This window comes from Malus sylvestris, chromosome 10 (genome assembly GCF_916048215.2).
Source record: "Malus sylvestris chromosome 10, drMalSylv7.2, whole genome shotgun sequence".
Classification (NCBI taxonomy): domain Eukaryota; kingdom Viridiplantae; phylum Streptophyta; class Magnoliopsida; order Rosales; family Rosaceae; genus Malus; species Malus sylvestris.
The window spans coordinates 39,885,971-40,000,912 of NC_062269.1; the positions used below are offsets into that span (position 1 = coordinate 39,885,971).

At 37.5% G+C, this 114,942-nt stretch overlaps 11 protein-coding genes, 1 long non-coding RNA gene and 2 pseudogenes across 16 annotated transcripts; 9 read left to right on the forward strand and 5 right to left on the reverse strand.

The window, feature by feature from the left end:
* The first annotated feature begins 16,346 nt into the window (after positions 1 to 16,346).
* LOC126584562 (putative protein TIC 214 N-terminal part) lies at positions 16,347 to 16,925 on the forward strand (annotated as a pseudogene).
* A 5,781-nt stretch (positions 16,926 to 22,706) lies between these two features.
* On the forward strand, positions 22,707 to 24,722 carry LOC126586436 (polyphenol oxidase, chloroplastic). The gene has a single exon (XM_050251278.1). The coding sequence runs from the start codon at positions 22,717 to 22,719 to the stop codon at positions 24,526 to 24,528; it is 1,812 nt and encodes a 603-aa protein (XP_050107235.1). The 5' UTR covers positions 22,707 to 22,716; the 3' UTR covers positions 24,529 to 24,722.
* An 8,674-nt stretch (positions 24,723 to 33,396) lies between these two features.
* LOC126584989 (uncharacterized protein At4g04980) lies at positions 33,397 to 37,542 on the reverse strand. The gene is made up of 9 exons (XM_050249373.1): positions 37,110 to 37,542; positions 36,629 to 36,823; positions 36,369 to 36,464; positions 36,142 to 36,268; positions 34,667 to 36,014; positions 34,417 to 34,582; positions 34,149 to 34,313; positions 33,909 to 34,061; positions 33,397 to 33,820 (listed from the first exon to the last, which is right to left on the reverse strand). Exons 1-9 carry the CDS (start codon positions 37,164 to 37,166, stop codon positions 33,617 to 33,619), a joined length of 2,511 nt encoding a protein of 836 aa, XP_050105330.1. The 5' UTR covers positions 37,167 to 37,542; the 3' UTR covers positions 33,397 to 33,616.
* A 1,035-nt stretch (positions 37,543 to 38,577) lies between these two features.
* Positions 38,578 to 42,698, reverse strand: LOC126586902 (COP1-interacting protein 7-like). The gene is made up of 8 exons (XM_050251865.1): positions 42,485 to 42,698; positions 42,135 to 42,311; positions 41,929 to 42,026; positions 41,533 to 41,582; positions 41,396 to 41,448; positions 41,136 to 41,288; positions 39,098 to 40,856; positions 38,578 to 38,975 (listed from the first exon to the last, which is right to left on the reverse strand). The coding sequence occupies exons 1-8, from the start codon at positions 42,535 to 42,537 to the stop codon at positions 38,853 to 38,855; spliced, it is 2,466 nt and encodes an 821-aa protein (XP_050107822.1). The 5' UTR covers positions 42,538 to 42,698; the 3' UTR covers positions 38,578 to 38,852.
* A 7,374-nt stretch (positions 42,699 to 50,072) lies between these two features.
* Positions 50,073 to 51,089, forward strand: LOC126584563 (TIR-only protein-like). Its single transcript, XM_050248900.1, has 2 exons — positions 50,073 to 50,554; positions 51,011 to 51,089. Exons 1-2 carry the CDS (start codon positions 50,073 to 50,075, stop codon positions 51,087 to 51,089), a joined length of 561 nt encoding a protein of 186 aa, XP_050104857.1.
* Positions 51,090 to 57,181: 6,092 nt separating this feature from the next.
* On the forward strand, positions 57,182 to 58,914 carry LOC126584564 (alpha-galactosidase-like; annotated as a pseudogene).
* Positions 58,915 to 67,250: 8,336 nt separating this feature from the next.
* Positions 67,251 to 68,828, forward strand: LOC126587386 (NAC transcription factor 25-like). The gene is made up of 3 exons (XM_050252428.1): positions 67,251 to 67,520; positions 67,624 to 67,949; positions 68,161 to 68,828. Exons 1-3 carry the CDS (start codon positions 67,337 to 67,339, stop codon positions 68,749 to 68,751), a joined length of 1,101 nt encoding a protein of 366 aa, XP_050108385.1. The 5' UTR covers positions 67,251 to 67,336; the 3' UTR covers positions 68,752 to 68,828.
* Positions 68,829 to 73,515: 4,687 nt separating this feature from the next.
* On the reverse strand, positions 73,516 to 77,228 carry LOC126584773 (serine carboxypeptidase-like 31). Its single transcript, XM_050249112.1, has 10 exons — positions 76,882 to 77,228; positions 76,168 to 76,275; positions 75,713 to 75,808; positions 75,410 to 75,502; positions 75,236 to 75,318; positions 74,851 to 75,138; positions 74,516 to 74,646; positions 74,269 to 74,364; positions 74,070 to 74,175; positions 73,516 to 73,925 (listed from the first exon to the last, which is right to left on the reverse strand). Exons 1-10 carry the CDS (start codon positions 77,159 to 77,161, stop codon positions 73,776 to 73,778), a joined length of 1,431 nt encoding a protein of 476 aa, XP_050105069.1. The 5' UTR covers positions 77,162 to 77,228; the 3' UTR covers positions 73,516 to 73,775.
* A 2,473-nt stretch (positions 77,229 to 79,701) lies between these two features.
* On the forward strand, positions 79,702 to 80,746 carry LOC126587858 (uncharacterized). Its single transcript, XM_050252940.1, has one exon. It carries the CDS (start codon positions 79,907 to 79,909, stop codon positions 80,558 to 80,560), a length of 654 nt encoding a protein of 217 aa, XP_050108897.1. The 5' UTR covers positions 79,702 to 79,906; the 3' UTR covers positions 80,561 to 80,746.
* A 5,029-nt stretch (positions 80,747 to 85,775) lies between these two features.
* On the reverse strand, positions 85,776 to 86,731 carry LOC126585694 (uncharacterized). Its single transcript, XR_007610622.1, has 3 exons — positions 86,559 to 86,731; positions 86,347 to 86,464; positions 85,776 to 85,910 (listed from the first exon to the last, which is right to left on the reverse strand). It is a non-coding gene; the product is annotated as an uncharacterized LOC126585694 (long non-coding RNA).
* Positions 86,732 to 89,012: 2,281 nt separating this feature from the next.
* LOC126585693 (caffeoylshikimate esterase-like) lies at positions 89,013 to 90,300 on the forward strand. Its single transcript, XM_050250172.1, has one exon. It carries the CDS (start codon positions 89,116 to 89,118, stop codon positions 90,142 to 90,144), a length of 1,029 nt encoding a protein of 342 aa, XP_050106129.1. The 5' UTR covers positions 89,013 to 89,115; the 3' UTR covers positions 90,145 to 90,300.
* A 340-nt stretch (positions 90,301 to 90,640) lies between these two features.
* LOC126585692 (helicase-like transcription factor CHR28) lies at positions 90,641 to 99,267 on the reverse strand. 2 transcript variants are annotated; one of them, XM_050250170.1, is made up of 12 exons: positions 98,721 to 99,267; positions 98,043 to 98,115; positions 97,442 to 97,840; positions 96,065 to 97,287; positions 95,456 to 95,527; positions 94,855 to 94,932; positions 93,865 to 94,759; positions 93,375 to 93,505; positions 92,959 to 93,180; positions 91,914 to 92,531; positions 91,590 to 91,799; positions 90,641 to 91,164 (listed from the first exon to the last, which is right to left on the reverse strand). In XM_050250170.1, exons 1-12 carry the CDS (start codon positions 98,856 to 98,858, stop codon positions 91,060 to 91,062), a joined length of 4,164 nt encoding a protein of 1,387 aa, XP_050106127.1. In that variant the 5' UTR covers positions 98,859 to 99,267; the 3' UTR covers positions 90,641 to 91,059. The 2 variants fall into 2 exon arrangements, with proteins under 2 accessions (XP_050106127.1, XP_050106128.1); XM_050250171.1 differs by having other exon boundaries at positions 98,043 to 98,127; positions 98,721 to 98,849.
* A 1,812-nt stretch (positions 99,268 to 101,079) lies between these two features.
* On the forward strand, positions 101,080 to 103,971 carry LOC126587453 (protein GID8 homolog). 4 transcript variants are annotated; one of them, XM_050252528.1, is made up of 7 exons: positions 101,080 to 101,243; positions 101,399 to 101,509; positions 101,681 to 101,840; positions 101,952 to 102,055; positions 102,971 to 103,102; positions 103,277 to 103,433; positions 103,608 to 103,971. In XM_050252528.1, exons 2-7 carry the CDS (start codon positions 101,459 to 101,461, stop codon positions 103,727 to 103,729), a joined length of 726 nt encoding a protein of 241 aa, XP_050108485.1. In that variant the 5' UTR covers positions 101,080 to 101,243; positions 101,399 to 101,458; the 3' UTR covers positions 103,730 to 103,971. The 4 variants fall into 4 exon arrangements, with proteins under 4 accessions (XP_050108485.1, XP_050108486.1, XP_050108483.1 ...); XM_050252529.1 differs by having other exon boundaries at positions 101,681 to 101,819; XM_050252526.1 differs by having other exon boundaries at positions 101,081 to 101,243; positions 101,949 to 102,055.
* A 4,992-nt stretch (positions 103,972 to 108,963) lies between these two features.
* On the forward strand, positions 108,964 to 110,445 carry LOC126587484 (uncharacterized). Its single transcript, XM_050252565.1, has one exon. It carries the CDS (start codon positions 109,001 to 109,003, stop codon positions 110,117 to 110,119), a length of 1,119 nt encoding a protein of 372 aa, XP_050108522.1. The 5' UTR covers positions 108,964 to 109,000; the 3' UTR covers positions 110,120 to 110,445.
* The last annotated feature ends 4,497 nt before the right edge of the window (positions 110,446 to 114,942 follow it).

Genomic DNA, 114,942 nt, shown 5'->3' on the forward strand with positions numbered 1-114,942 from the left:
TCCCCCGCTAGCTATCCTCTCTCTCCGCAGCTTCACGCTGCCCAAAGGGCAGCCCTCTGCCTTCCACCAATTCCCCCCCAGCTGCAAAAGCAGCTCCCTGACTTCCTTCTGCTTTCCGTCTCTCCCTGACCTCACTGCCAAAGGACAGCGTTATTCCCCCCGTGTCTCTATCTCCACGCAGCTCAGCTGCTTCTGTTCCTGTCCTTCTCACGCTGCCCAAAGGCAGCCTTCTCCTTTCACTCACGCTGCCAAGGGCAGCTCTCTCCCGCGCCCCCTGCTGCACGCTGCCAAAGGCAGCTCTCTGCCTTCCACCAATATCCCCCCGTGTCTCTCTGCCCTCCATTTTGCCTTTTTATTTTTCCATTTTCTGTCATCCACGCCAGCTGCCAAAGGCAGCTGTTTTTTTATTCTTTCTGCCTTTCCTCCGTCTGTCAGTCAGTCTCTCTCCTCCCCTCGATTTTCTGCCCTCTGACCTCTTATTCCCCCGCTGCTCCCAAGGGCAGCTTTCCTTTCTTTTTGCTCCCACTCCTCTATGTCTGCCATGTTGTTGTCTGCCTTTCTGTCTTTCCGCCACGTCTCCTCATTATCTCCCTCCTTGCTTTCCCCGCGTGCTTCTGCTTTTTCCCAGCTGCAAAGGCAGCTTTCATTCACAATTAGCGATCCACTTGCTCCATCTTTAATTCTTTTATTTGCTCCATTATTTTTCTAGTGGTCCACCCGTGTTCCACTTTCCTGTTTATTATTTAAACCCATTTGTGCTAAATTTATTTTCTTTGCATAACAAATTCTATAAACACAAAAATAACGTAAATAGTTCAAAAATATAAGGAACTAACTAAGAAAAGACGAGTGAATTCGAAGTAAAAATATATATAAATATGATCCGATCAGTCATGAGCAAGGAATTTATAAATTGGGGTGATCCAACTATCTTCTTGTTGTAAATTGCACACCTCCGCGACCATGGTGCTTGGTTCTGCCAACAATTCGACATGAATTTTTCTCCCAATCTTGTCTTCCACTGCCGAGGCGAGGCGAGCCAAAGCGTCTGCATGACTGTTTGCCGCTCGAGGAACTTGGGTGATCTGGTAGTGGAAGTGCTTGAGCAAAAGTCGCGTTTGCGCAAGATATGCTGCCATGGAGCTATCCTTAGCATCAAAGTTGTTTGTGACTTGGTTGACCACTAATTGGGAGTCACTGAAGATATCAATTCGTTTAACCCCAAGGTGTTTGGCCAAATGTAAGCCTGCTAGAAGGGCTTCGTATTCGGCCTCGTTGTTCGATGCCTTGAATTTGAAACGAATAGCGTATTCCATCGCCACTTTGTCGGGGGTAGTGAGGACTAATCCTGCTCCGCAGCCCTGTTGGTTGGATGAGCCATCAACATACAGACTCCATGCTGGGGTCGTTGATTCTACTTTCTGAGCTTCCGATGGTAATGAAGCTACTGCTTCAGGTGTAGAAGCAATGTCAACAGGATATGTGAAGTCGGCGATGAAATCTGCTACTGCTTGACCTTTTTCGGCTGGTTTTGGTTGGTAGGAGATGTCAAACTCACCCAATGCTATCGCCCATTTGATCATTCGTCCAGACGTGTCAGGACTCTGGAGTATCTGTCGAAGATGGTGATTGGTAAGCACGATGATGGCGTGTGCTTGGAAATAAGGGCGAAGTTTCCGAGCAGACATGACCAATGCTAGAGCTAATTTCTCAATGTTGGAGTATCGTGTCTCCGCATCTTGTAGGGCCTTGCTAGCGTATTAGACGGGCCGTTCGACACCACTGTCCATTCGAATAAGAACAGAACTGACTGCTGAAGCCGAAACCGATAGATAGATGATGAGAGTGTCACCAACTTCTGGTTTGGAGAGTAGAGGGGCTTTACTCATGTACTCTTTGAGGTTCCTGAATGCCTTGGCACATTCCTCCGTCCATGTAATGTACTTCTTATTTCCCTTGAGTGCTTTGAAGAAAGGAGCACATCTGTCTGTGGCCTTAGAGATGAATCTGGTTAAGGCTGCCACCTTGCCAGTAAGGCTTTGGATGTCTTTTGAAGTTATTGGCTCTTTCATGTCGAGGATTGCTTTGATCTTTTCAGGGTTAGCTTCAATGCCTCGTTGGCTAATCATGAAGCCTAAGAATTTGCCAGAGCCCACGCCGAAGGCACATTTGTTGGGGTTCAACCTCATTCGATACCTCTTTAGAATGGTGAAAGTTTCAGATAGGTTGGTGATGTGTTGGTCAGCATGTTTGCTTTTGACTAGCATATCATCAACGTAAACTTCCATGCTCTTCCCAATTTGTTCGGCGAACATTGAATTGACTAGTCTCTGATAAGTTGCTCCTGCATTCTTTAGGCCGAAAGGCATGACTTTATAGCAATATAGTCCCCTGTCAGTAGTGAAGGCCGTGTGTTCTTGGTCTGAGGGGTTCATGAGGATTTGGTTGTATCCTGAATAAGCGTCCATGAAGCTCAAGAGCTCACACCCTGCTGTAGAGTCTATAAGTCTATCAATGAGAGGAAGGGGGAAACTATTCTTCGGGCATCCTTTGTTTAGGTCGGTGTAGTCGACACACATTCTCCACAAGACCTTTTGAAGCAGGAGACTTTCCTTGGTCGGATTTTTCTTAACAAGGACAACATTTGCTACCCATGTTGGGTAATTGACTTCACGGACGAAGCCTATGTCCTTGAGTTTTTCAACTTCTGCTTTCATCGCCTCGTATCGTTCAACATCATAAGATCTTCGCTTCTGTTTTACTGGTTTGGTCTTGGGATCAATACTCAAGTGGTGACAGATGATATCGGGAGAGATGCCCGGCATATCTTTATATGACCAAGCGAAGACCTCGGCGTTCTCTTGCAAAAAGGAGATCAGCGACAACCGAATGGGTGGTGACAAAGTGGTGCCAATATTCACCATGCGGTCTGGATGGTCTTTGGAGATAGAGATCTTCTCTAACTCTTCAGCGGGTTGTGCTTGCTGGGTGAATGAGTCATCTCGAGGGTCGTCGGGTTGACTGTTGCCATCCTGAAGACCCGAGTTGGATTCATCTGGACTGGTCTTTACAACTTGGTTATGTATAAAGAGAGTCTCCTTGGGGACATGCAGGTGTTGTTGTTTGACTGAAGTGTTGTAACATGATCGAGCACTAAGTTGATCTCCCCTGATGTACCCATTGCCGAAAGGGGTTGGAAACTTCATCAACAACATATGTGTGGATACCATGGCCTTGAGATCATTGATGCCTGTGCGCCCAAAGATGACATTGTATGCCGTCGGGCAGTTAACCACTAGGAAGTTAGTGGTAATAGTAGCTATGTAGGGGCCTGTACCAATGGTGAAGGGTAAGTGTATACTCCCTAAAGGTTGCACGATATCGCCAGAGAAGCTTATCAGAGGAGAAATCGAGCGATCGAGCAAGTGTTCAGCTACATTAAGTGTCTTGAAAGCTTTAACAAACATGATATTGACTGAAGCACCTGTGTCTATCAGGATTCGTTTCACATCAAAATTTGCTATGTGAGCTTCCACGATCAGCGGGTCATTGTGAGGGTAGATGATACCTCTTTCTTCCTCAGGGTAGAAACATATTGGATCCCAGTTAGGCTTTTGATACTTGCCTCCTCTGATGTCTTCCACGTGAAACACTTGATGGCCAGGTCTCAAAGTTCGTTCACTACTTTTCATGGCCCTATTGGAAGATTCAGACATGGGTGTGCCGCCGCTTATGGAATATATCACATTCACCTGGCGTTGGTTACGGTTATCCCTTGGAGGGTGAAGGAGGAACTGATCAATTTTTCCTTCACGTGCCAAAGCTTCAATATGGTCACGGAGGATAATGAACTTCTCACTATCATGGCCATTATACTCGTGGTAGCAGCAAAACATGCCCGTGTTCTTCGTGGACTTGTAATCTGGCTGTCTTGGCTTTGGCTTTGGTATCAAGTGAGCTATACTGGGGTAAATGGCAGCATATGTAGCATTCAAAGAGGTGTATGTCTCATACCTCGGGGTAGGGCCTGTCTTGACACGTGATTGGCCCACTGCGTTGACTGCCTGGGGGCGGGCATTATTGTGACGATATCCTGAGTTATCGCGATAGTGCCCCTTATTCTTTTTATTAAAATGAGATTGGTGAGGATGGAAGTCCTTCCTTTTGCCCTGAGATTGATATGTCTGCTGACTTGGCGAAGCATTAAATGAGGTAGGGGGGTGTGCTGCTACCATTTGGAAGGTTGAGGTCTTTTCATTCGGTTGGATCTGGCCTCCACTCCCTACTTGCTGATAAGGGGTGACTGTAGGGGGTTTCCCTTGATATGTCCTTGCCTCGGCGGAGGCATGGTTGTAAGCTTATGTCATTACCTCAGAGTAAGTCTTCCAAGTGTTGGCATTGATCATGTACTTGAAGAAACAGTCACGTAAGCCTGCAGTGAAAGCCTTGAGGGCGGTCTTGTCATCTGCCTCAGCGCAGCGAGAATACTCATGGCTGAAGCGGCCAGCGTACTTTCGTAATGACTCGTCCGACTTCTGGTGAATAGTGTACAAGTCATCTGCGGAATGCAAGCGATCGGTCTGGAAGATGTGTTGAGAGACAAACAGCTTTCTCAACTCTTCAAATGAGTCTACTATCTCAGGTGGAAGACGGCAATACCAGTTTAAAGCTCCGCCAGAGAGGGTGGAGGGGAAGAGAAGGCACCGTTCTTCGTCGGTGTGTCCCCGGTATACCATGGTGGACTCAAAGAGGTTAAGGTGTTCAATCGGGTCTTCCCTTCCAGTATAGAGCTGTAAGTCAAGCTTCTGCTTTGTCTTCGCTTGGAGGGGAGTGTTGAGGATCCTTCTTGTGAAAGGGCCAGGCCTGGGTTGGTTTCAGTCAGGTATCTCGGCTTGACGTTCAGCCTTCAGCTTGTTTACTTCCTCAATGAGCTGCAAGACAAGGGGGTCTTGAGCGGAGTCGTGCACCATCGAAGTTTTCTTCTTTAAGTCCTCATCGCCTCTTGGAAGTAGGAAAGTTTGATCAAGATAGCGTGATCTTTCTCTGGACTCGCCACACTGACTTCTAGAGTGAGTATGTCGGAATGTTTCCGAGTCCCCAGTACCTTCATATTCTTCTGGGACTTGTTGCCCCTTCTCTAGATTGGCGGCTGGCCTGGGTCGTGGAAGAGGACCGAGTCTTTCAGAAACCCTTGGGTCATTGATCTTCGAGCTTATGTGGATGGGATTCTCTCGACGTTGCTTTAGGAAGTCTCGACAATCGCGATAGACAGCTTTTGATCCTTCCACACCCTCTGTGAGGAGGTGTTTTCCTCTACTTCTCCTGCTTCGGGTTGAAGCAGCTGGGTTGAGAGAAGTCTCATGTTGATTATCACATTGATGTGTAGCTCGATCCCTATCAGGGATGTCCGTGTCGGATATCGGCGACCCTCCGTGTTGGGGGGCATTCAGTTGATTGTTGACCTCGACAGGGGCGACGAGCTTGTGTGTTTGAGCCTGCCTAGCCTCGTGAAGCATCTCGAAAAGTTTTTCATATTGTTCCTGGAGGACTTCATTCTTCATCGCTATCTTGTTGTTCTGAACCTCTAGCTCATCGACTTTAGCTTGAAGAGTAACTCTATTTCCTTCCTGCTTTCGTTGCTTCATACTAGGTCCAGCAGGGGTGTCATTCTGTGTGCTGTGGCTTCTTTCGCTCCCCATATCGGAGAGAGATGCTTGGCCAAAAGAGAGTGTACGAGCGGTGGAAACCAGCTTGACAAAGCTGAAGAGAGTGGGAATAAGTGTCGTTTCCCACAGACGGCGCCAAATGTTGATGCACAAAATCAGCGAGGACTTTGGTACAACAGAAAGTGTCAGGTTTGTGACCTTCGCTTGGTTGCTTCGATCACTAGTGAAGATAAGTACGTAAATGAATAGGGACAGGGAAGCAAACAAGAGATGTACGTGGTTCACCCAGATCGGCTACGTCCACGGAGTAGAGGAGTTCTCATTAATTGTGAAGGGTTTACACAAATACATAGGTTCAAGCTCTCATTTTGTGAGTTCTAGTGAATAGTTTAGTACAAAATGACATTAGAGATTATTGTGGGAGAATGATCTCTATTTATAGAGGAGAGTTTCTAGTTTTGTTCTAACATCGACACGTGTCGTGTTGTGATTGGCTTCTGATGTTGACACGTGTCGAGCTGTGATTGGCTTCTGATGTCGACATGTGTCGTATTGTGATTGGCTTCTGATGTCGACATGTGTCGTGTTGTGATTGGCCTCCTGGTTGAAGGGAAGCTCTTCTAGGTCCTTGACGGTATAACGTTGACCAGTGCTCTGTAGTTTCGGGATTGGTCAAGTATGGTACAAACACATTTAATTTCAAAATGTTAATCAATAATTAATAAAAAATTGTTAATTAAATGATGATTGTGGTATACAAGAAGTCTCATTCTTCCTTCCCCTTTCCATTCTGCTTTTTCTTCCTACCTCTTTTTTTTTTCATGCCAGTTTCTTTATTGATTTCTGTTGATTTCCATGATTATGGTCAATCTTTATAGAATTTACTCGTATACCACAATCACCATTGATTTCTATCTCCAAATTCATGCCCTGTAGCCCTAATCCTCATTCCCCTTCAAGTATTTCTGTCTCCAATCTTCTTTGGTACTCCATGGTTGTTCATCTCGTGATTTTTTTTTATTATTATTTCATTAAGTAACGCCTATTAGCTTTCATGTGAATTAGGAGTCAAAATCAAATTTGTCTATCGGATTAGGGTTCATACCCAATTAAGTTACTAACGCCAGAGAGATTTTGAAGTCTGCAATTTTCCTTATTTAAGTGTTTTAATTAATAAGAAAATTGAAATTAAACGATTTAGCTTGTCCAACTCATCTGCCACCTAAGATGGTAAATAAATAATAAATGTGGTATAAAATTGTGATAAGAATAGAATTACTCTTGTCGAAATTACAAAAAAAAAAAAAAAGCTGATTCAATATTTAGTTATTAAAAAAATAAAAAGAAAGGTGATAAAGTAACTATCCAATACCCATGTATGTGCTTTGTTTGAAAATTTTCAAAATGATATTGGAATCGTTTGGATATGTTTTTAAAATGACTGAAAGCGTTTTTAGAGAAAATATTTTTTTGATTCCAAAAGCATTTAAAGTGCTTTTTCCTGGAAGCACTTTAAGTGTTTTTCCAGCATTTACTTGCTTTTTTACTAAAGATTGGTTCCAAAAACATTTTCACAAAAAGTGTTTTCAGTCATTTTACAAGCACATTCAAACGAGCTCATTATTTTTCCTATTTTAATCGAGTGTGTCGTCCCCTGTTGAGAATGAATCTCATATTATGGGAGGAGGGATCTTACATGGATGAGAGGAGGAACCTTGCATAAGCTTATAAGTAAGTTAGGTTACTCTCCATATTGTCAAGATAAATTTTATTTGGACCCAGTTTTCTTCTCTCTAAACCCAACTTTAATATTTTGTTACCTAAACTCTCTAGTTTACCCTCATAAATTATAAACATAAATAATCTGGAAAAAGAAAAACTCATCAAACCCATTTCCCGACTATTCTGGTGTCTCTTCTTTGTATTTGTTGGGTCTGTATCCCTCCCGACTGTTTTTTTTCCCTGATATTCTGTGTGTGTTCCCCCACCTCTCCCACACCCACCAATTCTTTGCGGTGGCTACTCCATCAAACTTCCAGTGAATCTTTCCATTTTTCTTCTATTGCGTGTGATAGGGCCTTGCTGTTAATAGGCAAAACTAAGCAGCATTGTCGACTCCGTAAGCGACTTGTTGCAGAAGTCCAAAATGGAGTCAAATGGATTTTGTATTGGGTCGGGTTGTTGAAGGCGATGGCTGATTTAGCAATCCCGCCTAACTACTTATATATGCATGAGAAGAAAGAGGGAGGGAGGTCTGAAGTGGTGGTTGAGTGGTGGCGATGTATGTGGGTTCTATCTCCGTTGAATGGGTGTAGACAGATATTTAATTTTCAGTTTCTTATTTTGTTTTGTATAAGGGATAATATAGGAATTACATAAAAAGTTTTTTATAGCTAGGTGTAGAAATAGTATTGTTGGGTCTAAATAAAATTACCTTATTGCCAATTGGTTTTATGGTGAAATCTTAACTTTCTTCATGCTATCAGAGCAGGTTGTCCCACGTGTGAAGTCAAACATCCACACGTACTGCACGTCACCCCGTTTTGTTGTTCACGTGTTAGGCTTGAAAATTCATCACACATGAGGAAGCATGTTGAGAATAAATTCCACAGTTTATAAGTAAGTTGTACTACTCCATATATTACCAATTAATTTTGTGGAATTCCGTCAAAGCTGAATTTGACGGAACTGTCTTGGCTTTCTTCTTTACTATTAAATTCTTTATTATGTGCAAATAGTACAAACATAGCACAACAATCTGAATAAAATAACTTCAGGTTTGTTCTTAATTATAAAGTCAGTGATACACTAATTCTGGTTTGTTTGTTTTTTCCTTCCTTTTTAAGGAAATTCCCAATCCAACCAAAAAAATGAAATTCCTAAGAGAATAGCAGCACGAACAATCGTAGCTTTCTTCTTCGATAAGCCTTGGGGAAACAGAAAAGGGAAAACCGGACTTCAACCCTAATTTCTCCCAATGTTGCGCTCTCTATTTTCTCTCGCTCTATATCGTGGTCCCTCTCTCTCTCGCCGTCATCTATTGCTCGAACTCCCTGTCTCCAACTTCTCTATATGGTTCCCAAGGAAGATGGTAAAATAGTAGTGGCAAGAAATTGTGACAATGTTAGATTTGGGTATTAATCTGGTAGGGCTACAATTCTCCAATCCACACCCCTTTCATCTGTGCTAGTGTTTGAACCCAAGATTAGATAACTGGTCCATGCAATCGATGCCATTGCATGAGAAAAATTATAGGCCTTGGGATCAAATATAATGATGTGGATCAAATAAGGAAAATTTAAATGTTTATCTTGGTCGAATTACCATGATAATATTGTGGAATTATCTTTTGCATAACGAAAGAGCGAGAAAAGTCCAAGGGTGTAGGGAAGTTGTGTGGTTGACTACCATTATTTTGATGGTATAATCTGTAGAGTAATATTACATTTAACATCTATTGTATTATCTTTTTAATAAAGATAAGGACCATCAATGCATAAATAATTAAACAAATATATAATAAGAGTATCAATTTTGTAACTAGAATAGGAGAAGAAAGACTTAAAGATGGGATCAGCCAAATAAATAGTGTCATGATAAAAATATTAAAAGGAAAACTAATTAAAATGATTTGAAAACTTTGAGTTTTTAATGATAAAGACAAAATAAATGGTAAAGTAAATAGTACCAGAATTGAGTTTTTAATGTAAAAATATAATTTTTCGTTAAAATAAATATTATCGGGAACTTTTCGTTAAAGTTTCCAATGAGATAATATTGCAACAGCTGGCATAAAGATGGCTACTACGGCCAAACTACTACATAGGATTCCATGCATGTGGTCATTTTTCTGACAAATCAATAGTTGTCGCAATCATGTGGTCATTGTTCCAACAAATCAATAGCTACTTCCATTGGATTAGGATTGCATGCGTGTGGTCATTATTCCATTGGATTAGGATTGCGTGCAAGTTATCTTTATTCAAACAAATCACTATTGACCATATATTGCAAGGATTTGGATTGTCTGCCCTCCCATTTCGGTGCCTTTCCCGTGCCCTCCTGTTTTGTGTGGTCACAGTTAAGCCACGTTAATATTTTATATTTTTTTTTTATAAAAATAATAAAACAAAAAGAAATAGTAATATAAAATGTTGACGTGACTTAACCGTGACCACAAAAACAGGAGGGCACGGGGAGGGCACCACAATTAGAGGGAAGACAATCCAAGTCCATATTGCAATTGGTTCATGCTAGGTAAATTGAATTTTTACATCAAATAATGTGATTGTTGATAATTAAATTATTATTTAAATATTAATTAATGTATTTATTTCTTATTTATGACACATCATTTGATTTGTAAATTTGATTTACCTAACATTACCAATTGTAAATTGTATAAATGGACTGGTACCTAACATTACCAGTTGTAATTTGTATAAATGGACTGTAATTTGTATAAATGGACTTGTATAAATGGACTGGTACCTAACATTACCGGTTGTAATTTGTAAAAATAGACTGTAATTTGTATAAATGGACTGGTACCTACCATTACCAGTTGTAATTTGTATAAATGGACTGGTCCCAAGAGCACATGCTACTGCTCAAGAAGCAAAGTTCTTATTTGCCCAAAAAAAATCATGGTTTTTAATCGATGCTCTTATTTTAATTTACTAGCCCCTTACTTGGCCTTTTTTATTTATCATTTTAACATATTAATATATTTTTTGTATAATATATTAGTTTTAGTTTTATCAAAATTAAAAATAAATAAAAAACTTAGATTTAGTTTTATCAAATTAAAAAAAAAAACTGACTTAATATTTAGTTATTGAAATTGTAAAAGAGTGATCAAGTATTGGGTGCTTTGTTTGAAAATTTTCAAAATGATATTGTTTTTACCATTGAACCCTTGTTATATACAATGATGGCTAATTTGTCAAGTTCTACGAAGTTGGGATACCCAGCGTTTTAGCATATAACATAGCTTAGTATTACAAGCATAATTAATTAAAATAAAGGCAAATGAAGAGGATAGCTTAGTATTACAAGCATAATTAATTAAAATAAAGTCAAATTGTAACAGCCCGTCCCTAAAAATGACGATTTTATAATCTTAACACGTGAGTTTATGAAGATGCCTTTCGAGGCAAAGTGTTGACTAGTGTTGACTACCGCGTCGTGTCATGTGAGACTCATCTTCTTGGCGTATTCTCGTTTTACTCGTCGCTACGGATGCGTGGGCGCAAATGGCAAGTGATTTGGAGTTATAACGAAAGAGTTATTAACATTTAAAGTTAATGACATTTTAGTAAATTAATTAATTTCAGATTTTGTTGAGGGGAAAATCTGGAGTGCCATAAAATGAGGAATGGATGGTGGAGGTGTAAAGGAAAGAAGATAAAAGAAAAATGCGAGGAAGTGTGTGACTAATAGGGAGAGGAGAGAGTTAGGATGGCCCAATCAGAAACAAACGAAAGGAGGAAAAAGGAAAGAAGAGGGGAGCGGGGGATCCCTTCAACCCGATTCCACTTTCCGACCCGACCTGATCCTTTTCATCTTTTCTGATGGTTTTTTGTCAGTTTTTTCGGCGAACCATGTTATCTAACCCCCTGGAAAATGTTCCACGACCTTCCTTCTACCATTACAACCCAAAATTGTAGAAATTTAGCCATGAAAGTATGAAAACCGCACCGGTGGGTGCGAGAAACCCTTGTCGTTGATTCTCCCATTATTGAAACGATTTTCACCAATTACCACCACCTACAACATCCTCTTGAGGTCTGGAATAAAGCCCAAACAAGTTTTGGGGCGTCGGAGTTCATTTAAGGTCGAATTGAGCACACCCAAATTCAAGGGTTATGTACGGTTCATGGTGATTTGAGGTGTTTCTCTACCAAATTGGCCTTAGTACAAGTATGAAAGTTGCTCTACTTGTTGAGATCTTTATTTATGTGAATTTTGAGAATTTTTTGAAATAATTGGATTTTCTAGCGAGTCAGGCGGTGGACCGCCACCGGCAGCAGCGCATGGCCAGTGAGCCGCCAATGTCATTTTACGTTAAATTGATATCTTGATTTTAGATTTGATGACTATATGTTATGACTTGATTATGTGAACCTAGTTTGATTAAGGTGCGTTAATTGGTTAAAATATGAAACGACGATCCGACCGTGGGATCGTCACCAAACTTTAATATGTTATAGTACATAATTGAGAATCATAGGGATTGACGGATAGGAAATCCGAGATACGGATCTTCCCGAAATGGAATTGGAAGTTTGAAGAATAAACGTTAACTGCCACTTTGTTTTGACTATTGGTAGAGATCCAACCGTTGGATCATAATGAAATTTTAGGATGATCTTTTAGAAGCATAATGTGGATTTTTGGAAGTTACTGATCGGAAATCCGAGGAGCAAATCTTCCGGATTGAATTAGTAGGGTTGTGGACCTTACCGTCGATCCTTGACCGATGATCGACTTTTGGTCAATGGGGCTTAAATCACTCTAAAACGTTTTTAGGGATGTGTGTTACGTAAATTACATGATCTATTAATAAGAATTATGAGATGTGGTTTGATAATTGTCCTAGGCACCGATCGTTAGGAACGCTTCGATGGTTGTGCTATGCAGTTGTAGCACAGACTCCAGGTGAGTGAATCTTTTCCTTCTTATCATATATATATATGATTGACAATTCCACAAACGTTTATAAATTGATTATTGCATATAACTACTATGAACACTTTGAAGTACTTATGCGAACTACGAATGGCTTGATCCCTATTTAGGGTACGTAGGTAGTCTAACAAGACGTTAGATGCAGTCATACAATAATTGAGATTAAACAATTAAGACAAAGCCTTGTTTAGGGAACTGGGCAACGTGAAGGAATTTGGTAAAAAGGTGAGATTTAACCTTATGAATTGGTGATTAAATGTTGGTCATAAATCAATGTGTAAAGAATCAAGAATTTGAAGTAAGGAAACGTAAGTAATGATAATTAATTAAACTAGTGTCTAGTTGGGCTTGTCACCTATAATTATCCTCGAAAATGAATAATTCGGGAGTAGGGCGTTACAGCTTCTGCATTTTTATGCCACATTATATATATATATATATATATATATATATATATATATATATATATATATATATATATAATTGGAAATGCTATAATGTGTTTGAGTATCAGATTTCATCATGGTTTATCTACATGTATATTACCTATACACAATTATTATGAACGCTTTGAAGTGCAAAGGTGAACGCATGACGCCCAGGTAAGTTCAGGTGAGTTTATGGTATTAGTTGAAATGATGGGGTTATGGTATAACTACATGTATGGTTAGGTTGCAATGATAGGCAACTCCGACACTGTCGTACATGTTGCCCATGAATTGTATATGTTACAATATATACAGTTAGAGCTCATAAACCTACACCCCGGTGTTAGTACTCCCGTCGGTGGCCAGGGCACAATCCTTCACGTAATGTTCACCTCCCGCACCTTACGCTCACCTTGGATCCAAGGTAGGTGCACAATCCTGTCGTAGAGACCACTATAGGTGGTTCCGACTCGTAGATAACCCGCAATTATTCGCACAATCTTCACGTGATCGTAGCAGTTGAATGTATTTATTTACACCAAGTCATGTGCATACCACTTTAGGTGGTTCCGACTCGTATGCAGGTATACTTATTGAGCTATGAATAAGTCGTACAGGTCACTAGAGGTGACTTCGACTTATGAGCTAGCATATGTGATTAAATATGTGATGAGCCAACATATGTAATGAGATAAGTGATGAACTAGTATATGTGATGAGATATGTGATGAGCTAGCATATGTAATGAGATATGTGATGAGCTAGCATATGTGATGAGATATGTGATGAGCTAACATAAGTGATGAAATATGTGATGAGCTAGCATATGTGATGAGATATGTGATGAGCTAGCATAAGTGATGAAACATGTAATGAGCTAGCATATGTGATGAGATATGTGATGAGTTAGCATATGTGATGAGCTAGCATATGTGATGAGATATGGGTAAGTTGTACATATTACGATAGGTGACTCCGACTTGCGTGCTAGTACGGGTTATTAATCACATGATTATTGATATTACTGATGAGATGCTGTGTTGTGGTATATTTATAATCTTTCTGGAAACTATGCAGGTGTTGTAGCGAGGGGTTATAATGTTTTATATGGTTTTTGTTAAAATTTTATTTCTAGGGCCACTCACCCTTGTTTTGTTTTCACCCTCCAGGTTTTATTAGCTGAGCTTTCTTATCGTCGAAGATTCGTGGCGATTCTTAGTATTGGAGATTATTTCGAGAGTACGATTCTTAATTCACTCTACTGTACTTGCTTATGCTGTAACGTCACGTGTGAAGTGGATTTATTTCCGCTTACCAGCTCATTGTGGTATTTAAGCACTCTTAGGTTTAAATTTATTCACATTTTTCCACATCATCATACTTTATGGTTTCGTCACCCTCCAAGTGTCGACCAGCACAGATCGATTTGGAGTCCTAGTGGACATCCCAGGTCGGGGTGTGTCTCAAATGAAGAGGATGGTTGAACTTGTTAAGTTTCTTAAGTGTGTCTAATGTAAGTGTGTTGTTAATAAATATTTTGTTGTAGGCATAATTTACTGAACAATTAAGGAGGCAGAGAGAGAGGGAATATGCGGCATAGAGAGAGAAGAGATAGATGTGTAATTGTGAGGTGTATTCTATTCCACCTCATTGTACCTTTATTTATATTAATAGGGAAAGTTAATTCATTACCCTTTTAGGATTACAACTCTAATAGGAAAATATATAGTCTAAGAGATATGGTAGAATCCCATAGGATATCCTAGATATGTTAGGATTTACACAATCATATTCATATTCTAATAGGATTGCAATACATTTGTATTTTTTTAGAATTTTTTTGATAATTTGTTGGTATTCTCAATTTTTGTTAACATTGAAAATATAACGGTTTAGATGAAAAACCTATGGAAATCCAACAGCTTGAAAGACGTTGGGCTGTGCTGAAGGAGGCTGGGCTGTCACGTGGATGGGGCCCTCCCTCTCCCTCTTGTTGATTCAAAGGGCGCAGGCCCGTGCAACAATTGGCAAGGCAGCACATAGAGATCCTGCTTTTCACCAATTCGCCATTTTTTCCACCACTGGAGCACCAAAATTCGGTCCAAAGGCAGGGGTTCCAATTGCAAGGGCAATTCGGCTTCCGCTGGAGGTGCTCTTTGTCGACTTTGTTTTTTTTCTCTCTTTTTAGCTTTTGCAGTAATATTGAAGTAATCACTCTAATTGTATCCAAACTTTTGTTGTCCGTCAATTTGTATCAAAACTATTGGTTAATTTACATATTCAGACTAACCTTCTCATTATTTTTAGTATTTTTATCATAAATAATATATGAAATAGTCACATTTTATTCAACGATCACTCAATTAAAAAAGAATTAATGTTGTTTCTAAACCATTACATTGAGCTTTTGTAGATACACATCAATATTGTAGCGATCCGAGGCATTGTTTTGGTGACGGTAGTACTTTCTACTCCTTGGATTTGGTGAATCGGAAAAGAGAAGAGTTACGAGTAAAAGTCCCTCGCATTGTTTTGGGGAGATGAAGATGATGATCTTTTGTTTTTGTTTTTTAATATTAATCCACGCAGCTACATATAATTAGATTGTTGGGATCTACTCAAGTTCCATATCACACACTAATATAAAATTTGACAAACGAAACGAAATATGTGCTCTTGAAAGCAAAATGAGGGCACTGCTCCAAGAACAGGAAGGGCACCTTGTCGAGGTCGCCATCTGCCGAGAGGGAAAACCGGAAGAAGTTGGACAACAATGATGACATCAATTTGCGGCACCCATATCGAGACATCACACTGTGAAATAAATACTGAAATAAATACTCAAAACTCCTGGAAAGTCCCGGGACAGCAAACTTTCATCTCCTTCAAACATTTCATTTTACTAAGTTTTATGTTTGAATGGAGGGAAAAAGAGAGGGAAGAGAATCCTACTCCTTATTCCTTAATATATTCAGGGATAACTATTGAATAAAAAGAGAATGGAAGGGGATCAAAAGAAGAGGGGAGAGAATCCTAGTCCTAAACATAAAAAGGACTACAACTTTTAAATTATCAGCACGATCATCACCTGATTGAAGAGACCATTCAATGTGAAACATACCGTCAATCAGTCTGTCTATATCTATTTATATACCACATTTTTGGAGTTGGATTCTCTCCCCTCCTATAACCATTCTCTTCCATCCCCTCCTCTCGTACTTTCTTATTATTTTTTTTGTCTTATTCTCTATATAAAAAATTCAAAACAAGATGTAGACGTGTCGTAATCGCAACAGTTTAAATAAGAGGAGATGGAATGAGAGATAGATTAGAAGGAGAGAGAATCTTACTCCCACGTTTTTCTTCTTCATAAACACAAGAGAGGTTCTAGATTACTTGACTCTTTGCCTCATTTTTTTCATCAAGTAATTGTGATAAGCGGGTTCAGTTTCAAGTATTTTAATTTTTTGTCAAAACTGAGAAAACTGAAAATCAAACAATAATATGAAAAATTAAAAAATCAACATATAATTATTTATAAATCACAATAGAAAAGAAAAAAATGGAGGTTTGTGATGAAAAATCTTTTATACTATGTAATTTAGTATCCTTATGCATGAAGATAATCAATTCGTTCGTTATGGTTAGACTCTTTTTGAATTTTTGAACACATTCTCCATAGGGCCCTCTTATCTGTTCCTTCTCCGAGCTCGGGTTATGGAAGAAGTAAAAGAAGGAATCGAGAAGAAAGCATTAGCAACAACCGATTTCATTATGGGACAACTCTTGATATTCATATTGATCTATTATGTGCCTCTGCATCTAGCATTAGACAATAATTGTCATAGTTTTACCACATTTTTTGTTTCATTTCTTCTGAAACAATCACACACACTTTTTCATTATGAGTCTACTACTAGGAATTCAATACGTAATCTTAGCATTCAATAGTTATTCCTAAATAATTTCATTTTTCAATTGATCAACCATTTCATTTTACCTAGTTCAATCAATGTTAGTTAGATTAGTCAACATTTATGTATTTTGATGCAACAACAAGATGTTATTTGTAACAAGTGATTTTGTTAGTTGGTTAATTGGTCACAAGTTAATGTCCAGTTCAGTTCAAATTTTCTCTTAATTTTTTGTGATTCGGTTTTTTCGATTCTCTTTAGGTTCGGTTCGGTTTTGTTTTTTTATTTATACTTGAATTTTATTTTATTTTAAATCTGGAAACACCAAGAACAACACAAGCACATACTTAATCAAACAACTATCTTTCTCCACAAATCACAGTAATAATTACATTCATTTAACTGAAATGCAAATAACTAACAAAATCACAAAAATCGAATAAAAACTACAAATTGCTTACTCTTTTTCTTTGGGTTTCACTCAAAAAGTGTCGGTAAAATTTAGGGTTTGCAAGAATGCAACTGAAATCCGAAACGAAGGCCTTGTGGCTTGTGGGCTGCTATTAAGTTCCAGTACGGAGAACCTTGCTTAGTCTCGATCACGGTACAAAGTATCAAGTACCTTTAGCACTGTATCCTGGATTGATTGGTAGAACCAAATTAAAAGCTAACATCAATAACAACTACCAGAGACAGAAGCTCTTATCAATGCTTTGGAAACAGTAATGTATCTTCAGGTGTAATGATATAATTGGTTGGAAACTTAAAAGAAAAATAGTGATGTCATATAAAATCAATAAAAAGTTACAATATTGACAATATATCAATAATTTTTATGTTAATTATGAATAAGTCAATCATGTAGAACCAAATTAAAAGCTAACATCAATAACAACTACCATAGACAGAAGCTCTAATCAATGCTTAGGAAACACAGTCCTATATTTCTAACTGTAATGATATAATTGGTTGGAAACTTAAAAGAAAAATGGTGATTTTGTATAAAATCGATAAAAAGTTACAATATTGACAATATATCAACAATATTTATGTTAATTATGAATAGGTCAATCATGTATTTAATATTTAAATGCATTTAAAATAAACACCTTATCAATGTTTTATGAACTGTGCTCGGTTTTTCTCCTTCGCTTTGGTTTTGTCCCATTGGATTTTTCAAGCAAGATTTTATCAAGGCAACTATCATTAAATATGAACATAACTTATCATCGAGACACGAACATCCAAGGGGGAGTGTCGTGGAACAAAATGTAGATATCCTTATACATAATTTAGAAACGCTATTGGGGTACCTTTGGATGATAACTCATGTATTTGTTGCCCTATGTAAAGATGGCTAATGATAATGGAAGACTAATTTTCTCATCCCAATCTCTTATTCTCTTTTCTCTATATTTTATTTCCAACAAGTTGTGTTTTTTTTTTTTTTAGTATTGTCAAGCAACCCAATAGATTTTAATAGTAGTCTTTGTTTTTTTTTTTCTTTTATATTTTTAATCAATTTCAGTTGCTTATCAGTTCTAGCAAATTGAGCTCTTTTACAGCAAATTTTTTCTTTAAATAAAATTATCATTATTAAAAATAGTGAGAAAATTCGAAATTATTACAACAATTTAAAAAAAAAAGTTTCGAATCATGACCGCATAGGGAGTTTACAACATTTTAATTAAGAAATTAGGCTTCAACTCAACTCATCTTTGCAACGTCGGTTCCACTTCACATCAACAGGCAATGTTTTCTCCTCAACAAATAGTATTCTTTTACGAGACAAAGACTAATGAGGGTGATATATATAATTAATAATAATACTTGTGTTCCCTTTACGAGGGAATGCACATATTTTACCATTATCTAATAATGTATCTTTATCATATAAATTTATATTTAAAGTTGTTTAATTTTTAAAACTTCATGTGGATATCTTCCTATAAAAAAGTTATTCGAATCGGAAATCCTTTAGTCATCAAAATATATAAAAAAAAATAGACAATTTCAACATAAATATGTTAGTTACTCACACCGTCACTTTGTATATTCCCTCACGTAGGAAACGCAATAATTATCCTCAAATTAATTCTTCTCGAGAGTAGAATTTTTATTGTTGGTTTTTTGTAACCTTTGGACCTAAACTGATGAGGACCTCTCATTGTTTTTTAGGTTGCCGTTATCATTTTGCTTGGTCATTTTATCTTTTTTATAGTTGTTTATCTAGTTCTTTTGAGCCTTGTACTAATTTTTAATGTAATGGAAATGATCTTTGTGATAAAAAAAAAAAATCATTATTCCTCGTATGAACATGCGATGTAACACACTTTCATGGAAGAACAGACGATAAAGACGATATCCAAATTTTCTCTGTGTTATTTGGACTTTCCCAACCAAATAAATAATAACCAATAAACAAATAAATAAAAGTTTAACTTCAAACATTGAGAAGCGAAATTCCAACACTACGAGCCTAACTTTCTGGGATTTGGATCCTCTCCTAAGCCCAAGATGATGATTCTCCCGATCAAGAAGTGTAAACCATTAGATAAAAATTTAACGATTACAAATAGATGAATCTCTTTAAAATTATAATAATTATAATCGTTAGATTTTCATCTAACGGTCCACATTTCTTGGTCATCCTCACCTTAGGCTCAGAGGATTCAAATTCAACTTTCTGGCCGGTTTCCTAATTAATTAGCTTTTGGGATTTTGGACCAATACCAATTAATAAGCACGTTGAAGTTTGACTGGGGAAAGCAACTACAGAGATCACGTCGGATTCATCCCACCAGGACAATTCGTGGCTAAATCCAATTTTTATTAGGAGATGGATTGTGTGCCCTCCCCTTTCCATACCCTTCTCGTACCCTCCTATTTTATGCCGTCATAATTAAACTACGTTAATGTTTTATCTTAATTTTTTTATAAAAATAATAAGATAAAAATTAAATATTGACGTAATTTAACCGTGATCATACAAAACAGGAGAATATGAAAAGGGATATGAAGAGGGGTGCAGACAATTCATTGCTTTTTATTATTCAAAAAGCTGAAAAACTGGTTTCTACGAGAACCACAGCCGATTATGCGTGTAAATCCAGCCACCTTGACCTTGCTCTTTTCTTTTGACCAGATCTTGTGTGAAACTACGAATATTTATCTATTAGAGATATATATATATATATATATATATATATATTTTTTTTTTTTTTTTTTTTTTTACAAGTAATATTACAACTCTAACCTATAGTAAATGAATCAGGCGGTCTGGAGCTTTCCATATTCGCGAAGATTTTAGTCTCTCTTGAGATTCTGACTAAGTTATGTAATGCTCCTCCTATTGGTCTCATTCTTCAGCATCCTCCTTTGTATAATTGTGTTAAAGGGAATATAGGTGCTCTTGCTAAGTGTAATTCGGGTCCTGCAGTTTATGATGGGATCTTATGTGATTTTACGGGTTATTTTCTTAGCGGTTTTTCTCAGAGTTTGGACATCATACTTCTATGCAGAGCTTCATGCTGTTATTCTTGTTGCGGAGCTGCCTAACCGCATGGGGTTGGTGACTTGTTATTAACACTCTCAAATTCTCATTTTACATGTCTTACAAGTGTATTTTTCTTTTTAAATATAGAAAATTTGAAGTGTAAAATGAAAATTTTAAAATACCAATAACAATTTATTTACTTATAAGCATATACAAATTTATTTATTTTATGTAAAATTAATACTCTCAACAAATTAATCTAATAAATTTCATGCATCAGGAGTCAGGACCAATCCACTACTTGTACACCTCGTTATTTTTTAATAAAGTGCCACGAGTTTCTTCATCCTGCTGCTTATATAGAAGTCGTTGTGACAAGTGGGTGCATGATCTATAAAGCTTTATATGCATAAAATAATCTACTTTCAGATCTATTACATTTATATTTGAATTTTTTAATTTCTCGAGGATAATTTTTTTTTATGCAAACGGGTTAGATGAATAATACTTGAATAATTTGGCCCATGTTAATATTCCAAAACATTTGGGGAACCAACAAGAGGAGAAGGTGGGGGAGAGAACCCAAAAGCATAAAGTCCTCAAAGAGCATGCTCAATGTCGTCCCACATGTGATACAATTTCTCTTAAACAAGGTTATCCTCTTCGGATTCTGAAAAGGATTATCTCTGAATCATTTTTACCGAGTTCATGAAAGCATATAATCCGGACATTTGAAATTTAATTCAACGATTAAAATTATTATAATTTTTAAAATAGATCCTTATTTATAATCGTTAAATCAAATATCAAAGGTCCTGATGGTATGTCACGATGGATTTGATGAAAATGATGCTTTCCCTTCTCATTCAAATCTTTTGCCCATATGTTGGAATTGATTAAATTAATGTAACCCATAAATAATCTCAATTTGATGGCCTTTATTTAATTAAGTACCTTGACAGTTGACACTTCATTATCTTTTGTCTTCATCATCATAGACTAGTCTCCTATCCACCAACTCCTACATCAATTTTCTTTTTTTGACTAGACTGTAGCTCACTATTAAAAGAGTTACGTAAAGTATTTAAGCACCACAAAAGAAAATTAAACAACGATTGACATAATATTAGTAGTTATACATTTTATCCGCCTTGTTTTTATGCAACTTATATATTAAATTATTGTCAAAATGTACATATAAAATAGCTGATCATCGATGAGATTTTAGGCAAACCATTTTCTTCAACGAAGTCAAAGGTCGTGAGGTGGCCATGTGCGCTACATACGTAAATCAACTAGAACTATAGCTATTATAACAACTCATGAAATCAATCAAACAATCATTTTCCTTCTGGCAGGCATGTTAGTTATTTCTTAACTGGCCAATTGCCTTGTGGATTTGGTAGATTTAACCTCTCCACCACTAACATATTTAAAAATTTCCAGAAATCAGTAACGTACAATTTTAAAAAAAAATTATTAATAACAGCAAACCGTGACCGAGATCTGTCACATATCCAAAATGTCACCTTCATATCGCAAAAACCAAATTTGACTTGGGATAAATACCGTGTACAAATTAAACGCGTTTCTGTTGGCCCAAAGAAAAATTCTACTCACGTTACTAGCTAGATCGCTTCGCATATCTAGCTTTTGCGTAAAGAGGCTAGCAACCCAACACTAAACTAAGAAAACGTTGAGAAAACGTTGGGTTGACAAAGATACCATGAAGAATAAAGGGATTATGCAATCCACTTTGCAAGATAATCAAAGCTCCCCGTTGTAGACTTGTCTTAATCCTTTGCGAAGCAATAACAAGATGATATATACTGGAGGACTCAAATAGTAACTTCATTAATGATATCATTAGTGAGTTAAGTTGTTAGTTGTTAAGGAAAAGAATGATCGGTGAGTACATAGACATGATTGTTTTCTACTACTGTAGTAAAACACTATCTATAAATAATGGGATGTGCTATCCACACACCCCTTGTTAATTTTTGTCCGTTGATCTTCTTCAATTCATCCGATCCGACGGTCGAAAACCAAAAAGATGTGGGAGAAGTAAAAAATGGTGCGTGTATATCACACCCCTAAATAATAATTAGCTAGTGAATTTGAATAGTGCTACGGCTACCTACTCGATGTAACCTAAAATATATTGTATTCAAGATAGTACCATTTTATAGTGTATTCGTTGATATCTAGATTGAGAAAGTACCATTAGATATTGTATGAAAAATCTATCCTATTAGGCTATTATATTACAATTGTGTGTTAATCAAAGATTTTCTCCTTCGTTCTTAAAGTTAACACCTAGAAAAGAAGATTAACATGAATTATTTACAAGGGAGGGAGGTTCTCTTTGAGGTCCTTTTCTCTTAACCCCGCACGTGGTGCAAGATATTGGGGGGTCCTTTTTTTCTTTTTCTATTTCGTCACCTGCGGGGTATCTACATGGTTATTGGTCATAAAAGTAAAACCCAAATCCTCTATAAAAGCAAGCTCCCTGATCTTTGTCAATGTACCCAACAAAACCAGAGAGCCAAGCCATGACGTCTCTCTCACCTCCGGTAGTCACCACCCCCACCGTTCCCAACCCCGCCACAAAACCTCTCTCCCCCTTCTCTCAAAACAACTCCCAAGTTTCCCTACTCACAAAGCCCAAGCGTTCCTTTGCACGTAAGGTCTCATGCAAAGCCACAAACAATGACGAAAATGATCAAGCACAGTCCAAACTAGACAGGAGAAATGTGCTTCTTGGTCTTGGAGGTCTATACGGCGTGGCGGGTATGGGCACAGACCCGTTCGCTTTTGCCAAGCCTATAGCCCCACCAGACGTATCTAAATGTGGTCCTGCAGACTTGCCACAGGGTGCAGTGCCCACCAACTGCTGCCCGCCGCGTTCCACAAAAATCATTGACTTTAAGCTGCCTGCCCCCGCCAAACTCCGCATCAGGCCACCGGCTCACGCCGTTGACCAAGCCTACAGGGACAAATACTACAAAGCGATGGAGCTCATGAAGGCCCTACCCGACGACGATCCACGTAGCTTCAAGCAACAGGCAGCCGTGCATTGCGCTTATTGCGACGGCGCCTATGACCAAGTCGGGTTCCCAGAACTCGAGCTCCAAATCCACAACTCATGGCTCTTCTTCCCGTTCCACCGTTACTACTTGTACTTTTTCGAGAAGATCCTAGGCAAACTCATTAACGACCCGACATTCGCTTTGCCGTTCTGGAACTGGGACTCGCCAGCCGGCATGCCACTGCCCGCGATTTACGCTGATCCAAAGTCCCCTCTCTACGACAAGCTCCGATCTGCCCAACATCAGCCCCCGACTCTGGTCGATCTCGATTACAACGGGACCGAGGACAATGTGTCAAAGGAAACCACAATCAACGCCAATCTCAAAATCATGTACAGGCAAATGGTGTCCAATTCCAAGAATGCTAAGTTGTTCTTTGGGAACCCGTACAGGGCAGGGGACGAGCCTGACCCTGGTGGCGGCTCCATCGAGGGGACACCACACGCGCCGGTTCATTTATGGACCGGTGACAACACCCAGCCCAACTTTGAGGACATGGGGAATTTTTACTCTGCTGGTCGGGACCCCATATTTTTTGCACACCATTCGAATGTCGATCGAATGTGGAGTATTTGGAAAACTCTTGGAGGTAAGAGAGCTGATCTTACTGACTCGGACTGGTTGGACTCCGGATTCTTGTTTTACAACGAGAACGCAGAGTTAGTCCGAGTCAAGGTCAGGGACTGCTTGGAGACCAAAAATCTTGGGTATGTATACCAAGATGTGGACATTCCTTGGCTCAGCTCGAAGCCAACACCGCGAAGGGCGAAAGTTGCATTGAGCAAAATAGCGAAGAAGCTGGGAGTTGCACACGCAGCTGTTGCGTCGTCCAGCAAGGTGGTGGCAGGCACTGAGTTCCCGATAAATCTGGGGTCGAAGATAAGCACGGTGGTGAAGAGACCGAAGCAGAAGAAGAGAAGCAAGAAGGCCAAGGAGGATGAGGAGGAGATATTGGTGATTGAGGGAATCGAGTTTGACAGGGACGTGGCTGTGAAGTTTGATGTGTATGTGAATGACGTCGATGACTTGCCGAGTGGGCCTGACAAGACGGAGTTTGCCGGAAGCTTTGTAAGTGTGCCGCACAGCCACAAGCACAAGAAGAAGATGAACACTATTTTGAGGTTAGGGTTGACAGATTTGTTGGAGGAAATTGAGGCGGAGGACGATGACAGCGTGGTGGTGACTTTGGTGCCCAAGTTCGGCGCTGTCAAGATTGGTGGTATCAAGATTGAATTTGCTTCTTAGTTAGTTATGTCAACCGAGGCATCAAGAATCGTATGATCATCATCATGCTTGGATCGATCATGTGTTGTAATTCTTCAATTTGGTGGTTTTGTTCCTTTTGAATAATCAATGTTCGTGTACAAAATAAACATGATGATGATGTGGTATTTTCATCACCATGAAATATGAATTAGAAATCACATTTTGTTCGTTAATTTAACTTTGTTTAATTTTTTTTTTAGAAAAACTAATAAGAAGGGTTTGAAAACTTTGAGTTTTAATGATAAGAACAAAATAAATAGTAAAGTGAAAAGTACTATGATTAATTTTTTAGTGTAAAAATATAATTTTTCGTTAAAGTTAACAATACCGTTGATTTTTCGTTAAAACTCTTTTTTTTTTTCCTTATGCATTAACCATTAATAGTCAGATAGTAACATTTACTTTTTGTCACGTTATAATTTATTTTCACTATTATAATATATTCCTAACTTATAGGATGATTTTGAATTTCACACCTAAAAGTTTATGTTTGATTACTAAAGCTCACCCAATTACCTTATGCTCATTGAAGAAAAATATCATCCTATACACCAAATACTATAAAGGGGATTTCACCAGAACGAGTTAAGGCGCTTGCGTGCTTCACCTAACTAGAGGAACGACTTCCGAAGTGAAATGATGGAAACTAAAGTACCCTTCAAACAACAATTTGTGGCAAATTGGTCCCCAATCTTCTCAACCAATTGTCCAAACTGAAGGATAAATTACCCAAACATCTCTTATATAATATCGTATCTATTCTTTGATGTAAGCTTTATTTCTCAAAGGATAAAAAAAAAAAAAAAAAACAACATTTCCTGTAATGTTAAATAGTGTTTTCAACACAAATAAAGCACTTACATGCTTTTGGATAGGCGTGAGCAGTTCGTCTCTCGATCGAGTTCTCAACGACTCCCTTCTTTTTGCAAAATGGTCGGCTTATGTGTAATTGACCTACATATCACGATTTGCAGTAAAAATTACAAAGTGAAAGACATATTAGTGTCGTAATAGGCCAACAAATAAAGAAATACGTCAGAAATAGTTATTTAGAGAGTTGAAGCCAGATTGGTGGTGCAGCACTGTTATATATACACAGATTGAGTCTCTAGAGTTTGTGCAATATCAATATTACCCCTTTAAAGTACAGTTTGGACGCTTTAAACATGCAGTACAACGCAGTACAGCTTATCATCAAAATGACAAATAAAAATTGTGGAAATTTAGTTGCTTTTTTAAATCTCTTATAATGACGATTTTGACACATCTCGACTCGAAATGTCCATTAGGACTCCGAATCAAGTTGTGCTGGCTGACACCTGGAAAGTGACTAAATATAAGAGTGCGCTGTGAGCGGGAATGTACCTAATTCACACGTGATGACAAAGTATAAGTACAATACAGTAAATTAGGGTGAGAATTATACTATCGATGATAATCGTCCACACCAAGATTTTCCAATAATCCTCGTCGGTACGAAAACTCTGTTACTAGAACCTTGAGGAGCGAAAAACAAGGGTGAGTAAAGTTTTAATAAAAACCTTTTGAAAATGCTATAATCCATCGCTGTAAAACCTATATAGTTTCTAGAAAATAATAATACTACGTAAGTATAAAAACCAATGCACAAAAGCAGTGAAAACTAAAGGTGGAAAAAAATCCCAAAAATTCCTAACCATACCGAAAACATCCCATTCCTCATGCCAATGACATCTATATATATATATATATATAATTTAATCAACTGTTTTTCTGTCCAATGACATCTTTCTTCACCACCTTTTTCCATTTTTTATTCTTTAGAAGGTTGGAGAAAGAGTAAGAAAGCTGACTAGAGTAGGGGTAGGGGGTTGTGTATTGTCTGCCATCTTCACAGACTTCACTCACCATTACACTTTCCTCATTTTTATTTCTTGATAACTATTCGCACTCCCACATAGGCATAGATAGCCACCATTTCTCTCCCTCCACCGACTCCCTCAAATGTAGAAGCAAGACCAAAGCCTCCGAATGCTTTCTCAATCTTCAAAATCAGCAATACCCGCATCCTGCTCTTCCTAAAACACCATACCCATTGCAGCCTTCATCTGAGGAACCCAATCGTTCTTCCAAGACATCAGATCCATCGCTGCAAAGCAGAGTAGCCGTCTGTGGCGATTTCGTTTGGCAAGACATGGAAAAGCTCACATATCGACGAGGATCGGTACCCTCTTCGATGCTCTCTGACTCCCGTTGGCAGCATAGACGAGCCCATGAATGAGAGGGATGGAAATGGGGGTGGGGAGATCGATAAATCTGGGATAAGGTGTGGTCGTGTGGGCTGGCAGGGAAGGTGGGAAGTCGATGAATCCTGAACCATACTGAAATCCCGAAAAAAATTCAGGAATACCGAAAGATCGGTTTGGTTTTGGTTTTTAAAACCTTGTCCCAAAAAAAATCGGTTTGGAATTTGGGAACCCATTTTTGGTTTAGGATCTCATACCAAACCAGCCCTAGCGAAAACTGAAGTATGCCGCCATAATATCTCAGCAATAATAAATGTAAGCCAGGTGTGAAACCAATATAAAATAGTATGCCAGTCGGAGTCACCAAACGTGACCTGTACGACATGCTGGGTATAAATACATACACTTAAGTGCTACGATCACGTGAAGCCTATGCGATAATTTGCAGGTCACCTACGAGTCGGAACCACCTATTGTGGTCTGTACGATAGGCTAGCACCAGACTTGGATCCAAGGTGAGCGTGTGGTGCTGGAGGTGAACAATCACATAAAGGCTGGCCCTAGTCCCGAGCGGGAGCACTAATACTGGGATGCAATCATGATGAGTTCTAAATGAATATGTGCAAGCCAATATGATGCAACAATTATAATCACAAAGTAAACTCACCTAAACTTACCTACGCATACCGTATGATCGTTTGGCATTTCACGATTTCTTAACAATGCAACATTTTAAATATAACATTATTTAATCATGGTATGACATGCATAACTCAATTAAAAGCATTTGTGGAAACTACACACACACACACACACACACTATAAAAAGGAAAAAGACCCATTCACCTGAGGTCTACGCTACAACTCCTTAGCACAAATATCGAGGCGTCACGAACGATCGTTGCCTAAAACAAATATTCAATCACGTTTCATAATTCTTATCGATAGAACACGTAACTTACATAAAACACATCCCCAAGGACTTTCTAAAATGATTTAAGACCCATTAACCAAAAGTCAATCGTCGATCAAAGATCGACGGTAGGGTCCAAACCCTACGTAACTCGATCTGGAAGATCCACATCACAGATTTCTGATCTGTAACTTCCAAAGATACACATTATTCTTCTAAAACATCATACTAAAGTTTCATTACGATCCAATACCGCCAATTGCAAATTCAAGTGGCGGTTAACGTTTTATTTTATGAACTAACAAATCAAATTCGGAAAGATCTGTATGTCGGATTCCCAATCCATAAGTTTCTAATATCCTCAAATATTACATACTATAATGTATTAAAGTTTGGTGACGATCCAACGGTTGGATCGTCAATTCATATAAGGATCAAGTAGCGGTCTCTATCAAAACTATGTTCAAACGATGAGATTTCATCAATCGGACTTCACCTATGGAATTGGGGTATCATACTTATCTTAGGAAGGTCAGGGGGATCATCGGCCCACACACTTCCGCAACAGCGATCGCCCACCTCAACTTGCCTGAAAAATCAATTATTTCTAAAAAAATTTCAAATTTTACAGGAATGAATATATTAATGAGTAGAGAAAGTTTCATACATGTGGCTAATTCCAATTTGATCGGGAAAAGCTTGAAATCACCAAGAACCCGCCGAAACCCTAGATTTGGGTGTTCTTCAATTCGATCAATCCGCAACACCACCGCCCATAAAACTGTTTGGGCTTTGTTTCTGACCTCTAGAGAAGTGTTTTGGTGGTGGTGATTGAAGGTAAGTGTTTCATAAATGGGTGGATCGCCACTTAGTACCCACCAAGCCGTCGTCAACCTTCACGAAATTGGAACCAAAACTCTCTGTTTTTGGGTTGAGACGGTGGATGGGAGGCCACTGAGTGATTTGTAGGTGATTGAGGGTGGTGATTCAACAAGAAAAATAGCATGATTTGCCCCGAATCAAACCGGGTCACAAACGGGTTGGTCGTGGGTGTGCACAGGTCGACGAGAAGGAGACCCCTCTCTCTCCTTTCCCGATTGGCTGCTTCTTTCTCATCTGATTGGTCCTTACCTTTTAATCTGATTGGTGAGTCTTCCTACAAGGTGGGAGTTCAATTTATTTAACTGAACTTTAAATAACTAATTTCAAGCGTCCGTAACTATATTGTTATAATTTGAATTCGCAAATAGCTTTCGCCTATGCATTCATAATGATGAGTACTACGAGGATACGCTAAAAGAATAAGTCCTACATCTCTCTAACCGATGGTCAACAAAAGTCAAAATCTTTGCCTCAAAGGCATTTTCGTAAAATCACTAATTTAAAATTTATAAAGCTTAGAATTATGGACGGGTTGTTGCAATTCGGCTTCAAAATTTTATTTTTGCAAATTTATTTGTTATAGAACTTTGTTTTCATCCTTTAACATTTGACGTTCTAGCTATATAGTGTTTTTATGGCCTTTTAGCTAAAATGGTTATTGAGATTGACATAACTCTTTATTTTGGTCATTGACAATGAAAATCGATAGAAGTGGTCTTTGAGTTTGTCCATCATAAATAATTTTGATCATTCCTACAAAATTCTGTTAATATCCTAGTTAAGTAGATGGTTGGTTTGCCAAAAATACCTTTAAAAAGGTGGTCATGTGGTCTTTCATGTGACAATTTAACGAGGATATTGATAGATTTTTAACGGAATTACTAAAACGATGTACGATGGACAAACTCATGAACCACTTATCGATTTTCATTGTCAGAAATTAAAATAAAGAGTTGTGACAATCTCAAAAATCATTTTTGCTAAATTTTATTTTATAAAGGCTAACAGTGACTCTGAGAGCATGTTTAAAGTGTTACGACTCTTATGGTTGTGAAATGTTGATGAGGTATTTGATCAAATTCAAATTCCATCTAAACCACGTCAACATTTTATATTATTTTTTGGGTAAAAGACTGTTTACTGCCCTAATGTTTCGTGGTTTTCAACATTTAGAACATCAAGTTTTTTTCGTCTCAGAGTCATACCTAAAGTGTAAATTTTGGGACAGTCTCATACATCCGTTAGTCAAACTGTTAAGTTTTTCGTTAACTGTGACGTAGCCCACTGACTGGACGCCACGTGTCATCCACGTTTTTTTTTTTTTTTTCTTTCTTTTCTTTTCTTCTTCCTTCCTTCTTCTTCTTCTTCCTCCGACTGCAACTTTGTTTTTGTTTTTTGCTTCTTCCTTCTCCTTCTTCCTTCCTTCCTTTCCCTTTCTTCCCCTTCTTCCTTCTTCTTCCTTCTCCTTCTTCTTCTTCTTCTTCTTCCTTCGAAATCTGGGGAAGTTTTTTTCTTTTTTCTTTCTTTCTTCTTCTTCTTCCTCCGACTGCAAATTTTTCTTCCTCCTTCTCCTTCTTCCTTCCCCTTCTTCCTCCTTCTTCTTCTTCTTCTTCTTCCTCAAAAAAAAAAAAAAACACTTTCATCTTCCCCCAAATTCGGAGGAAGAAGAAGAAGAACGAAGAAGGGGAAGGAAGAAGGAGAAGGAGGAAGGAGAAGGAGGAAGAAAAAAAAAAAAAAACTGAATTTGAGCAGATTCGGAGGAAGAAGAAGAAGAAGAAGAAAAAGGAAGGAGGAAAGAGAAAGAAGAAGAAGAAGAAGAAGAGAAAAAAAAAAAAACTTTCCCCAGATTCGAGAAGAAGAAGGAGAATGAGAAGGAAGAAGAAGGAAGAAAGGGAAGAAAGGGAAGAAAGGGAAGGAAGGAAGGAAGAAGGAGAAGGAAGAAGAAAAAAAAAAAGTTGCAATTGGAGGAAGAAGAAGAAGAAGAAGGAAGAAGAAGAAGGAAGAAGAAAGAAAAAAAAAAGGAAAAAAAAAAACGTGGATGACACGTGGCGCCCAGTCAGTGCGCCACGTCACAGTTAACGAAAAACTTAACAGTTTGACTAACGGATGTATGAGACTGTCCAAAAATTTACACTTTAGGTATGACTCTGAGACGAAAAAAACATGATGTACTAAATGTTGAAAATCACGAAACATGAGGGTAGTAAACAGTCTTTTACCCTTATTTTTTATAGATATAATCAGACAAAAATGAATAGTAATATAAAATATTGACGTGGCTTAACCGTGATCACACAAACAGAAGGGCACGAGAGGGCACCGAAAGTGGAAGGCAGACAATCCTTGTCCCTAACACTACATTTATCATCTGTTTATCATTTTTCTAATTGAGATAAGGCTAACGAATATGGATCCCATCTCTAATAGAGAGATAATAAAAATATGTGAAAAAGTAGTATTTTGGTATACACACTTAATGAAGATGTTGTTGCTCAAAGAATAAAAATAATTAAAAGATATGATTAGTAGGTAAAGCACTTCCATTCAATACCTAATATTCTTTGTAGGGATGTGATATCTACACATCCCTTTTTATTTCTCTCACGCTCTTATAATTTTCGACTGTCGGATCAGATGAATTAAAGAAGATCAAATGACAGAAATTAATAAGGGGTGTGAGGGAAGTAAAAAAGAGTGTGTGGATAACACACCCTTTCTTTGTATATCCTTAGTCACAACTCCCTATTCATGCTAATATTTATGGTTCTTGTAAATCTTGCCGCCGTCAAAGCAAGCTCCGGCGACCATGAATCAACAACCTAACAAACACCAGAGGTGCAGACCAACCACGCCCCAACAACAAAAAGAGAAGCAGACGTGGATGTCCTCCATCGAACTCCACACATAATTTGATCCAATTCGCCGCCACCAATAAAACTACAGTTGTATCATAGAATCACAAACTCGAATTCGACGGTGGGTTTGAGAATGAAAAAGAACTCGAAGATAGAGATTGTAGAATTAAAAGCTCGAAGAATCGGACTTGAAAATAATAGGATCAAAAGTTCGAAGAATCGGACTTCAAAATAATAGAATCAAGATTTAAGAAATAAGAAGCGGAGAGAGAGAGAAATAGTGAGAATAACAGAGTGAGAGAGAGACAAAGTTCTGTAAAGCAAGCACCCATGTGCTTGATACAACCTTTGTCAGCACATGGTTTCTGGTTTGTAGAGGAAGAGAGATATCAGAGTGTGCCTTCTTGGTTGTAGAGACAGAGATTACAGAGAATAAGAAAGACAACTTTCTGTTTTTAGAGCAACTCCAGCCTTCGTTTTTGGACGGGGGACGGGCTGCAGGAAGGGGCCCGAGGGCCTGTTGATTCTTCTCCAGCCATGGAGGGCCCGAATGAGAGTGGGAGCCCGAGCACAAGGGGGTGGATAGTTGACAGGCCTGCAGCCCGAGGGCCAAGGCATTTTTTTATTGTTTTTTGTGTCAGCCCGAGGCCCTACAGCCCCATTTCCTTGTTTTTTTTTTTTTATATTATTTAAACAAACAAAAAAAACTACTATTTTATTACCTATTGCCAGGGGGGAGGGCTCCAAGGGTGGAGATGCAAAAGGTAATTACTGTTTATTAATGGTAGTTACTATTCATTAAAGGCAGTTACTGTTCAATAGGGTGGATTCAATAGTGAATTGCCAGGGGGGATGGCTCCAAGGGTGGAGTTGCTCTTAGAAAGCAAGCACCCATGTGCTTGATCAACTTTTGTCAGCTACACTTTAATTATTTTAATAATATAATAATGATCTCATTACACATTCCAACACACACACATATATATATATATATATATATATATATATATATATATATTATATCCAAAACAGATATTTAAATAATAAAATATATATTAATTTAATTAATTCGGTTTGATTCGGAATTCGAACCTTAAAAACTGAACAGAATCGGCCAAATTTGGATCGTTTCGGTTTTGACAGTTTCGGTTCGATTTTTTTTTGTTCAGTTTTTTTCGGTCTCGGTCCGATTCGATTCTCGGTTTTTTTTCGGTTTTCGGTTTTTTGACCCCAACCCTAGTTATAACTGTAAAACTAGATTAACATAAGTTCAAATTTCTTGAATGACAGTTCAAAACTATTTTATTTCTCCTTCCTTTTTTAAAAAAGGAAATAACGGAATAGGAATAGGCCCAAATAAGAGGGGGCAAAAACAAGAAAAATTCAGAAGCCGAAGGAGTAAACCTTGATCTAAAACACTGCCTCTTTTTATGTGTCTTTGCTGTTTTTCTTTTGGCCAATTTTCTTCTATATATATTGTGCCTTCGGCATTTTTTGTCAATTCTTCCATACCTACAAACCTTAACTCGTTAAAAAACTATGAAATCTAGATACTGTAGTCTAGAGCTAATTCAATGCTAGAAGAGGTCCCAAGTACGAATATTCGTTATCCCAATGACAAAAAAACTATGAAATCTAGATACTGTAGTCTAGAGCTAAATCAATGCTAAAAGAGGACGGATATTCGTTATCCCGATGATAAAAATAAAATAAAATAAAAACTCGCAGCAGTATCGCCAAGGATATTAAGCATAAAATTGTTTGTGAAATATGAAATCTTCAACTCATGGAACTAATTAATGTAACAACTCAGATATATATATGCATATATGATATATATATATATATATATATATATATATATATATATATATATATATATATATATATATATATATATAAAAGAAGATACTATTACAAGGACACAACAAAGACAAGATCTGTACTCATGTCAGCCTTGGAGTGGTACTAATTAATTCCTAATCAAAATCATACTCATACATACAAAGCCTTAATTTTTTACAAGATTTTTTTTGGACCGGATTATTTACAAGGGTCACAACAAAAGAAAAATATACTTTTTTTTTGGGTTTTACAAAAACAGAATGCTGTTAATCATACGGAGATTAAGTTATGGGTAATACTATGATTTATTGCTTTCAAAGCCCTTAGACCGTCTGGGAATTAGGGTTTCAGTGGTGCTGCGGTTCGGACTCAATTTCATTAGCCAATTCTTTTGTGAGCATGTCAGCCCGATCATCATGTCCACCAGCAAACGTATAAACCCTAAAAGCAAACTGAAAAGCCCTCCACAGCATTTTAACACAAATGTTTGTTTGCTTCTGATCAGTTTTTGTTCCAGTACTCTTCTCTGCAGCCTTTGCTTCTCTCCTTTCCTGCATCATATAACAATTCAAAGTCAAACTCTCTTTTCCAAATCATTGTTATATGATTGTTTAAAGTAATTAACTCTCAGTAGCTAACCTTTAGTGCCATCTCCATGCAGCTTGAGGAAACATCCACCATGGCTTCCTTGATCCGGATGAGGATATTGAAGTCGAAATGGATATTCTGGCTCTGAAACTTCTTGGCTTCGTCGTCTTTAGTTCGTTCCATCGCGTCTATTTCTCCTTTGATCTGTGTATTACATTTTTTTATTAGTTTATGGAAAATGGAAAGAGACGATTAAGTAATTAAGATTGTATAAAATGAACATTTATGCACCTTATTGAAGTAGCGTTCTGCCTTGTCAAGGAGCTGACCTAATGGAGCCACTAGTTTCCAATTCTGCAGTTCAGTGAGCATTGTATTTAATTTTTTGTGCAGTGCTGCTGCCATCCTTATTGTTTCCAACTTCTTTGTTGGGAACCCTTCAATCCTTAATAGCACCTACAATTCGCAAAACGGCATGTCATGAAACACTATCATGAAGTGATCATATAACTACTATGGAAATGAACAAAACTAAAGCGGACAATGAATGGTTATTGACCTGTGACTCATCAGTCAAGTGTTCAAGAACAGATTCGACTTTCTTATGAAACTGCATCAGCTCATTCATGTCTTTTGTTTTGAAAGAACTAAGGGTAGTTCTCATTTCCGTGATAGGCTTTGTATACTTCTTAACATCCTCTTCAATTTGTTGAAAGTATGCTGATCTGAGACACAAAAAGTAGAAACTTATATGATTTTCGCTTTATTTGGCTTTGAGTACTTAGATTACTTATCCATACAAGAAATACCTCTTTGTCATCTCTGCTAGAGCATCAGCCATTCCTTGTTTTCCGCCAGAGCTGCTTCCAGCTCCGCCCTTTCTCCCGTTGGATGCTTTTCCATCCAAGCTAGATCCTTCCACCTTTCCCTTGAGAAGGCGATAGAGACTCCCCATTTGGGATGATCTCTTCAGTTTGGTGTCTTTCTTGGGGCGCAAGGATCTTCCTGCGCCGAGTGCAGGAGGTGGGGGTGGAGCAGCTCCATTTGATGGGCCTTTTAACATGGGTGGTGGGGGTGGAGGACCTCCATTTGATGATCCTGGTGGAGGTGGTGGGGGTGGAGGGCCGCCAGTTGACGATCCTGGTGGAGGAGGTGGTGGTGGAGCTCCATTTGACGATCCTGGTGGAGGTGGGGGTGGAGCCACTATTGTTGACCCTGGTATCATTGGTGTTGGTGGTGGGTTTGGTGGAGTTACTGACACTGATCCTGGTGCCATTGGTGGAGGTGGTGGGGGTGGTGGCCCCCCAACTGCTGCTACATTTTGTGGTGTTAATGTTGGTGGTGGCGGAGGAGGTGCTGCAACTTGTGGCTGCAAGGTGGGCATTGATGGTGGTGGTGGTGGCGGCGGCGGTGTTGCAACATTTGGCTTCAATGTGGGTAATGATGGTGGTGGAGGGGGTGTTAGTATTCTTGTTGCTGCTTGTGTATTAGGCAGTGAAAGTTGTTGCGCTGGTGGAGGTGGAGGCGGAGGTGGAGGCGCTGATTTTTGTTGTGGTAGTGTTGGCGAGGAAGGCAATGACACTTCTGTGGTGTCTGCTTCCAATGTTTCAGGGGTTGTGGTTGGAGTTTCAACATCATCACTTGTGTTGTCTATTCCCTTTCCACTAGAGTTCTCATTCAAACTTAGATTTGGGGCTACTACTTCCTCATCTGTTGCTGCAATTTTCTTTTGAGGGTTGCTCTCTAATTCTGTCCCAATTGATGGTTCCTCAACCAAATTTTCAATCTTTTCCATACCATTGCTAGTGCCATGAGCTCCTTGTTTCGACAAGTGAAGAGACAAGTTCTTAACATCAATTAGATTCAGCTTCCCAACTGCTTGAACTCTCAAAGTCCAAAGCAATGGTGATTTGGAGCCAATGTTGGCCTTCTTTCGTGCTCTAGAAGAACCATCAATCTCGGGAAGGACAGAAGATGGAGTGACCGGAGAAGGGCAGGTGGAGCCTGAGGTGCAGCTTTCCGAATCGCTCAAGAACTTCCCGAATGAGCTATTCCGAGGGCTGTAATCTTCTCCTTTCTGGTCATCCTGATCCATCATATCGAACTTGTCCCATGCCATCTTCATCAAGCAATCAAGTGTTCCCAACACCGTCTCAACTACAAAATTGTAGAGTTGCAATCAGCCTTAACTTAAAATTTCACAAAAGGAAGAAACTGTTAGATTGTTGCTTCCTTTGCCAAATGGAGAGGCCTCATCTAGTCCTAGAGAAAAATTTAAACCTACCGAGTTGCTCAGAATTGACATTCTCCTTGAGTGATGGGAATTCATATCTCGGTTTGTCCAACCTGTCATAACTTGTCATCCAAGACTCTCCAATAGATTTCAATGCCTTGCAGAAGGAGGCCAGGACCTGAATGCAGATGTTTAATTTGTACATAAGCTTAATGGTCTCGAGTATAATTACATATGCGTTTTAAGCCATTTCTTATGGATCTTAAATTCTTAATTACCTTTTCTATAGATGCTCCCTTTATTTCTGATAACTGTTTATGCAGCACAATTTCAGGGTAAAGTTTCTGTAGATCTCTCATCAACCTCATTACCATCTGCATGCAGAAAATAATAGGAACATTAAACAAATTGTCTTTTAATCCAGAAAATTAAACAAGATTTCAACGGAAAAACATCTTCTTTTAGGGAAGTGTACGATGACATTTTTAGAGTTACTATAAGAGCTCTTTGGAAAAAAGGAAAAAAAAGGGATACATACCTCATTTGTGGCAGCTGAAGCATCACCAGCTGGTAGGTCAATGATGTCCCTGAAGAAGATGATCTTCTTCCGGAGCTCAGTCATCCGAACCCGGTTGCCTGAATCTTCGGAAGACCTATCTTTTGGCATGCCTCTCCTAGAAGCATTCTTCTGTTTCACAGGAAGACCCTTGGGCTCCCTAGAGTCTTTCATTGCCTGCAAGAGCAACTCTTTTCATGTTAACCATTTTCTAGTCTAGACCTTATTGCTAATCCATACCTAATCAAAGATTATTTTCTTTTATGAACCTTAATAAAAAATTTATGGTTACTTGCAACAAACTTAATCTGGGCAAGAAACAAGGCCGCCATGTTTCCCTAAAGAATATTAGCATGCCTAGATGTAGATGGTCAGTTTTTGTTAGAAACTAGATTTAAACACGATGTGTCACATATATATAACACATGCTTAAGGAAATTAAACATGGAAGCACAAAAAGTACCTTAATTCCAGAAGGCTTGCGACGAAACAATGGACCGAAACAGCTTCCGATAGCCATGGCTCGAACCTACGCTGAGACTTGTAATAAAGACTTACACCGGGCAAGGGTGATGGTGATGATGATGATTGAATGACGAAGAAAACAACGACGACAAAGATGATGATGATGATGATGATGATGATGATGAATATTGTTAAATGATCATACAACTGGGTTTTCAACGATTACTGGTCAGCACACCTTTAAAGCTTAACGAGGAAAAAAAAAAAACTCCAAAATATAAAATTGTAATGCGTTCAACAAGATGGAAACACAATTTCTTTGAAAAAGAAAATGAGATAAAAACACAATTACGTGCGAGGCACTTAATCCTTGGGTTAATTAGTATGTACAAGAAACTGGAAAAACCATTTCTTTCTTTCAGCCTTGGAACTTTCTCTGAAAAGAGAAGCCAAGGAAAGACAGAAGGACAAAGTCCCTTTTATTAAGGAAGATCATCTAGTAGGCTGTAGCCGTCTCAGACCTAAACTTTCCTCTCTTTTGTTTTTTTCTATTTTATTTTTAATTAGGTTTTTTAACTAATTAATTAATTAATTACCTGTTTAGTTATCTAAATCGTGCTTTCCTTGATTGCAGGAACTGGTGCTAGATTTTGATGGCTGGCAGCTATTACAGAACGATACAGCTTCTCACTGTGTAAGATGAGGTGGTGGTTGTATTATCGTTGTACCAGAAAAAATTGAAATTTCCAAATTTTATTTTCTGTATCAATTATCCATTTAAACAAAATTGATACTATAATTAACAAAATGCATTCTTATCAAAAGTTTTGTTATCAATTTGAGAAATTTATCGGAGTGATAACTAGGTGCTTATGTTCTAACATATACACGTGTCTGTCTATTAATACAAAATATATATTTTAGTTAAACTTTTTCAACAAAGTTTTTAATAAAATTTTATACGAAATATCCTACATCGACTAGGTCAAAATAAAAATACCTACACGTCAAATACATAGTAGCTAAGGTCTTGATTACCCCAAAAAACGTGGTGTTATTAGTCAATGTCCACATCTCTTTTGTTTTCCATTTTTGATTTGACTTGACAGCAAGCACCCCATACGGCGATTAGAAAGTTGGAACCCGGAACATTTCTATCCTCTTCTTTTCACCAAATTGGGCAGTGAAGCCTTCATATATTAGGTCGTTTTCCTTGGTCAAACTGAGAGTCCTGAGTCCGTGGTAGCCTTTGCAAAGGAAGATGCATTATATTGTAATTTCACCATAAGAGGGACAATTGTTCGTGTAGTTTGTACACTATGTAGATATAAACACTTCAACCCATTTGGTGAAAATTCCAAGCGCGACTGTGGCCGGCATGGACAAGGGAGGTTCTAATGTCTAATCAGGAATATATCCTCTTTGAGTTACGTGATAAAGGAGACATTCATATGTAGATACTTGAATTTAAGTAAGTGGCGAAGAATCACCTTTTTATTATTCCAAACTGCCAAACTCAGCATCCCATGAATAAATAAAGAAGCAAAAAGTAGAGGCATCATGCCAAAGTTATATGTATATAAAAATATATAGCTGGGGATATTATACAAACAAATCATAAGTATGAACAAATATGTATTGCAGTTTGAAGAACTCATGGACTCAACTGCTTTGTATCCATTTACAGATTTAGAGTTCTCTTGGTACGTTGTAGTTTACTCTTGGGAGAGCCCTTTGCTGTTTAGCCTTCTAATGAAGCTCTTCTGGGTGCTACCGGAGAAAAGCCACCAGCTGCAGTTTTCTCAGCAATTCGCTTTTGGCGTTCTATCCGCAGTTCCTCCATCTTTTGCCGAATTTCTTCTTCCTGTATACAAGCACATTCTCATCAGATTCCATAAAAAGAAAATCAAAAGTATGAACAAAATAGACAATGAGAGGTATCTAAATAAATACTACATAATAAGCAACTGCACGCTCATTATTTACCTTCTCGAATTTGCTCTTTTGTATTATAGGCCCTCTTGTAGGAAATACTTTTTTGCTTTTGATATCAGGTGTGTTGTTAACTAGGGATCTCCGTACGATGTTAGACTTTGCTTCTTTACAGCGTTCTTTTGGTCCAGGAACTTTATTGCTCTTCACATTGGTTGCCATACCGTTCGAAGCAGGCTTGTTATCCACACCATCAGTTGTCTCAACACCAGAACGTTTTCTATTTGCCTCGGTAAATGAAATATCTGCTCCATAGTCTATAGTCCAAGAAATTTCAGCAGACTCCAAGTTGGAATCCCTTTCAAGAATCATGCAAAGGTCATCCGGCTCAGATGTTCGAGTCTGTGGAGTATCTATAACTCCATTTTCCTTCTGGGTAGCTAAACTCAGATTATTATCCATGTTTATTTCTGTTTTCCATGGTGATTCATACATATCATCAACTGCTGACCGAGACTGTATAAAGAAAGAATCATCTACCAATATATTGCTTTTTCTCTCCGACGTGATGATGCAATCACCATCAAAAACTGTTTGCTTCATTGGTACTTTCTGGTCTTCCGTACTTCTTGAATGATTCAAGACAAACCAATCTTCTCCCCTTACAGTCCTGGTTACAGTAGACTCAGCAGCGGAAGCAGAAAACGCAGACCTAATTTCAGTTTCTGATTTTGCCGATCTCTGCAAAAGTAATATGTCCTCATCTGCACAATCTTTTCTCTCCATAACTGAACTGAAATTTTCTTCATTCTGAAAATCTTCCAACTTAACCTCATAGTCATTTGTTCCATTCCTCTCCATCGCAACCAAAGGATCAGCTGCCACTGAAACTGTTAGTTTCTTTGGAGTTCTCTCGAGATTGAGCCCCAAAGTAGGCCTCTCTGCTAATGAATTACCATCTTCAGACTTCGCTATAAAATGTGCATCTTCAACATCAATGGGGACTACAGCACGAACTGTCAAATCCTCATTACTTGATCCATTAAACATAGAGTGACTCTTCTCCACATCTCTTTCTTGCGAGTGTGACTCATGGGATACCTCCAATACTTCTGCTTTCTCAGTCACCTCATCTGAAAAAGATTCATCAGAAACTCCTCCTTTATTACCATCCCTCTTCTTGGGTGTGATGTAGTTGATGTTTTGAATGACCACTTTCCGCGAGGATTTCTTCTTAAACTTCTTTCTGGATGAATTCTCCATATCAGAATGCTTTCTCTCTTGATGTGTCTCTGAATCTGAATTAGTCTCAGAAGTGGAGTCACTGGACTCAGTCTGGTTGCCTTCCCCTGAGTATTCAGGTCGTGTTTTATTCTTCATCTTTCTTCTTGAAGATGGCTTCTGAGTCCTATGATAATTCGGTTCCCGACCATAGCTTGCTTCATCCATGTTGGGAGGCCATTGCATGTTCCTTGGATAATGAGGAGGGAAAGACTGCATAGTAGGGAAAGGATATCCATGATATGGAGGCAACTGGTTTGTATGGCCTAGTGAACCATAAAAGTACTGAGAATTCTGATGCGGAAATGGCATTGGCGCTTGAACTTTTTCACTACTTAGGATTCCGCTATTGGGAAGATTTAACATAACATTTTGATTAGTGACCTCTGCTTCATTTGTAAGTGTAATTTCAGACGCTCCCGTAAATTGCAGATCTGATGAAGAACAGGCCACTACTGCTGCTACTTCTTTTATCCATAAACCATCTGTCTGCTTTTGCTTGTATAATTCCTTGAAGTTAATGCATGCTTCCCTACAAATAACCAACACTTGATCTTAAGAAACTCCAGCAGGCTCAACATTACAGCAAAATAAAATGAACTATATCTAATTTCTCCAAAATGACGTGAAAAGTAGACCATGAAAATGCGATTAGAATAAACAAAGGATATTAATTTGCAAAACAAAAGAATCCGAGGTCCATCTGGTGACTGATATATATCACCCTAGTGTAGATTTAAAAAAAAAAAAAACAGACTAATGAAACAAAACATAATTCAAACAATCAACTTTACTGGTTACAAGTTTATACCTTAAGCGTGAAGCACCAAATGCATCCGAAAAAGAAATGAGATCATCCATATTGTAGATTTCAAAACCAGCAACAAGGCCACGGGCATAAGCCATGGCTTGCTGTTTCCGAAGCAATGCCACTCGAGTTTCAAGAAGGCGTCGAAGGCAAACCCTGTCATATTACATTAAAACTGAATGAATCAATGACAAAAATACTGAATGACACTGCAAGTGAGACTAATTCATTCATAATTGTAGCCATCCAAAAGAAATAGTTACTTGGAGTTTTCGGTTTTTACAACATCCCCTGCTTCTTCAAGTTCACCTCTTTTCTGAAAAGAAAAATATAGTAGCTTAAGTAATGAGATCATTCTTTGAGAATACCTCACTTGTTATGTAATCTATACATAAAATACCTCCAAAGAACCAGCTGATTTCCTTGTACTCTGATTAGCAGATACAATTCCTGATAAACCAAGATTAATTAGGGATCAAATTGCAAAGTTGAAGTCCTCCTTCGATCCAAATCGAAGAACATTCTTTCCATAATGTAAGAACATTATCTGATAAATCAAATGCCTTAACCTAGCCTCCAAAGCCAAATCAAAAAGAGAAAAACAACGGTTTTTAATGCCGGAAAACGAGCAATATGATTAATGCCCAGAGTTGGATTTGCCCTAAGATCACTAGAACAGAAACAATACATTCAACACAAAGAACAGAACTTACCCAATACAGCACCAGAAAGCTTGATCTTAAATCATAAAACCCATAAATTAAAAATGAAAAATTCAAAGATTTTGATGAGATACCTTCCTCCAGTTGGACTGAACTCTCAATCTGCAAAATCTCCTTTTCAATACTGACAAACCTCTCCAGAACAGCTGGGGTGCTAACAAACCTCACAAATCTGCCCCACAGTACATAATTAAAGAGAACCAAAATAATTTTTTTTATCCAAATTAGAAATTATCATTTGTATCAGTGAGAAATGACACAAATTTGGGAACTACCGTACCTTTGAAATGTGGATTTGGTGAACCAGGGTGCCATTTGGGTAGGCGGGCGAAGAGTAATGGAATACCCACCTCTGGAAATCTCATCTTTTACAGATTTGAGGTGAGAAACAAAGGGTTGGAACAACCCAGATGCCAGTTTCTCAGATTTGGCTCCGTAGAAGATCACCAAGTCACATCTGCACTCATTTAATTTAGACACAAAATTAGAAAGAAATTCAATTTTCCTCTCCATGCACAATCTGGTTATTGGATTGAATAAATAGAGAATTGGGCTACATAAATAAACAAGAGCATACTGTAGGATAAAAGGGTTGTGCGGAAATCATTTGCCTAGTGCAAATATAGTTACCTGGTTCGAGTTGGAGTGAGCTGAAACAAAGCATGGTCGAGGGGAGCTTCCATGGCGGAAAATGGAAGAAAAGAGAGACTACAACTGCAAGTGCATAGTTTCAGTGTGTATATTGCAAACTGTGGAACGTCATATTGCTGGAACGTGCACGTCACATTCCCACAGTAGTTCCAAGTTGAAGTGGAAGAGACGGAGAAAGAGCAAACAGTTCAGAGACAGCTAGAAAGTGATGAAGCTTGGCACATGCCAATCATAAAGGCGGGCCGGATTATAGAATCATGAAAACTATTTTTAGATTTTTGTCACGTTGTACAGCTTGATATCAAAATCCATTAGAATCCAAAAACATGACTAAACATCTCGTAATACATTGTCATATGAAGAAGCTTACGCATATAATGCATTATTGAATAAGACGTTATTATGACAATAAATTCATTCCATATAAGTTATTCTAATATTGACAACCTGTTTCAATGGAGTAGGAAAAAAAAAAAAAAACTCTAGAACCTATGACCACTTTCAATATCAAAAGGAGAAAAATCTTTGGTTAAAGGATAAAAAATGAGAGTCACGTTTTCGCAAGAAAATATGACTGTTGACTTTTACAAGATTTTTTGCGTGTGTAGCAAGAACATAAGGAAATAGTTGTTCATCCCTATCTGTTATTGGCCGTTAAGTGATTATTGGCTATTGGTTGTTGCTTCTTCGTTGTCCCTAAGTGGCATAAAGGTCGGGGCTAAAGCCCCACGCAAATAGATTTAATGACCTTATTTGGTGAGTTGGTGTACAAGCACTCCTGATAAAAATTAGTAGATAACATGATCTTTTGATTCAAAAAGTCGAAGAAGCAAGACACTGAACAATAGTAAAATGAAAATTACTACTACTAGAGACTAAGTGAAGTCTAGTGGGTCTACATTGGTTAATGAGGGGTTTTAATGTATGTGATATGGTTATTACCCTGATTTCGTATTTTGTATCATTTATGGATATCACTTGATTTTATAAATGTGATTTCTATTGAAATGTGATTTTTTTAATTTTATTGTATATATATATATATATATATATATTTACCCATTGATCTATGTTTATTAAATGTGATTTGACTTGTGTATTGAAGATATTTGTGAAATGTAATTTGAAATGCATGTTGGATTGTTTGTTAAATGTGAGGGCTAGCAGTGGACCGTTAACCCATTGTCATGGGGATTTGTTACTTCGTTATCATTTCATTTCTTGCTATGTTAATCCGTTCTAAATTTAGTAATTGTGCTTGTTTCATTTCGTTGAGTCTTTGTGAATTGAGTAACTTGATTCATGTCTTGTTTATACGAGTCGTTGTTATGTTTCTTGGACTTCCACTCGATTCCGTTGAGTGGTCCAAAATTGGGTTTTGTTGAGTGGTTAGGTTCCCTACTCCGTCTGGATTCTGTTGAGTGGTTCGAAATCCCTCGTGCTCCGCGATTCCGTGGAGTGGTCCGGATCGTATCATGCTTTGAATTTTATTGAGTGGTCCAATATCCATTGTACTCCACAATTATGTTGAGTCGTCCAGAATTGTATCCACTCGGATTCCGTTGAGAGGTCTGAAATCCTTTCTACTCCGCGATTCCGTTGAGTGTTCCGGAATCGTATCCTGGTTTGGATTTCGTGGAGTGGTCTGAAATCTCGTTTGGTACTTTGTTTCCGTTGAGTGGTTCAGAACCCGATGTTGTTGGATTGCGTTGAGTACTCCGAAATCACATCCTTGACTTCGCGAATCCGTTGGATTCGGTCTAAATTAAAAAAGCTTTAGAGATGTAGGCTTTGGCCGAACTGTGTTGCTCTAACCCTGCATTTTGGTGTATTGTATGTGTTATTGATTGATGTGATTGTGGAATGGTGTTGGAAAGCACATGTGTGTGTGTGTGAATGGCATGATGACAACTCTTATTTGGCTTATGGTTGATGTGTAGTGTGGTACTCTATGTTGTCTACTAGGAAGTATTTTACGAACAGTTCAAAATTTAACAAATGGTGAACTACGAATGACTTGATCCTATCAAAGGGTACGTAGGTAGTCTAACAAAGAGGTTAGATGCAGCCATAAAATATATAAAAAATTACTACATAATATGAATCTTGTGTTGTGCTTTGTCCATATCCCGGAGGCGGGGTATGTTAGATATACGGGTATTTGGTTATGTCAAGTGTCGATCATGGACGTACGTCGGGATTGGAGCGTGACACGGAAGAAGAACAAGAGTTACTTACAATTTTTGTAAAAAGTTCAATTTTTGAGCTTTCGCTATCTCTATTGTGTGCCAAAGTAAGGAAAATGATATGAGTCAGAAGGGTTCTCTTGGACTTGGCCTTGGCCTAACCATCAGTCCGGGACCCATATGGAAGAGGTCCTCCCACTAAGGAAAATGATTTAAGCAGAACAATGAAGAACCTATAAAAATACTAACATGGCCGTCAACGTAGTCAGAATGGGGTTATCTATGTCTGTCATAACATCTTCGAAATGTCCTATTGGAAGCTTAAGCAAGTTTTATAATGTTTTATAGAAATTAGTAAAACCGGTTAAAAATCGTGAATTATTGGCTCACATACCTTTCTTGAGGTTTCACACTATTTTTTCAGTGACTATTAAAGAAAATGCTATAAGCCAGGCATCATGCATTGCTAAAGTTAAATGTCCTTGTTGGGTTTCCAGGAATTGATCGTGTAGACAGTGGAAGAGATTCAAGAGAATTAATATATATGTGAAAGGAAATTAAGAAATTACTTAATTAGAAAAGTATTTATTTTCCTTCCCCCCATTCTTTTTCGTCCACAGGTACTGAACAAGACTAATGGCTCAATCAAATATTATTCAAGAAGGAAAGTTACTGGTAATGAAGGAATTAGACCACTCAACCAATTGCCGTATTTGCAGTTTTTAAGCACATGACAGAATACCAAAAAGCTCTGAGTTTGGTCTCAACCTCTCTTAAACTGGCTTTGAATGAAAAAGTAAATAAAAGAACGGAAAGTAAAGCATTTAGGATGTGCATAATATATATTTGTGTTTAGCCAAATTGACTAGAGCATTTCTCCGTTTATACTCAAGTTTAAATTCTCATCCCTGTTGGTTGGTTGAATTGTGTAAAATTTAGAATTTACCTGCTGGGATAGTCCAACCCAACATTATAAAATGCATCTTTGATTTCTCAAGGCTGGTGCTGCATTCAAAGATCAGATTAAGCTGTTTGGAAAAATAATGATAATAAAAAGTAGGCTTAAATGTTAACATGGTCTTTTTTTACTCTATCGGCCAATTTAGTCATTGTGTTTTTAATTCGGTCAAATTTGTCCCTGTGTTTATATTCGTTAGCTAATTCAAGACAATCCGTTAAGGGACTGTTAAAATTGACATGTGCTCTTCACCAAAAAAAAAAAAAAAAAAATTGACATGTGCTAGGCACGTGAGAGGACAAAAATGTAATTTTATTGTAAACCCACTAAATACAAAAAATAAAAAAATAAAATAAAAAATAAACATGGAAGACCTTTGAATCTATTTCTTTCCCATACATATAATATGGATTATCAACATGAATCAGCATCCAGTTCACTAAAGCTGCATGTGTCAGTTAAAACCACTCACCAATCAGGCAACAAACTTCAAACATCGAGTATCATTGTGTATATTCTGGCAACGACCCGAGCAGAAGAGAAGTTCCATAAATCATCATCGTCAAGAGAAGCTTCATCATCGTCGTTAACTTCTACCGTCTCCAAACCAGCATTATCATTTTCCAAAGCTTCAAGCCGAGCAAGGGCAGCCTAAAACACCAACCAGCATAACCCATCAACTCTAATAAACTTATACAAATTCACAGAAAAAAAAAACACCAAAATATATAAATATATATGTGGAAACCTTTCTAGGTCGGATTAATCTGGAGCTCACTGTGAGTGGTTCAGCTAAAAGTCGTCGTCTTTTATGAAATTAAGATTTGGGTAGTCCATCAATTCGCAAAATATATCACAAAAAGCAGAGACAATTGTATCAGCTAGAATATGAGAGAGAGAGAGAGAGAGAGAGAGAGAGAGAGAGTCGATGAGGCTGTACCTCATCACCTGGCGCACCACCGGACCTTCCCTAGGACCTCCGGGTGTGAGTCGAGCAGAGTCACCGCCCACAACAGCGATGACGTCGAAGTGTCCTGAGCCTTGAAGAGGAAGTCGATGAGGCAGAGGATCTGGATATTAAGGAGAGGGAAGGGAGGCGGTGGAGGCTACAGGAGAGAATGGGTATAAGAGAGGAGCGGCTACGGGAGAAAGAGAAAGGGTAGAAGCTCTGTTTTGTGACGACGCCGGAGAAGCAGCGGGGAAGACGGTGGAGAAGCCATGGTTAGGTTGCTGCAATAAAATTACGTTTTTGTTCTCTCACGTGACTAGCACATGTCAATTTTAACAATCTTTTAACGGATTGTCTTGAATTGACTAACAGATATAAACACAGGACCAATTTGGCCAAATTGAAAACACAGGAACTAATTTGACCGATAGAGTAAAACATAGGGATCATATTGACATTTAAGCCTAAAAAGTAATAGGAAGGTTTACTTTCATTGATGATCAATCATAAGATTACAACCGGTATTTATACAGTGGCTTTACACAAGATAATGCCAAATTATCCTAACAACCTGCAGTCCTATAACTACCAAATCAAACAGAATAATAAACTGAAAAATACAAAGCCAAACAATGTGAACTAAGTTTTATCTTTTACAATAGAATTCTCCTTAATAAAAAGAACCAAACCTTTAAATGGAATTTGTAAAAAAATGATGTGTCATCAATAAAAAAAATAAGCACATTAATCAACACTTAGTAATAATCCAATCATCAATATCCACATCATTTAGTTTACAAAATTGGGTCTCCTAGTGTCACCTTATTTATTACCCTTAGATAAGTTTAAATTTTGAAATGTATGTAGTGAATAGACAGAAATTTTAAAATTTAAACTCATCCAACAATGATAAATAGGTGAAAAACTTGTGTGAGGCTTAACTTGCCACTGAACGACACTGAGTGGCACTAGCATCCACTCGAAACTTGTCACGTGGCAACCTTTAAATATAATTTTACCATAATTTCATAGTTAAAGTGTTTGTAATAAATATTATTCCTAATTAATATTCTAATTCATCTAATATTTTATAATTGTACTTTCTTTCTCTGTCTCATTTTCTTCTCAGCTTGTCTCATTCATTTTCTTGCATTTCTTCAAAAATATATGCAGCAATAGAGAGAAAAAAAGAATTCACTTCAGAACCAAAGAAACTATCAATCGTGTTGAAAATCAACCACGTACCTATAAAATCCTCGCCTACATACATGTTGAGCCAATAGAATCATAGAAGTATCTTTATTTGTACATTTTGTTATCTTCTTATGGGGTTTGAATTTCTGTACGGTAAATTATGAGAAAATTTTCGTTTGAAAATGGTAGATTCAATTTGTATCATTTTTGTTGGATATTAGAGATTCGTAAGTTAATCAAGTCAAAGTTCATATGATAAAATCAGCTATTGAATTGAAATAAAAAGGACAAAATCAGTTACTTTCTAGTTTCTAGAATATGAAAAGTTAGAGAAGGTGGGGGTCTCAATTTTTGTTTTTGTTTTTTTTTGTGTTTGTTTTCAACGAAAAGCAACAAAACAAGAGGAGGGGGAAGAGAAGAAAATATGCGGCTGGGAAGAAAATCTGACAAGGAAAAGGAGACGAGGAACTGAGGAAAAAAAATGGGACATTAGATAATTTTAATGGTGTAATTATTTAGTAGAAAATCGTATTATGAAAATTTTAAATATAAATTATTACACATATTGTACATAATGCTTACTAGGCATGTTTTGAGTAAATGGTAGTGTAGTGCCACTCATCATTGTCTAGTGGTAAGCCTAGCCTCACATAAGATTTTCTTGATAAATAGAGTGGTTGAACATCACTGTCACTACTTAAGGGTAGCGAACAAAAATAAGCTCGAATAAATGTTCATCTCATCCCAACCGACATATACATAAATATTTTTCTTCGTACTTGTATGCATTTTCCGATACGACAATTTATGTGGAACTTCATTTGCTTCAAATTAATTTTAATTTGTGATTTTTATTGCATACATGGAAACTCAAACCATTAGAGTTGATTTTAATTACACATAAACATCTCAAAATTTCGTTGCAATGGAGAAGCAAGTTATGTATTCACATTGGATGCGGCTGGGTATGCAAGTTCGATTTGTGAACTTTTAATTTTCATGAACTGCCAACAAGCTGCTCGACAAGAACGAAGTGCTCAGCTCAAATTTGTCGTCCAAAAGGAAACAGTAATGTGGTGCTAGCTATGCATGAATTAAGACCGTTGTGTTCCTATTGTTTTCACAATGAGTACAAGACACACACCACATGCTTTGAATTTCAAATAGCCAAGTCAAAGAGCACGTTTCCCATCCCCTTTGTTATATTATATTTATGTTGCATATCAAATTTAATAATATTTTTCCATAATAGAGACAGCTCTCTAATCCCCAAGAGCACTTCCACCGTGATCCAATCCCTTTGGGGATTGGCTGTGAAATCCAGTCCCCCTTCCCCCAGCGCAAAAACGGCTTCAGCGCATCCAAGTTCCCTCCCCAGGCAGAAATCGACAGCTCACAAGGCTCTTAACTAATTAACTCTTTTTACAAACATATTTTAAATTCTAACCGCTCTTCTAACAATTCTATCATGGAAAAAATTGAAGTTTCACCATAAAATCATTTGATAATATATGAAGAGTAGTTTAACACTTTATAAACACATGTAGTGTCAATTTTATCCTTAACGTGTGAACACATATAGTGTCCATCTTTTCCTTAACGTGAGATTCATATTTTCAACTAATATGTACTAATAGGTAACAAGGTGTTGTTAATTTATCTCTAATATTATTTCCATTAAATATTGAGTTTCCAAAATTCTTAAGAGTTACAAAAAAAAAAAGTTTGTAAGGGGTCGGTGTGTGAGAGTAGAAAGAGATTATCTTAGAAAATTAAAAAATAAAACACACGCTGGGCAAAATTGTAACCCTAAAAACAAAAAACAAAATCTTCAATGCGGTTTTATATGTATTGGCAAATTTTAAATTTTTTACAAGCCTTGAAACCATGCAAATATATCGTGGAGTGACCAAGTAAGCCGTAAATGAAATATTTAATGACGTGTTTGAAGGTGTATACTGTTCTAAGTTCTATTAAGACTATACAGTCAAAATTTTCAAGGCTCGCGCTGGTGCTTATACTCCTATTTTCTATGTCTTATCAAAATAACTACCAGGCATTTTCTCAAGTCCAATCTTAAAACTTGGAATATTTGCCTTGAATCTGCACCCCAAAAATAAAAATCAAACCCTCTCCGAACCTATTTATAGCTCTCTCACCCACAACCAAAATCGTAACCCTTAGGAAGTACAAACGAAAAACACAAACCCTCAACCGAAACGGAAAGTACATAAACCATATCTCATCTCATCATTTTTTTGTTAGCTTCTTCAAGGAGCCATGCAGCGTTCACCAGCTTTGGTTCGCAATTTCCTCCGCCAGGGAAGCAACCAAATCCTAACCGTTAAATCACACCCGCCATGCGACGTGTTCATTAACCACCGGGGGATCGACACCAAGAGAACCGTGGCCGGATTGCTCTTTTACCATTTCTCAAGGCTCAACTTGCATCCTTTCTTGGACAGCAAGAACATGAAACCTGGGGACAAGTTGTTCGACAAAATTGATGCGGCGATCCACAAATGTAAGGTGGGGGTTGCCGTGTTTTCGCCTCATTATTGCGAATCTTACTTTTGCCTCCATGAGTTGGCTCTGCTCATGGAGTCTAAGAAGAGGGTGATACCAGTTTTCTGTAATGTAAAGCCGTCTCAACTTAAGGTCAGGGACAATGGAACTTGCTCCCCAGATGAGCTAAAAAGGTTCAGTTGGGCACTTGAAGAAGCTAAGTACACGGTTGGACTCCCTTTCGACTCCTGTAAAGGGTAAGTATATATCGTTATATCATAAGGAATTATTAGATTGTCATTCTTTATTAATTTCTTATAATAAAGTTGTAAAATATATCAATCCTAAGTAAGTGAATGCATGGGTTTCATATGTGTTTTTCTTTGTCTATAGATCTATACCTTTTCTTTTGTAAGAAAACTTGGAAGCAGAGAAAGTTAATTATATTGATATGAAAAATAGTTACACTTAGTTAGGGAACATCAATATTACCCTCAGAATGCAAGAAAAAAATATATAAAAGAAGTGAAGGACATAAACCTAAGCCTTCTTGAAGCCCAAAAAAACATTATAAAAAAAGAGGAGGCATAAGACCAAACTTCTAAAATAGAATCTATTCGCACATATAATTGCTATCGGAATATGCACTAGGTTTATTTGATCGAACACTACTATTGATTTTTGCTAATTTCGTGATGTTTTGGGTATTTTAGGAACTGGTCGGAGTTCCTAAAAGAGGCTTCTCATGCAGTGCTGCAGAACTTGGTTGAGGTAGAAGAAGGAGCATACTGAACGTAGATACCATGTGCAGCATCCATGTTAATATGACTCACACAATCACTTGATTGCTTCACAATTTCACAAGAAAAATAAAAACAATTACTTTACAATTTCTAAAATACACACATTTATTTATTTGTTTTTTATTACAAATTAATTGATTCTTTTGTTTAGGAGATAAATTAATAAAGAATATCTTCTAAGTTTCTAATACTGTAGATTTGTCCTTCGTTTGATTATGATACAATAAATTGTAAACATCTTCTTTTTCCAAATATTGTAATCAAAGATGTATTGTAATTGTAACAAATTCATGCTTCCTTAATAAATAATGTGAAGTTCAATTCATTGTATCTTATATCTTGGTTCTTCTTCATCCTGTACTAAAGAACAATGATACTAGTAGGAATTAGTTCTCTCCTCATTGTTAATTTCTTTTTCTTGCTACATTGATTCAATCCTCTCTTTTGTGTGTGTTTAAGAGAGGAAAATAAGATGAATAATGCAAGGGAGACCAAAATGAGCATTACCCAAATGAGATAAATAAACAAAATTTAGTAATAACGTCGTAAATCGATTAATAGAAACGGGAGTTTCCTAGACAATGTGCTCAAACAAATTGGTCTCAAATATATAGTAAAATTGGTTATGTTCAGCATAGCAAACGGCTTCATTCAGAAGAAATCTTGATGGGAGCTGACATAAAAAGGACCAAGATCAGACTGCATGTTGTGAATGCAAACTTTGAAACGTTAGAAGTGCTGCATCAGAGAATGAGATGCATTCTCGTGAAAATGACTTATTTTACATGATAGTTTGGTTACGGGACTGTTATTTAAAAATTAGCCATCATGCGCCTCCCATTTAATTTCATATACAATAAATATTCGACCATCTCCATCTTTAGTCTTTTTCAATAACAATTTATTTCAGTAATACCCAACGAAAAAGGTCAGAAAATTCTATGAAAACGGCAAGAAAACACTAGGAAAGTCAAATGACTCAAATTTCCAAGTCCAGTTTTAATTTTTTTGTATAGTTTGATTATTAAAATGCTTCTTACTAACATTAAGGACTGCCGTTTGTTAAAATGTTTCTCACTAACATTAAGGACTATTAACGGAAGCGGCACTAATCAAATAATTATATACATAAATGTATATATTAGGATTGCTTTTAGTCATCACCAAGTTAAACTTATTGGACAAAGTCACAATGTATATATTTTAGTGGTATAGCAATAACATTGTAGCATTACATCCAAATTAAGGAGAAATCTTTCAGTGTTGTGAATATGGTCCGGTACATCAACTATCATAATATAAGTCATTGAATTTTTTTTTCTTCAAATATCCAACCGTTTGTATTATGATATTTGATATCAGGCTATGTTTGCGGCTCATTGAAAAACCTCTCCAAACTAAGATACACATAGAATTTCCATTGTGATTACCAAGAAGCAGCTATAAGTGGCCAATGGAGCAGTACACCCAGCAATGTAAAAGAAGGAGGAGGATTCTCTCCTCTCCTAATCTCTCTCCCCTCCCATCTCCTTTTATTTGAACGGTCATGGTTAAATCACGTCAACATCTTATATTGATTTTTTTATAAAGACAATAAAACAAAAAACAATGTGTAAGAGGAGGGGAGCGAAAGGGATGAGAATATGAGGGAAGAGAATCTAACTCCGCAAAAGAAACCCAACATGGCCATCCACCTGTTTATATAGATAGTACTACTAGGGGGCGTTTGTTTGCCCTCACTAACTGTCACTGGACTAAACTGGACTAACTATTAGTCCAGTCCGGTGTTTGTTATCATGCGGGACTAGTCTTAATGAGACTAGACCAGACTCGCCTACACTAAAGGCTTCACTAAGAGGTCTTACTGAGCCCCCCCCCCCCCCAAAACTACGGGATTGCTAGTCCTGTCTCTCTCTTCTGCAAGCAGCGTCGTGCGAACCCTCCCCCACACCTTTTCATCACCGTGTTTGCTAGAAAACTCACCTTCATATCTCAAAAACAGAAATCAGAAGTCACAGAAGATATTCCATTGAAGACTGACCTTTATATCTCTAAAAACAAAGCAAAAACCAAGAACGGAAAAAAGGGGAAAAAATTCACTTCTTGCGCAATCAGCAGAGAAATCAAGAAGGAAGAAAATAACTGAATCCACAGTTCTCTACCCACTCCCAACACCTCGTCACGCTTAGTTCGAGAACCAAGTCGTATATAGGTTCAACTATGACTTAAGTGGAGATAGAGAGGTTGGGGATTTTGAGTGAATTTTTTGGGTGGGGGATGAGATGGGTTTGTGGGAAGAGGAGGTGAGGAAGATTGGGGATTTTAGTTGCATTGTTGGTGAGGCAAATGGAGAGACTCTCTGCTATCACTTTGGTTGCATCGCTTGTTTGGGTTAGAGAGAGACGGTGGAAGGGAGAGAAAGGGCCGGTGGATGGGAGGGACAAAAATGGGAAAAAGGAAAGGAGGAAGGTTACAGGGATCAGATAGGGATTAGAGAGATGATTCTAGAAGAAAAAAAAAAGAAAAAAGATAAAGTAATAATAAAATATTAATTAATATATATTAAATTAATATAAAATATTTTAATATTGCAATCCTAATTCGTAGTCCGACATTGCACCAAACGTTTCAATAAGCTAGTCCAGTTTAATCTAATCTAAGCCAGTCCAACTTAGTCCCTGAAGCTAGTCCAGTCCGAAATAATTCGGTGCAACAAACGCACCCTAGACAAATTAAGATAAAAGTACAATTGTGTGGGAAAATTGACCTTGAATTGAATTGACAGCACTGAGAATTTCACCCTCTTCAACTCTAACCACCATTCGGTCACCATCCATTTCCAACCAAAAGAAGCTTCTCAACAATTCTTTGTCTGGCCAAATTATGGTTTTTAAATGTATAGGACATCTACAAATTCTTTTTTTAAGCACATGTAGTATTCTATTTAAGTGGAAATTTCTTTTTGTTTTAAAGTAAGAGTAATTAATATCTAAAGTACGTAAGGTGCTAAGGGTCTCCAGCCTAAACAAGGGAAAAAAAGTATGCACAAGGACGAGATCTGCTCTCTTTTCACATTTATGCTTTTTCTAGGAACTGAATAATATTGTTGGGCTCAATTTACCAATCCCATACCTGATTACTTTTTCTAAATAGAGTTCAAATAATAACATTCTATTCTAATTAGTAACCTACAGATATTTCGAATATGCGACTATAAGACGGAAATTTAGGACAAAAAAAGTAGAGGAGGAGATTCTATACCTGATCTCACTTAAGGCTGAGTTGTTGTTTTATTTGAAAACTTGTTAAAACAACTCCAAACAATTAAAGGAAGAAACAAAGTAATCGAAAACTTAAAAGAATTTCATGATTCAGTCCTGCTATGCACATCCTTTAACCTCATGTGAAGCCAAATTCTTTTTCGACCATTTGATTTTTGAATTTGTATTTTATTCAAGCCATTATTTCTTTAAGCCCTTATAGATTCTCATCACGCTACTTGTTTGACTGCATGCCTTACTTTGCGTAGCTCCAAGCCTCAATACGTGTCTAGTTATTTTACACGCGCTATATGAATTGATGAGGATGTGTGTGATGCTTTGGTCACTTGAGTTTTATCACTTTTTCTCACTTATGTCATGCTCACCGTTCTAAAATTCTCGCTCAGATCCGTGTAGACGGGTCTAGCCGCTAGACGGTTGGTCATCGTTCCGATTAATTCTTAAGCATTCGAAAAATACGAAAGGGCACCTAGACTTACTTAGGTGCCTGCTTAGCCCGCCTAAGTCGTGACTCTTGCTTAAACAGAAAATAAATAATTTTCGTTTTGCATTTTACTTTTTTAATAAATTGTAAGAGATTTGTTGAATACATAGATGAATACACATTATATGTTTGTTCCTCATGTTTTCATTTTGTTTTAATACTTTATAATCTATATATCATTCTGCTTTGTAGTTTATTAACCCAAATGTATACTTATTTCTACGATATATTGTCAATATACTTAAATCAACCTAGGCCATGCCTAGTCACCTAGGCACTAAGCTCCAGCCTGCTGCCTTTTAATGCCTAACGTTTTTTAAAACTTTGGTCATGCTATGATCAATAGGTTTAATAGTTTCTGCAACACTTTGAACCTTTGGTCATGCTATGATCAATATGTTTAAATTATAAAAAAAATTATACGATATCGATTTAAAGTGATTGGCACACTGTCTTGATTAACAAGTCTTACTCAAAACAAAATTATATGAGTAGGTAAATGATCTAGTTTGAGATCCTCCCAATATTATATACACAACGTCATCATCCAACACTCTCTTGTGTAATTGAGTTTTATTCAAATAAAGCTAACGTTTCCTTAAGAAAAATAGTAAATTACACAAAACTACCTTAACTATAGGTCGAACTATAATCTCATATCTTATGTTTTAAGCATTGCAATGTCATACATTAACTTATGGATTCATTGCAATGTCAAACTTCCTTTAAAATTTCTGTTTAAATGATGACATGACAGGAGCGGGGTCCATCATTTTTCCAATTAAAATTAAAAAAAAATTAATTTAGATAAATTATTAATTTTTATTTAGTAATTAAATTAATTAAAAATTCTCCAAGTTGCCTCCACCACCCTTCTCCTCCCCCTTGCCGACTCCCCTCCCTAATACCAGTAGCGTCCACGCACCTATCCCTCCCTTTCTCTCAGGTCTCCCTCTCTCCCATTTATCTTTCATTTTCATTGTTTATCCCCTTCTCTCACGTCTCTCTCTCCATTTCTAACAAACTGATAGATGAGGAAAAGAGAGAAAAGATGGCGTGCCAGCCCGTGGAATCACAAGGCGGCGATGGAGGTGGGTGGTTTCTGGGAACCGTTTAACTGGCGAAATACCCAAGTCCTTTTCGATTTTCGCCATAACCGCTTTCGCCCAAAACCCGGGTCTATGCGGGTGTCCGGTGCAGAGCTGCAAGGGCACATCAAATGACCCGACCCGGCCCGGACCGAATTTGAGGCATTTCTCGCAACACCAACTGGAGTTTTCTAAGGTTCCCTCCTCACCATCAACGGCGGTGTATCAACCGGTATGGAGGAACTCGACGAGGCGGTCGGAGTGGGAGCCCGTGGGCGGCGAAGAGAGCGTTGAGGTCGAGGGAGATGTCACTGGGGAACAGCGCAGGAAATTCGGCTGTGTTTAAGGAGAGAAAGGGAGAAGGGGGACGGAGGAAGGAGTGAGGGGAGGAAGAATGGGGACGGAGGAAGAAGCGATAGCAGGGAGTGGGGGTAAGGAAGAGAGTTTTTAATTATTTAATTAAAATTAATTTTTTATTTCAGTTGGGAAAAGAGTGGATCCTGCTGGTGCCACGTCATCATTTAACAGACAAATTGATAAAAATTTTAACAGAAATTTGACATTGCAATAAATTCATAACTTGAAGTATGACATTGCAATATTTAAAACATAAGTTATGAAATTGTAGTTCAACTCATAGTTGATGTAGTTTTGTGTAGTTTCCTGTAAGAAAAAATATTTGTGACCTAAAGAATATTTGTGGGGCGTCCTTATTATATAATGTTATTTCTTACTAAAAGAATCTAAGACTCTAAGTAGGTTGTGTCGATACATCCACCCCCGAATGCAATTGTATAAATATGGAGTTATCTGTTTGTATTTGCCCATTTTCACATTTAAACTTCTGTCACACTCAAAAATCCTTCCTCAGTCTTACTCTTCCCGCACTAATTTCTTAGCCTCTTTAAAGCTCTTGGATCAGATCTCATACAAATATTCATCACACTCTCAATTTCTGCCACAATGGGTTGGTAAGGCACGAGCTCACTCTTTGTTCTGCTTTTGTAATATCACAATAGTATATATCGTACAGTTGCAGTACTTGCTTTTGTAATATATATCAATAATTATGCTCGTTTTAATACGAGCATCCAGCCCGTAACCAATTGACAATAGTTGAAGAGGTTAAATTTTTTTATGTACTTATGCCAGACTTCCATATTTCCTTCAACGCTTCTTGCTAATTCATGACGCAACATTTTGTATTGTGTTACGTTGATATAAGCACATGCATGATCTACTGTTTGCTAGCTATCTCTTACAAAGAATATTGCGGCATTATCATTGTGATTTTGATGCTCTTGTTTCGACTGGCTTGGCAGCACTTGGATACAAATATGTCAATCTAGGTCAGTATCCTCACATCAGTTCCTTTATTAGGGTGGTTTTGAGTGAGCTTTTTGCTTGTTATTGTGTGGACCAAAAAAAAAAGAGATGATTGTTGGGCTGAAAGAAACAGAGACAAGAGGGGTAATCTAAGAGCAAAATCATCAAATTTTCCTTCTGGAATCAAGGCCCTTGCTGATTATGTTCACGCAAGAGGTTTAAAACTTGGCGTATACTCTGATGCTGGGTAAATATATGTTCAAATTCTTTGTTATCTGAAATAGCACCCGGCATATCATCGTTACTTCTCATCTTTCTGTATTTTTAGTTATTATACTTGCAGCAAGACAATGCCAGGCTCACTTGGGCATGAAGAGCAAGATGCAAGAACCTTCGCTGAATGGGTTTGTGTCCGATACTATTCTACTGTTCTACATTAATATATATAGTTTGCTAAGATAAGTAGTTTGTCTTGTTTTCTACCTTTGATGAAACATCTACACAAAAAAATGAACTTGAGCTGATCGGGGCACTTTGCTGTAGGGTGTCGATTGTTTGAAGTACGATAACTGCTACTCTGATGGTTCTAAACCTAAAATTAGATATCCTAGAATGAGTTCTGCATTACGAAAGGCTGGAAGGCCGATTCTGTACTCCATATGCAAATGACCTCATGAAATCGTTCTATATATACTCCTCTAAATTTGTTTACAAGGTGTTTGTTTGCATCACTAGAAGGTTGGAAATTTTTTGGTTTTGTCAAACAAAGCTTTGATAAAGAAATATGTTCTTAAAGGGGACAAGAGGATCCTGCGAAACGGGCTGGTCAGTACGGCAACGCTTAGAGAACTACAGGAGACACTAAGGACAACTGGGAATGGTTCGATAAAAAATAATTCCTTTTTCCTTTCAAGTTCTCAACCTGAATTCTGATATGCCAGAGAATTCTAACTATGAAAACATTAAGACGGTTGCTTGAATTAATCTAATGTATACTACAATTTTAGTATCACGTCGAATGCATATCAAAACAACATTTGGGGGAGATATGCAGGACCTGGGAAGTGGAATGGTAATATTTTATGTTGTTGCATTGACTGCCCTGTTTTCTTATCTTTGTTAAAAAAAAATGCTGTGTAATTATTCGAAGTTTAATTAATCGTAATACATCCTGACATGTTGGAAGTGGGAAATGGAGGGATGAGTTTTGAGGAGTACCGGCCTCATTTTAGCATTTGGGCTGTTATGAAAGTATGTACTCTCCACATTGTCTGATAAATTTCAGTTCATTGGTTGACTCGCATATATACATTGATGATCCCAAAAATATAATTGCAACATGCTCCTTTACTTGTCGGATGTGACATCCGATCTGTAAGCAAAGAAACTCTTCAGATTCTCAGAAACTCTTCAGATTCTCAGAAACAAAGAAGTCATTGATGTTAATCAGGATCCAGTCGAAGTTCAAGCAGGGAAACTGCGATCTAAAGATGGCCTAGAAGTATGTTGTAGTGTAAAATGCCGCCATTTTCCATAACTTCTACAATTAATTTTACGTTTCTGACTGGTCATGCTTGGGCTGCAAGGCATCGGCTGACTTTGAATTTGATGCAGGTATGGGCAGGACCACTATAAGGAGAAGAGTGGTGGTAGTGTTGTGGAATAGAGGCAGGTAATTACTCATTAGCACCTATGACTATGACATGGAGGAAAGTTGGACTCTCACCACATACGCCTGTTGTAGTCAGAGATGTATGAGTGGTATGACTAAAAAAAAAAAAGGTCGTACCCAGTGCACAAGACTCCCGCTTTACGCAAGGTCTGAGAGAGGTGAATGTCAGCTAGCCTTACCCCCATTTATGGAGAGGCTGCTCCCAAGTCTCGAACCCGAGACCTACCGCTTATGAGTGGTATGACTGCCACATTAAAAAAATTCTCTTTCTAGTACCTCATAAAATAAAGGGTTTTTATCACAAATAGTCCCTGACATTGATCAAACACATCATTTTGGTCCCTGACATTGAAAATCAATAGAAATGGTCCCTGACATTGATCAAACACATCACAAATGGTCATTCCGTTAAAAACTTTTTGGGCAATTTTCAAAGCTTCGTAACTCAATCGTTTCTTAACCAAATTCGACCCATGATATATCAAAATGAAGATAGGAAAGTGTAGAACAAGATTATACCTATTTGGAAGCCCAATGGTTTCCGGAGATTGCCGGAAAATAGCCTCAAATGTGACTGGTCCGCGAAAAAACTGGAAAACTCGCCTGAAATGGGGTAAACTTTAAACATTCATAACTTCTTCAATACTCAACGAAATTGAGTGATTCAAAAATGAAAATCATATTTCTCAATGAGACAAAGAGAATTGTATCTTTATTGACAGCTAATTTACCGTGGTTTGACTGGAAAATGGCTCGAACTTGGATAACCATTTTCGAGTTAGCCAATTTCGAGTCGTTTTACGGCCAAAATAAGACGAGTTAGCCATCAAGAAAGCTACCATTCTCTTAGTCTCATCGAGAAGTATGATTTTCGTTTTTGAATTACTCAATTTCGTTGATTATTGAAGAAGTTATGAATGTTTAAAATTTACCCCATTTCAGGCGAGTTTTCCAGTTTTTTCGCGGACCAGTCACATTTGAGGCTATTTTCCGGCCATCTCCGGAAACCATTGGGTTTCCAAATAGGTATAATCTTGTTCTACACTTTCCTATATTCATTTTGATATATCATGGGTCGAATTTGGTTAAGAAACGATTGAGTTACGAAGCTTTGAAAATTGCCCAAAAAGTTTTTAACGGAATGATCATTTGTGATGTGTTTGATCAATGTCAGGGACCATTTCTATTGATTTTCAATGTCAGGGACCAAAATGATGTGTTTAATCAATGTCAGGGACCATTTGTGATAAAAACCCTAAAATAAATGAACTATATCTTAGTCCTCACTAACAGAAAACCGTAATGTCATTTGGCTGCAGCACTCATTTGTTTCAAGGAACATGCAACTAGGCTGACAGCAAACGTTGCTCTTCATGGTTGTAACTCGTAAGATGTATGTCCTGATTACTTAATTAGTCCTACCATAGGGGATTAATATCTCCAAAGATTTATAAAATAAATATATAAACATCTGTTGAATTGAATTGAATGGTTTGACTTGTATATTGAATGAGAAGTTATGGGATTGCTTGTATGAATTTCTCCATTGCCCCTTCCAGAAACATTACCCCATAAGGAAAAATAATAGAACCACTTGGAAAATATGCACAAATTTGTACAATCTCTCCTGTTCATATGAAGGGCTTATTTTAACAATAACCCTTTGTACTCTTTATCAAGTCTCACTTTATCACTGCACTTTATTGGGTCTCACTTTTCTTCTTGTACTCTTGTTTAGTGTCCCAGCTTCGTCTATCTGTTAATTTTGTTAACAACACCATGAAGTAGCTGATGTTGCATAAACATTACGTTTAATTTCTCCATTAACATCAAATACAATTAGAAAGTTATGTGATATAATGAAATCCCTCAATATTTTGCAACCTTCAGCTACCCCGGTCCAACATAAGGCCTGCTAAGTCCATGCATAAAAATTAAGGAAAACTAATGAAAAAGGCTTGAAAACTTTGAGTTTTAATGATAAGGACAAAATAAAGGATAAAGTGAATAGTACCAGAATTGACTTTTTAGTGTAAAAATGTGGTTTTTCGTTAAAGTGAACAGTACTAGGTGCTTTTCGTTAAAGTTCCCTAAAAATTAACTAGCCTTCATGCAAGCGCTCACGCGCATGCTTAAGACATTTTTTGAATCACGACGTGCTATGTAACATCCCACATCGCCCATGGGAGTGATCCTTAAATGTATATTCTCATCCCTACCTAGCACGAGGCAATTTGGGAGCTCACTGGCTTCGAGTTCTGTCGAAACTCTGAAGTTAAGCGAGAAGGAGATCAGAGCACTCACAGGATGGGTGACACACTGGGAAGTTGCTCATGAGTTCCCAAAAACAAAACCGTGAGGAAATTATAAGCCCAAAGCGGACAATATCGTGATACGGTGGTGGAACGGGCCCGAGAAGTGGTCCGCCCCGGGCCGGTATGTGACAATTTGGTATTAGAGCCAATCCCTGGCCGGAAGTATGCCGACGAGAACGTCGGGCCACTAAGGGGGTGGATTGTAACATCTCACATCGCACAGGGGAGTGATCCTTAAATGTATATTCTCATCCCTACCTAGCATGAGGCCTTTTTGGAGCTCACTGGCTTCGGGTTTCGTAGGAACTCTGAAGTTAAGCGAGTAGCGCACGAGAGCACTCCGATGATGTGGTGGACCCGGGTCGAGATGTGACATGATACGTGTTATTTACACGTTTTAAATGTATTTATATGCACGAATTGCTTGTATAATTTTTTTTATGACAAAAAGAAAGTCAAATATTTGAATTAAATGTATAATATTAGACCATGCTAGAAGAAACCTCTTAGTGTAGATAAAATCTTTTGTTAAAAAAAAAAATCATTTGAAAACTAATTGAATCACATTATTATGTGTGTGCGAAAGACCTTTTTTATAACTAGCACTACGTGCGCTAGTGTTTAAAAATATATAAATAATATTTAATAAACAATAGTGTGCAAAAAGTATTTTTTAAATCACATCGCGCTACACGCGACTTACATTATTTTCCTTTTTATCATTGGCGTTATACGCCTCTTAAGATGTCTTGAACACAACTTTCATGATTTTCCTTAGTTTTTATTATATTTTCCTTTCCCCTTCAAGTGATCACCATCAACTTTCACTCATCCTTTTATTTATTTTTTATTCTTTTCTCTTTCCATTTATATTTATTTTATATTTTTATGATGACAAAATTACCAAATTACTCATGTATTATTATTATTATTATTATTATTATTATTATTATTATTAGATTTAATATCAAGATTGAGATTAAACATTGAAAACATCTTTTTATTTTCCATCTTTGATATCAAATTCAAAGTTGAATTAACATTTCAGATTGATTTAGAGGACAATTAGTTGAGCGAAAATGACTTGCTAAAGACAAACTGGAATTTGAGCTTCTTTCCAGAAACATTATTCATTAAGCCTTAATTTCAATTCGAACTTTGAAGTCGGGCCAAAAAATGATTAAAAATTGTTTGAACATGAAGCCACGATGTTTTAGATACCATCTGACCTTCGAGTATGTTCATGTGCATGTTTACACAATTTTGCACCATATGAACTAATGAAGTGTGATGGGTCGCGGATTTTAAGCCACAGAACACCATGTTGTAGTACACATGATAATGGCAGCTGTCATATGATTATAATTTTAATTAAGAAAAGAAATTTTTTGATGTTCACGGGCATCTGGGCCAACCCACTTGTTGATTACCTAAACGCATTATAATCGTTTTTATTAATGAGACTGTTATTAGTATTCTAAAAAAATTATTCTACACTCCTCACGAGTGTATTTTTTTTTTAATTATAGAAAGTTAAGAGTGCCAAATAAAATTTTTAGAGTACTAATAACAATTTCCTTATTAAAATTTAAATAAATGCTTTTAGAAAGCACTTCTATAGCTTATAAATGGTTTAAGTTTTTTTTTTGAAACATTTGCATATAGCGTTTTTTATAATTATATAGCATTTTAGCTCTTCCAAAAGTATTTCAATCAACACACCAATAAATTAGTGTGCATTCAAATTAGAATTTTTTTACTACATTTGGTAAAGCGAAGCTAAGTTGTATCATCATCATGCATCAACTACATCATTGACCCTAATTAAGCTTTAATTAAACATCAGATAATGAAGAAATTAATTCCACATCCCTCAATCATAAGCTGATCACAGATCACTAATATAACTTATATTATGCCAGCATGTGGCTATTAATAATCCTAAATAGATCTCATCAGCAAAGTTTGGATTTTGTGATGCACAAAGCATCCCAAGTCACAGATCAATGTGATATGGTACAGAAGCAAAACTGCAAAGGTATATAAAGCTATAGAAGCAAAGCAAATGACCTCATTTGTTTTTATAATTTGTGGATGGTGATGGATGGTTTTGGTTAGGGTGGTGCTATCTATACATTCTTTTTTACCTTTCATACATTCTTGTTAATTTTTTTCTTTTGATCATCTTCAATTCATTTGATCTCACAGTCGAAAATTTAGAGGTGTATGGATAGCACCACCCTTCAATGATGCTCACCTAAGCTCTTAATTTTGAGGAACTTTTTATGTGAATCAATAGATTAAATTGACGGTAGCTAGGTTTATTAGCTTAAATACTCCATGTTACACCTAAACAAAATATTAATTGATAAAAAAATAAAAATAAAAAGAGGGAAGAAGGTTTCACATATTCCCTCCATCTACAAAACCCATCCATCCTAATCGTGTATCTCAACAAAATTCAACGTTTGAAAATTGCTTCAACAATTCAAGAATTCAATTTTTCTGACAAAAACGACGCAAAATCCGATTCATGCAAAATCCCAGTCGGACCTTATTTTTAATAGGCAAAAAATGAAAATTTGAGATAGAGAAAGGATTTCCGAGTGAAAGGGATTCAATGTTGGACATAATCAACAAGGTGCAAACGATAGCACGCTATTCTCCGTCGACTGGGAGAGATTTTTCAATGTGATCGGCACATGAGGTGGTATATCATATGTCACTATATGAATGGTAGGATATAGTGTTAAAAAGTTAATAATTTAAAAAGTAAAATTTCTCACCGCTTACATAAAAACACATGGTGTACCACCCGTGTTCTCGTCACAATAAAAAAATTATCGTCGACTAGAAGAGATTGATCCCCATCTTCTTTTTTAATTGGTTCATGTGCTAGATTTGTTTTGGTACAACATAGCTTATTGGGTAAATTACATTTTACCCCCTATGTTTGGGGTCAATTTCAATTTGTTACAATATTTTTAAAACATTTCAATTTCATAAATTTACTTATCATTTTATTTCAATTTCATACATCTGTTAGAAAATCCGTTAAGTGATGACGTGACAAATATGAGATCCACATTTGTGTTGTGGCTGGCACGTGGCAAAAAAAAAAATTTATGCATTTAAAATATAATAATTTACACTTTAAGAAAAATAATAAATTTAAAAAAAATTAAAATAAAACCCATCTTCCTTCCCCGACCCCTTCCCCTTCCCCGCAACCCAAACCCCACCCCCACCCCTATCTCCCCCGCAACCCCCCCCCACCTCACCCACCCCCACCTCTCCCGCAACCCCCCAACCACACCCCACCCCACCCAAAACCCAAAAAAACCCAGATGTTCAACCCACAACCATGGCCGGTGAAATTAAGCCGAAGACAAATAATATAAGTCCAAATTGCCTCTGCCACCTCCATCTGCTCTCGCAGCCCAACACAATCTTCAAGCCCAACAAAACACAGCAGCAATCTTGTGCCCACCACCGTTGCCGAGTCTCTTGCACCGTTTGATTTGAAGGTTAGACAATTAAGGTTTACAATTTGCTGGGCTTAGCCGTGGAATGAGGCACGAAGACAGAGAGGATGGTTGTTGGAGAGAAGGGAGGGTGGGTGCGAGTTGCAGAGGAGAGAAGGGTGGGTGTGGTTGTAGATGAGAGAATGGAGAAAGGGGTGGGGGTGATGAGGTATGAGACATGTGGGTTTTAGGGTTTTCGGTTGAATAGCTAGGTTTTTTGGGGCTTTGGGTGGGATGGGGGGGTTGCGGGGGAAGGGTGGGTTTTTGGATGGGAGGGGAGGTGAAGAGAGTGGAGGACAGGGAGGTGGGTCGAGGGGAGAAGATGGGTTTCAGGGTTTTTTTTTTTAATTTTAAATAGGGTAATATTTTAAATGCATAAAAAATTATTTTTTTACCACGTAGCACAAATTTGGCAACTACGTCAACACAAATGTAGATCCCATATTTGCCACTTCATCACTTAACGGATTTTCTAACGGATGTATGAAATTAAAATAAAATGATAAGTAAATGTATGAATTTGAAATGTTTTAAAGATATTATAAGAAATTGAAATCGACCCCAAACCTAAAAGGGTAAAATGTAATTTACCCTAGCTTATTTTAGTTAATAAGCTTAGCTATCGTTAGATTAATCTAACAACTCATATGAAAGAGGTCCTCACATGCTCTCAAAACAAGGACCTTAAGTGAGCATCACTATACCACCGTTTAGTTATTGAAAGCAAATTGAGTGGACAAAAGTAACATGGACCATTCGTATAGTAGTCAAAGTCGGAAGAAGATCCTCTCTGAATTCATTTTATGGGGATCTTGGGAATCCTCACATCCTAGCCGTTCAGTATATATTGTGCAACCAGTATTCGTTAGGTACTATTTGTGTTTAATTTTAAATAAAAAAATCAAATAATTTATGATCGCACGATGAACGATTAAGATGTGAGAATTCCTATAATCCTCACAATTTAGATCCGTATGGGATCCAAATCCGTCGAAGTCCATCCATGCATGATTAGGCCTATATAATTGATTCCATGGATTAGTAGTTCTCGCCCATGTGATAATCTGTAGAAATCGAAGTAATAATACAACCAAATGAGCCGATAGATGATTGCGTTTTAATTACCTAAAAAGGAAATTAGAAAATAACATTCAACTGAATCTTCTAGCTAGCCATAGCTAGGCCACGTTATATGGGTAAATGACAATTCAAATGTCATTTGGGTCTTATTTTAAATGGCTAAATTAATTTGATCACTAGCTACTTGAGCTTCTAAATTAATTAATACACATGCAATGAGGAGCTAGTGGTGGAAACTACACTAACTTGACGTGTTTACTTATGAGAAATGAATGTTAAGGTTATTCAATTTTGGATTTTCATGTGTTTATTAATACATATGAATTAATAAAATATGTTAATTTCCATATTAAAATTTGCAATCCAATTTCTAAAAACTTAGAAATTAGATTGGTCACTTTTTATTTTTTTTATTTGAAAAGTTGATCACTTGTATATGCCTATTTTCTCTTAACCTAGCCCTATTTTAAGTAAGTAAACATGTTATCTGCTTGACTATAGATTCAATCCGATAAAGCTTGTTGCCTTTAATTAACATCTATTACAAAAAAATTTAAGTCAATCACATCTACAAGCAATGAACTCACTCACCTGGTAAACAAAAGTAAAAGACAAGTTCAAGAGGTAGGTGTAATTTTCCCATACGATATTCATTGAAAATTGAATACGTACAATATTAAGGATATGGTGCATACAATGAATCTCGATAAAAACTTTGTCGGAAATTTTAACTCAAATGAGAAAAAAAAAAGCGTTCATCACCAATATAAGGATCACAAAAAAATACTATATCCTCAATGAGAAGATCACAGATTACATCAGGATCTTCCCTTGTGTTTTTGGTTCATCAACAAATTGAGAAAATGGAATCTACAACATGCTCTCTCTCTCTCTCTCTCTCTCTCTCTCTCTCTCATAAATCTGTTATTTGGAGGGAGTGTTTGGCTGTCCAACAAGAAAAGCATGACATGAAAGGCGTACAGGCAGTTCCAAAACTCCGACCCACATAACCTGTCCCTCCCCCATTTCGTTTCTCCCTCGTATCCGAGATGGATTGTCTGCTCTTCCCTTCCCATACCCTCTTCATACTTTCCTGTTTTGTGTGGTCATGGTTAAGTCATGTCAATATTTTATATTAATATTTTTATAAAAATAATAAGATAAAAAGCAAATGTTAACGTGACTTAACCGTAACTACACAAAATAAGATGATAGGAGAAGAGATGGCAGACAATTCATCTTCCCTCACATCACCGCCCCCTTGCAAATTTGTGGTCCCCGACCCCCACGTGTCGCCAAACCATTGCGTAGAAAATCCACATGTCGGCCGATCACCTGTTCCCCTTTTGTCTTTTATATCCAGCTCCCACTGCCAACTCTCAAAACCTTTCTAAATCCTCATCAATTCATATTCGTATTTTTCTTTTCTTTCCAATATTAATTATTTGTTGAGAGGGAGAATTTTGATGGAGAGCACAAATTCATCATCAGGTTCACAGCACCCGCAGCTCCCGCCGGGGTTCCGGTTTCACCCGACGGACGAAGAACTGGTGGTCCATTACCTCAAGAAAAAGGCCGCCTCCATCCCGCTTCCGGTCACCATCATCGCGGAGGTCGACTTGTACAAGTTTGATCCATGGGAACTGCCAAGTACGTTTCTTTGGTTTTGTTTACACTATACGAACTGACCTAATTCGCGTCTGAAATTGAATTTCAATTTGGGAAAATTTTGATTTTGGTTTTGGTGATATAGGTAAGGCGACGTTTGGGGAGCAAGAGTGGTATTTTTTCAGCCCAAGGGACCGGAAGTATCCGAATGGGGCACGGCCAAACAGGGCAGCAACTTCAGGGTATTGGAAGGCAACTGGGACGGATAAGCCTGTTCTATCATCAATCGGAAACCACAAAGTCGGTGTGAAAAAAGCTCTTGTTTTCTATGGAGGGAAGCCCCCAAAAGGGACTAAAACCAATTGGATTATGCACGAGTATCGGCTTGTAAACAACACCACCACCACCATCAATATGAGTTCTAGTACTACTAAGCCTTCTGATGCAGCTAACAAGAAACCCTCCCTAAGGGTATGCACTTTTTTTGTACAACAAAAAAGACATGTGTAGCACAAGACGGACTGACTGAAAGTGTACGGCATATCGTGTTATCAGGCATAGTCCACGAATAGCACTTTCACTCACGCCATCATGTGCGACATATATCTTGTGTTCATTTTTTTTTGTCATGACTGTATGATCTATTCCTTGTTATGTATTGTTGATCATGTTGTTGTTGTAGCTTGATGATTGGGTTTTGTGTCGGATTTATAAGAAAAACAAAGGGCCTGTGATGTCTATAGATGGTGATCATTTTCTTCACAAGGCCGAGGACTCTAATAGTTCTATGGAAGAGGGTATGTTTCTCCACCCGTCAATACTGCCAACTCAAAAACTGCCGCCGCTGCCGCCGCCACCATCATCAAAGCTGCCAACTACAGATTACACCGCGTTGCTAGAAAGCGATGATCACGAGAGCTATCTCGAGGGCATACTATCGTCAAGCGATCATCAACCAGGCTCTCACTCTCATGATCAGTTTGGCACTATATCAACTTCCATCTCAAAAAGCAGCCTACCCTTGAAACGTCATCTTCCTTCGCCGTTTTGGAACGACGTGGGATCGATAGGGACTGCTGCTGCTACTACTACTTCATCGAGCAAAAAGTTTCATGCTGATCTCATCAATGAAAACAACTCCTTTGTTTCTATGCTGAATCAGACGCCACAGGGCACGGCACCGTTTCACGCTAATGCTGCACTTCTTGAGTTGCTAGGAGATGGGGTTTTGCGCCCACAGTTTCAACTCCCAAGCATGAACTGGAATTCCTAGTTTGGTTTTGGTAAGGTTTCGTATATATGTTTTATGTTATTATATTTTTTTTAATGAACATGTGATTTAAATTTTTAGTTTAGTTTCACTCTCAAATTATATACTTGTTATATAGGCGATAACAAATATGTTATATGTAGATACAGAAACAATTGATAAAAAAAAAATTAATTTGATAGTTTTATCCAACTCTAATTTGTATTAAGTGTGAATATATAGAAACCTTGATTTATTTATTTTTAAATTAAAAGCAATATTCTATACTAATTTACACTATGAGTTTAGCATGCCTAACCACCAGGACAATCTATTACTTAATTTTTAATGTGGTATGAGGTGTATCAAAAGAAAAAAAAATGTGGCGTGATCTGAAATTATCTTAGTAAAATTCTAACCAATTCCCTCACCAGACCGTACTTAAGCCACATGAGATGTTTCTCAATTACGTACGATAAGCCCATATGAGATGTTATCTACATTTATGCACAATTACTTAATATACACTAATAATTTTCGACTCTTTTTATTTATTTATTTATTTATTTTCACATTTATAGAACAACACTAGGCAATTCGATTTTTCTTGGAAAAATGGTTTTAATTGTTAGAATTATTTTCTTTATTTTAATAAATTTAAAACCTATGTAGGCCAGCCCAAAAACCCTTTGATTAAAAGCTAGAATTTTTAGAACCATTAAAACGACTTTAATCTACTGTAAACTAATGACATTAACTAGGCATGCATGCAGCAAACCGAAGGAGTTGAGGTTTCACCATAAAACTAATTTGTAATATGGAGATTAGTTCAATTACTTATAACTTATAAGCACATGCAATGTCATCTCCCGTTAATGTGAAATTCATTCTCAACATACCCCTTAAGTGTGGCTTTCAAACCTAACACGTAGACAACACAAATCGGGTGATGTGAAGTACGTGTGTCCGCTGAGCTTCACACATTGGACCCCTTGATAACCAATTAGCAATATATGAAATAGATCAACTATTTATAAGCACATATAAGGTCTCTCATTCTATGCGGGATTTATTCTCATCACAAACTTGCACGCAGTTTTTTTAGTTGTCTCCAATATATATACTTTCTTTTGACTAGCTAGGGTTTAGCTATCGGCTAGCAGCACCTTATTTCATTTGTTTAATTTCTTTCATTTTTAACATGAAATGTTAAATTCTGTCTAACTAAAGATATGATTTTGTATCTTCATCAAAACAAAGGATTTCGTTTTATATTTTTGTTGTAGATATTACCTACATCTTAGACATCTTTTTTTCTTTTTGGACAAGACACAAATGTTGTTGGGAAATTTTGATAACTAGCCATATTTTTCACCACAAAATGATTTTTAACCAACCTTTTATTATTCTTACAAATTTAACAAAAAACTCATGCAAAAGTACTAAATTACCCCCTCCCTTCTTCTTTTATCTCTTCCCCCTCTTGAATCCCATCAGTCCACCATACCCCACCCCAATCCAACACAACCTGGCTTTTCTCCCAAATCCACCACCACCATTGCCACACCCACTACGACCGACGCCGCCGCTATATCTTGCTTTGTTTCTCAATTTGGAAATCAAATTAAAGTTTAATCTTTCTATGCTTGCATTTTGATGGTTGGATGTTGTATTCAGTTTTGACTCTGTTACTCTTTTGTGGTAGAGTAAACTCTATGAATATCATTTTTCCTCTTCATGTTTGTCATTCTTCTCCGTTTTGTGAATGTGCTGTTAGTTTTGTTGGTGATGAGGACAATTATGATGTTTCTTGCCACTGCTTCTATGGCTTTTGTTGGAATGGTTTACAAAAAATGAGAACTCCAAGTATGCAAAAATGCTTTAATGGAGGAAAATTAGAACAACCTATATTCTTATTTATTCCACATATCATAAAAAACGATGAGATGAGAAATTGCATATTTAGATGCATTTTCAAAAATCTTCTATCGTAAGGAGAGAGTGAGATGTGGTGGCAGCGTCGGTCGTATAGGGTGCCGCGATGGTGGTGATGGATTTGGGAAAAGGGATGGAGTAGGTTGGAGTGAACTGTGGAGTGGACTGTAGAGTGAGGAAGGAGGAAGAGACAAGGGAGAAGGGAAGGGGGCATTTTAGAATTTTTGCATGGATTTTTTGTTAAATTTGTAAGAAATGTAAAGCGTAGGCTAAAAATCATTTCACACTACAAAATATGGTTATTTATCAAAACTTCCCAATGTTCTTTATACCTTGTTATATTATATTAAAACTTTAATAAGAAATATTATCAAAATAAACCTTTATCAGTTTAGAATTAATTTATTAACTAGTTTCGGGGCGCGGTAAAAAACCACTAATGGCATAGAATTTTCGAGACTTTATAAAACATATGATATGGACACAAACCATAATATTAAAAGGACTGATAGTGATTATTGACAGCCAAGTGGCGCAAATCTAATTGAATGTAGGAAGAAAAACCTAAGATAATATATGAAGATATGGAAAATGGGGAGAGAACCAGTGAGGCCAATATTTTCCACGAAATGACGCATGATTATTCCATGTCGCTATCCGCCGTTGATTACAAGATGAGATTTTGGATTTCAAATGTCAACGTGTCAAAAGTTGGCATTTAATTACGCGATAGAATATTTCATCCGAGCTAATTTTTTCTCTAATTCTAATTTCTAATGCACATTATGTATCGCCCTGGTAATGGCAGGCTTATCTCAAAAGCACTTCCACCTAATTGTCGCGTTTTCTTGATTGGCTGCAGTTCATAGAACTTCATAGCGTACGTGTCCTTGACCTATTTGCCCTAAATCTTAATTGATTAGCAAAATAAGAATTATGCTACTGAAAAAAGAGCATAAAGTACTGTTGAAATCCAATCACAAATATACAAGTGTTCAAATACAATTTAAATTCAATTATTCATATACGTGTCAATTTGTGATTGGTTTTTCAGTAATACTTGCTGCTTTTCTTTTAGCAGAGAAGCATAGTTCGCAAAATAATATGCAATGCAAGGTCTGGAAAACTCTAGGGAGACATCATTTTTATATCACATTTGTATACCATACGATGTCATAAATGATGTGTAGACATCACGTCAATTAATGAATTTATCTCATTAATTGGATGTTGATTGTATACATCACTTACTGCATGAAATGATATACAAATAGGGTATAAATATGTGATCTCCTTACCATCATCATTGTGCCAAAAACTAAGATCTTTTACATGATGTTTTGTAAATGTCAAGAAGACATATTTGTATCTTGTTGAAGAAATTATGGATCCACGGAATAATGCTTTCTATATAAAAAATAAAATAAAAAATAAAAAAAAACATCATATCTTCATTACCACCTAATTAAACATGCTTTGTAAGCAATCACTTTCTCTAGTTAAGAAAGAGAACAAAATATCTTTATGAAAATATCCACATAATTAGTCCTTCATTTTGGAATAGAAATCGAAACCGGCCATGAAAGTCGTTTGGGGATAAAGCATTTCTTGTTCGAATTCCTCTATATATGTACGTTGAACTTCACCCAAAATCTTAGTATAGTATAGGCATTTCATAATTATCTTTTTTTTTTTGGACAAAATATAATCATCTTAACATTGAAAAGGAGATATCATTTTCATTTCCATCAATGACAATCAAGATCGACGTCACAGCCCATGTCCACACTTTTATTTGTGCACCGATTGTGTGTAACTTGAAATTGTTCAAAAATCTTAAGAGACTTTTAGTTTAAGTAATTAAAAGCATTTATCCTTACACATGAAGTTCTGTGTTAACTCCCACTGCCTCCCATATTGCTTGCAAAATATTGAAACCCCTTGAGCCATTCCATGACAGTGGCATAATGTCCATTGTCCATTGAGCCTAATAAAACAAAATTAGTAATTTTAAAATGATTAATAGGTACTTACTAGAGAAAAGAGTGATTCTTTGTACACTTAAATTTGGTCTCCAAACACTTTTGTTTTTCTTAACATCTAATTTACTTCATTTCTTTGAACACCCAAAATAATTTATTCGTTTACATTTTATGAATTTATTTTTCTCTAAACACTCATTTTTTATTTTTTATTTTTACACCCATTTTCCCTTACCCAACTTGAAAGGTTGAATTTTTGGGTTATCTGATTGATCTCGAATTCAAGAGGCAGATGAAGGGGTGTGGGTATGGCTGGGCTGGGATTAGGGTGGGAGGGTGTGGGGCGCAGATGGAGCGGAGGATATCTGGGTACGAAAGCTTACTTTCTTCTGTCTTTTCACCCACTATTCAACTTAGTATTCATTCTCCTTCACAGACAAACATTTCAAATATTTCTTGGAAATTATTTCATAATGCACCCAGCCCCCTCCTTTGCTCTGTCTAATGCTAAAAATAGATAGTATTCTGGTTAATTGTGATTGATCCACAACTGATACTCTAGATGTTGGTTTGAGCCAGGATATCCGGTCGACAACTGATATTCTAGATGTTGGTCTGGGTGAGACCTATATGTGTGTACCACATCAACACACTAATAGAAAATTTGACAAAAAGGTAACAGAAGAACCGAATTGATTTCGAGATTCATTTTTCGGGACCAGATTGAAGGATTTTCTATTCCAAGGACCTTTTGATTGAAAGGTTCAACTTCAAGACGAAACTTGATAAAAACCCTAAAAAAAATTGATAGGTGTACAGATACGAAACTTGAATATACAAAGAACCACTCAGAAAAGTAGATACCAGAACATTTGAATCATATCTGAAGGTTTTATTTTGCATCCGTAGTTTTGTATACAATACTAGTTAATTTCTTGGCACCGAGGGCTTTATTTTATATAGAAATATTTGAAGGGTTACTCCTCTTGATGTGTAAACCAACATGTTATCCTTTATTTTGGCTATATATAGTCTTCTACTACATATGTCGTCTAGCAATAGTTGCTATAGTACTAAGGGCAAAATCATTTTGAGCCCTATACATATTAATATAGGATCTACTTTAATTAGTTACACTCGAGAGGCGGGCAGAGGTTCACCAAGGAGAAAAGACGTGAATAAAGCCAGTGAGTTGCTTGGTTTGAAGCAGGGAACTGCATGCCCAGCTCCTCTAAATGTTGCAAATGTAAGACCTTCATATTCTTGAAACCATCCACTGACCTGCAACATATACCATAATCCCAGATCAATTAATAATTTGGTAAAGTTGAATTAACAGAGAACAGAAAAAAGCTATATCATCATAGTTTTAATTATTTATGCCAACTTCAATTTTTAAGGCTAGCTAATTAATCAACTAATTACCTGCTTCTCGTGGTACCAAGGTCTCCATGCCTTAGTAATAGGCAATCCAAGAGCACTCAAGCTGTATCTTGTGGAAAGCACAGGAACTCTTCCATCTGTGTCTCCGCTGAGCCATCCAAAAAATAAAAACATAAGCCGGCGGGGTTTCATATTTTTTATATTTATCAAGGAAATCGATGCTGAGGCAGGAAACATCTACCTGTACACCCATATTCTAAGTCCTGCTGCAATGAGTTTCTTGTATATAGGGAGAACAGATGGCTTCGTATATGCCCAGTCGTCGAATATTTTTTTGCTACAACCAAAATAGTTGAAGAACATGTTCTCAGCAAGTTGGAATTTCTTGAATATACATATATTAGAGATAAATGACCTTGGAAAACATATTAAAATGAATTATAACTGCTACTTTCAGAAAAGACCGAGAGGGAGGCAGTGGTAATTACTTGCAGATGCTCCAGTTCTTGAGGCGGACACCATCACTAACATGGAGGGCCTTTTGCACATCTGGTCTGTTATAGAAGGTTTTTGAATATTCATCGAGACATGGATCGTAGCCACCCATAATCCTTGGCATCTGATAAGAATTAATCATGAACGTTAAACTAACTAAATGTGCCTAAAATATCTGTTGAACCAAAAATTCGTAAGTACAGCATGTTCTAATGAAAAAAGTTGATATACCAATTCACTCCTAAAATTGTAGAATTAAGGACATAATATATCTGTATATCACTGTACTGGTTTATAAAATTAATTTAAAAAAAAAAAGTTTACTCACCATCGTAGATGTGCGCTTCATCATGACGTGCATCGAACCATCGTTTGAACTTGCCGTATCGCTAATGCAGACTGAGGTGTAAAGGCTGTAAATATCTATCTCCCCATACTGTTTTAGCAATTCTTCCACAGCTTGAGTACAATCCTTGTTACTCCAAGTATCATTTCTGTCGAAATCACAGCTTTCGCCTATTACTTTGTGAGTTTCGTCTGATATCACAGCATGACTCCAAGCATAATCTACCAGACCTCTCCAGTCATCAGCATCAGATGTTTCAGGATTACCCAACTGTATATCAAACACAAGAAATTGAAATGACAAATTTTTTTTTATTTGATGTCTAAACGGAGCTCGATCCTTTTTATTGTTTCCCAAATGACCATACCAGGATACCCTTGAGATCAATATGGAGGGAAGGATTATTGTTCTTGTCATATATGAGCTCGGCGAGCTCCGGAACATACTTTCCTGTTAACAAAGAACGAGAAGAATTAGGGTACACAAAGGAAGTTCAGTTGCAGCACATGGTCAAAAGGGTGAGGGACTGAGAGTGACTTACCTGCATAACTCTCTCCAGAAATGTAGAAGGTCCTTCTTCTGTATGATGGGAACTTGAGATACCACTTATGCAAGAAGTTATACGCATCATTCGCTGAATTAAATCCAAGGAACAGAATGAAAAACATATCAGAAAACCAGATTAAAATCTTCTAACAGTCATGAGACTCGTCATTAATTAGGTCAAAATATATAAATTAACATGTTTGGGAAATAAATAGAGCAGTAATACTTGTTTATTATTGCAAATAGTAATATCAATTGCTAGAGAAATATATAGCAGTCAACTTTAAAAGTAACTGACCTGTAAAGCCATCTCCGAGATTATCATAATCACTAGTTGTATTAGAGTATGAAAAGCCAACCCCAACTGGAGATTCCAAGAATAACATGTTGGCCTCTGCGTCATACACATGCAAATTAGGGCGCACAATTACTAGAAGCAAATGTGATGTTTAAGTGTAAAACATATGACATAATTTTGAGTGCAACCAATGGTATATCTTGTTCAGTTCTCTCTCATTATCAACTAGGTCACTTAATGAGAGAAAAAGAGAGTAGAGATATAAAACCAGTTGCATGGTAAAATCCGCCGTAATGCAAGGCAGAACTTTAGGTGCAACAAATGATTTATCCTGTCTCTCTCATAACTTGGAAGATACACAACTGATTGCATAGCACAACCATTGATATATAACATTCTCTCTGTTTCTCTTATAACGTGGCTGGTTTGATTATGAAATTTGAAGTACCCAATACCTTTATTCCATGAGTAGTTATTAGATTTAATTCCATGTCCATCAGTATCCACTAAGAATGGACCAATCTCTTGGGTTGCTCCATATCCCACAGAAGAGCACCCAGGACCTGAAACATAGAGCATCTTGTCACCTCAGCATATAACATGAGGCAAAAAGTTGCAGGTGGGGATTATGTATCATTGAACACTCTTTGGATGAGTTGGAAAGGACAAAGGATGACCTCCACTAAAGCAAGTACAATAGGATAATTAACCACCCCATAATCCAATACAAACTTTATGTAATTGTTTATTAACACAAAATTAGAATGTTTATAGCATGACGAACTGTCTAATGGTTTGCTTCCTCCTCCACACATGCATGATTATGTATTTGGCATATAGATAATTGCATACTTAGTCAAAAATGGGTACACACACATATATATATATATATATATATATATATATATATATATATATTCACACACACACACACACACATAATAGCATGGAATATATCTATATGGCTAAAAAGATAATTGCAAGCTGATTAATAATTGTTCCCGGCTAAGATGATCAGGTTTAAAATCCAAAAACAAATTGATCGATCATGTATAAATCTTTTTCTCAGGCTTAATCAAATTAATTAAGTGGTTTCAGTCAGGTATCACCATGATTAAAGCACTGATGATATATAATATACAGTTTTGATATTGCTCATGAGTGTTCACCTCCATTAAGCCACAACACCAGAGGTTTTCCATCTGGGTTGGACGCAGCCTCATAAAACCAGTAAAAAAGAGCCCTCCCATTTGTTTCGTTCACGGTCACATAGCCTGCGTAGTGCTTGAAGTCTGCAGCAGGCTGGCCGGGCAAGTTGGTCACAAGGTCCTGAGTCCTCATCCGTTTCTCAGTACTAGACCGTTTCCTTCTACCCGAAACAGGCTCCACAAACAGCAGTGCAACAAGAGCCAAAACAAAGAAAACGGTCGCTTTTTGTACAAAATTCATATTGTTGGATATATGGAAGTACAAAACTCAAACTATATCTTAGCTAGAGACAGCTACCACAAAACAAGGATGAAACATAAGCGAATCCACGTCTCTATTTATAAGAAACCATACGAGGATGATATAAAATTGAAAAAAATAAAAAAGCTAGGAAAGAAAAAGAAAGTAGATATAGTCCTACGTGGCAATGTAATTTTTTTAAGGCTAAATAGTCAAAATGGTCCCTGAGATTGTCCATAATCTATGATTTTAGTCATCCCGTTAAAAACTCTTTGGGCAATTTTCAAGGCTTCGTAACTCCATTGTTTCTTAACCAAATTCAACTCATAATATATCAAAATGAACATAGGAAAGTGCAGAACAAGATTATACCTACTTGAAAGTCCAATGGTTGCCGAAGATGGCCGAAAAATAGCCTGAAAGGTGACTGGTCCGCGGGAAAATTGGAAAACTAGCCAGAAATTGGGTAAACTTTAAACGTTCATAACTTCTTCAATACTCAACGAAATTGAGTGATTCAAAAACAAAAATCATACTTCTCAACCAGACAAAGATAATGGTATCTTTCTAGATGGGTAACTCGCCATGGTTTGGCCGGAAAACGGCTCGAAAATGGCTAACCATTTTCGAGTTAGCCACTTTTGAGCCGTTTTCCGGCCAAACCATGGTGAGTTAGCCGTCGAGAAAGGTACCATTCTCTTCATCTTGTCAAGAAGTATGATTTGGTTTTTAATCACTTGATTTCGTTGAGTATTGAAGAAGTTATGAACGTTTAAAGTTTACCCAGTTTCCGGCGAATTTTCCAGTTTTCTTGCGGACCAGTAACCTTTCAGGCTATTTTCCGACCATCTCCAGCAACCATTGGGCTTCCAAATAGGTAAATCTTGTTTTACACTTTCCTATCTTCATTTTGATGTATTATGGGTCGAATTTGGTTAAGAATCGATTGAGTTATGAAGTTTTGAAAATTGTCTAAAGAGTTTTTTACGGAATGACCAAAATCATAGATGGCGGACAATCTCTGGGGCCATTTCTATTGATTTTCAATCTCAATGACCATTTCTATTTATTATGCAAATCTCAGGAAACATTTTGGCTATTTAGCATTTTTTTTTAATTTCGTTGAGGAATCTTGCATTGACATCTGACGTGGGTTAATTACGCAAGCTCAGCTACTAGGGTATTCATGCAGGAGCAAGAGTGTGATAAGTGGTACCTCCATTGTCTAGTGTGTGGGTTAGATATGACATGATGAATAAACTAAGTGAATGAGTTCAAAACAATACACGTATTTGTTTCTGAAACCCCATACGAAGAATTCAAACATATATGCAATGAATTTACTTGAGTGATGTTTTTTATTGGATGAGTTGATACGTGATATGGTCTTATGATGTTGGATAAGTAATTAACTTTTGACCGTTCCTCTTGGATTTGCATTTATCGTGTAACAATTGAAAATTCTGTGCAAATAACTTTACATTGTGGAAGTAGTCAGCTCTTCCACAGCAACTAGAATGATAAATCCAAGAACACAAAGGAAAAAGTTACCCAGCAAATTAAAGGTCAATAAATTTTTTAGCATTATCTTATCTGCAAATAATCAAATTAGATATTGCAGTTAATGGTATATTTCTAATTTAAAATTACTAACCTATAGGATTAGAGAAAATATATATAGAGGGGAAATCAGTCAGTAGCACTATCAAAAACCAGTGGTATTAGGCTTAGCTTTACATGTGGAAAAGCAGTCATTAAAACAGATGGATGGGACTAGAGTCCCATAGTAAGTACTAACTAAACCTAGGGAATCATTATCCCTAATATACATCGTTGTGATGCCGAAGCCACTGTTACAGAGTCTAATGACGACTAATGGCTACATGTTCATGATTGAAAAAGGATAAACCAGGACAGCTCGTGGCGATCTCTTGGTGCATATATATCAGATAGATCATGTTCTTGCCAGTCAATGAGTATATCACACAGTGGAAAAGCCATTGTGGTATATATTCCAAATTGGTGGTGTTCTCTCTAATAAAATAGAAAAAGGAAAAAAACTACTCTCAAGAATCTCATCATAAAAAAGTAGGAAGACGGATTTTGTGGCGAACCTTGTGCGTAATGACTCTTGAATCTGGCGAAGGCAAAGAGGCGAAAAGGAATGAAGACAACCAATTAAGTAAGTGGGGTTGAGCAATGACTTGGATTCCAACTTTATTGGTTGAAAATAGAATGGAAATAATCTCTTAATTATTCAATTTTGTTGAATTATAAGTCTATAGCTGATTAGTATTAGTGAAATAAGATGAATTTACTTGTGTATTCACTTGAGCATATTTTCCAAGTGTGAGGTTAAAAGTTGTAAGGCTAAAATAGCCAAATGTAGTGATCCTATAATTTAGTTAAATGTGTGGGTGAGATTAGTGTGAGATCATGAAATGCACGTGTGTGTGCATTGTTTGACATAGAAAGAAATATATTCCTCTCTGCACCTTTCATTGCAGGAGAGAGAGAACATTCATTCACTCTTCCGTTGTTTTTGCATCCTTCTATTCTCCCTCTACTTCCCATATCGAATATCTCAGATAAATTCAAATACTGCTAACATGGCCTCAGAGCCTGGTTCGATCATTTGAGCCTGGGCGTAAATCTGTGAACTCATTGAGCTGATTTGAAGCTCGGTGAAAGTCGCCGGAGACTCATTATCATTTGAGAAGAGAAATCAATCCAATCAGACCAAAGATGTCTGGATCTGGAAGCTCAGAAATGAGAACTCCAATTTTCTCCGGTGAGAACTACGAGTTCTGGAGAATCAAGATGGTGACAATCTTCAAATCACATGGGTTGTGGAATCTGGTGGAGAAGGGAGTTAAAACGTCTGATTCGAAGAAGAAGAAGAAGAAGCCTAAAGGATCATCGGAGGATGATGTAGATGAAGAAATGGCCGCTGTGTTGATGCAAGACGCAAAGGCTTTGGGAATCATTCAGAATGCAGTCTTGGATCAAATCTTCCCTCGAATCGCCAATGCTGAATCAGCGAAGATGGCATGGGATTTGTTGTATGGAGAGTATCACGGTGGTGATCAAGTACGATCTATGAAATTACAAAATCTGAGACGTGAATTTGAGTATGCTAGAATGCGTGATGATGAAACTCTGTCTGGGTATCTTACTAGGCTAAATGATTTGATAAATCAGATGAAAACATTTGGGGAAATTTTGTCTAATGAAAGACTTGTTCAGAAAGTTCTGATTAGCCTTAGTAAACCATATGATCCCATATGTCTTGTCATTGAGAATACAAAATGTTTGGAGACTGTAGAATTGCAGGAGGTAGTTGCAATTTTAAAGAGTCAAGAACAACGGTTTGATTTGCATACGGTTGATGCAACTTAGAGAGCATTCTCTTCACTCTCTGTGAATTCAAAGGAACAGAACAAGAGTGGTGTTCATTCTGGGTCATCTAGATTTCAGAGAAATTGGAATTCTAAAGGCAAGAAATGGGAATCAAAACCCAAATTTCAGCAGAAATCTCCTCTGCACACTTATCAGAATGTAAATGCATCTCAGTCAATGAGTCAAGAGATTGCAAAGCCTTAGTGCAAGGTGTGTTCTAAATATCATTTTGGTGAGTGTAGATACAAAGGGAAACCAAAATGCTTCAACTGTGATAAATTTGGGCATTGGGCTAGAGAGTGTACTGTAGGCAAATCAGTGCAAAAGGCAAATAATGCTAATCAATTGGAGATGACAGGGAATCTATTTTATGCAAATAGCACAGTTTCAGAACCAAGAATGAATGGGGAGTGGTACATTGATAGTGGTTGTAGCAATCACATGACAGGAAATGTAGAATTACTTGTTGATGTGAGAACTAACATAGCTGGAAATGTTCAAATGCCAACCGGAGATCTTGTGAATGTAGCTGGAATGGGTTCATTGATGATTGATACAAATAAGGGCAGAAAATATGTTAAAGAAGTAATGTACCTGCCTGGTTTAAAAGAAAACTTGTTAAGTGTTGGTCAAATGGATGAGCATGGATACTTCTTGGTGTTTGGTGATGGAGTGTGCAGTGTGTATGATGGTCCATCACTGGAATGCTTAGTTATGAAAGTGAAGAAGAAAGTGAATAGGTGCTATCCATTGGCTTTATTATCTGAAAATCAAGTGGTTTTAAAGGCTAGTGTCACTCACTCTATTGAGACTTGGCACAGGAGACTTGGGCACTTACACTTTGGAGGCCTTAAACAATTGAGAGACAAGAAAATGGTACATGGTTTACCACAGCTTGCAGACTACAATGGAGTCTGTGAAGGTTGCCAATTTGGTGTAATGGAGATGAAGAACAGAACCGTGATTGAAATGGCGAAATCTATGTTGTATGAGAAGAGGATGCCATATTTTCTCTGGGAAGAAGCAGTTCATACATCTGTATATATCCTAAATCGATGTCCCACAAAGGCTTTGAACAACATCACACCTTTTGAAGCTTATTCCGGTAGAAAACCAGGAATAGCCCACCTAAGAGTATTTGGATCTCTATGTTATGTTCATGTTCCAAGTGAACAGAGACATAAACTTGAACCTAAAAGCTTCAAAGGAGTATTTGTGGGATATGCAACTTATGAAAAGGGGTATAAGGTATTTGATCCACTATCCAAGAAATTATTCTTGTCAAGAGACATTGTATTTGATGAAGAAGCTGCCTGGAATTGGGAAGAGAACTCAGGGTCAACATCTCTTAATACTGGAAGTTTTATTCATAGTGACATAAGTACAGAGAGCAGTGACAGAATGGTGTTGTCTCCTACATCATCTATATTACCTCTATCTAGGAGAGCTCTTAGTATTGAAGACTCTGAAATTCAATCCAAGTCACCTATCTTAGGTGAATTTACAAGCATGTCAAACTTAAGTGAAGGACACAATCAAGCATTTGACCATACACCACTGAAGTGGAGGAATTTGAATGAAGTGTTGGCTCAATACAATCTGTGTATCATGGATCCAGAGAAGTATGAGGATGCCAAACAAGATGAGTCTTGGTTAAAAGCTATAGAGGATGAGCTGTTTATTATTGAAAAGAATGGCACCTGGAAGCTTGTTGACAGACCAACTGAAAAACCTATTATAGGGGTTAAATGGGTTTACAAAACCAAGTTAAATCTTGATGGCTTAGTGTTGAAGAATAAAGCAAGGCTGGTTGCAAAAGGCTATGCACAAAAGCCTGGTTTGGACTACAATGAGACTTATGCACCGGTTGCTAGGTTAGATACTATTAGAACTTTAATAGCTTTGGCTGCACAAAAGAGCTGGAAACTGTATCAATTAGATGTGAAATCGGCCTTCTTGAATGGAGTTCTACAAGAAGAAGTCTATGTTGAGCAGCCTGAAGGTTTTGTAGTAAAAGGCAAGGAAGAAAAGGTGTACATTCATAAGGTCCTCTATGGTCTAAAACAAGCTCTGAGAGCTTGGTATGGAGAGATTGACAGCTATTTCTCACAGTGTGGTTTCAAGAAAAGCTTGAGTGAACCAACTCTGTATATGAAAGCAAGGGGAGAAGATATCATGATTGTTTCTATCTATGTAGATGATATAGTCTACGCTGGTAGTTGCAAACCTATGCTAGAAGAGTTCAAAGAAGATATGAAAATGAAGTATGAAATGACAGATTTAGAACTTTTTCATCACTTCCTTGGGATGTGAGTGATTCAAACAGATTCCAGCATCTTCATTCATCAGAAGAAGTATGCAAGTTCTTTACTGAGTAAATTTGGTTTAAATGAAGCAAAGACTGTCACAACTCCTCTTGTAGCTACTGAGAAGTTATCTAAAGATGATGGAAGTGGATCTGCGAGTGATGAAATGTATAGGAGCATTGTGGGAAGCCTTATATATCTCACTGCCACAAGGCCGAATATAATGTATCCAGCTAGTTTATTGGCAAGATACATGCATTGTCCTACCAATAGACACTATGGAACTGCAAAGAGAGTACTCAGATACATCAAGGGAACTCTGGATTATGGCTTGGAGTATGTGAAAGGAAGAAAAGCTTGTTTAATTGGCTTCTGTGATAGTGATTGGGGTGGTTCATTGGAAGACAGCAAAAGCACATCAGGATATGCATTCTCATTTGGCAGTGGTGTGTTTTCCTGGGCTTCGGTCAAGCAAAACTGTGTTGCACTCTCAACTGCAAAGGCTGAATATATAAGTGCATCAGACGCCACAGCTCAAGCAATATAGCTGAGATTTGTTTTGGAAGATTTTGGAGAATTACAAACTGTAGTTACTCCTCTTCACTGTGATAACACATCTGTTATTGCTATCACAAAGAATTCAGTGTTCCATCAAAAGACCAAGCACATTGATAGAAGGTATCACTTTATTAAGGATGCACTGCAGGAAGGAATCATTGATTTGGTGTATTGTCCCACTGAAAAGCAGGTAGCAGATATTTTCACAAAACCTTTGGCTAAGGATCGCTTCAACTATCTCAGGAGTATGCTTGGAGTGAAATCAGCTCAAGACTTAAAGGGGAGTGTTGAATTATAAGTCTATAGCTGATTAGTATTGGTGAAATAAGATGAATTTACTTGTGTATTCACTTGAGCATATTTGCCAAGTGTGAGGTTAAAAGTTGTAAGGCTAAAATAGCCAAGTGTAGTGATCCTATAATTTAGTTAAATGTGTGGATGAGATTAAGTGTGAGATCTTGAAATGCACGTGTGTGTGCATTGTTTGACATAGAAAGAAATATATTCCTCTCTTCACCTTTCATTGCAGAAGAGAGAGAACATTCATTCACTCTTCCGTTGTTTTTGCATCCTTCTATTCTCCCTCTACTTCCCATATCGAATATCTCAGATAAATTCAAATACTGCTAACAAATTTGCAATCTAATTTAACTTTAATTTGTTAAATCCTTGTGTAAGACATCTATACTTTAGACCAAACCCTAGTTGCTATTTTCAGGTTCACTCAGTACAACTCGAGATGGTTTCAGGCAGTTTTATCTTTACTGCAAATCCAATACTATGACAGCAGATTAGTACTGGAAAGTGTAAACACATCTATTTAAAAGCATTATTCTCAGTCCCACCGGTGTGTCATCTCGTTAGGGACCTGAAAATACATCTCTGGCAAAGGACTTGCCACATGCATCTATGACCTACCTCCAACTTAATGTGTAGATCTCCACCTATTTCTTTAGGAAACTATTTTCCTCATTTCACTTTTTGTGTTTTTCATTGCCACTGAGCTGGAGTTTAGTCAATGCAAATAGAGGAAAGTGCAAATCTGTATTATACATATTCATTAGGATTAAACTTGATCGCCACTCAACTAACATCTCAAGTAAACACGCATCAGAACATGTAATATTTATGCCCGCGTTCGGTGTATGCATTCAGTGCTCAAAATTCATCATCAGTTTTGCTACCAACCATATGCACAATGAAGACACCTTTTCCTAAAATCAGAAACTCTACATACTTTACGTGTAGGTTTCATTTGACCAAGCACGATCATCACTTGAGTCACCAAATGCTGAGAGGCTCGAGCTTGCTGTGTAATTCTTTTCCTTTCTATAATCAGCAATCTGATCAAACTTCAGATAAAGAGCACTGAATAGCTACAGGATTGAAATCAACTTTACAAATTAAAAAATTCAATGTCAAATTTAACCAACTATTGAGGTTCGAGCCTAACACGTGGACAATACAATAGAGTGACGTGGAGCACATGTGACCGTTTGGCTTCACATGTGGGACAACCTACTCTGATACCATGAAGAAAGTTGAGGTTCCACCATAAAATCAATTAGCAATATGAGAAGTAGCCTAACCTCTTATAAATCCATGCAAGATTCCTTGGGAGTCATTTTCAACACACGATATATACTTTTATATATATAGAATTGAGAAGACAACACAATTCCCATTACAGATTAAAAGTACTATGTATGCACATACGCATGCCATCGAACATTACGCTTCTAAGGGTAGAGAAAAAGCTTATATTTAGGGGAGTGCTATTCACACTTTCCTTTTTACTTTTCACACACTCTTGTTAATTTTTATCTATTGATCTTCTTCAATTTATTCGATTTGACGGTAGAAAAATGAGAGAGGTGTGTGAGAAGTAAAAATAGGTATGTGGATAGCACCAACCTATTTTTACTGTCATTGTCAACATAAGATAAATATTCAATTTGTCTTTAAGGTTTTTAGATCCCTCCATGGTGAACCAGCCAGACACTTTAGTATAAACTAGTAACTAGATAATTCAAACAGGATGACTAGATTTGTTTGTACTCGGAAGACTTGGATAATGCAAACCGGTCCAGGCTATTAGTGCCATGGAAACCAGTTATCGCTGCCTTTACACACTGTGAATCTACAGGGGCTATTGGTTTTAACATCTAGCAACATATACTCTTGCTTCTAATTTGTTCCCTCCCATTTTTGAGGTAAATTTCCTGACAATTAAACGAGACTTTTCATATGTGCATATGTCTGATGCATCAAACACTACAGGTTTTCGTGCTCACGCAAAAGTGCACGTCTAAAAATAATAAACAAAATAACAAGTGCTACTAGCAGGACGAGGACAACCATAATCTTCTGTCTATTGCCTCATGTACCTGCTTGTAGAGAAGAAACCATCTAATGATCTCATTGGTTGGACGGAGAAAAGGCAACGCCATGTGGTTTACGTGTTAACATATTGAGATCTTTCTTCACTGTAAAACGATGTCACCAAGCAATTAAAATCTTTTAAGAGGACTACCGACATCATAATCCATCGAGAAGCAGCTATAACCTATAACATACATTTTTGATGGGAGGAAAGGGTACTTTTAGAATTCGTAATCATGTAATACTGAAAATGTTATATCTATCATAAAGTATTTAACATATGGCTGAACCAGAAGAAAATCGTGCGTAATCCATTCAACAAGTTATTATTGCCCCAATATTTTGGTTCACACTACAAAAAGCTAGCTTACACTTAATGGGAGACTTCTTTTTGAGGGTGATATAACTGTGCATAAAGTTCTTCATTGATTGGGATAGGCTTTCCATCCGAGCGTACGTCATTCTTGCTTACATAACGCTTTTCCTAGTGCATTTACTTGAACCTATATAGATTTACATAAGAGGAACAAGCTCCATTACCTTTTCCAGTTGGTTGGTGTGAGACTTATCTAATGTAAGATTTGATAAGAGATGATCCTGGTGCCTGGTGCCTGGTGCCTGGTGCCTGGTGCCCTACAATCGAGTTGCATCCAATTAACTGAAACATTAACATGATGACATTTAGATGAACAAAATATGCAGCTGTTCTGTGCATTGATGGATTAATACACGCTATGTTACTTTCATCTTACTTGTCAAGTATTCATGCAGTTTTACTTCACTTCCTCATCAGTGTAAGAAGAAAAACTTTCGTAGACAGTAAAGGTCACACGGGCTTTGGCATACTCTTGGTGAATCCTTTAGATTGAAACTTCTCATTGACCAAAGAAAAAGATTGTAACTTTTCCATAAGGGACCTTTTCTCCTATGCACCGCTCCCTTTTTTTCTAACCTTAAAACTAGATAAATTAAAAGAAAATCAGTGCATAAAAACAAGAAACTAAGAGCGTGAAAATCACTACCGTTTTAATAATTTCACCAGACTACATGAGAACTTTCAAAGTTCTTTTGGAAGACCATGCTTTCACTTTTTAAAGGAAAACGAATCTGATTAAGCTGCCTAAGATTCGCATCATTAGTCAAATCACTTGGAGAACCCAGACATATTAGGTAAAGATCAATAACAGAAAAATGTGGGAGTCTCTGGGAGACTTATTCTACTCTATGTCATCGGTAACATATTCCGTTAGTTAATTATTCAGTCTAACTTTTTCGCAATCTAAAAGCTTCCTTGCGTATTTAGTGCAGAAATTCTTTAATCATACTCTCAGCCCTTTCGCCTTTTAATACTAACATTATTACCTCCTCAGTGCCCTTAGTGGAACCGCTATCATATTCCCTCCAACAACTCTGAACTGTGCACCTTTTGTTTTTCTTCTTCCCTTTTGCCTGTTGCAGTTGACTATACCACCTCCCTTTTCTATTTTTTTTTAGTTAAGATGTCAGATTCTAAAGTTCTTGCGGAATTCAGGATAAGCAAGAATGACATGCGCTTGGATGGCATTCAGATTAGAAGCAAATGATAGATAACTAATACTTAATTCGATTCGTATCCGAGCGCATGTCGTTCTTGTTCAACAAAACTCCGTATATGTCATCCTGATTAAACAATTCATCTGTTAGGGTTTGAATCGGCCGGTTCATATAACTCACACCAGATAAGACCCTTAACTCATTATCTTGCTAACTCTTCCCTTGAAGTAGTCTTACTACTCTCCATTACACCATCATAATTAACCAACGTAAATCTGGAAATTTACAAATCACAGACGTATACCGGATGAACTGGAACCCTAAATATATTCTAATCATTACCCAAATGTGAACTACTTTACATTGTTCATTATAATGATTAAAGTAATGTGAACTACTTTGCATTGTTCATTATAATGATTAAAGTAATGTGAACTACTTTGCATTGTTCATTTGAGCTCCCTGTCACTCTTACACGAATTCAACCAACATGGAAGTATCATAAAGAAAAGAGTAATCTTAGAGAGAGCAACTTTTTAAACCAAATTTTATATATCATATGACATGGTTATTGATGATTGAATTAGTACTTAAGTATTAATTAACGTGTTTATTTCCTATTTGTGACATATCATATGGTTTGCAAATTTGATCTTAAAAATTGATTTACCTAACATTATTTTAAAGAAAAATATCATTCGGTTACAATTAGGGGTGAGTTTGGTTTTATTCAAGGTTTTTTTCAGTTCGTTTTTTTTTTTGGTTTTTTTTTTCAATTTTTTTGTTTTTGTTTTTAAACTAGGAATGGAGAGAAGAAGAAAAAAAAATCTTGAGAATAAGGCTTTCAACATATTTGGACCTAAAGTTGGGTTTACAAATTAGACTAACGGTTGACTTGGAATTGGCTTAGAAAATGAAAACCCAACATAAATAAATAAAAAATATAAGTTATATCTCATTTGGTTTAGTTTGTTTTGATTCAGTTTTTGAACCACCAAAATCGAAGCCAAACCATAATTTTTTATTCGGTTTGTTTTTATTTTTATTTTTTATGTTTCCGTTCCATTTTCAATTTCGGTTTGTTATTCGTTTTATTATTTTTATTTTCATTTTTTCGAGTTCACCCCTAGTTATGATATAATTATCCTAGCTATAACGATTGTTAGTTGCATAAGAACCCATAGACAAGCCGTTTAGAGGGAGAAATTTTTCATTATGACGAGAACACAAGTGGTACACCACATGTTTTAATAGAAGTTGTGAGAAATTTTTTTTTTTAAGTTATTAACTTTTTAGCATACATAACCTACCATTTGTACAATGATACATAATTTACCACCCATGTACTAGAGGAGGGATTATTGGGTAGAGGCTTCCCGTTCCCCGTCATTTGTACACTCAATGACACATGAAAAATAAATCCGCTACATTTAGGTCCACACAAGCCCATTTTGGTATTGTTTGTCTTGGGTGTAAGTGTCAGGTGACCTAAAAATAAAAAGAAAATTAATGAAAAGTGTTTGAAACTTTTGAGTTTTAACAATAAGAATAAAATAAAAGGTAAAGTAAATAGTACCATGATTAATTTTTTAGTGTAAAAATATGATTTTTCGTTAAAATGAACAATTCGGAAATTTTCGTTAAAAGTTCTCAAAAATAATAGCATCCAAGTCAAACACACCTCGAACAAATCAACATCGAGCCAGCCAAAGAAGGTCACATCCTTCTCTCTCATCGCTCCGTCATCTGCTTCTCTCCAAGCAGAGGAGCAAAACAATGGAGGAGCTAGAAAGCGTCACCACCACCAGCCGGACCCAATCGGGCCAACCCGAATCCCAACCCCGAGCCCAGCTCCCCCACTACTGGGGCACCACACCAGAGCAAGAATACTACAATCTCCAGGGCATCAAATCCTCCAAATCCTTCTACACCTCCCCAAGAGGCCTCAAGCTCTTCACCCGCCAATGGCTCCCCCTCCGCCGTCCTCGTGGTATCATCTTCATGGTCCACGGGTACGGCAACGACATCAGCTGGACCTTCCAAGCCACCCCGATCTTCCTCGCCCAAAACGGTTTTGCCTGCATCGCTCTCGACCTCGAGGGCCACGGCGGCTCCGACGGGCTCCGCGCCTTCGTCCCCGACGTTGGCCTCGTGGTCAACGACTGCCTCTCGTTCTTCAATTTGGTCAAACAGCAGGACCCCCAATTTCAGGGACTCCCCTGTTTCTTATACGGCGAGTCCATGGGCGGCGCGATTTGCCTCCTCATCCACTTCGCCGCCCCGGAGGCGTTCCATGGCGCGATCTTGGTTGCCCCCATGTGTAAAATCTCCGATAAAGTAAAACCCGGATGGCCGATTCCGGAAATTCTGACGTTCGTGGCGGGATACTTGCCGAGATTGGCGATCGTCCCGACCGCCGACCTGATGGGGAAGTCCGTTAAGGTGGAGGAGAAGAAGATCGTGGCCGATATGAATCCGTCGAGATACCGGGGGAAGCCGAGGCTGGGGACGGTAGTGGAACTGCTGAGAGTGACGCAGCACGTGAGCGAGAGATTGGGGGATGTGAGTCTTCCGTTTATTGTGTTGCACGGCAGCGCAGATGTGGTGACGGACCCGGAGGTGAGCAGGGCGTTGTATGCGGCGGCGAAGAGCGAGGATAAGACGTTGAAGATTTATGAGGGGATGATGCATTCGCTGCTGTTTGGGGAGACTGATGAGAATGTGGAGGTTGTGAGGGGAGATATTTTGGGTTGGTTGAATCATCGGTGCGGAGGAGGCGGCCGCGGCGGCGAAAGAGATGAATGACTTGAGATTATTGCATTAATTATTGATTGAAATACTGAAATGATAGGTGCATTATATATTGATGAACATGTATTGCTGTCATGATTCTGCGTTTTTTTGTGTGTATTATTTGTTCTATATGTTAATTAAGACACGTCCAGAGTTCGATTCTCAGGATGCTCTGGACTCTTAGGGTTCGATTCCCACCCTTTCGAGGGAGAACTCCTGCCCTTTGAGTGAGGGAGAGTAGGATAATGAGTTAGGATACGCGCACTCCGCCTAGCACTCCATTCCTACTCTTTCGAACGGGAGGAAGGGTAAGGAGTACAGTTATATCCACTTGTAAATAAAGTCTCAAATTCGACTCACTCAGGTCTCATACTCATTCAACTGACGGGTTTGATACCTGATTACTATGATTATCAAAAGACGAAAAATCCCAAGCCATGATCCCATTTCATCGCATCTCAAATTGTCATTCACCATCAGCGTTAATTAAGATTAATCACTAAATCAATTTTCTAAGAATATAAACCTTTGGATTAATCATCAAATTTCACCAACACGAAACAAGCAAATTTTACATCCCAAACTTTCTGTACTCTCTACGAATTACAAATTAAAGAGACAAATCTTCACAGCTTTCATTGCTTTAGACTACCTACTCCACATCCTATACAATATGATAACGAACGACGAGGACGGGTAAAGAATAGAAATTGTTAAATGAATGATCATGTGATTCTATACAGACTATTAACATAATCTTCTAGTTGATAGCCCCATACGCTACTCCTTTTTAGATCTATTGTCAGATAGTCTTCGAGTATCAATCCCGCTGCTGCCAATGCCAAAAAAAAAAAAATAACTATCGACGATACCTTTTTGTGTGTTAGCAAGCCAAAATCTCCTCGACCTATAAAAATCTCTCTCTAATCACATCATAAACAGGTACTTAAGATCCTCTACTGTCAGGCGAGTCTGTCCACCACCCGTTTTATCCTCTCCAAATGCAGACGCAACCATCTCTCTCTTCTTTTGCTGTGGAAATCAACCGTATGTATCATAGTATCAGAATGGCAACGCACAGATGGTGTTATCAGTCTTAACAGCGAGATCTACAAGATCATGAAAAGCACTCAACCATTCTTGCTAGTCCCGATCCTGACATGGGAAAGGGATAATATGCAAGAAATATGCCAGAAAGATCCTGACATGGGAAATGGATAATATGCAAGAAGGTTATTGTGACGATGGAAGGTTTCACTAAACAAGAGCCAGCGCATACATACCATCCCATCCAACAACGACAGGAATATATATGTAAAAACTGCCCTACAGTATATAAGGTGCGAACTTGAACTGAAGTGATTAAATTTTTTATATTTTCAATCCTGTATTGTGGTGATTAAGAAAATTAAACTACAAACAAAAAGGAAAACTACAGATGAACTCAAGGACAGTACCTGAAGGGCTAAAATACGATCTTCAACGGTGTCTTTAACAGTCAAACGCAAAACTGTAACAGGACGGGTCTGCCCAATCCGATGAGCTCTATCAATTGCTTGATCTTCTGTGGTAGGATTCCACCAAAGGTCCAAAAGAAGAACATGACAAGCTGCAACCATGTTGAGACCAAGACTAGCTGCTTTCAAAGACATAATCATGACTGTCACCTACAAGAATCAGGGTCAAACTTCAGAACCATCGCGGACAAATGAAAATACCAACTAAAAAAATTACTTCAAAGATTATTAATGAATTCAAGATATCCTATTATTTCCACAAACCTCTGGAAGGGTGTTAAAATCCTTGACAGCTTTATCCCTAGCTGTTACTGACATTGTTCCATCGAGTCTTCTGTACTCAATGGAAGATGTTTTAAGACATGCTTCAAGCAAGTCCAGCATCCTCGTCCACTGTGAAAAGACTATTGCTTTCTCTCTAACTACCTTCTTTGTATTCTTAGAGCCCACCACCACATCCAATTTCTGACTCTTAGGAACGTCCTCAAGTGGTTCAACCACAGAAATATCGGAAGAATTTTCAGAACAGCTGGCATTTCGATCAACTCTGTCCTCTAAGCAACTATTTCCAGAAATGCAACCCTGTGGTTTACACATTGAGCACAGAACCTCAAGAGCAGCCTTAATCTTGGAAGAATTGTACGAGCGATCCTCGTAGAAAGTCTCTACAGCATCAAAAACTTCAGAACCAATGCTTTCTGGATTAGTCTGGTCAGAAAGAGAACTGTTCAAAGTGGCTTTTGAAAACACTGAAGAAGCGTGGAGTCGAACTTTGCAATTTGTGTTTGGGCACTGGTTATCATCACCGGTGAGATGTTCATTAATGCATTGGCTACAGAAGACATGACCACATTCGGAAACAACAGCATCTTCAGGTGGATCCTAAGAAAATAAAAACGTAGGTGTCAACAGGACATTTCCCCTAAGGAATGGTCTAAATGTTCTATAAAATTTAATCAATATTAACTTTTAAGACAATTCCTAACTTATTCTAAAAAAATCAAAAGATTCCCAACTGTAATCACCGCAAAAATTAAGAAAAAAATTTTGTAAAATAAACATAAGATATAATTCCTTTGACAATTATACAATATTTTCACCTCAAATTGCATTTATAAAGATACGAGAGTAGTGTCAAATTTAATATGCTCAGCATGGAAGGTCCTTCAGAAAAGAAAAGTATGCTCCACAAGAAAGTACATCACAATAACACAGTACCAACTATGTACATTAATTTGGAAGATCAGTAAATGCCATCCAACCATTTTAAAATACAACTATGAAAGAAAAACAAAGGTTGAACACTTACACTGCAGATGCCACATATCGCCAAAGAAGCTTCTAAGCAATTCAGAAGGGATTGTTGTTTATCAAGAGGAAGTTTCTTTGCCTTCTCAACTGAAGATCTCCATAAAGAATTTGAATCATACCGTCTAACAAGAAGAGGGTGATCACAAGCTTGTCGAAGACGCAAAAGCATCAACAAAATGTTAACATAATTTTGTTTGACAGTTCCCGCAGCTGCATATTCCTGACATGTGAAGCAAATATATTTAAGAAAATGACCAAAAGGAATTAAACATGGATACCACAAGCTCTGAATAAAAAAATAGAAAAGAAAAAGAAGCCAAAAGTCTCCTTTCAAGAGGAAAAAAGGGGCACATCAGAAAAATAAGAAAGCAAAACTGCTATCAACCCCAATATTAGCTTTGTACTAAACCATACTTCAAACTGAGCACGTGAATCAGCCTCTAGCCTTGAGTAGAAATCTCGTTCTTCCTTCGAAAACTCCACTCTTTTCAATTCTATGGATTTAGGTGGTAAATTAACAATTGGTTCTCCATCAAGAAGTGTGCCTACAGCAAGAAACTACCATCAGATGGAGATAATCAATGTTCATTAAATGGATGTCAACAATAAGAATTCCAGTGGAAACAAAATGATGAACACTTGGTTTTAATGTAAAAGCAAGTTCTGAAAGGAAATGCCTTGTGAATTCAATTCACATCACAGAACTTAAGCTTAATAAATAGTAATATATACCAGCAAATAAGAGTGACTGGTAAGAGACAGTTCACTCGTGGCTAAAATCAACACATACCCAATGAATTTTACAAAGGCACCAAAAAAAACAACCAAGTAAAATTTTCGAACTAAGACTATTTTTATTCAAGGAGACACAATCAATGAGCAGAAACAATATATTTGGTCCCACCTTTTGTGCGGCGTAACATAATTGTCTTCAGGACAGCTTGAAGTTTTCTGTACCCTTTTGTTGGATTCCTACTAATTGGGACCTTAATTGTAGAGATAAATGACTTGTATACAGCATAAGGGTCATATTTGAGAAATCTGAAGTAGCTATAAAGGTCATCAATTGCATTCTGGATAGGAGTGCCTGATAAGCACCACCTACGTTTAGCGCGAAGACCCCAACAGGCCCTAGCTACTTGAGTTCTGTGATTCTTAATACTTTGAGCCTCATCCAGAACAACCCTAAACCATGCAACCTTAGCAAGAGGGCGAGCAACAGACTCGAGCACAGCACTTTCTAATCCCTTCTTACCTTTTGAACCTTTATTTGAGGAACTTTGAGGGTATTTCCTTTTCTTACTGGAATGTGGACCATCGTACTCGTCTCGGTTTCCTTTCTCCTCATCATCGTCATCAACAAGAGGTTGCTTAGGAACCTCCATGCTGACAATTGAATAAGTTGTGAGGACAACATCATGCTTAGCCAGCTCCAAAGGATCCCTTGTCCGGTTGCTTCCATGGTAAACTAGCACCGAGAGATTAGCTTTTTCAGTTACCTTATTCTGCAACTCCTCGGCCCATTGCCGGAGGACACTCGTGGGACAAACAACAAGTGTTCCAGCAGCTGGCCTTCCCTTTGCTTGTATCAAAGGTTTTATGCTCTCGTTTGGAGTTCCATTTGAAATAACTTCATGGGCATCAGCATGTTGCTTCCTTCCACCAAGCTCAAAATGCATATCATTATCATTGTCCAAATCCAGAGTTTCCAGCTTTTGCTTTTTTACATCTTGACAAGCTCCATATGAAGGCCTTTCCTTAAGTATAAGTGCAATTGTCGATATTGTCTTTCCTAATCCCTGAAAAATGAAGATCACATATACATAATTATATTAGGCACAAGTACTTGAAAGATGGAAGTGGTGATAGCTAATCATTACTGAATAGTATAAACCTGATCATCCGCAAGAATTCCTCCAGAACAGTGCAAACTAGCTGTCTCTTTCTGAACCATCCATGACAATGCAATTCTCTGCCCACAACATGAATTAAATTAGATGGACCCTTTTCCGTGCATTCACCACAGACACATATATATGCAAAGCAGGTGTCCAAAACAATTAGTCACTGGTTCAAATAAAACTAGACTAGGCACAATGCAGTGGACTCCTTAGAAGGAAAGAAAAACAAAACAAAACAAACAACTATTCCAAATAACAAGTTGCTTATGACTTTTTAGCAAAAATAAAAACAAATCATAACATTTAATTGGTATGCCAAAACACTTAATTAGCAGCTGAAATAATCCAACTTCTAATTTAAGCTTGAAGATTTTGATTCCGTAACAAGAACCATATAGTAAACCTCCACAAATTATTCAATAGAACATGTGAAACTGGAAACTTTCTTTCCTGTCTATTGAAATACAGTAGAATAACCCTTTAATTTACCTAGCATTAAGGCAAAAACTATTCAAGGCACAATTGCCTTTTTATAGGTTGTTCATATTATATTTATCTAGAATAAAAGTCAAAAGAGAGGGTACAATTTAAAACCTGATGTCGTAACAGAGGAACTGCCAAAAGTCCATCTGGTGGAATAGCTTCTGACTTGGGCTGTGAAAGGTCCTGCACACAAAATTTATCTCACAAGATTTCAGATCTCAACTGCAGTGATGGGCACAAATTCTCACACTTTTTCTTACTAAAACAAAGAACCAAAACCATATATAGGACATAATTCAGGCACACGATAGCATTTTGAAACATATTTCCAAAAACTTGCCATCAAATTATGAATTCTAATGACCCATTTTGCAACATAAAGTTACTTGATCAGTTAACAATTTGACACAGAAAAAGTGATCCATCTTATGATATGAAGGCTGCTTAACAAATCAACAATTTGACGCAAAAAAGTAATCCATAATATAGCTACTTGATAAATCAACTATTGAATGCAGAAAAAGTGATTCAGCTTAGGGTACATTTAAAAGAAAGAAAGCAAATCTCTGATTCAATTAAAAGGGCCACAAGACCCATGAACTGATATAGGCATTGTGGGAGGCATGAGATTTGAGACTAAATTGACAACATCATGCTCGTTCAGGGGGGTAAATGGCAGTTTACTCTGATAACAAAAACAATATTAAGGTTAGGGCTAACCTGCAATGCTACTCTCAAAACCAATTGTTCATCTCGTGTCTTGAATCTCATGCCTCCCACTCCTCCGTAATGATCACTCGGCATCAATTGTTGTGAATTAACAACAGTATTTCCAAGTGCTGGAGACCGTTTCATGGGCGCAGCGTAATTAGTATTGCTAACCACTGAAGAGCGACTTGAGGGTGCAGGATGACTGATATGTTCAATAATACATACATCAACGTCATCATCTGCAGGGGATTTGTCAGAGAAGTTACTATGAATTGATTCAGGGCTGACTTTCGAAGGGTGCATGCTCTTAGAATGAGTGACTATATCCTTCATGTAACCCTGACTCTTGCATGAAGTGAATGACTGAGCACCTTGAGAATAGGCATTTGAATTCACAGATTGTCCATCAACAGGGGATGTGGAACTTCCATGCTTAATATCTTGAGAAAGACAAGCTCTCTTACATGCACCAATCGTGACTTCTTCATTATCCAATGAGTTACCAAGATTCTGTGTTGATATACCAAAACCAGACTGCTTGAAGTCTTTCTCAAAAAAGTGATCATCAGCACTAAAAGAAGACTGTCTACTGACAGCTTCATCCATGCCTCGAAAAGAATGACACATAACACTACTTGGAGCAACAAACTCATCATTCTTTTCATCCTTCACACCAATACTTTCCTTTTTGCTTGACATGTATGTCTGAGTAGAACTCAAAGGCTCAACTGATGCCTTATTGTCAACAGGAAAAGAGTCAGCATCGAATGAAGAATTTCCACTGATTGCTGACATACACTTACCATATCTCAAATTCCACTCCTTTCCATCTAAAACATCAATCATTGACGGCTCAAAAACAGATCTACCAGTTATCACCTCCTGACCATTTAAATTCATCTTGCTAGTTGAGCATGAACTATCAGCTGGAAACTCCCCTGATTCATCCTTCACATTAGCCATCATTTCTTCATTACTCGGAAAATAATAACTGGTAGGACTATGATGCATTAAGACATCAGTGAAATATGTATTATCTAAGCTCATGCCACACATAGCAGTATAAGGGTCACTGAAAACATCAGAATTTTGACAGAGAGTAGAGCATATTTCCATAGAAGTGCAGGAATTATTTTCAGATGGCCCTAAGGTTTCCGTGGTATTTTGTCCCAAAGTGAAATAGGTTCTGGAACGTAAGCCCATGTTCTCGATATCGAGGCACTGCAAAGCATCTGCAATCAATCATCAGAAGACATAAATTTGTGCTTCCACCTCAAAATTTAAAAACAATACAAAACACATATGTAATGATCTACATCAATAACTTCAAAAGCCCAGAAAAAATGCAATTCTCTAGTCTATAGCAAATATGAAATATTAACATACATTCAGATTCAGCTTTCCCAGGCACATCAACTTCCCTCTGCAGGACATTCAGATCTCTGTGGTCCAAAACATGGTTGGCATGCCCTTCAGAAAAACTAGACGACATACTACATGGCTGTGAAACTGCAACCCTCTCTGTAAAGCAAGTCTCATCGCTTGGAACCAAGGAAATCCAGTCTTTAAGACTCATAGAGTATGTATGCCCCAGAGAACCAGTGTTTGCTGATGGTTGCATTTCTTTGTAATCAAAATTCATTTCATGGTTCCCTTTATAATCAAAAGAGCCATCAGGACCCCCTGCCCCAGAGTGCGAAGCTTCTGAGCTGTACAGATGATTCCACGCACCTGGACCCATTAAATCAGTTTCTATTGGTGGTTCTTCTTTTACTGCTTGGGATCCTAAACAATCAACAGAGAAATAAGCAATCAGATGTGGTCAAACACATATGTTGCCAATATAGAATCATAGATGTTCCAGAATACCACAACAATATAGAAGATAACGATGCCCTACTACAAAACAAAGCTGAGAAAACTATGTCATATATGGGAGAAACAATAAAACATTAAAAAAGCTATAAAGTCAAAACAAAATACTAACCACTTAGGAGCTGAGCATCGGAAACTTCTTCAGCGTCCAATTGATTTTCCAACGACAAATCCTCTGGACAACTCTGCGGTTAATCCTCAAAAAGTTCCGCATTAAAGAAAAACAGGTGGGATTAATAATTAATAGAGAAAAACATGAACACGAAAAACGAAGACATCTGTAAGTCTTATCTAAACTCAGTGTCAACAAAAAAGTGCTCGATGAAATGCTCAAATGCCTAGTTAATTAAATGTAGCAATAAACAAGAACAAGAAAGGCATGTGTGAATTTATCTACAACAACAAAACGATGTGTGAATATGCTCATAAACCCCTTTGGTGCTTCCCCTTAGTAAACCCATTTCTACTAGTAATTTAAGCAGAAATTCGATCATTCTTATCCACAACACAATGATTTTTTTTCACTAGTAACCAGCTGAGATTAAGTGTTTCCACTAGAATTGCATGCAAATCCTTCAGCATGCACAAATACATACACGTACAGACTACAAGCTCAATCTTAAGTCGCACCCAATGGAATCGAAAACCCACTCCCGCAGGAATCCCAAAACCCCCACAAGATTGCCTTATCTTTCACACCGCAGCCAAACATCGCAAAAAATCAAAGCTCCCAACACAAGCTGCAAACAAGTTCAATCCTTTCCTATACAGTTGTAGTACCAAAAATTACCGTGGGTTCTTCATCGAGAAGGCGATAGAGCGTGTCGACATCTATGCACATCTCCTCGTCTTCGTCAAATTCCTCTCCTGCAAATCCATCGACGGCCGGTAACTCTCCCCAATTCGAGCAGTCCTCCGCCTTCAACATACTGTGAAACCCTAACCCTAGCTTGCTCGCACCTTACAAAAAATCCCTAACCAGAACCAGAAGCAGTCAAATTACACTCGGAATTCCGAAACAAAAACCTGGATCCGAGCAATTGCAATCGCATTCTCAACGAAGCCGCCGAGAAAATCCAAAGAAATCGAGCGCGCAGAGAGAGAGAGAGAGAGAGAGAGGGGCAGAGTTCGGATCGTTGTCGATGTGAAGGCGTCTGAGAAAGTTCGCAAGGCGACTTTTGGTTTTATTACTTTGTTTTATTTATTTATTTATTTTGCTTTTCGTCGACAAAGTCTCGCGCGGATCGTGAAGAATGCGGTGGCGCAGGTTTAGATTGGGTTTTGGGGATTTGGATTGGAGGGGTGCGCAGGTTAACGACTCGTTCCCTCCTTTTTTTTTTTTTTTTTTTTTTTCATGGGGGATTTCGTCGGGAGACGTGTCGGTTCGTATACATATTTCGCCGTCGTTTGGTTTTCCTGCTTGAACTAGGAATTTTGGGTTTGGGGGGGGGGGGGGTTTTGATTTATCTTTGGTAAATGATTTTGATTTGATTATTCGTAGAGGTGACGATGTTTTTTTTGTCTTTTTTACAACCGGCATAAGCATGAAAGAAAAAGAAAGATTATATGAAAATATCACGTGATCATAAAATTTCAATTATATCTACAACTATTAACCGACGATACAAAAGAGAAGACGTTCAAAAAATAATGATAGAAAACAAACTCACACTGGTACTCACTTGTTCTAATTGCTAAGGTACTGTGCAAGATTTCCAAAACCTAATTTGTTTTCTTTACTAATAAATTTCATACTGGAAATAGAGGTTTGAACTAAATCACGTAATGAATTTATTATAAATTGAATCCGAGGTATGTGGGGTTAAATAAAGAACTCGAAAATGTTGCAATAATTTAAATAAATATGGGGTTTTTAATTCGGTGCGCATGGGTAAAAACTCAACATCCTATCTACTAAGATATTGGACCACATCATATGTATGAGTGATGAGTTTCTATCCATGTATCCTGCGCTTGGAACTCCTTCATTTAAATTATTGTAATAATTTCGAACTCTTCTCTAATAATACTAAAATAAATAAATAAATGGGACTGGTAATTCGCGCCATGTGTTGTATATTACCTAACAGGTAAAATCCATCCAATGCGTATAAGTCGAATAGTTTAATAGGCGGAAAGTACCGGTTATACCTAACCGGTCCGTTTTCGCGCCACTAATGTTGTACCTGCTTTGCTTACACTTTTGGAATTTTCTCGTTCTTTTATTACTTGGGGGTCTTTTTATTTTTTCAACAAATGGGATTATTTATACTAAAATAGAGGGGGTGAACTTAGCTTCACAATAGACTAGTAATAATGTGGTTCAAATTTGCCTTTGACGTTAATCGAACCTAAAACCTCTCACTTAAAAATGAAAATAAATACTACCAGACCGTAATACTAAGTGGTACTTGGGGGTCATTTTAAATTGGAACTCGTTTTTAATTATTTGATTAGGGTCTTGTTTGGCTGGTGACTGTTGATATGTTTAGTAATTCAACAAACATGTGAAAATTGTAGTTGGGAAAAAAAGGATGATGATCCAACAAAGAAAATAAAAAAAATGGTAGTGTAGATATGGCTTCATCAAATTGGTTAAGGTTGTGTGCTTCTTTTTCTGGACTGAGTTCAAATCAGCTTATTCGCAAGAGTTTCAAGACCACTTCATTGATGAAATTTTATTTCAAAAGCAACAATCGAGAATCTGAATAAGTAGAATCTCAAGCAACCGAAACTTCATAGTACGATATATTTTAAGGTAGTTTAAAATGGCTACGAGTTTTTATGACAACGTTTAATAGAAAAACTTGAAAATACAAACAAAAAAAAGAATTTCATTACTCTAGCCTCCAATACTTTTATACTTAAACTATTAGTACAAATTTATAATGCTTCAAACAATCGTTTATGAAGAGAAGTGTTTTACGTAGAAATAGACAAGCAGTCCTTTTCGTGAATATTCTTTGTTCTCAAGCCCTTAGCCATGAACTCGTCTGCAGATCAAGATGTGGCCCGAAACTAAAGCCCGAACCTCGATTCGGGTTTTAAAACCCAACGGTTCGGTGAGCCCAAGTGGACTATAAGATTTGAGTGCATGTTCACGTGACACGTCAAAATTCAACCCAAAACCCGACCCGCTCGAGGTCAGGGCCCAATTAAGGGAACCCGAGAACAGTAGCCAGAGTGAAAGGTCAGAGAGCAGCGAGAAGAAAGGGATCGCCGGAATCCCAATCACTCACGCACACTCACACCCAAATTCCGAACCAATATACATATACAGACGCAATCGTCGCAAACCCAGCACGCTTCGAAGGTACCTTTTTACTTCACTATAATTTTCTCGGCAAACAAACACTTTTCTTGGATTAAAATTTTCTCGGGAAAATTATCACTCGGCTACAGTTATAGGGTTTTTGGCGAGTCTAGGGGTTCTTGTTGCGATTTGAATCGGTGTTAAAAAAATTACAGGACGATTTGAAGGAAAGTAGTTGCTTGAGTTGAATAAATGGGCTTCGAGGCCGTGCACTGATGTCCCTGTTCTGGATTGTTGTTCATCAGCTTGCAGAGATCGAAGCAATGGTAAAGTTGAAATCTTGTTATCGATTCTAATTTCTCTGTTTTAGCTGCTTAATTTCGAGTTTATAGAACGCGATTACGAGGTTGATTTGAGGTTGAATATGCAGTAATTAGGTCAATAAGCATTGCCATTGGCATGTTAAATCTGTATATCATTTGTATTTTTGTGCACAGGCCGCGTCGAAGAAAGTCATAACGAGGGAAGAGTGGGAGAAGAAGCTCAAGGATGTAAAAATTAAGAAAGAAGACATGAATAAATTGGTGATGAACTTCCTTGTCACTGAGGGTTATGTGGATGCCGCTGAGAAATTCCGTAAGGAATCTGGAACCGAACGTATCCTTTTGTTTCCGTAGTGCAATGGCCTACTCTTATAATTGAGACATTGCTGGTGTGATTCATTTTGTACTATATGTTGTGGTGTTTCTCCTTATCGGTATATAGCAGATATTGATCTTGCAACAATAACGGAACGCATGGCTGTCAAGAAGGCAGTACAATGCGGTAATGTGGAGGATGCGATTGAGAAAGTGAATGACTTAAACCCCGAGGTGGGATGCCAATTCTCAAATCTCCATGTTTTGTTCATGGAGTCTATACTTTTGATACCATTGATGAAAAACTTTTGTCTTTTCTTTCCTTTGATGGATCTTATTGCTTTCTTTTATTCGGCCTTGCCAGTATCAAAGTTTGGCCTTGCATATCAAGTTGGGCAATTAGTTGGAATGATCAGTTTTTGACCTTTGTTTTCAGAAGTGATTGGTTTTTTGTAACAACGACATGTTGATCATATATCGATGACATAACTACCACACATCGATGATATAATGACGACATGGTAAAAACAGATCATTTCTGCAACCAAACGTAAAAAACTGATCATTCCAGCTAATTGCCCTGTTAAGTTTGGAAGTATTGCTTGAATAATTGTGACTCGTGTGTGTCGTACAAACTATACATAAGGTTAACTGCCTCATTTGAATTCCCTTTGGAATTGAGGTTTTATGAATCATTGCTACGTATTTTCATAGATTTGTGAATCAGGACATCAGGTTGAATATGCAGCATCATTGGGTATATGATGTAGCGATAAGCTCCAACCACAAAGTTGCTGCATTCAACCTTGTAGAGTAAAAATATGCACACAACAAATGCAGACCTGGTATTACAAGGGTGGTTTACACTTTACACTTACTTGTTTTGGTTTGTTTTTCTTGACATGCATGTACTTTAATGTGACATTCATTCATAGGGAGGGTTCGTTTCCTCCTTTATATGATCTTTTATTTTCTTGCTTTATTTTTATCTCTTGTTTATCTTAATGATGGGTCACAAGTAGTTTGTCACCTATTCATAGTTCGTATCCTTTGATTTTTTTTATTTATCTTTAATGAGCATCCTGTTATTATTTCGATCTTAATCTTTATTAAAATTATTTAAAATATCTGTGCAAATTCTGTCTGCAGATTCTGGATACAAATCCTCAATTATTTTTCCATCTCCAACAGCAAAGGTTGATAGAACTAATTCGGAATGGAAAAGTCGAAGAGGCTCTTGAGTTTGCTCAGGAAGAGCTAGCACCAAGGGGAGAAGAAAATGTTAGATTCGGCCCTTTGCAACTTTCCTTGATTGACTATCATGTGTATAATTTGATTATTTATGATTTAAGTTCCTTCTGGCTTCCTCCGTAACTCCATCCAACTGAATTGTGTTCACTGTGTTGTTTATAGTATCTGGTCCTAAGTAGTACTTATCAATACTGTTATGTGCAGCAAAGCTTTTTAGAAGAGTTGGAGAGGACTGTTGCACTGCTAGCTTTTGAAGATGTGAACAACTGTCCCGTCGGAGAGCTTCTCGACATATCACAGCGCCTAAAGACAGCAAGTGAGGTGAATGCAGCCATCCTTACCAGCCAGAGTCATGAAAAAGGTTAGTATGTTTGGTAAACTTTTATTTGTTCTAGATCCGGAGGAATTCTTCCATGAGCGTCTTTGAGACGAGACGATTAGATCTTTGAAAAAACATTTGATAGAGTCTGTGCTAATCCAATACAAATCTCCATAGAGGCTAATAACCATCATATATTTCGCTGTTCTGTCACAGATCCGAAGCTTCCAAGCTTATTGAAGATGCTGTTATGGGCTCAGAACCAGCTTGATGAAAAAGCCGCTTATCCTCGGATAAACGATCTTTCCACTGCCAAGCTAGAAGACCCTACCGTCTAGATGATCTCCAACCTCCTTGCATGGAGAGATGGAGGATTAGGTTTCGTCTAGGCTTTCTCATGGGATGTCAAATGATGTATGTACCTTTGTTGCGAAAAATGACTATCTACACTCCTCTCAGATGCTGTTTCATTGCGATCTTTGTTTCCATTGTTGAGAGATTGTGGATTATTTCTTTGGCTGTTTAAGGTGTAACATAAACAAATGATATGATGAACGCGACGGAGATTTAAATTGGGGTAGAGTTTTTTCGTCAAGTGATATAATTTAGCCCGAGAGAGATTTAAATTTGGGCACACTGCTCCGACCAATTGACTTAACTTGGATTCATTCATCGTTTGGACAATGACCATGCTTTTTGAACAAGCATGGGATTTTTTAACACAACACAAAACTAATTAAAAATAAAAATAGAACAGAACAATTTACTTTCCTCCGCCATATTATTCCAAAAACATCACTCGGAAATCACCCAAAGAATATAAACCCACCCAGAACTGCAGATATCCGAATCCGAATGATGCTGAGGTCTTGCATGTTTGAAAGCAGCATTTGCGCCTCCCTCCCCCGATTTCCAGCTTCCATCGTCGAAATTCAGGGCGTAGCTCGAAGGATCATACTGGAACGTCCTCAGCCGCTGCTTCCCAGAATTCTTGATAGCCTTCCTCAAAGCGGCTCTAACTCTCCAGAACAAGCTCCTGCACTGCTTCCTGCTGGATGCATTCACCCAAACCAACTTTCCCACGAACCCCATATTCATACGTCAAAAACCGAGGATTAAACTCTCTTTTTTCCACTTTTTTCTGAAGAATTTGAGAGATGGGTTGCAATTTTTCCTTGTGGAAACTGGAAAGGCATAAAAAGGAGGAGAAGGAAGCTTTTGGAGAAAGGTTTAGATGGTGAATGCAATCTTTTTGGTCTTTCAAAGTAGCTATGCAGCTTGAGCTGCAAGCTGCAGTCCTACTACAAACTGATATACTTTTTTTCTTGAAAGTTACGTTGGGATGCTCAAATTCCGCTCTAAAGAGAGAGACAGAGAGAGAGAGAGAGAGAGAGAGAGAGAGAGAGGAGTTACAGTGGACAGAGGGCAGTGGCAGTGGGCAGAGAGCCGAAGGTCGTATCACTATCACAGCAGCATGTGGTTGTCACACATAACGAATCAATTATTTCACGGTTTTTTCTCGGTTTTTACATTTTTTCCCTATTTGAAGCCATATGACCATCTCCTTTATTAGGAATTTTTACATGACCTTAAACCCTCTATAGCCCCTAGCAATTAGTGAAGCCTCAACCTTGAGAAGTGCTATTACTTACATTTCTCAGTACGACACCATGACATTCTAAACAAATAACACAATCTTATGTGTTTCCAAATAATATTACAGGAAAACTAATGAAAATGGCTTGAAAACTTTGAATTTTAACTATAAAGATAAAATAAATGGTAAATTAAACAGTACCAGAATTGACTTTTTAGTGTAAAAATATGGTTTTTCGTTAAAATGAACAGTACCGGGAGTTTTTTGTTAAAGTTCTCAAATAATATTCCGCTATTAGTCCGACATGTTAGAGTAGTATATTAAGAGCTTAAGAAACTCTCTTGTCAATCCCATCCCAGCATAAAGTGTCACTATGTTATTAGCATCAAAGAAGAATTATAAATCTGAAACGACTCTTTGAAGTGACAATAACATTTCTTAAAAACCTTGACGCTTCTTAGAACTCACTTGTACATTTACCTAGATAACGAAATGATTTAAACTTCTAATCTTTTCATTTGAAAAGGAAAGCCTGATAATTCAAATCACACGTCCACTGCAACAGTGCAGAGAGGCTCTGAATTTAGGGTTATTGATTCACAAAATCATCAAGAAAATAATGGACAACGAAAATTTGGGGAAATCCAAACTCCAAAGTGAAAAAAAAAAAAGTGCATTGAAGCTCTGCATTGAATAGTCAAATCAGAGTTTTTATTTTCCTCAAAACTGGTTTGTCTCCTTTTCCTTCTTTTTTGTCATCGTCTTCAAAGCCTTTTCTGCCTTCTTCCATATGCTCATTAAATTCCGTTTTGTCTCTCTCCACGGTTAATCGCGGCACTTTCCTCAGTCTCTGACTGTGCCTAATTCCACGCTACTCCCAACCAGGTCCATTTCGGATGACCTGTCATTCTATCCCACAGAGCAAACCTTGTCTTGGTCCTTGGCAGCTGTTGGCACCTCTCTGCCTTCTTCTTTCTGTATGTAGCTTTCTCTGGTTAGGGTTTTGGTTGTTCTTAGTAAATTTGGATGATTTGGGAGAATAACTTCCATAGAACAGAGTGTTATTGTCGACAATGTTACAAATCAATCACACAATATCGTATGAGAAAATATGCAAGGCACTGGAAAGAAATTCCGTATATTGGAGAATGAGAAGGGAAGTCTCGTTTTACATAACACAACGGATAAGAATGAAGAATGGACGAACACCCATGCATCCTGAGTGGAGAGCTAACATTAAGTGGGATGTATTTGAATAAAAGAAGAAACTCAACTGATCAAAGTTAAAACGCATGTAGGTATATATGCTTCTCTAGATGAGTGAAATACTGTTACAGTAGCATTCATGATGTATTTAAGTCTCTCTCACTAAGTGGAATATTTTGAGTGAAAGTTTTGCCAAATGGCATTTTCTTCAAGTTGGGGCCTCTTTGATGCCATACTTCAATGGTCCTTGGTTAGAGACAAGTTTTCATGGTGGACCTCAAGACAATGGAGATTTTGTCTTGATCAAAGGTTGCATCTTGCAAATTAGGGCTAGGTATATGGGGTTGAAAACAACGTTTGCTAGCCCGAATTATCCATGGCAGCGCACATTCAAATCTGTCAGCTCAAAAATTATTTTATCTTTCTCAGGTATACCTTAACCTGTACTTGTTGTTTCTTGTGTGAGATTTAGCTTTGTGCATTTTTTGATGGTGATCTGATCATCTGCTTTTACAACTTTCCTCATCAATCCTGGCCTTCTATTTCCTTTGCTCTATATACCATATTGACAATTCGTTATTTTATAAAAACTGAACCAAACGTCTTTAATAAAAAAAAAGAACGTCCTGTTCAAAAAACTGATAATTCTCTTGAACAAAATTGCACCCTTTACCATGGATGATTTAGTTGGTCACATGCCTTGGTTACTGTTTGTTTCCCCAATATGTTAAGACTACTTTCTACTGTCTCAGAATCTGCATGATAAAAAGGCAGAGATAAAGTATGAGATCCCAGGAGCAAAAATAAATATAGTATTAAGCACTTTTACATATAAAATTAGAAATTAGTTTCTTGATAAGCAAACCCAAATCTAGAGGGATGATTCTGTGTTTCCTTGTTGTCAAAGCAAAGGATGACATATTCCAGAATATGTTCATGGATCATATATTAGGATCTCATGTGGATTTGCCCTACTGAGGCCTTTTTTAAGTGCTTTTTCACAGTGCTGCTTCATGCATGTTTTGCCTAGAAGCCCTTCTCCCAACCCTTCTGTCTAAAAAGTGCTTGTGCTTCCTTTTTTTATAATAAGTATGAATTTATTAGGGATTATATGATATTGTTAGTAATTAAAGGTCAGCAGCCCATGTGTTTAGATCACGGGGGACAAAAATGCTTTGGAGCAACCTATAGCATGGCAAACATTTCAGCAATCAGCTTTCTGTTGATTGACCAACCACTCAGTGCCATGCCAGCAATTCTAAACTAAGTTTGCAAATCTGAACTTTGTCCAATTATGGTAGTTTAGTTCAGATGTAAGGTAGGTTAATTAGATTGTGAATTTGAATTTGATTCTTTTTTTACATTAAAAATTTCTTACGTTGAACAGTAGGATCAGGTGGACTGTCAAACTCATTTACAAATAAATAGCTATCTGTAGTTAATTCAGAACTACTTGGCCTGGCGTAGATAAAAACCTCACAGCAAAGGTCACATCCTTGTGTGAGTGAGTTGAACTGTCTGCCTGGTTCCACTATCAGAAACCTTAATTTCTCATAAATTAGAGCAATGTTTTGACTAACATTGAAAATCATTGACTATGATTAAAGTCCAGCATCAACTAAGTTAGTGAGTGAGGATAAGCTAAATTCAAATCACTTTCCATCTCTAAAACCCCAAAAAATAAATAATTAAAATCCTCTTGTATTTGAAGAATTCGGTTCCGCTAAGATATTCTCCATGGTATGCAAACATATCTTCCATCGGTACGAGTCAAAGTTGTGTTTTTTTCTATGGGAATTTAATAAATTAAATCAAATTTATCAAAGGTATTGGTTAACTTAAAGACATTTATACTTTCTACAAGTATTGATCTTTTTGCTTTTGTTGTTTTGTAAAAGCTAATTTGTCATTCTTTTCTGTAGAGATCTGAGCTCTCAGCATGACTACATGGTTGAACTCGAACTAGTAAGGTGCAAATCCTAAAAATTCCAAAACAGTAGAGACTGTAGAAAAAGAAGAAGAAAAACTTAGTAGGTAAAAAAAAATAGTGATCACCACACCACTTCACCATTTACTCTCCCCTCAACATTTTCCATACCACACAAATGTATACAAGCAAACCACATAACCAAAGAAAGTACATAAAATTGGCTCTTTTTTTTTCTTTAAAAAGGGGACAAATTGGTGGTTTCGCAATTGCAGTCCACTATTTTGGAGACCAAGAAGACTCACAGAGGTATTTCAACTTCCCCCTGACCATCTTCGTGTAACTCACCAGTGCCAAGACTTGCAGGGCATGCTGTATGGAATATAGACTTAAATTCATTTCCAACCACTTGAGCCATCCTATGATGGTTCTTAATAATTGGTTAATTAGATATTGTAATTATTGCCCCTGTCACAATTAAATTGACCTCAATCAAAACTATAGCCCAAACAAAACCTAACCATCAGATAAAAGAGTGACTCAACTCCACACTTATTTCTTTAATCTTTGCGATCCGATTCCCCCTTATTTTCTCTTCGAAATCTCCGGAAAACTTGATTATTTTACAAAATCGACAATGGAAGAGACAATAACCCGCCAAAACACTCTTATCACCTATTCCATCAATCAATACAAGAAACCATAGGTTTTCACATCAACCCTAGTTTCTAGTCGATGTCCTCAAACCACACATTTGTGGTATTCTCCGCTAACTCCATCTTATGTTCCCTTCATCTCTTATATTATATTTCCCATTTGCCAAAACTCAAAACGAACACAAATTTACAAATCCTAATAATCTCCTCCCAAGCAAGTCCAATGGGTTCCCTCGCATCTCCCCCAAGACCCTCAACTCCACCACCCTCTTCGCCAAACCCTAATTCTCTATCCAATTTTAGGGTTTTTGCCACGTTTTGCTATAGAGAGCCCGCTCCAAACCTAAACATTTCTAATTGGATAGAATGCTACGATCCGTCGACCAACATGTGGACGCATGCCAGCTCCATCCCCGGCCTCACTGAGAATCATGTCCTCAAGGGTTTTGCCATGGTGTCTTTACGTGACTCGGTTTACATAATTGGTGGTAGGGTTTGTAACAAGGAGAGAGCTCACACGTCGGACGAGTGCAGCGAGCTAGTCGACATGGACATTGAAGTCTCCTCCTCGGTCTTGCGCTACAATGTCGGGTCAAACCAGTGGTCTACCTGCGCGCCACTTGGCATCCCCCGGTGCGACTTCGCATGCACGGTCTCAGATAACAAGATCTACGTGGCGGGGGGAAAGGCCACACTAGATTGCGCGAGGGGCATCCCGTTCGCCGAGGTGTACGATCCGGACCACGACGAGTGGACTCCGCTGCCGAACATGAGCACGTTGAGGTACAAGTGCGTTGGAGTGACGTGGATGGGCAAGATCTACGTGGTGGGGGGTTTCGCGGAGAAGGCTGACTCGGACGTGCCGGCCATTATGGTGCGCAGCTCCGCTGAGGTGTACGACCCACTAGTAGGGAAGTGGGGCCTTATCGTGGGGATGTGGCAGCTGGACGTGCCACCTAATCAAATCTTGGCCGTCGATGGACGGCTTTTCAGCTCGGGCGATTGCTACAAGCAATGGAAAGGCCACATAGAATCCTACGACGGCAAGCTCAACATATGGAATGAAGTTGAAGGGTCCCGACTACAAAGCCTCACTGCATTGGGGCCACACGATCAAAACTGGGCACTGTGCCAAAGGCGTTACCTAACAATGGCAACCATTGGAGTAGATTTATACTTCTTGGCAGGGTATGGGATGGAAAGCGAATCATCAAGAACAATGTCGATCGTCCATAAATTCGATATATCTGCAACCAACGATGCATGGACGAGCATGGAGCCGATGGAGGAAGATGGAGAGAAAGAGCTCTGTGGGCATTGCTGTGTTGTTCAACTCTCATGAATCTTGCCTTTTGCTTGTAGCAAAAGAAAGAAAGAAAAAAATTTGGTACCTGCTTAATTAATTAGTTAATTATATTTATTACTAATAACTATTATTATGATCAAATTATATTATCATTGTGTAAGGTTTTGCTGACTGATCTATAAGTTTTCACGGTAGCTGTCTTAATTAGTCGGATTATATGCTCAAGTTGTGAACTTTATGGAGCAGTCCTGATGATTTTGGATACCTTGTGACAAAATAAGAAGAAGAAAAAAATCGTTGTAAAATCTGTTTCCTATACTAGTTGCTAGTTTATGAATTATACATATAGATCATTTCTTGAATTCGAATATTTTACAGTTGAGAAAGCATGTTGCTTGTGAATTTTTGTTCATGTTATCTGATCAAATGAAGAGTGCTATATGATGAACAGAATATCCATCCGGGACGACAATGTTTTACGATGACATTTAGATGCATAAACGACAATAAACAAAACAAAATGTACTATACAAACTTTGTATTGCATTGTTAGGGGGTTCGTTTGAAAATATTTTTAAAATGACTGAAAGTACTTTTAGTGAAAATATTTTTGAATTCTAAAGACACTTGAAGTATTTCCTGCAAGAAGCCCATAGAAGCACTTCAAGTGTTTTTTTTTTCTTCAAAATTCACTTATATTTTTACTAAAACCTGATTTCAAAAACATTTTCACTAAAAACACATTCAACTATTTTAAAAATATTTTGAAACGGGCCATAAATTAGAAAATGAGATTTAACCTATGCCTATTAGAATTTCGTTTGTTTTCCAGCCACTTTTGTAATGCTCGCTCAATCCGACTTCTAGGATGACACATTGTGTTGGCTGCCTAAAAAGATAACTGTAATTTATAGGTATAGGTATAGGGAATTAGGGTATGGGGCATTCTTGTTTCTGATCAAATGCATTCCATGGTGCTTTGTCCAAAATTAGAAAGAAACAAATGTGACCTGAATCATTACATTTGCTATTTGCGAAGAAAGTTGGAGTTTTATTATAAAACTAATTAAAAGTATAAAAAATAGTTTAACTTTTTGGAAGTCAATGTAAGGTCACTTATCTCATTAATGTGATATTCATTTATTATCAATACGTCATTTCATGTGTGGCGAATTTTTAAGCCTAACACATGGACAACACAACGAGTTGACTTGGAGCGCGTGTGGCCATTTGACTTCACACGTAGAATAACTTGCTCTTATACCATGAAGAAAGTTGGGGTTCTAATATAAAACAAATTGGCAATATTGAAACTAACTTAACCTCTTATAAGCCCATGTAAGGTCCATATTCTCATCAATGTGGTATTAATTCATTCTCAATAGTGCTCTTCGCTTTAGAAGTGAGAGGTCTTAGGTTTGAATATCATGAATGACGAATTCGATACAAAATTAGGGTGCCCATTGTGTGGCTTAGCCGAACTCTCCCTCCTCCTAGCGTAAAAATATCGATGTACTAAAAAAATAGTTTGATAACGTTTTAAGTAAACTGTAAAGAGAAATGCTAAGAGTACTCTCTCAAAAGTAAGACTCTCTATGATATCTCTGACACTTCATAGTTTAACGTCAATTTTCCTACCAACATTATAAAATATTGTGCCAAAAACACGAGGTGCCAAAGAGTTCATGAAAGTTTATGTTTTTAGAGAATCCTCTTAGCATTTCTCAACTGTAAATCATTTGCTATGTCTCTTCATCAACAAAGAGGTAAATTTAGTTGTTTCACCCTTTTCTTAAAATAAAATTATTATACTTAAACTTCAATTTCCAACAATACAATTTTTTAACCATTCGATATTTCAAACTACTTTCATTAAAAAGGGTCATTTAGCTCTAAACAATATGAGAAATACACACATACAAACCGGTCTAATTCACATCTGCTTCAAATACCACGTAAACTAATTTTTCCCATCAGTCTACATCAAAGAAAACTATGTTGCTCCCCTAATTGGGCCCTATCAAATGTCCCATGCCCCAAACCCGTTAATAAAAATCTAATTTTATTAGGCAATGCTTGGAATCAAAAGCCCATATGGACCAACCCAATTTAGTTCTATCTATCTGGTGGGCCATACTCGGTTCTCAAAAGGGACCCACCTATCCATCCTCTTGTTTGTGTGAATTTTCTTTTGCCCCTAAGAGTTAAGGGTTTTGGAATTGGATCCTCGCCGGATCCTCTCCTTGAGGATTCTAGGAATCAATACACACGGACCGTTGATAAAAAATCGTGCGGCCCCAATTAAATGATTTTTATATTTTTAAAAGTAAAATAATCTCATTTCACGTGAAAATATATAAACAAAGAAAAAAATTATGATCACATAATTTTTGATCAACGGTTCGTGTGCGTTGATCCCTAAGATCCTAAGGAGGGGATCCGGCGAGATCCAATTCCAAGTGTTTTAGGGCTTTTCAGCCCAAAAATCTGAGCTTGAAATTGGTCAAGGAGGTGTCCAGCTTTAGGCACCCTCAAAAGAAGAGAAAGGTAGAAACCAAAAAACTCAGCCGGAGAAAGCGAAAGCAAAAGATTCATCAATGAAACTCAAATCTCTGCACGAGCCACCCACACAGAGAGACACCCAGAGTCGCACTCACTCACCTTTGGTCCTCTGTTGCTTCTACTAATGGTCCCCAACCCTGGTGGTATGTCTTAGATATATGACTTCTACCCGATACGTTACTGTGACGATATTTCAAATCAATAACACACTCTGAACCCACCTCACATTGTGTATCATGAAAAACGTACCTAAAAATTTGAAATATAACTGTGTCTGCACCACTAACCCATCCTCTTAAATACATATACAATTTGCGATTAGTTTGAGATATCGTTACAATTATAGCTTGAATGCAAGTAAAAGTCCGTCAGGTTTGAGTACACCCTTGTGGAGAGAGAATCCTCATCGGATCCTCCAATTACATAAGTTCTTCGTATATTGCACGGCTAGTTTTTGTTAGATACTGTTTATATTTAATTTTAAATAAAAAAAATTATAATGATTTCTCATCGAACGATGTACGATGAATGAATGTGATTGGAGGATTCTTAAAATCCTCACAAAGAGAATCCGATGAGGATCCTCCTGGACCCTTGTGGACCTCACCTCCTGTCCCTGCAGGCCTATCATCTGACACTCCTATGCACTCCGATTATCTTTCCCAGTCCCCGTCAAAATTTCAAGAGCTTTAACAAATTTCTACTTGGACACGCCACCGCACGTGTAAACGGGTACACACACAAAACCCGCTGGGTTTGCACGCGTGAGAGAATGTACGGCGCTTTCTTACCTCACTCCTTCTCCGTCTACACCGCGTAGGCTGTACCGTGTAGCAACATCTGAAATCTCAGAAGCTGATGAGTTTTCGACCCGTGCGACTGTGACCATCTCAGACACATCAACGGCCCAGATTTTGCACCCTCGGAAACTGAATCTGAGCCGTTGACGTCGGGAGACAATCCTCGAGGACTTTTAGATGTTTCACATGTTGGTCAGGGACCTGAAAGCCCCGACATGGGAAGCTGATATGTCGGTCTCCTGTCATGGGAAAACGAGAGATGAAATTGAAGAGAGGGAGAGAGAGGAGAGAGAGAGAGAGAGAGTAGTCCAGTACATGCCACGTGTCGATGAGCGAGATGGATGCTTCGTATGCCACGTGGTAAAAGAGTTACTGTGGGGACCATTTGGTGTTGTAGGGTTTTGGGGGAGGCGTGATAGCAACGTAGGCAGACAAAGTGCATGTGAAGGAGGTTAATGAAGGTTTAAGATGGGGCTTTAAGCTCGAGCTGGGGTCTCTTGTCGCACTGTTTAGGGATCCGTCCCTCCCCCTAGCGTGATCAAGTTGCCAACAAGAACAACAACCATCTGCATAGCATTTTGGATTTCGGTTTTTGATCGTTGATGAGATGTGAGTTCGAAATATATGATCAAATGATAGAAACAGTTGTATGGGAGCTCTAGCTCGTCGATGACTGACCATAATCTATTTGATAGACGATTACAAAATGTGCTGTAAACTTAGTCGATTCATGTTATTAGTGTTTGCATTCTCTCTCTGCGATGTACACCAACTTTAGAGTTTTTTGAACGTAAAGAAAATTTATCCTAACGATCCGTATGTCACGAGGGACTAGGGTTGACACGAAATCAAGGGCATGCGGGGGAATTGCAAGGACCAAATCAAGCATTCATGTTGCCGTCTCCATCGGTTCCATATAACTGCAAGTCTGCAACTAGCTAGCACTCTGGATTATACCACATCAATTGCCATGTATGCCCCCTGTTGAGCCGGTTATTTCAGAAACTACCCCTTTGAGCATCACCACACTCTTTGCGCCCTTAAAGAAGAGTGGCATTTCTGGTTAAATTCCACAAAACCAGTGGTATTTAGAGAGGAAAACCATAAAACAAGAGAGAAAATGTGTATTGGAGCTGGCATGGCCCAGGCCATCGAACAGTGATTTTCTTGAATATAAATTATTTGATTTTGTCTTCGGAAAGTAATAAAACACAGAAAAGATATTCCTTGGGCCAAAAACTGTCTCTGCATCTTGTGGCTAGGAACTCAGATTTTTGCATTAATGCATGCATGTTGTATATCTTCAATCTTTCCAAAAGAAACCAGGTCTCTAAAATATACAACAAAAGGTGATAATTTGTGGCCATGATTGTGAAATCGGACCCTATAAAAGTTTGGTTTCACAGAAAAAAATTGAAATAAAGCAAACATTTTTTGAGTCATCTCATATTCCGATTAAGAAATAAACGTCAGACTACTGTTCGTATGTTATAAATA

Excerpts from the sequence above, each read along its gene's own strand:
- LOC126586436 (XM_050251278.1), top strand. The coding sequence starts at position 22,717 with ATGTACCCAACAAAACCAGAGAGCCAAGCCATGACGTCTCTCTCACCT.
- LOC126584989 (XM_050249373.1), bottom strand. The coding sequence starts at position 37,166 with ATGGCTATCGGAAGCTGTTTCGGTCCATTGTTTCGTCGCAAGCCTTCT. Across the intron at positions 36,465-36,628 it reads CTTCAGCTGCCACAAATGAG|ATGGTAATGAGGTTGATGAG; the intron begins GTATGTATCCCT and ends TTCTGCATGCAG. Across the intron at positions 33,821-33,908 it reads GCATGGAGATGGCACTAAAG|GAAAGGAGAGAAGCAAAGGC; the intron begins GTTAGCTACTGA and ends TATATGATGCAG.
- LOC126586902 (XM_050251865.1), bottom strand. The coding sequence starts at position 42,537 with ATGGAAGCTCCCCTCGACCATGCTTTGTTTCAGCTCACTCCAACTCGA. Across the intron at positions 42,312-42,484 it reads CTCACTCCAACTCGAACCAG|ATGTGACTTGGTGATCTTCT; the intron begins GTAACTATATTT and ends AAATGAGTGCAG. Across the intron at positions 42,027-42,134 it reads ACCAAATCCACATTTCAAAG|ATTTGTGAGGTTTGTTAGCA; the intron begins GTACGGTAGTTC and ends ACTGTGGGGCAG.
- LOC126584563 (XM_050248900.1), top strand. The coding sequence starts at position 50,073 with ATGCAGCGTTCACCAGCTTTGGTTCGCAATTTCCTCCGCCAGGGAAGC. Across the intron at positions 50,555-51,010 it reads CCTTTCGACTCCTGTAAAGG|GAACTGGTCGGAGTTCCTAA; the intron begins GTAAGTATATAT and ends TGGGTATTTTAG.
- LOC126587386 (XM_050252428.1), top strand. The coding sequence starts at position 67,337 with ATGGAGAGCACAAATTCATCATCAGGTTCACAGCACCCGCAGCTCCCG. Across the intron at positions 67,521-67,623 it reads TGATCCATGGGAACTGCCAA|GTAAGGCGACGTTTGGGGAG; the intron begins GTACGTTTCTTT and ends TTGGTGATATAG. Across the intron at positions 67,950-68,160 it reads ACAAGAAACCCTCCCTAAGG|CTTGATGATTGGGTTTTGTG; the intron begins GTATGCACTTTT and ends TTGTTGTTGTAG.
- LOC126584773 (XM_050249112.1), bottom strand. The coding sequence starts at position 77,161 with ATGAATTTTGTACAAAAAGCGACCGTTTTCTTTGTTTTGGCTCTTGTT. Across the intron at positions 75,503-75,712 it reads TCTCGGAGATGGCTTTACAG|CGAATGATGCGTATAACTTC; the intron begins GTCAGTTACTTT and ends GATTTAATTCAG. Across the intron at positions 74,365-74,515 it reads AAGAACTGGAGCATCTGCAA|CAAAAAAATATTCGACGACT; the intron begins GTAATTACCACT and ends TTTTGGTTGTAG.
- LOC126587858 (XM_050252940.1), top strand. The coding sequence starts at position 79,907 with ATGTCTGGATCTGGAAGCTCAGAAATGAGAACTCCAATTTTCTCCGGT.
- LOC126585693 (XM_050250172.1), top strand. The coding sequence starts at position 89,116 with ATGGAGGAGCTAGAAAGCGTCACCACCACCAGCCGGACCCAATCGGGC.
- LOC126585692 (XM_050250170.1), bottom strand. The coding sequence starts at position 98,858 with ATGTTGAAGGCGGAGGACTGCTCGAATTGGGGAGAGTTACCGGCCGTC. Across the intron at positions 93,506-93,864 it reads TATGTTACGCCGCACAAAAG|GCACACTTCTTGATGGAGAA; the intron begins GTGGGACCAAAT and ends TTCTTGCTGTAG. Across the intron at positions 91,800-91,913 it reads ATTTTAACACCCTTCCAGAG|GTGACAGTCATGATTATGTC; the intron begins GTTTGTGGAAAT and ends TGATTCTTGTAG.
- LOC126587453 (XM_050252526.1), top strand. The coding sequence starts at position 101,459 with ATGTCCCTGTTCTGGATTGTTGTTCATCAGCTTGCAGAGATCGAAGCA. Across the intron at positions 101,510-101,680 it reads TTGCAGAGATCGAAGCAATG|GCCGCGTCGAAGAAAGTCAT; the intron begins GTAAAGTTGAAA and ends TTTTGTGCACAG. Across the intron at positions 101,841-101,948 it reads TAAGGAATCTGGAACCGAAC|CAGATATTGATCTTGCAACA; the intron begins GTATCCTTTTGT and ends ATCGGTATATAG.
- LOC126587484 (XM_050252565.1), top strand. The coding sequence starts at position 109,001 with ATGGGTTCCCTCGCATCTCCCCCAAGACCCTCAACTCCACCACCCTCT.